General features: G+C 41.9%; 8 protein-coding genes across 9 annotated transcripts; 2 read left to right on the forward strand and 6 right to left on the reverse strand.

Moving 5' to 3' along the window:
- The first annotated feature begins 17,454 nt into the window (after positions 1–17,454).
- LOC311498691 (P2Y purinoceptor 3-like) lies at positions 17,455–18,627 on the forward strand. Its single transcript, XM_084559391.1, has one exon. The coding sequence runs from the start codon at positions 17,563–17,565 to the stop codon at positions 18,553–18,555; it is 993 nt and encodes a 330-aa protein (XP_084415517.1). The 5' UTR covers positions 17,455–17,562; the 3' UTR covers positions 18,556–18,627.
- Positions 18,628–18,691: 64 nt separating this feature from the next.
- On the reverse strand, positions 18,692–29,885 carry mfsd1 (major facilitator superfamily domain containing 1). Of its 2 annotated transcripts, XM_084559250.1 has the most exons (17): positions 29,537–29,885; positions 29,326–29,378; positions 28,898–29,010; positions 28,713–28,755; positions 28,554–28,621; positions 28,181–28,289; positions 27,931–28,033; positions 27,364–27,462; positions 26,989–27,100; positions 25,170–25,226; positions 24,722–24,878; positions 23,935–24,032; positions 23,708–23,820; positions 23,532–23,579; positions 23,297–23,363; positions 19,429–19,534; positions 18,692–19,217 (listed from the first exon to the last, which is right to left on the reverse strand). In XM_084559250.1, the coding sequence occupies exons 1-17, from the start codon at positions 29,703–29,705 to the stop codon at positions 19,158–19,160; spliced, it is 1,575 nt and encodes a 524-aa protein (XP_084415376.1). In that variant the 5' UTR covers positions 29,706–29,885; the 3' UTR covers positions 18,692–19,157. The 2 variants fall into 2 exon arrangements, with proteins under 2 accessions (XP_084415376.1, XP_084415377.1); XM_084559251.1 differs by lacking the exons at positions 18,692–19,217; positions 19,429–19,534 and adding an exon at positions 19,688–21,251.
- Positions 29,886–33,500: 3,615 nt separating this feature from the next.
- LOC311498804 (P2Y purinoceptor 13-like) lies at positions 33,501–38,417 on the reverse strand. Its single transcript, XM_084559541.1, has 4 exons — positions 38,110–38,417; positions 37,205–37,408; positions 36,731–37,120; positions 33,501–36,431 (listed from the first exon to the last, which is right to left on the reverse strand). Exons 2-4 carry the CDS (start codon positions 37,385–37,387, stop codon positions 35,961–35,963), a joined length of 1,044 nt encoding a protein of 347 aa, XP_084415667.1. The 5' UTR covers positions 37,388–37,408; positions 38,110–38,417; the 3' UTR covers positions 33,501–35,960.
- Positions 38,418–39,362: 945 nt separating this feature from the next.
- LOC311497821 (uncharacterized protein) lies at positions 39,363–44,713 on the reverse strand. The gene is made up of 2 exons (XM_084558186.1): positions 43,416–44,713; positions 39,363–40,992 (listed from the first exon to the last, which is right to left on the reverse strand). The coding sequence occupies exons 1-2, from the start codon at positions 44,402–44,404 to the stop codon at positions 39,909–39,911; spliced, it is 2,073 nt and encodes a 690-aa protein (XP_084414312.1). The 5' UTR covers positions 44,405–44,713; the 3' UTR covers positions 39,363–39,908.
- Positions 44,714–46,230: 1,517 nt separating this feature from the next.
- LOC311497945 (P2Y purinoceptor 12-like) lies at positions 46,231–48,615 on the reverse strand. Its single transcript, XM_084558339.1, has 3 exons — positions 48,372–48,615; positions 47,961–48,217; positions 46,231–47,593 (listed from the first exon to the last, which is right to left on the reverse strand). The coding sequence occupies exons 2-3, from the start codon at positions 48,210–48,212 to the stop codon at positions 46,754–46,756; spliced, it is 1,092 nt and encodes a 363-aa protein (XP_084414465.1). The 5' UTR covers positions 48,213–48,217; positions 48,372–48,615; the 3' UTR covers positions 46,231–46,753.
- Positions 48,616–61,034: 12,419 nt separating this feature from the next.
- Positions 61,035–73,307, reverse strand: igsf10 (immunoglobulin superfamily, member 10; the record flags this gene model as incomplete). Its single annotated transcript, XM_084558453.1, has 9 exons — positions 61,035–63,146; positions 63,228–63,594; positions 64,298–65,201; positions 65,372–66,910; positions 67,054–68,832; positions 68,919–69,677; positions 70,234–70,624; positions 71,051–71,180; positions 73,111–73,307. 9 exons carry the CDS (start codon positions 73,305–73,307, stop codon positions 61,587–61,589), a joined length of 7,626 nt encoding a protein of 2,541 aa, XP_084414579.1. The 3' UTR covers positions 61,035–61,586.
- Positions 73,308–96,384: 23,077 nt separating this feature from the next.
- Positions 96,385–109,046, forward strand: aadac (arylacetamide deacetylase). Its single transcript, XM_084558096.1, has 5 exons — positions 96,385–96,786; positions 98,478–98,706; positions 99,255–99,324; positions 101,111–101,282; positions 104,319–109,046. The coding sequence occupies exons 1-5, from the start codon at positions 96,646–96,648 to the stop codon at positions 104,943–104,945; spliced, it is 1,239 nt and encodes a 412-aa protein (XP_084414222.1). The 5' UTR covers positions 96,385–96,645; the 3' UTR covers positions 104,946–109,046.
- A 2,765-nt stretch (positions 109,047–111,811) lies between these two features.
- LOC311497704 (succinate receptor 1-like) lies at positions 111,812–113,455 on the reverse strand. Its single transcript, XM_084558054.1, has one exon. The coding sequence runs from the start codon at positions 112,831–112,833 to the stop codon at positions 111,907–111,909; it is 927 nt and encodes a 308-aa protein (XP_084414180.1). The 5' UTR covers positions 112,834–113,455; the 3' UTR covers positions 111,812–111,906.
- Between the last annotated feature and the right edge of the window lie 29,664 nt (positions 113,456–143,119).

Genomic DNA, 143,119 nt, shown 5'->3' on the forward strand with positions numbered 1-143,119 from the left:
GATTTCCTCTCTGAGGATAGCTGTCTCCCCTTCTCCCTGAGCCCCTTCCTCGCCACAAAGCATACTGTAAACACAGCACGAATGCTGTCAGAAGAGCATTATAATGCCTCTGATCTGGTTAATGGAAAGTAATGGTAGCTGGTTGATGAGCAGAGGGGAAGGGCGCAATTAAACGGCTGAGCGAGGGAGACTGAGAGAAGGGGGAGCAATGATAGGAAGGTAGAGAAGGGGTGGACTATTCTATAGGTCTCCTGTCAGTGCGGGTCAGAAAGGAGATCAACCCCCAGCTCCGCTCCTCCCTTCTGCTGCCCTCCGCTGCTCTTTACACTACTCCCCTCTCCTCCAGGGATCTCATTATGGCAGGCTCATTGGCCATGAGGACCAAGCCTATCTGCGTATGTGAAGGGCTAAAGAGGGGGACAAACCCTATGTGTAAGAGGAAGAGAGTAAGTGGGTGTGAGAAAGAAAGAGGGGGGGGAAACTGTAGGCTGCAGAAGAGGGAAAGGGAGCAGAGGAGATAACTGGAGGGAGAGTGCAGGGAGAAGTATGCTGAAATGGAAGAGTAGAGCGTATAGCCTTAGGTACCAGATTGCTATTATGGCTGCAGATGGTTGGGAGATGCTTCCAGCAGATTTATGTTTTGTTAGAGTCTGTCTGTGTGTGTGTGTGTATATGTGACACATCCATGTCCATGTGCAGCCATATGTGAGCATGCATGCAGCTACATGCTTGTTTAGTTTAAGTAATGCCAGCTAAATGACATGCAATTTTTTTTTTTAGATAAATAACCAATTAGAAGCTCATGGGTTTGCAGTGAACTACAGCATGCAATCAAATCCCCACACGTCATGGAAATGCCGGGCACAGCCTGCTGTAAAGATCCAATCAAGCGATTCAAGACAAAAACAGCAGAAGATGCAAAAAAACTACTTTCCACTCAACATTTGTGGTGTCCTTCCTGATCGAGATCCACCTCGGCCCCTTCTTCATTTTGTCACCTCTTCTCCATTTGTGTAACGGCTTTCATTGATTTGTTTTGAGGGTCATAAGGCGCTTTTAACGTGCCGCCGAAGATTGTTGGTGTGAGCATGTGTGCATCTTTGCAGGTCCGCTGATTGAAGCAGATAACATTTATCTTTGGCGAAGACACAGAGACAGTGATAAAGACCGGATTGGACACTTTGACGCATATACCTGCACGTCCGCGCGCGCACTCAATCCCACGCGCACACACCAAGGCTCTAATGCAGAGTTATTATCCTCATAATCACTCCAAAAATCCACTGCATCTTATCTGCGTCCTACCTCCTCCTCCTTTCAGCTTTTTAGCCATCCATCGTTCTCTCCCCGCCTCCAGGAGACATTAGCTCTCTCCTCTCCTCATTTTCCCTCGCTGCCATATAGCCATGATGAATCTCAAAGATATCTTCCCAATGGGCTTTCAAAAAATCAATGGCTATTTTGGAGCATCACTTTCAAGTAGAAGCTTGTGTGCATGCCGGGGTATGCACAACCGCGTCTAGGCAGATTCCCATATGATGACAAATCTCATATAAAACCCTTAAATAAAAAAGATTTCTCAGCCTCAAATAATAGCTGGCGGCGTTCCCAGCAGGAACAGCTATAAGGAGAGTTAAATATGTATCTATAGATTGCATGCTGTGTAATTACTAATGCTGCGGTGGCTCAACATTTCAGCAGCACTAACGTATTCCTGGCAATTCTTTACTAGCAGTAAGGGGTACCAGTTTGGAGTTATTTTGTTTTGTTGAGCTTCTGTTGGAAAAAGTCAACATTACCTGACCATTTTTCACATTAAAGAGGAGGCACTTTAACGCACTGGAAGTAATTTAAGTAGAAACAACTCCCTTCAAAGTGCTGAGCTTCAATAGCAGTAGCTCTGATTGCCTGTTCAGAGCTGCAAACTAGTGCAGGAAAAGAAACGGATCTGACAAAAATAGACAAAACAACAGAGTGTACTTCACGTTTTACATCAGGGGTGCCCAATACGTCGATCACGATCGACCAGCTAATCGCGAAGAAAGTGCGGGTCAATCGCATGCCTTTCGAATAAAAATCTTGTAGATGTTAGTCTATCATCTGTTCTCACTATGGCATTTGACACTTGGTTGACGTACAACACACTGAGAGACTGACAATCTTGGCTCTCCCCATGCATGTATGTGTGGTCAAATGCGCAAGGTGCTGTAAAACTCTTGTGAGCTAAGTAGTTGGCGTTTCAATCTATATCGAATGCAGAAGAGGTATAAAAATGAGTGGGAGTGCTGGAAGAAAAGTCATCAGAGTATGGTAAGAGACCATAAATGTATTGAATTGTATTGTGACATAAAGGTTCATGCAGTTATGCAAAGCGGGTCAATATGTGTATTATATATAACACATAATTTATGTACACATATATACATGTGTACATATAGGCATATCATTTTGACTTGGCCATAGTAAAAGTAGTTTGCAAGCAACAAGCAATGCAAATGCTTGCATGACTGCAGGATCAGGATATCTTGAACCACCCTCTCCTTACTTAAGTATCAAAAACATTTAAATTATGATTGGATTAATGTCGGTGAGCTGAGAAAAGTCAGAAAAAAGCGAAGCAACAAAAAGAAGAGTAGGACACAAGTCCGTAGAAGTGCAATGGGCATTCGACCATTTGTAAATTGTAAATAAATAGATAAAATACTGTCGATAAAATCAGTCTGAACAATGATAAATAATGTGCAAGAGGTGCAAAAAGTGTATTTAATTGGGAATGAATCAAGAAAACAGGCATACACTGAGAAAGTACTGATTTAAAAGCCAATTAAAAACAGTAAAGGGATATCTAATTGTAGATGTAAAAAGATGTATTTGCTATTTGGAAATGTACAGTACAGAGTGAGCAATCGCTTTATACATGATGAGTGTTCATTTAAATAAGTCTGTGTGCACGCCAGGACAGAATATTCCTCTGGAGTTTATATTTTGCTCAAGCAATCACATTTTCTTCCCTAACAGATACAAATGCAAGAGTTAGTGTCTCTCAGGAAGCCAGCTGAGCTCGGGTCTGTTTTGACAGTAAATAAGCTAATAGGCAAATGTCATGGCTATTAAATGAGTTAAGCCCGATCGATGTCAACTCTCGAGCAGGGGTGTATAAATTCATTTCAAATGAGACACCAACTGACACCAATAAAACATACGTTAGCATCTGTTTACAGAAACGAGGGGAGGGGAATGGGGGGGGGGGGGGGGGGTTGGCGGGGCGGCGGCATGCGTTTTTGAAAGTGGATGTGTGGAAGCGTGCATGTGCATGGAAAGGCAATGGGAGGGAAAGCGAGGGATGACACGGAGTGAGGGTGGGAAAAGGGGATTAAGGGGGGAAAGAGGTGGAGGCACGGATGAAGCCGTCTCTTTGCTTTGTGAGATTCTTGGCGGTGAGAGATGAGAGAATGATCTCCCACGCAGGCTTGCAGAAATGCTTACACTAACACTTTGCTTCTGCCAGGGCCCCCGAAAAGGAAGGGGGGAAAAAGTGGAGACGTGTCACAGAGACAGGACCGGATCAATGTTCACAAACAGTGTTAGCAACCGAGCAGCCACCGGCGCAAACTTAATACAGCCTAAGCACAGATGATGTCATGTTTTAGCTATATTTCAGAATCAACTCAATCAAGTCTTTTTTGCTTGATTAGTCTTCTCTCTTCTCCCGCTCTTAACTACCCACAACTTCAACAGTTTCATTAGTGATGAGGCAGCCCGGCGTTAATGTTAATTTCATCTCGATTCTCCCATCAACACTTCAGGTTCGATCGTCGGCTTGTGTCTCTGAATCAAACTCACCGAACATCGCAGCGGGCCACAATCAGCTGTGAATCACGGGGGTTCCACTCAGCCAACAAAGTCAGCAGATATGGATGCTCACATGCAAATGCTCAGGCTTTCACACATTCAGATCGCAGTATGAAAGGAGCACACTTTCAAAGCAAAATACAGGGCAAACTGAGCAAGCTTCTTAACACTAATCTACATTTATGCTTAAAAAGCAGCGGCACTGCTGAAACGCACTTTGTATCCATTACAGCCTGCAGATCTTCATCTATTAGTTATCGGTAGTTTAGACTCTCCGCTGCGTCCAAGACCTCGTCTGAATTCAAAACTGCGGCCAGTCAGTTATTATGGATGTTTCTCAAATTCACCCAGATGAGTGGACATGCTGAATGTTAAGTTTAGCCTAAAGGTAGGTTAAAAACACGGCTTGCACTACTACGAGTCCTGCCCGCAGCATTTAGCCTTAAACACGTTACGCATTTTGGTGAAGTATTTTCAACGGTATCTTTAGTTCTTTTAATGTGAGTCGGAGGGAGGACTAGATGAGGGGGTGGATTTATCATATCTGCATGTTTAATATGAAGTTACAACCAGTTTAGCTTAGCATATCCAAGCTGTGTAGTCAAATAAATCACTGCACCTAGCAAAGACACAGTCCCCTCTAAACTGATATTTTAACACTTTGCTTTCTGTTTAGTTTAAAGAGGTGTTCTTTGTGAGCTTTATAAGTTCTAGCAGGTCGATTCGTTTACCTTGCAGAACCTGGTTAGCTATTGGTGAGTCCTTATGCTAAGCTAAGCTAACTTTCTCGAACAGATATGGCACCAATCTTCTCCCAAAATGTCAAACTTTAATTCTGTTTAGATCAATACTCATCTCCCAATGTGTTTACTTTAACAGGTTTTGGTATTTAAATGCACACTTTATTTTTTTTTTTTTATTTTTTCTTTAGATTACCATTTTGGTTTGACCCCACGCGCCTTGCGTTACTTGGCAGCTCCTGCGGGTCAGCCCACATAAAGCAGCAGCGTATCCAGAACAGTCAAACCTATTGATTTACTATCAACGGGCCAGGCATGACCAGAGCAGGACATGTAGGGCCTGCCGCCCCCCTCCCCAAAGTGCATAAATAATACATCTGGGTCTAGTTTTACAGCACTAGACTTGACAGCACCATACAGTATCTGGACACGCAGCTGCAATATCAACTTGACACGGAGTTTAATTCTGGGAGGTATCATGAGTGTGAACTGAGGATGTTTTTATTAATTTTTTATGTTCGAGCAGACGAGGAAAGCAAAACCAGTGGAGTGTGTGGTGCAGTGTCTTCTCTATGTGTGCGTGTGTTCAATATCGGAGTTTCATGAAATATGCATGAAGTATGTTTGAACCTTCTCCCCCCGCCTCCCCTACAGGCCAGAAGGAAGGTCCTTCAAACCCACATGAGCCAACATGGACACACACACACAAACACACACACGGATATAATGTGGCACCCTGGCCTTACGCCTGATGAATGTCTGTCCTTCAGAGAACACAACGTCCACAGGAGAGTGAATGAGAAGAGGCGAAGGGAGCAGGACGGAGCAAGACGGCTCGAGAGGCAGAGCGGGAAAGAAACAACCTGGATGCAGGGGTGTGAGCGGGCACAGGTGGAGGCGAGTGGAGCGACGCGAGGGGGTAAAGAGGGTAAAGGTGGAAAACAGCAGTGCTTTTTCACCATTACTCCCCCGCCCCCTTTTCCCTGAAAAACTATTTCTAAGAGGAAAGAATGTGACTGTTTGGAGGATAGAAAGTGTTTAATTACATTTCAGAAGGCGTTCGTTGTGTGCAGGTAAACAGTCTGTGCGCGGAGCAAAAGAGGCAGAACATCCTGGCATAATCTGTCGGCAAGCAAGCCAACACGTCGTATTTGACAAGCTTATTTCTTAAACAAAAACTGGCAACTTGTGAAGCAATCCTTTGAATTCCTTGTGAATGACATCTCTCAAAGTCAACTCCATTCTCCCTCTGAGTGTAATTTTTGACCTGTGCACATAACAGGAAGTCTTTGCTACACCAGAAGCCAAAAAGTACTGGTCTTTGAATGAAAGCCAATTGATTCCCAGATTGCTACGATCGTTCCATCTGAAGCAGCGAAGTATGAGACTGATGGTTAGTAAACAACATTCCACCAGGACCTGCAGGACGGCAGGTCTGAGGCTTATTTGATGGTGGACGAGGTGCAATAAAATATCCCTTCAGTTGAGTATTAACATGTCAATATACTGTGTGTTAATCAGTTATGATTCTGGATGTGTTCCTGTATACGTAGCATAGTAAAAATATCACATCTTCGCCCAAACTCTTCGCTCATATTTTAAATGTCCATGTCCCTCCGTTTGTTTCTCCCAGGAAATACCTTTAATTTGCATGGTCCTCGTACTTTATTATGAACACATACACTGATCAGGCATAACATTATGACCACCTTCCTAATATTGTTTAGGTCTCCCTTCTGAGGGTGTCCTGTGGTGTTTGGCAACAGAATGATGTTAGTGGGGGGACCTACACCTTGTGCAGTTCATGTTTTTTTAGTGCCTAAACCGTTTTTGTGTGTGTTGCAAGTGATATATTGTGTGTGTTGCAGGATGCAGGCTGCATCCTGCAGGGGATGGCTGCTGCCATCAAAGAGGGCCATAGCTATGGGATGGGGGTGCCTGGTACATTTCTAAGGAACATCCACACGAATGCCAGGTCCAAAAGTTTCCCAGCAGAACATTGTATTGTCACAAGATGGCCAATGTTATTCACGTCAGTCGTAATGTTATGCCTGATTGGTGCACGATTTCAACCTCTGCGACAGACTGGCATGTCAGCTGAATGCCGAATGATTAACCAACGTAACTCAGATGCTGTCAAAGTTAAAAAAAAAAACCTAAATGCACCTGTCAATTCAAACAGATATGGACTGAACAATGTCCCCTTACATATGCTGGTCAACGGGTTAGTGGCCTTTTGCCAAAAATAACTTGAAAAAAATCAAATTTCTAAATGGGAAAATCACAAGTGATATGCTGATATTAATGTTATGTTGGTAGGTGTGGGCATTGTTACACAGTAGGGAAAGCATTGGTGTATTAATGACTTTCTGCTTTGTGCTGGGATGTCACCTGTGTGTTCCCTACTGTGTTGAGCCAAACTGTAAAAACCTGTAAGTGTTAGACAAATATACGTGATAAAAGAGTAAAATATATCCTATGAAATGCAGTGAAATAGTACTAGGAAGTAGTGTGAAACAGCAACGCTCAAGAAAAGAGCAAAGCACTTGACTTACCGAGAGGGAAGACAGGGTTGTTTGTCATTTTGGTTTTTAAGTTACAGTAGCTTTCTAATTAGGAAGACATTTTGCTGCTGTGTAATGAACAAACTCTTTCAACCAGAACAAACAGCCTGAAAAACACAGCGCACACACACACACACACACGCACACACACAGTCTCACCAGGACACGAGCCCATCTGTTTTCTAAGGGATTCTTGTATCCTTCTAACACCGCTTTAAAAAGAGGGTGAGGAAAATAAAAAAGCAACCCACACACGGCAGCGCTAGTACAGAGACATGACATCATATTCTTCTATGCCGAGTCTCTGCAAAGAGCGTGGGCAGGCGTGCGCGGGCAGCTTGTGTGTCTCGATGTGATTACTACTCAGTGTGTGAGCCGACACAGACCGGGAAACCAGCACAGCAGACTGTATGTATGCGTGTGTGTGTATGTTTGTGTCCACGTCTGTCACTTAGAACTTAGATCTTGCGGCGATCTAAAGGCATCTTTTTTTTTTTATGCGCCATCTCCTCATCACCGCCCAACTTTGTTATTTTCTCCATCTCTTCTCGCTATTTATCTCCTGCTTTTACAGTTATTGCGTTTTCTTTTCTCTCTTTCTTTTGGCTTTTGTTTGGCTGCCATGCCCTGTGAGCAGTGTTTAATTCTCACCAGTGCTCCCTCGGGAGAATGGAGGGGTGAGGAGGGAGGTGGGGGTTGAGACGGGGGAGGACAAGGGCAGAGGCACTTCATTAATCAATCAACCAGCTTTGAAAATTTACCTAATTAACCGCTAATTACAGATCTGGGCACAGTGCCAGTTGGCATCGCAGCCGCCGCCGCCAATACGACCCCCGTGGTCCCCCAAATGACACTGGAGGTAAACACCCCTCCCTCCCGCCGTCCTATTTTCTCTCTTCTTTATTAGCCTGTCCGTCCATGCATCCAGTCACCACTCGTTTTTCATTCTCTGCACAAACACATCACGGCTGATAATTCACACAAGCCCGCAGATGAGATGCCTGCGTCCCTTGGCTCCCTCTCGCGTCACACCATATGGCCGTCGTCTTCTCGCAGTCTTACCGGAGAAATGCTGGAGGTCATCGCGGGGTCCTGGAGGCTTTCTGAAGTCACCGTCCCGTCCCAGTGACGGCTGGTATCGTTCTTGTCTTGTACCTGCCAGCTCTCTCTACGGTACATGCTGGCACGCCAGGCCCGCTGGATCCTGGAAACATAAGGAGGAAAAAAAAATTGCATGTGACACCTGACATCTATATTTCACATCAAGAGATGAGATTAAAGTCTGGAGTTGCCAAATGGGAGGGGATGTGTGTGGCATTGTGCGCACAGGGTTTTAGAAGTTTTTAAAAGCTTTGTTCATTTCCTGCACAGACGATGTTTTATGACTGGATGTCAGCGCACTGGCTGATGGGCATGAAACTCTCCATAATGAATTCTAAGAAACAAGTAGTAGCGCGTTTCCGCTTTAGTGTTTCCGGCTGCTTGTGATTGTTTTGGATCAATAAAGATGGAACACATCGAGGAAAGGTTAACTGAGGAGGTTCGGAGACACAAACATTCGTATGACTCGTCCTGGGAGAAATTTCGGCGAAAGTTTCAGTCGCCTTTGTTGAAAGTGAAACAGGAAGTAGAAACAAAAATGAACCCGTGTGGCAAAAAGGACACAACGCCGACTAGCGTTTGGGTGGCGTACAAGTATAAATGGCTCGCACCGGCGTAGGCTACGTGTGTAAGTTTTGCCGCCTATGTCCTGCAGATGTATAAACCGCGTTTTAGGGCCTTGACATATGGGTCCACCCTTGGCTGGTTTTGTAATGCGCCTGGCCCCGTTGCCACCAGTTGGACCCCTCTCAGCGGGTCGATTGTGCACGCTGCATTGCTGATGGAGCCCATCAGTGTTTGCTGTTCAGCTAAACAATCAAATCAAATTTAAAAACAAGATTTTAATCTCTTGTGTCTCTTGAATTTCGGTGGTAAAACATTTCTTGAGGAACCACTGGAGCTTTCTCTCCAGCATTTTATTTATTAATTTATAGCCTTGGAATCTTGCTTACACAGTTTCTTGACCTCTCTCCTCCCGTCTCACCTCGGTTCACAACCTCTACAGATACCTCTCTCCGCGTCTCACTTCTCCCTAACTCCAGGGTCCGGGATGGAGTGTAGGATCAATTACCCGATGGAGAAACACATTCACCTCCAGCAGAGCAGAGAGACAGCTGAGCCAAATGGAACAAATTGAATTAAGCCATAACTCCAAGCTCCAAAACCAATACCCCTCCACCCCCTTATTTCGTCCATTCCCATTTTCTCCACTTTTTTTTTCTCTCCCTTTGCTCTCATTCCACACCTCGCCATGCTTCCTGTTCCGCCGCCTTTTCTTGGAGTTCATTTCGAACTGTTTTTATTTCATCCGCCTCACCTTTCTACACCCCAATCATGTCAACGCTACACAAAAACAGCTTTCGCTTCTCCATCCGCGACTTTCAGGGAAGTGAAAGCCTGAGGCAAGAGCCGTCCTCCCCGGGTTGCGCCACACAAACGTGCACCTATGTTTAAATGAAATGGTGTTAGATGAAAGATCACAAAGGTTCATGAACTCTGTGCACTCTGACGCCCGAGTCTAAAACCCAATCGGAGCAAAGATTGAATTAACGTCATTCATAAGAGGATCTCTCCAGCACAACCAACAAATTGCGGTCTTAAGGTCACGGGAAACGTGATTGTGACACTTGGTGAGAAGTTATTAATAATGTCAAAATGAAACAGACATTTTGTTAAAACAATCATGGAGATATTTAAATAGGCAACGGGTGATACTTACACAATAGCCTTTATCTCTAGGCGTTGCTGCTGATCACGGTGATGGGGGCTATTATCATCCCCATCGGTCTTTGAGGGACAGCTTCTGTAATAATGACAAGGAAGATTAAAAGAACTACAAGGTCTAAAACATCAAAAGAAATCTGCCTTCTAAGCTTTCTAAGTCATCTAAAAAGTGACAAGTTTATGTTTCAAATAACGGGATTGCTAGCATATTTGTACAAGAGTAAAGATGTCCCTTTAAGGCAGAACAGTATTGTTTGATAGCTCAATAGCTTAACAATGTGGTACAAAATTATTGTAGACTGAGGGCTTTTCATAAAATCCATATTTTTTTTTCCATGTAGCAGCTGGGATATTACTTTGTAGCTTTGTCTTACCTTTCCACCTTCTGAACTGCTTGCACTCCGCTGTGGTTGCAGTAGCGATGGTACCGCTTCACTTCCTCCTGCATAGCAGAAAGAAGCAATGTCACAGGAGAAGACACAATCACACACCAGTCAGGCATAACACTATGACCACCGACAGGAGAAGTAAATAACATTGATCATCTTCTGGTCAATTGACCTGGCATTCATGTGGATGTTAACTTAGACATGTACCATCCACCTAGACCACACTAGGCACCCCCACCCCATAGCAATGACAGTCCTGCCAGCTGGATGCAGCCTGACACAGGCACACACACAAAAACGGTTTAGGAACAACTCAAAAAAACATGAAAAACAGCACAAGGTGTTGACCTGGCCTCCAAATTCAATAGATCCCAAACTGATTGTTCCAGCGCATCCCACTGAGGCCCCGCCCTGCTAACAACATTTGCTGCCAGACACCACAGGACACCCTCAGAAGGCCCATGTCCATTCTCTGATGAGTCAACAGTCAAACAACAACTGTTTTGGAGGCACAAGGGAGACCTGCACAATATTAGGAAGGTGGTCGTAATGTTATGCGTGATCGGTGTACAGCTGCAGTTTTTCATGTATGTTTAACTGATCCTTAACACAGACATACTATCCATCTAGTTTAGCTGCACAGATTTTTTCACCCTTTTCTTTTTATTCAGTTTATTAACCTGAAGAAAGGCACTATTTACTTGCATGTGTGTGCGCGTTTCCCAAGCAGCAAAGCAGCCCCAACTGCGTCTATATCGTTCACCATCTGTACCCAGCAGGGTGCATGTATTTTTCCACGTTTGGGATTATGCGCTACATCAATATGATCAACTCACGGATCATTACGATGCAGCAACGGATCGCTATTACACGTGAGAAAGAGGAGCCTCGTGGCAGAGAATTATCATGCAGCACTGTAGTTAATCTCATCTCTACCAAACATCTAGCGTCTTGTAGCTCATTTAGCTTTACGGCTTGTAACATTTCTGTTATGAATCAGTCTCACGGCTCTTATCAGTGGTATTTCCGGCTGCAGCAGGCAGCTGTTTCCAAGGAAAAAGCTCTGATTAACCCCGCCGTATACGACTTGCACAGCAACAAATAGCACACACACAAAGTTATTATTTCTCTCTCTGGACTTGGAAGACTTGGTGATGAAAACCAAGCATGCTACAGTCATGTGAATGATGCCTCATGTCTGCTGGATGCGTAATTAAGCAACAATCTCAACTTCAGGAGGTGATATCGTGCCAATGTTGCTTTTATAGTTTTGGTTTCAGAATATTAATCACAACCTCTGGTATTTAAATATACACTCTTCTAGAATTATAATTACTGTGTTATACAAGGCCTCAAAAATCTTGTATTTGGCTATGTGTAGTCCAGACAATGTTCGCTCTTGCTTGGTATTAGTTGTACTCTTTTGAATGTTTTTGCTTCTCTATTCTGAAAAGCTGGTAGGGATTACGTGTTCAAGATGCCAGGCAAAAGGCCAAAGAGGGTTTAAGATATTACAGTATCAACAAGTGCTGCAGTGAATTAACTGAAGACTCCGTCCACATGCCAAAGCCAACATAAGAATCAAGAATCCATGACAAAAGAAAACAGCAGCGCTTAAATTGGGAGTAAAAATAAACGTTAAAATTCTTTATTTTTATTTATGAAACTGTATATGCTAAAATATACACCGATCAGGCATAATATTATGACCACCTCCTTAATATTGTGCCTCGTGCCTCCAAAACAGTTGTGACTCATCAGAGAATGGACATGGGCCTTCTGGGATGTTGTTAGTGGGGGTCTTTGGGTCCTATGGGTCGAGGTGAGGGGCCTCTGTGGATCAGGCTTGTCCCAGTGCATCCCACAGATACTTGATCAGTTTGGGATCTAGTGAATTTGGAGGCCAGGTTAACACCTTGTTGTGTTCTTCATGTTTTTTGAGTTGTTCTTAAACTGTTAACTTTGTGTGTGTGCCTGTGTCAGGCTGCATCCTGCTGGGGATGGCTGCTACTATCAAGTTGGGTGGGGGTTGCATGTCAGAGTAACATTCACAGGAATGCCAGGTCCATAAGTTTCCCAGCAGAGCATTGAATTGTCACAAGAAGGTCAATGTATCCTGTCAGTGGTCATAATGTTATGCCTGACTGGTATAAAAGGGATGGCAGCAGGGCTGAAATTACAAAAATGTAAATAGTACTCTTAATTTATCACATAAATTGAGCATTATAATGATCAACTGTCTCGTTACATGACACGATTGAACATTTTGCAGCTACTATATTCTGTGTGTTTACAATCAACAGTAATGCGCTGGGTCTCTGGACGAGATAAGAGGCACTAAAGTTATATAAGAAATACCAAGAGAGCTATATAACTGCAGCTGATGACAGGAGAAACACATTCCTTGTAGCCTACAGGGCAATCTATTAAATCAATAGCTACAAACATGATTGCATAGGAACAGGGGTATTAGCACAGCCTCCTCTGCCGAGCATGTAAACAACCTAATCGCATTATTTTCAATATCAAAATAAGGGCAATCGATAAACTGAAAGGCGAGGTAAGGTGAAGGCGGACGATAATAAGCATTACGTCGCTGAAAAATGGGAGACGGATGGAAAAGAGGAAGGAAGGGGAGAGAAAACAACAGCGCGCGCAGCAGAAAGTCTGCTTCCCTTTAATTGATGAGTTATTAAAATCATAATTTCTCAGAGTCCCAGTTCTATCACGGAGATCGATGGCAGGCACAGCTGAATGTCCGCACTGAAACCCACACACACACACAAGACACATTTATTCTTTTGACGGCGTGAGGGACGGTGAGGCCTTCAATGTCTCTCAGTGAGATAAAGTAGAAGCACATGAACACACACACACACCTTAGGGGTGATGTTTGTGGTGATGCGCAGATCCGCATCAAGCCACTGGCCGTCACAGGCTTCAGCTCGACTTGCTGATCGGGCCCAGAGGAAGTGCCCAATCTGAAGAGCAGCACCGGCGGAGATGCTCATTAATCGGAACATCGGAAATCAATTTACATGCGCAGCGTGTGCAAGGAGTAATGTGGAAGTCAACATTTACTTTTTCGCCTGATTCCCATAGCACAAAAAAAAAACACCCTGCTGAGAGATGTTCTCGTTGCTCATGTGATTACGTGATTTAAAATGTTATTTTCACTCAGTATTACAGCGGTGAGGTGAAACGTCGGGAACTGATGTGTTTGTGTGGTTTTGCTGGAAGCCTTTTAATCCTGTTTGAGACAAAGACGAGGGTAATGAAAGCTAGAAAAGAAGGAAAGAAAGACATTCAGGTTTGGTGGCGTAGACAAAAAAAATATAAAGAGTTATTGGCTGAAACTGCAGTGAGAGGAGAATTTCATAGTGATCAGATAACAATATAAAGAGTCCTATGCGTCTTTGCACCATAGCCAGGCTTCTGCACTTACACAGCCATCAATACCAGGCCAGAAAAAGCTTCATTAAGGTGACTTATAAGGTATAGCAACGTGAAGCAGGCTTGCACGGATGAGGGGTTACTGTAATTACATATCTTTTATGAAGCAATCTGTAAAAACAAACCAAAAGACTGAACTAAATGAACCAAAAGAATTGACTCACATTGACCATCAGTGAGTCTTTTGGATTTGCTCTTATTCCTCTGGAAAATGCTCGAGCATTCAGTTTCACATGCAACTTTCTGTCTGTTATTGGATCGGTTTGTTGACCAACCGACTTGGAGAAGCGCCTTCACCTATTCGGTGCCAATGCACACAGAGCACATACCATACGAGTCTTCAAAAGGGCGACGGTGCTGCAGTGGAGAATGCCGGACGCTCATGAGTTTGGAAGAGACAGGACATGGGATGAGGGATGCAAAAGCGTGCGAATAAGGAAGACGCACTCGGCGCAAGATTACTTGAAAAAGGGAAAGGAGAGGATATCTGAAAGAGTATGGAGAGGGCGGGGTGTGACGAGTATAGAGATGAAGGACGTGTGAGAAAATGTGGTCATGCGGTCTATCAAAATGCAAAATGGAGCAATTGGGACTATTTCCCGTGCTACTAACAACCAGTACGTGGGCTGCTCCGGGTAACATATGGCGAGTGTATGCACGCATACACACACACGCCCATCATCAGTGAAGGAGCTTCTTTCTGTCTCTGATCAAAGACTATAAGCTCACCTTCTGAGACCAAACCAGCCTTTCAAGACATGGCAAAGGGATGGGAAGGAAATCACTGCAAAATTGAAACGTGTGCGTGCGTGTGCGTGCATCCATGCAGGCATGGTGTTGAAGGAGTTATGGTGCATTTTAATTTATGCATTTTATTTCCTTCCTGTGGCTCTGAAGCAGAGCTTGAACGTACGCAAACACACACACAAACAGAATGAGAGGGTATATTTGTTCATCTACGCCGGTGACAGGCCAGAAGACACCTATCTGTCAGCGCGTATAGGCTCATCTTGCTCCCGTGCAGGTTATTACGACTCAATCGTGGAGCATTTGAGTGAGCCAGCACAAACAGCACTCAGCACGGCACCGTCCCGCTGTGGGGAGGGGGGTGGGTACACAATAATGCACTTCTGAAATATGACACCCTTCCCTGGCACCACACTCCCGCTACGTACATCTCTCTATATGATTACAGAACGCCGCAGCCGGGGCCAAACTCCCAAGGTTTGTGTTGGTGAACTGATGCTGAACTGTCCCGCGAACACAGGCACACGTTTATGCTTCTAAATAATTAAAAAAAAAACAGGAGATTGCTTCATGTTCAGCAAACTAGGAGCATCAAGGGACTGTGTGCATGATACTGACGAATGATAACAAGATTCCAGCTGCAACTGCTGTGTCAACTCTTTCACCTGAACTGTATATTTCATGCTTAACCCCATTAAACGTGACCCCCTTTGGCATGCTGTTTAAATAAGCTCTCTGTAAAATGGTTAACAACACCGGTCCGCGGCTGTAAAATCCAGCTGTCCCATTGATTATGGGGTAATAGCTGGATAGATTAATGTGTTTCTCGGGGGGGGGGTTCCCGCCTCGGCAATGAATCTGAATCACTGACGCAAACAGAGCAAGTGGCGCAGCCTCAATAACCAATAACCTGCACTTGTATCCTCATTCATATTTCACACACCAATTACTGATTAGTCTTTCACCGAGCTTCTTTATGTCCTCCTCGGCAGTCTCACATGAACCTCCTCTGACGTGGATTCTCCGCAGAGTCGAGGTGGAATAATTTAGAAAAGCCATTTCTGGAAAGTGATAATAAAATTCAGCTGTCAGGTGGGATTGGCGGAAACAGACTGGAACAAGTCTCGAGTCAAAATGAGAACGTTTAGGGGAGCAGGCAATAAACAAGAGTGCACGTGAGCACGAGAGGGGTATGTGTGTGGGAGATGGGGGGGCTGTTGCACCAACATAATATACTGTAACTCGAAAAAGCCGTGATGCAGCAGCGCTTTCAGATCTCAGAGGCTCAATACCCCCAGCTGCCGATAATGCGCAACACTACATCACTGGAATTAAATATTCAGGAGCCCAACAGGCCCAGGTGAACTTGTGCACCCCTGCGTTCACTCAGGGACACAACGGAAACACCAGGCGCTCGGGTTTTGCGCGGCGGTGAAGTCAATCACAGCAACTGCTCTCTCGAGTTTCAAATACCAAACTCCCGTCCACGGGCTCGGGTGACAGGCTCGTGGGCGTCCCATTCAGCCGAGCAGCTCAGCTATGCCATTCATGCCGAAAATGAAGGCGGTTACAGTGAAAGTCACAGTGATGAGGCCTTTTCAGGTGCTGCCATGGCAAAAAAAAAATAAAAATCTTATAAGTGGCCTCGAGCAAACATTAAAAAAAAAAGCAATATCCCAAACCAAATTGAATTCAGTGCATACCGTGAGACTTGAATGGGTGGAAAAGAAAATGCAATTTACTGTAGTTTTTGCAAAGATGTTTCAGTACTACGGCGCTTGAGCTTTTCTGTTGTCTCTCCATTATAGGGAACAGATGCTCAGATGTTGATATTTCTATAGTGTAAGTGTTTGCAACCTAGCAGAGTAAGCATCAACTTGCAGCTCCAAGAATTCAGAAAGTGATTACATCATCATTAAAATGTCCCCCCAACCTAAAGAAACAGGCGGTGCACCATCACCCACTCATAGTTTATTACAGGTAGAAGTATGCACATTTTATTAACAGCAACAGACTCTCTCTCTTACCTGGTTATTAATGCACAGAGCAAGGTGTTTCCTCTCCCGAGCCAGAGCCAGACTCCCGCTGCGCAGCCTCACCTCCTCTCCCTGGTACATGCTCCTGGAAAGGACGTCGCTCAAGTTAGGGAGACAAAACATGAAATGCGCTCTCACGTCTAAGTGTGTGAACAGCCTGTACTCTCTGCACAGCTGCAGACAGTACTACAGCGTCATGCGTTTTTTGTAAAAAAAAAAAAATTTTAAATCAGTCATCAGTGCATGTCGAAGCACCCTGGCACGGGAGCATCTCGTGCATCCCAGATAAAACACCGCCGCCTGTAGATTTGTGACCAAGACGATGAGCCGTGGATGTGGTTACTAACCTGTACGCGCCGTTCCTCAGCATGACGAGCTCTCTCCCCGCAGTCAGACAGAGATGAAGTGAGCACTTTGAGTCGGAGAGCAGCCGGCGAGAGACCAGACTTGGAAAATTCTCGCAGCCAATTGGATGCTGAGCGAGTGCGCGTTTTTTTTGTGTGTGTGTGTGTGCGTGTGTGTGTGTGTTGCCCCTCCAATACAGCGCCCCCCCCCCAGCACACGTGTTGACGGCGTCATTTAACTTGGCAATCGGCTCTAATCGGGGCATCAGTTATTCTCCACGGCTTCTGTCTGGAGAAGGGCAACAGCATGCTTCTGTATCATGCCAGGCTTTTGAAATGCCTCGCACCATTGTGTCTTGCTGTTTGCTCATTGCCTAGATATGGCGTTGTTGTTTACATTTCTAATGTGTGAGCTGGGAACAGGAGGGACGCACAACTTGATCAAACACCTGAATTTTTTTTTGTTTTTTTAAAAGAAAATGAAGCACACGTCACCTTTACATAACACTTAAGTAAGCTGCAGACAGAGGTAGGGCATTTGGTTCATCTGTTGGATAATAAAGACTTAAGTTGTGTTAAGTGGCCTAACACAGTCTGAGTTGACCTCTAGAATGGAGGACTTCCACATCTGTCCTGTGACTAACTACTATAAAAGGATCCTTCTACCGGTGACCTACAGCCTCGTGTTCCTGCTCGGTCTGACTTTAAACGGCGCCCTGCTGTGGTGCGTGTGCGGCCGGACGCGCCGCAGGAGCAGCACCGTGGTCTACATGACCAACCTCGCAGCGGCGGATCTCCTCTACGTGCTGTCCCTCCCTCCGCTCATCATCGCCGACGCCATGGGCGGCATGTGGCCCTTCGGCAACATCCTCTGCAAAACGGTCAGATACTTCTTTTTCGTCAACCTCCACTGCAGCATGCTGTTCCTCACCTGCGTCAGCGTCCACCGTTTCCTCGGAGTGTGCTACCCCATCGCCTCCGTGCGCCTCAGGACCAAAAAAAGGGCCGTCTTCGCTTCGGGGTTCGTCTGGGTCCTGGCCAACGCGCAGATTTTACCCACTCTCGTGTTTGCGCACACGGGCGCGATCAACAACATGACAGTGTGCTTTGAAATGACAAACCCGGGGCAGTTTCAAGTTTACTTTCCGTACGGGCTGTTTCTGGCGGTGGCGGGGTTTCTGCTCCCGTTCATAATTGTCATCACCTGTTACTGCTCCATGATCAAGGCTCTCTACTGCAGGGCCGCGCACAGAATATTTAATGTCAAGACGGTGCGTATGCGCAAAAAGTCCCTGTACACTCTCTTAATCGTGTGTCTCGTGTTCGTGGTGTGTTTCTTGCCTTATCACATCGCTCGCACCGTGTACTTGTTCGTGAGGGTGTACATGCCGGGGAACTGCCCTGTTTTGAACGTGGTCCTGATTTCGTTTAAAGTCTGGAAACCGGTGGTGAGTTTTAACTGCTGCGCAAACCCTCTCCTCTACTTTTGGGGATCCGATCGCAACCGCCGGGAGCTCCGGGCCTGGCTGCGGAAGAGGAGGGCGAGAGTGCAGCCCAGTGTGAGTCTGGTGGATGAAGACAGCACGAAGAGGTCCACGGGATAAAGGAGCATCCACCAGGAGACTCACTCCACAGGCTGCAGTGACGCACCGCCGATGGAAAGGATTGTACTCTATAAAACCTCTCTTTTATAACTAATTTTATTAATTTAAATATAAAAAAAAACATATGCCAGCACTCAACAGTTCACAAAAAAATCCACCAGTTGTGTAACTTTTTTTTAACACAGTAAACTGAAACGTATTGTATCTAGAAAACCTGTGAGGTAAGGAAACTGTGGCCAGAGGTGACAATAAACATTTCAGGGAACTAGTGCCCTCTGTTGTTTGCAGAGGGTTGCACCTCTGAAACAGCATTCAGGCTTATTTTGGCTTCACTAAAAGGCACCTTGTACGTGGAGCAAACTTTAAATAACTGAATATCAATCCAAAAATAAATAAACTATAGTGGTGATATTAATTAACTAGAAAACACACACACACCCGTAAATACCCAGAACAGTCAGTTGAGCGAAGGTTAAAAAATACCTTTAGGTAATAAAAAAGTGCTATAACATAAGAGATACTTTGCAAGCATCCTCTTTTTCTTTTTAGTGCATACTTGTCTTTACAGTGTTGGGGCGGAGCGGACAGCTGAATGAAGGGCATCATTTCAAAACACTCCTGTGGGCGAGAGACGACAGATGGGTAGAGCAGTGGTCTGGGAGCTGAGAGCAAAAGGGGACAAGACAGGTTAAATTAAAAAGGAAAAAAAAAAAAAAAAAAGACCAGAGTTGTCGCAGAAGCGGCACTGAAGCTGTGAAACCTCTTTAAAGAACAACTGTATCGCCGGTGTCAAGCTCCGAGGCTGAATGAACTAATAAATGGTTTCCTGTTTGAACTGCGGTGCGTTTAATCATGAGCAGTGTGCGTGCCTACCTGGGCGCCCAGCCTGGAGAGGTAGCGGTTGCGTAAGCCGAAAGCTGACATGGGTGCCAGTCTAGCATGCTCACCCTGTGTCGGCTTACTGGGCCGTCCTTTAATCCTGAAGGAATAATAATAATTGAACAGAGCCACAGACAACACTGACACGAACGCACATTCATGCAAATATCACCAATAGGATTAATCACCCAGGCAGAGAATATAACTTATCACCAAAGGTACTGGAGGAAAGAATAAAAACTACTGCGAATGATTACAAAAAGAAAATCATGTTTAATTGCAATGTCATAGTTCCTGCTATCAAAAAGGATTTGGTTCAACAAAGGCTTTTGTTTTGCTTTACTTTTTTACAATGAATCTTCAGTAACTCCATATATTGCAGCATACAGATCAATAACACTTGATAGATGAACCCGAAGACTGCACCTCTGTCACAGAGAGCACCACGTACCAGACTGTTCCACACGCTCGTCGTTGAAATGTGCAACCAACAGCATTTTAAGTTTATGCCACTGACAATCGTCCTACACGTGCTGAATGTTTTGTTTAGAATATAATTAGGGCTCATTCGCCCCAACTGAGGTAGTGAATGTTAATCATCCACAGTGTACGACCCTGATACCAACACAGGGAGACTAATCTCTTCCCGCATTACTGGAACGGTGAGAGTTAAGCAGTGAATATTTTGGTCGGGAGTAAAAATCAGGGGTAGTGCTTCCAAGAAGTTAATTACCTGAGCTTGATAAATGAGGAAAAAATAAAACAAAAAACATCTTCAAAACATAATTAATGTGTGGATGTGTGATTCTTCAAAAGGTCACATTAATGAGAGAGTTTACAAAAGTTGATACTGTGCATGTCATTACACGGTGAAATGCGTTCAAAAGTGCGTCTTTCTTGTTTTTCTTATCTCTACAGCGACGCACCACTCGGCGACGCGACATAAAATAATAAAAAATTATGAACCAAATCAGCAAAGAGCAGATAAAGAAATAAAAAGAACTGAGCGGTAAAGATTTAAACAACAAAGAGCCGTGCTCTTTTTGAGATTATCCACCATGAAAGGTCAATGGTGCATACGATTAAAACTGAACAGGAAGCCACTCGGCCTGGAGAGGCTAGCGAGGAGGATTTTGGTTAGCGATTATTGTGAATCTGACAAATGATATGTACATAAATGAGCTGCTGAGGAGTCAGCAATAAGACCATTACCAGTAGTTAGTGATAACAATTTGTGAAATTAAACTAATAAAAAAGGAAAACTGTAAAAATAGCCACAGAGTCGCCCCGATATACCCATAAAATAAGTGAATTAATATAAGAACTCTATATCGTAAGTGGCAAGTAGTAAACCCCAAAGACAATGTCAAAGAGATATAGGTACCTTCTTAATGGATAAAAGTTTCTCCTCCTGAGAGGTTTTAAAACACTTTTCAAGCACCCAAACACTTTCTTCATGTGAAAGTTTGACACAAACACACAGAGGGTCAGTGGTGAGAGGATACAGGTAGAAATGAAGTCAGTATGAAATGTCAGAGAGTAAATGTCTAGTCCAAACTTGGCCTTGTCAGTGTCTTGATAGGATGCAATCAGTTATTTTTTTCTTTTTCTTTTTTTTTTTTGGATTAGGCAACAGCCAAAGCCAGACAGTCAGTTGTGTTGTGAAGAACCACAGATGAGATCACTGGGCGGAGTCAGTAGCGCAGTCCCGCCCCATGGCAGCAGATTGAAAGCTCTGGGTTTGGGACGGTGCAGCCTGCTGGCTCTGCAGCCCAGGACCATGTGTGTTCGCTCATCATCATCATCATCATCATCATCTGGAAAATATCAATTACAAGCCAGAAAATATTAGTCAGTCAGTGTCCACACATAAGCAAATTACAGATTAGAGAGAGCATTAGCGGCGTCAGACCCAAAACTCTACGATAAATCAGGCTGCAGATATTTTTATTATTGTGGTGTATTGTGCGCTGGTGTGTACAAACTATCTATATGCACTGCCGCCTTCATTTCAGTCGCCACACTGTGACCAATCTCATGAACAGAATGAGTAACAGGAAGTGATCAGGACCACCAAGAGACACGGGTGCTGTCACACCAGACAATACAGAGGATATAAAAAGTCCATATGTACCGACACCTCCAATTTAAGCACACTGTGACCAATCCCGTGCAAAGAATAAGACGGTACGGTGACACACCAGACAATACGGAGGATACATACAATGTCACTGAAAAGCAATGGGACACACATCAGACAAAATATAGTATACAGAATACTACTCTGCTCTGTTTCGATAAAGAGTATCAGCTTGGCAGATCACGACTTGGAAATATAGTTCCAGTCTTCTTTACAAAAATGTTCCAGATCTGTCAAACCGTGAGGGCATCTCCTGCACACAGAGCCTCTTCAGGTCCCCCCCCCCCATTGATTTTCTGTAGGATCCAGGTCTGGATTTTGCCCGAGCTATCTCAAAACCATTTTCTTGTCGATTTTAAAACCCCCCAAAAACATAATGCAGTACGGCGTTCTTTTGCTAACGTGCTGTATTACTGCGCATCAAACAAACCATGTGCAATTTGGGCACCCTATAGACCAGACAGATGAAAAACAGAGATATCGCACGTGGGGGGGGGGGGTAACCACTGCTTCTTAGAGAGAAGTTGTTTTTCGGCTTCTTGACTGCAGCTGCCATATTTGCTTGTGGATGACTGTCTTCACTGTGTTCAATGGTTGGATTTTTTATTTTATTTTTTGCAACCCCCACCTGGAGGATTCACCTTTTAACATCCTGTTTATGCTTTGACTCTTGTAGTATCTTGCAACCAAGAAGAGAGTAGAAAATCCTACAAGAATAGCTCAGATTTATTTTCATGCAGTTAGACAATTACCTTTCTTTTTATCCCTTTTCTTCTTCTTGTAATATTGAGATTAAAAGTGCCAAACTTGTGACGATTTATGTGTGATTAATACAGTTTTTTTTTTTTTTTTAAAACCACACAGCTACAGGGAAACGTAGACCATTTACACCAGCTGCACAAACCAGAGCTTACCATAAATGTTAACAACCTGGTCAGCTGATGCAGAAAACCATTTCCTCTATCATGTTGCAGCGAACGAGTTTGACAAACCTCAGACATGCTGTTTGTCAAACAGTAAACCAGACGTTTGAAAAAATAAAAAAAATAATAATTAAAACAGAAACAGAAAGGAAAGCCTAAGCTAAGTATAACGCAGCTTTCATTCACAAAATGACATTTTCTTTTGATTTTCAGCCAGTGCTGCAAAACAGGCCACCGCCAAAGTTGCGTCCAAAGACCGAGCTACACATTAATAACGTGCCTGTGATAAGAAATGGAAAATGCTCTGTGGTGCCGGAGTTGATCAAAGCTGTTATTAACTGGTCTCATATGTGGCTGATGAGCGTCTGATTGTTTGAAGACAAATATTTGCCAACCTTGGGCTTCAACCTGTGGTATCCTGCTCTAATCCTCCGTCGCAGGTTTGTCATAGACATTTGTAAATACTGCTGGGGCCACAGAAGATCTCAGTGACTGAAATGTTACACAGCAGTCATCACCTTGCCTCGATTTGCATACTTTTCCGCAGTAAAAGTAAACATGTGATAAACATTTTTAACTGATAAACTCCACCTTATTACCAACAGCACCAGGGACAAGTGGCTTCAACAATTATTTATTACACTTATAATACCAGTAGATTTGCATTAAACTCTATCATCTGTATCATGTCTGCGCCACTTATGAGTGCGTTGTTAAATATGTTTTATATGTTTAGATCTTTGTCTAATTACTGGGTAAGTGGGTCTAAAAGCAGTAATGGAGAGTCAAAGGTACTCACTCTGCATCTGAAGAGTCTTCCTTCTGCTTTTCGTGTCGGGCTCTAGCTGACTGGTTCAAATATCCTCCTGCAGAGCAAGAAGATGGAGAGATTATGGTGTAAGCGTGCCGAAGAGTGGCAGAGGAAAGTGAAGAGATGTCACGTGAGAAAAGGGAGGACAGCCAGGTCAGGAATCAAAGACTATAAGGGCGAATGACAGGAGCGGAGCAGCAGGAGCGTTCAAGGTTTCTCTTACCTTTGAGATAATCCACAAAGTAGAGCATCACCACTGCTATCAGCGCAACTGCAAGGGAGGAGAAGGAAAATCAATGTGGGAAAGTGACTTACAGTGTCACTCAAAAAGTGTTAAAACACTGGACCTTGAAAGACTGGAATCTTATAAACACACGTGAAAACACAGAAAATACTGACTGCAAATGCAGGCGCAGAAGAACACCTCCAAAACCAGGTACCCTTTGTTGTCAAGGATGGCCCCTGCTGCTATGGCAATGACGGCGAGCCCCAGGTTCTGGATGGACTGCATGCTGTCAACAACAAGATAAAAGGTCCACATGAGTGACAATGAAAAAAAAAAAAAAAAAAAGAATTATCTGTAGGTGCATTGTCTAATCGTGTAGCGTGCCACTGAGGATACATACAAGCCATAAGCCGTCCCTAGCTGATGCTCAGGCACCACAAAGGCCACCATGGGCCACAGTGCACACGCCAGTAATGAGTAAGAGACGCCAAGCAGAGACTGGGGAAAAAAAAACACACATGTTCTCATATTACTTTACACGTTCATAGCATTTCACAAAGTTCTTTAGAAAGACTTGCCCACTGGACATTAAATCAGAATTTAGCAATAACAGTTAGAGGGATGTTTGGTCACTATCAGTCAAATCTAATACCCACACAGTATTGACAAAGACGGTTTTCTAAGTTTATTATTTATGTATGAGAATTTAATGTTTTAAATGGTTGTCTGTCTCTCTGTGTTAGCCTGGAGACTGGAGACCTGCCTCTCGCCCACTGACAGCTGGGATAGACTCCAGCCCCCTGCGATCCTCCAGAGGACAAGCCGTCACAGAAAATGAATGAATGAATTTAATGTTTTAGCAAAATACTTAAAATCCAGGTGATTTTAGCTGTAGTACCCTGGTTAACATTAGTCTAAAGGGCTAGACTGTTTACCATTGCTTGACAATACCATCGGATCCTCTGTGCTTGTAGACATGTTTATCTTTCAGGCTACTGCGAAAGAACCAATGTACTCAACCAGATTTTAAATGCTGAATATCATTTATTTATTTATTTATTTATTTTTTGGATATTACTCCCCAATTAACGTTAATCTGTGTGCGGTGCAGGAGGCTTAAGAGCCGATCTGTAAACCCTCACAACCTCGGTATCGAGCAAGGTCACGGCGTTGCTGGGGGGCATTACCATGGCAATCCAGGGGTTCCAGAAGGTGAAGGCCAGCATGATGTGAGCGGCGAGCGTTGCTACTACAGCAGTTATTACCCAAACCACATTCCTCCCCGTCTTATCCACCATAAAGCCCAGAACCGGAGATGCGGGGGCCGAGATGATGTAGACAATGCTGGGAAAGAAAGAGAGCGGAGTGAAAGGCTGATGCTGACGAGACAAGTAATTAAGATTCATACTTTAAAAATCCACAATAAAATTCTGATTAAAAAAGTCTGTTATTTGAGTCATCAGTAATTTTACAGGACACATTAGATTAGAATGAGATATTTTACTATGACTTCAGTTTCAGGCAAACCTATCCCCTGAAATATGACCCCTCCCACTCAAAAACAGCAACAGCAGAATATAATAGTGTCCTAGGATAGCTTGGCTTCAGTAGAGCGTTACATGTGACCTGAGTTACCTGTTGACAGCTCTGGCCTCAGCTGGGGAGAAGCCAAATTTTTCAATGAAGAACACCCTGCAAATGAAAAAAAAACAAAAAACACTGGGATCACAATTCAAAGAACTGCTTGGGCTTTAAAGCCGATACCGATGTGACGACAAAGGGGTGCAGAAACCGAGTTTGCTCTTGCAAAATGTAACTCCCGTATTCCACACATTGTTTTCCGTCTCCATTTGCATGGAAGCTATTTGCTCTGCAAGCACTGATCCACTGTGGAAAACCTATGCCAGTTGCTAAGTGTTTTAGGAGTGCCTTTCAGTGAAGGAAATTAGGACTGCGATAGCTACAGTCGGTTCCTTTCAGCGCAAATCCATTTGTCAGCCCCCACCTCCCTCTCTTTGTGGTTTGATGACGACACAAAATTGTGGGGTTGCACATTCTCAGATCCAAACATTGCACTAATTCGATGGAGGTTCTCTATTTAATTCATACCACAGGATTGAACCAGAATGTCAAACATGTTTCCTCAAATCTGTCTTCACTCAAGGTTAAAGGGACAGTTGAGATATTGGTATTTAAAACGTGATATGCCGGTGCTGCTTTTCAGCAAATAAAGAATAAACCCCATATGGTTCAATTGTGTAAGTGATTACAGCATGCGTCAATTTACACAGATGGAATAAGGTTCTAGTTTAAGAAAGATTGAGAGATTTCTGTTGGTAATAGTGAAACTGAAAGTAAATAAATGGATCAACTTGTTTTTGAAAACATGGTTAAATGTCATAACAGAAAATGATATGATAAAAGAAGCAAAGACCCTGAAATGATCCTGTTATGATCTGGATTTTGCTCCAAATAAGATGGATGCCAGTTATAGGAGATGGATTAACCTTGGTCTCTCTTCATATTGCACCTTTTTTAACCAGGCAACACTGAAGAGCTTCCAGATGTTGAAAAGACTGCACGGTGTCGTTCCCAGGAAGCCAATTATTACCGCTTGTTTTCTGGCAGAAGATCTTTACAGAACTAATGATTATATTTGGAACGGACATTACGTTTAACTGGGAGGAACTTCTTTTTGGGTTTGTAAGCTCAACTACTGTAAGTGTTAAATCTATTTCGAGTACTGGGTTCAGCTGCAAGAAAAGCAATTACAAAGAAATGGCTTAAACCAGACATCTCGAGTAAAGACGAATGGTATGATATCATCTATGATATATTTGTGATGGAAAGAATCACTTTGTCAATGAGACTCCAGCAATCCAAATTAGAAGACATCTGGAAGAAATGGAAAATGTCCCTGAGACGCCCTTCTTTTGTTTAGGTCTTCTTTATTTATTTATGTATTTCTTCCTTCTACTTCTTACGTGATCTATTCAATTATTTATTTTCTTGTACTATTAACAAAGTAAACATCCCACGTTTATGTGTTATGTTTAAAAATGCTATGTTAAAAGATATTTGGAGCACTGGGTCAAAATAAGTAACAATGTGAAGACGATTTTTGTATGTAACATTGTTGACACGTGACATTGTTGGCATTGTGTATGAATCCTACGCCACAAAGGGCTTATTCCATGCTGTAAACTTCAAATATCGTCGCAGAACTATTAAAAACACATCGGTTAGCAACCGCTTTGCAATGGGTGACAGCTTACATACAATAATTTGTTTTGAGTCGATTCCATAAGGTCATAAACGTTCACTAAAGCTCCAAATACATATTATTCCGCAGCTTTAAATAGTCCCTAACTAATAAACAAAGAGATAGAGAGAGAGCAAGAGAAAGAGAGAGAGAGAGAAAGAGAGCGAGAAAGAGAGGGAGAGTAATACTCACTGTCCCAGTCCGATAAAGGGGAAAATGGCGACATAGTAGCCCACACAAATGATGAAGATGAGCCACAGGGTCAATGGGAAATCCTTCACGTCGGTCAGCTTGATCACCTCACCTAATACACATGATTAAAACACATGCACATTAGTTTAATACCGCTGTTGTAAAAGAAAAACAATAGCTTCTCTGCTTTCAAAGAGGAAAATTCTACAACTCACGGAATTGAACTGCGAGCCTAAATGTCAATTTTAGGTAAAAACAAAAAACAAAACGTGGCCTCACACTCTGTCATAGTCCACAGTGATTGTGAAAAAGCCTTCTAGTAGTTATTGACCGGCACAGGGCAAAGAGGAAAGACGTTATCTTAGAATACATTACCTGTTTTCCCTTGTTCCTTGTGGAGGATCTTCTCAGCTCTTCTGTCAAAGAACGCCAACACCAAAGCGCAGATTAGGGAAAACACGCAGGTTACGGCCGCTGAGGAGAGACAAAGTCAATTTGAAATGTTAAGGTTTTAGTTATAAGAGTTTAAACCAGATTGCCTTAAGACTAGTCACCGACTCCATCGTTAAAATGAATTCATGTCAGTTTAAAGTTTAACTAACACAGGCGGATTGTAAAAAAAAAAACAGCAAACTACAGCAAGATGTATAAAAGTGGAAGCTGTTCTAGATTAAGTTAGTGGGGGAAAGAAAAATACAAGAACTGACACTTCTTTTAACTCCAGTGATTCATCCGAGGACCGCGGTAATACTTTTAGTTCTCTATACCACTTCTCTCTGTCTCCGCTGGGCATGTTATCTGAGAACATTAGTTACAGAAAAAGGATCTGGTATCTGAAGCTCAGACAGAGGGGGGAAAAGGCAATGTAACCAGAACCTCTGAGCTTATCACTTTCCAATTTGAGTGAAGCCAAGGGTTTAATCGCAAGTGTATAATATTTACCTATCATGAGTGATGTGCCCAGTGCAGTGTGCCCGGGAGAACCAACACCATCTGCAACTTTGCTATACACCCAGCCCATGATGTTCATGTTCACTGTGCTGCCCTTGAGTGGAGTGGAAAAGAGGGCGAAGGATTAAAACCACTGCACCAATGACATTTTGTGCAGAAAGGTTCATTCATTATGAGCAATATTGTAAAATGAAACATAATATTTCAAAACGTGTGTAACTTCATGTTGTGGTGTCCTTACCAGTCGAGCCATGCTCAGCTGAAGGCCAAACACCAGATTCAGCTCCTTGCCTTTGAACCAGTTGACCGCGTATGTGTTTTGAGCCACAGCCAAGGACTCTCCTCCAATACTGGCCAAAAGAAAGGAAAAGGCAATAGTGTGACTGAATGAGAACAACTTGAGCCTCAGATTTTAATGTCCTTCTAAGGTTGACCAAATAAAGACACGCTGGCTTAAGTTTTGGTGCATTTGATGCGGTTTTTTTTTTGTAAATTTTGGTGAAAAAGGTCACGTTTATAATAAAAATATACAATATATTTGTCATAAATAACCAATCATGTGAAAACTATGTGCGTATTTATAAGATATGAATGTTTAAACTGAATTATTTTACCCAAAAACAAAACGTCCAGCTTCCATCAGCCAGAAACGGTTCACTAAAGCTCCAGTGGCAAAGATCACCTGCGCAGAGATGGAAAGTTTAAAACACCAAACTGACTAGACTCAACAAGATCCTCCATTTCATATTAAAAAAATTAGAAAATAAACGTACCTGTCCTACACAGACAAAGAGGGAAAAGATGATGGTTCCCATCCTAAAAAGAAATCAGTGGTGAATCACATGCATGCACAAAAATTGCACAACTCTTTTTATTTCTCTTTTTTTTTTTTTTTTATGGTGACACAGCAAACACACAACTGAGCGTGAAATAAAAGTGACTGGCTTGTGTTTTCTACCTGATGCCAAAGACCCTGTCAAGCAGGAATCCCCCGAAGAAACAGAGGACCACATTGGGCCAGGAGTACCAGGCATACAGCTGCATGAACTTTGCAGTGTTCAGGTTCAGATCCTGGGAGAGTGAAGGGAGGAACAATGACGTCTGGCTCCAGTTGGTCGGTTCAGTTATTTTGGTTTCAAGTTTCAACCGTATTGTGTGTGTGTGAACAAAATCCTCTGACGGCAGCTTCTACCAGGAGCTTGATTTGACTGCTCTGGCAGGATTATTGTGGAGATTTGCATATCTCTGATTACAGAAACCTAATCTGGCTGTTGTTGTTTTTTTTACTAATGGGCAGTGGTGTCTCAGCCTGGGATAAATGTGAATTATTGCATTTGTAATATAATGCCCTGGTGTGGGAGTTAGCATTTAGAGTGAATGAATTACCTGGATGACTTGACTTTGAAGTGCAGCTGGATTGTCATAACAGAAGTAGCTCCCTGCAACACAAAACCTACATTAACACACTACAGACACAATGAAGCTACATTTATAGGAACCACTACAGAAACTATTAGCTTTTACTTTTACTTTTTAACCAAAACCGAGTTATTTAACTTAGTCCAAAGCAACTGCAATAACGGGACTGGCTGCTCACCGAATCCCAGGAAGCACATGAAAATCAGGACAACCACTCGGTGCAGTAGGCGGCTCGGGTCGCATATTGCGGACATGGGTCTGCCGGGTCCTCTCGGCGCCTGCCTGTCGGTGTACGACCCCTCGTCATCGTCTCCCAACAGGCTCTGGCGCTCCTCAAAGTCCGCCATGTTCGTTTGTTTGGGAGTCCGCTCGGTGGAACTTCTTGACGGCAAACAGGAAGACGGAGCCGACAGATCATATGACCCGACAGGCGCGTCACGTGGCGTTACGTTGGCGCGAGCCTGCCGAGATGCTGAAGGACGTCGCGGGCGCGCGCACAGCGACACTAGTAAGTATCGTACGCACGTTCATATCATACATGTTGGTTAAGATAGCTTCACTTGATCGGACGCGATAATTAGCGGCTAGAAGCCTCTTTCAAGATAAGAGAAAAAAGTGTTACATAACCGACTAATCTTTTCATGTTGCCAAATTTAGAAGTTCACATTAAAAAGTTTCTTATTCTGTGATAAGGAGTCAGTCTCTGCATGGCTGTTGCATGGCTTATTTCAATAAGTTGAACAGATAAACAAGCTGCCAAGGGACAAACATTTAAAAAAGTAAATACAGGCACTTAAAGGAACAGTGTGTACAGTTGGCAGAGAGAGAATAGCCTTTCTACTTATGTTTTCATGAGTGTATTTCTGTTTTCAAGTGGGGTTGTGTTTACTTTGTTCACAAGAAAAGTTCATATAAAATGCCCTGTTTTGAATTACGCATGACCTCCTTAGTGTGAATTCTTTCGACAGTGTCAAAGTTCACAAGGTGTAATGTGTTTGCTGACATTTTCAGAAATGGCAAAGTTGAGTGGACATATTAGGCGCGCTCGACTTCATGCAGATCTGTGCAGATCTGACTTGACGTGATGCATGCTGGGTTGTTCTGCTCATAGACCTCGAATATGATTGGTTAAAATGAACTTGTTCGACCCAGCATGCATCACGTCAAGTCAGATCTGCACAGATCTGCATGAAGTCGAACGCGCCTATTGTAATTTCGTCATACACTGCCTGGCCAAAAAATAAGTCGTCACCAAAAAAAACTCAGCGCGTGTTCGCTGTTACATTGTTTCGATAAGCTTCTGCAATGTCACAAGATTTATTTCCATCCAGTGTTGCATTAATTTTCACAAGAAAAGTTCATATAAAACGCCCTGTTTTGAATCACACATGACCTCCTTAGTGTGAATTCTTTCAACAGTGTCAAAGTTCACAACGTGTAATGTGTTTGCTGACATTTTCAGAAATGGCAAAGTTGAGTGAACATATTGTAATTTAGTCATACACTGCCTGACCAAAAAAAAACTCAGCACGTGTTCACTGTGACATTGTTTCGATAGCTTCTGCAATGTCACAAGATTTATTTCCATCCAGTGTTGCATTAGTTTTTCACCAAGATCTTGTATTGATGATGGGAGAGTCTGACCACTGTGCAAACCCCTCTCCAGCACATCCCAAAGATTCTCAATGGGGTTAAGGGTTAAGGACTCTGTGGTGGCCAATCCGTGTGTGAAAATGATATCTCATGTTCCCTGAACCACTCTTTCACAATTTAAGCCCCATGAATCCTGACATTGTCATCTTGGAATATGCCCATGAACATCAGGGAAGAAAAAATCCATTGATGGAATAACCTGGTCATTCAGTATATTCAGGTACTCAGACCTCATTCTTTGGGCACATACTGTTGCTGAACCTAGACCTGACCAACTGCAGCAACCCCAGATCATAGCACAGGCTTGTACAGTAGGCACTAGGCATGATGGGTGCATCACTTCATCTGCCTCTCTTCTTACCCTGATGCCCCCATCACTCTGGAACAGGGTAAATCTGGACTCATCAGACCACATGACCTTCTTCCATTGCTCCAGAGTCCAATCTTTATGCTCCCTAGCAAATTGAAGCCTTTTTTTCCAGTTAGCATCACTGATTAGTGGTTTTCTCAAGGCTACACAGCTGTTCAGTTCCTTTTTCATTGTACGTGAGGAAATGCTTCTACTTTCACTATTAAACATAGCCCTGAGTTCTACTGTTGTTTTTCTTCTATTTGATTTCATCAAACGTTTAAGTGATCGCTGGTCACAATCAATCAGGATTTTTTTCTGACCACTTTTCTTCCTCGAAGACAATGGTTCCCCGCTATCCTTCCAGTTTTTAATAACGCATTGGACAGTTCTTAACCCAATTTTAGTAGTTTCTTAATCTCCTTAGATGTTTTCTCTGCTTGATGCATGCCAGTGATTTTACCCTTCTCAAACAGACTAACATCTTTCCCACGGTCACGGGATGTGTCTTTCGACATGGTTATTTAAGAAATGAGAAGCTACTCATTGCATCAGTTGGGGTTAAATAACTTGTTGCCAGCTGAAAGATAATCACCCATGCAGTAATTATCCAATAGGAGACTTGTACCTATTTGCTTAGTTCATTCCATGTGGCGACTTTTTTTTGGCCGGGCAGTGTATATTGTTGGTATATCCAAGAGTGACATCCTTTCATTATGCCTTGCATTTCCTACATTAAGTTATCAGGTTGCTAGCTTGCTAAAATGTTAGCCTCCATGGCGCCTAGACAAAAATCGAATGCTGGCTCTAGAGAAGGCCTTTCAGGATTTTAAGTTTCAGTAGCAACCCCCATAGTTTCTCCTCATAAAGTCGAATAGGACTCCTGAAAAGCAGTTTTGAAGGTTAAGTGTCGCAGCTCTGGCTGTCGCCATCTTGCCAGTGCCTGACTCATCTTAATTCGTGGCTAATTCCAGAACAGGCAATGCTGTGGAGCGCTATCAAGAGTTAGTAACCTGTTACGGCATGTCCTTAATTAAGTATAACTTTAAGCATAAATACACTTCAAACAAGTGAGTTGCATAAGAATTAAGTCCCTGTATAGTTCTCGTGAATGGGGAAATTAGCCTTAGTACATTTTGTAACTATTCTGAACCTGAGTTCAAGACTTACTGGACTTATAGTATTTAAGAACTGAAACTGTGACTCAAATATGATAAGTAAATCAGTTTGTTCTCTTTACCTCACCGTAAAATGTCAATGTTACTTCCGTAGTTCTTGCATTTTTGTAAGCTCCAACTCTGTTTTGAGTGTTACTCCAGATGTGTGCATTGTGATGATCTAAAATGTACATAAGAATGGTATGCCCTTTAGTTTCATTATCATTCAATGAACGTTTGAGGTTCATTGAATGGTTTCTATGATATGCAAGCTGTACCTCTACACAACCAAGCTAAAGCAGACTGTCAGTACGAGGTTCTTAGCTATTTGCCCTGTTTTGTCCATGACCTGTGTCTGGGCATACGGCAAGGCTACACTGTCTCCTGGGTTTATTTAATTTTCATGAACGTCATTTAGAATTTCTCATAATTCACTACTGCGGGGTCATCTGTCATAGGTTTTAATCTGAGGGTGACGAACTGTCCTACCGCTGGCTGCAGTGGCCGCTCTGTAGCTCATTAATTTCCTGCCCAAATATCAGGCTCCGTTGTAACTGGCGGAGGGTGGAATGGAGAGAGATCATATTTCATTATTATATTAATCAAACCCATGTAGACTGCAAATCAGGGGGTAGGTGACATTAAGAGCCAGTTTGTGAATCTCTTGAAACCTGTCTTTGGGGTGCTGCAGAGTTGGAAAAAAAAGCAAATTTATTAAAGTTCAGTATTTTTTCTCTTCTTCAATCCAAATAAAAAATCATCAGACTCTGCTGCAGTATTGTGAATGGCTATATGGTGTGCTTCCAAATGCTTTCAGCTTTGATGGGTGCCGTTAAACCAAATTTACATTCACTACTTTCGAACATCAGATCTCCAGCAGAGCAACATGAGCCTGTAGTTCCTGTCGGTCTGTTGCTTAATAATTATCTAATTGGATAATCAATACCGATCACCATTAGTGTTTGATGAAATCATAAGCATACTCATCTCTACTTCAGTTTAATAACTTTTGTATTTTACAGCCAAACACTTGTACAGTACACACAAGAATAACACGTACGCAATTAATAATAGCTCAAAGTAATAGATTGCATAGAGAAGTTAAGAAAACAAGAGGTCAACAAGCATGTGTCTGATGATGCTCCCCCCCCCCAAGATCTTTTATAGCCTGTTCTTCTTGAGCTCTGCGTCAGTCCATAAAGATATGCTGTTGTGGTTTATGATCATTACAGGACATAATAAGACATTTTTGTTGTCACGCCAATAATAATGAAACTGCAGCTCTCACAGGAAATCAGTTGACCAAAATAAGCTGCGCAGTATCACTGAGAGCTTTTTAAAACATGTGTAATCCTCTCCAGTCGGTGTTTACCATAAGAAAATCAAACATGAATATCACACCTTTTAATTAATGATCATCCTCACATTTTTTCTGTAATTATATATCTTATAGTCATTTTAGAACACCATCAATTTTTTATTTTTATTTTTTTTGTCTTAAAAGTAGATAAACATGACCTACTAAAAACTGTGGAGAATCATTCAATATTGCATAACTGGCTGGCAAAACATTTTCTTTCATCATCGCGTGTGACCCCCTTATGCAGTAACAACCGCAATAAAACATTTGTGGTAACTGTAGATTGGTCCTGCATACAGTTCTGCTTATATGTATGCATCTGCAAAATGCTGGTGGGTTTGCTGCTTACCTCAGGTACTTCCACAACAAATCTATTGGACTGTAGTGTGCCACATGACCTACTTTCGCTTGGTATTAAGACAGATGTTTTGATGTCTTCTTTTAAAATGATGTGGTATAATTTAGAATTCCTTGACCCAGTTCCAACACATTATCTATATAATCTAGAAAGCTAGATTTCATGCACTGACTTTGCTTAGAAAAATAGTTGCAACTGATCTGATCTAAATAGCTAAAATAACAACCACAAACTAGTTCTTGCAATACTAGAAAATAACAAAGTCCTCCAAAATAAATGCCTTTAATTAAACCAAAAGACAAGTCTTCTGGCCCTGGGTCAATTTTAGCTGCTTTGTGCGTTTTGATACGCTTCCACTCTTCAGATCCCTGTTCTTAAAATAAAAGGACACCCTTTTATACTTGATCTATTTTCAGCTTTCACTGCTAATCCTAGAGGTTGGATTGGATTTTCCTTATTATAAATGACCAACAACAATATTTACGTCTCATTTGTTAGATTGGGCTATACTTATCTACTTTTAAGTTATTTTAACATTCATAAACTGTATAGATGTTTTTCATGGCAGGTATTTTGATCTGTCAAACAAGACAAAGTTCAGATGTCTTACTGATGGAAATGCCATATGAACAGCCACATCCTGTGGTTTTTATATGACCTTGTAAGCGGAAATAATGATCTCATTTCACAAGTTGTGACGTGTTTACTGACGCTTTCATAAATGGTGGAGGTGAATGGTGAATTGATATACTGAAATTTAGCCAAAACTTAATAGCATGTCGAAGCAAATCGTTGATATTTTTCAACAGCCTTTGCATCTCCTACATTAAGTCACCCAGCCGTTATCTTGCTAAATTGTTAGCGGCACGGTCCCTAGATGGCAGCGGCTTTCTCACGACTAATAGCTGACACTACCCCTCAAATGCCAAGCATTTTGTGTAAATGACTTCCCATGTCCTAACCACAAACTGTGGTCAAAAATATCTATATCGGTTGGACTCAAAACTGTGTGCGTCAGCATTATTGGTCCTTAGTTCCATATACAGACACTAATCATGTTTTCTCGTGTGTATTAGTCTCAAATGCTCAGTCTAATCTCAATCATTTGTAAATACTGTGTGGGCTATGAGAATTACTTTCAGTCAACCTAATATTTATTCTTGTATGCACTCTTTTTTTTTATTAAAAAAAGAAAAGTTCCAAATTTCCATTGTATAAGGAAAAATGTAAATTTTCTTCTTATTATAATTAGCATTTAAGCAGTGCCTGTTGCAGTCCTTTGTTTCACACTTCCCACATCATTCAGTCTCTGCTCACTTGAGGAGTGTTTATGCTGTCAAAATGTGTACCCTTTATCCAACGCTTTGCAAGGGGAAAGTGCAGTTTGAACAAGATTAGACAGAAGGAAGTAGAAAATGACAGTAAGCAAAATTAAGGAAGTGCGTTGGATGACTTAGCAAACACAGGGCAGCTGTGTTTGGTTTGCACTGTGTCAAAGAAAGCCGTCATTGCATAAAATTAAATACAACTGCAGTTGCTTTCTTCTATTACACAACATTGTCCATTCATCAGCTTTTGACAACACAACGTTCTTTCTTTTGATTTTTACAACCTTTGCCGTTAAGATAACTGGGTATTTACAAATACAGTTCTCTCAGACATTGTCCCAACTTGTCTTGATCATTATAGGTATTAATTGTGTCCCGTTGTTCATTGTCCGGTTTGTCATGGCTTCCCGTTATACGACAGTCTGTTACTGAGAGCTATTTGTGACATCTCCAGTTGAGTTGATGTTGCCGTGGGAGATTCCATGGCAGCCGTGGGGAGTCGCTTACGGCTGAGTGTGGCCGTCAGTCTTTTCCTGAAAACCTTGCACAGGAACACGTAAATAAGCGGGTCCAGGCATACATTGGTGGCTGACAGCCACAGGGTTGTCTCCTTGGCGACGTAGAGGGCGTTCTGTGCCCGACAGTGACTTGTCAGGCTGCGGGTTTGGGTCAGAGTGTAGGGGACGCGAGCGAAATGGAAAGGGGCAAAGCATATAAAAAACACCCCCACCACCACAAAGACCTTTGCCTTGGTTCTGCGACTGGCTGCCTGAGATCTGCTCTTTGAGGCTCTGTATGACTCATAAACCTTTTTGCTGATGAATGTGTAGCAAACCACCATCAAGGCAAGAGTGCCCCAGAAAACAACCTGGAAGTACACATGACAGAAAGAACATGAAGCAAAACTGGAACTTCTCACAGATTTCTCAAATTTCAGTGAAATGTAGTTAGGCAACAGAAAGGTCCATTGTGGTATCAACATTTACACAGCCCTGTATTTAAACCTTTCACCTTTCTATGTACTTATTTCTCCTTTGCTTGTTTAGCTTATCCTGAAACTGCCGGCTCAAATGTCACACTCTATAATCATCGGATCTGACTTATCAGAAATATGCTTGCTCCCCAAAAACCAAATAAGCACACTTCCCAAAATATCAAGCCTTTTACCTGACAGAAGTAGTTGAATCCTTCATGCCACAGCAGGCCAGCACTGCTCTTCATGGAGGTGCACTTCAGTCTGCCCCCAGAGACCTGTGGTGGCTGGTCACTCAGAATAACGTTGGGCAGCGCCAAGGACAACATGACCACCCAAACCACCGCGCACAACACCTGACCAACACGGACACGCTGCAGGGCACACTTCCCGAAGGGCTTGACAATCTTCAGGTAGCGGTCCAAGCTAATGAGGCCCAGCAGGAGGATGCTGATGTACATGGTGATGTAGAAGAGAACGGCGGAGTATCGGCAGTAGAAGGCGCGTAGATGCCAGGAGCCCATACCTGCATCGCTTAGGACTTTCAGAGGGATAGTCAGCGTCATCAGCAAGTCAGCCACCACCTGTGGTTGAAGGATGACAGCGTTGCTATTTGCGTGCACGTCTTCGCTTGCTCTGCTGCGACTTCAAAATGTATAGTGACTTACCACGTTTTTTAGAAAGACCACAAATGTTGTGGTGCTGGGGATGCTGAAGAAGATCCATGCAGCCAGGGAATTCAGTATCAGAGCGACTATGAAGAGGAGACTGTACAAGCAGGGGAACACCACCGCTGTGACACTGGTATCCCGAACACACTTGATGGAGGTGTTGGACAGCGTGTTGTTCATCTTCCAATCTTTGGTGAACCTCTGACGGGATGAGGGACAGAGGACAAGGACGAGATCATATAAAGTTATAAAGAACACTTGGTCCCTGGTTGGGAAAAAAATACTTTTAATGGGGAACTGGTTAAGGATTAGGGGTTAGGGTGTTTCAAGAGTAAAGTGGTAGAGTAATTTATTTACAAGATGATAAAACAATATTTGCGGAGCTATGACTAATACCCTTTCAGGAACTTATTATTTTGAACGCAGATTTCTAGCAAAAGATGCCGCTGCCATCATATTTTGAGGAATCGCAGACACATATGAGAGAGAGGGCATACTCACGGCATGACAAAACAAATGCCCAGGCGGTACACAAGACAAAAAAAGGCTGGGAACCACCGGTCTAAAGGACCAGTCTTCTGCTCCACTCTCAGGAGCATCCAAACACATTTTAATTTGATTAGTTCTGAGTTGCATGAATGTAGCTCGGCAGTTCAAATGCACACGTAGACCTAATACATATTTACAGGAGCATCAACTGTTTGTATTTGTTCATTCTGTGCTCTCCTTCTGTCTGACAGTACATCTGTGGGGTTTTCTCTGTCTTAGTTTGCACACTAATGTTAATTAGATCATTTGAAACTATTGTGCTTAGTTTCAGCCGGTGTTTTATCTAAAAAAAAAAAGAAAGAAAGAAAGAAAGAAAGAATAGGCACTTTTTAAAGCCATTAACTGAGTCTTACCTTTTCGTGCGTTTACCGTCTGTGGCTGTGGGGCTTGTGAAGAACAATGAGCAGAACATACAATATTTATTTTGAAAGAAAGGAGGAAGTGAAATATCTAATTCCTCTTTCTTTTTCTCCAGAAAATGAATGAAAACAAAAAAACAAAATTGAAACCGTCTTGGTGTTCATGTAGTTCTTTTATCAGTCGAGAAGCACTGACCTGAGGTTCTCCGCCTGTGTCAGTGCCTCACTGTGCTCTCTCTCTCTCGTGCGCTCTCTCTCGCTCTCTCGTCCTCTCTCTCTTTCTCTCTTCCTCTCTCTCTTTCTCTCTCCTCTCTCGCTCTCTCTCTCTCTCTCTCTCTTTAAGTGTGTTTGATGCTTTTACAATGGGTGGTCTCTGGAGCTACTGTGTGGCTGTCTTGTCACAATCCCAATGAGTTTGCCAGTCTTCCACCGGGTGAAAGACCCTTTCCTTCCTTGCTTCCTGTTCCAATTGTCTGCAGAGAGGCTTGTTCTGATCCGTGCCAGTCCCTCTGCCTCCGCTAGCTTGCGTCAGCTTCGCTTGCAATTGACAAGCGAACACCAAAGCCATGGACTCATTTGTTAACCCACATTCAGAAACCCTGCAAATGATTTGACGAAGGGCTGTGGTTCTTAGTGGGCAACCTTTGTCTGTAGACTTTGCTGCCGACGTGCATGTATACGGTGCATGGCAGGAAGAGTGCAAAATGTCACAGTATATTATTTTTGACCACCTTTAGTTCTACACGCGCATGTGTTTTCTGCTGTTTCATGTACATTTTGTAACTGCAATGCGATTTGAATGCAGGAAATAATTAATCCAAGCGTCCCCTTCCACTCATTTTAAGTTTGGTTTTCCTTAAGTTGAATTCCCTTTTGTGCTTTCCTGATAAAAATAGTGCATTCTGAGAACACGTACTACGACTTCCTGTGTGATTTTCCTTGGAGCCAGGAGAGAGAAATGTGTTTACTACACTACAGCCCCCAAATGAATGTTCAGCGTCTGTTTGACTGTACGTGACATGACAGGGTAGAGTTGTGATTTCCTGACCCAACAGAGACTGTAAACTTTATGTCATCACAAGATCTTTGTTTTTATTATTTCAAACAGATCACACTGTACTGAAAGATAAATCCAAGATTGGCAAAAAAAAACAAAGATACAACCCACTAAAGCCTGACTTAGAATATATTAAGCAGACATGTTTTAATAAAATGTGTCAACTAAAAGTAATTTAAACACTAGACAGAATAACAAATCACCAGTAGAATAATCGATAACAATAATAATAGTGCAGTTCAACTGTGCTGGGGTTGTTGCGCATATTCTTTCTTGGCTATTCATGACTAGTGTGCCACAGATTGATGACTCACTGATGAGTCGCTTTGCACATCTGCAGAACTCCACTAAGACATGAACCATTTTTACTGTGGCCGTAAAACAGTAGTTCAACATGAAATGCAAACATGCCCTAGCCTCATCATAACATATTTGCATCACAATTTCATATAGTCTCTCAATCAGAGCTCTGTTTGCCCTTCGATTTTAAATTCCTGGAGCTACAGCAAAACAATATCCTGTCTCCTCTTGTACTGTTTATCCCATGCATTTCCTGTTAAGCGTTTAAAGCTATTTAGAGACACAAAAGTAAACACAAAGTAAATAACATAATTCGGAATAACTACACGAATCTACAAAAGACGTAGAGACGTGGAAAATCCGCACCAATATATGAGCTTGGACCGCGGCAAAGCATTTTCGTTGACGCCTGTCAGAATTTCTGCTACGGCAGAGTTCATCCGGCGTTGTATCCTAAAGCGGCCTTACATGAGATCGAAGCACTGCTCATCATGGACATCAGCTTCTCCTTGAACTCTCGACACAGGAAGACGTAGATGAGCGGGTCCATGCAGATGTTTGTGGTGGCGAGCCATAGGCTGAGCTCCTTGATGAACTTGCTCGCCACGAAGGAGCAGTCGGTGAAGGAACTGTTGTTGCTGACTTGCATAAAAGTGTACGGGATCCTGACGATGTGGTACGGCCCGAATGCCACAAAAAACACAACGATAACCAGAAAAACGCGCAGTTTGACTTTCTGCTTTCCCTGGCTGTTAGTGCTACCAGAGTTGCGAAAAGACTGGATGACTTTGTTTGCGATGCAGATGTAGCAAACCACAATGATCACACTGATAAGCCAGAAGAAAACATTGAGAAAAATGACAGCCTGCTTGTGGAATTGCAGTCCTTCCGGTCCTTTGAGCACCATGCAAGTGGTGATTGTCGTCATGTTGTCCGCAGATTTGTTGGTTAAGAGGATATTGGGAAGGCCTGTGCATCCAAACAGTATGACCCACATTAAGGCTGATATCAGTTTGCTGAAGGTCAAATTCTGGCCGAACTTGCTGTGGGGCATCAGGATCTTGAAGAAACGGTCTAGACTGATCAAGCCCAACATCGCGATGGATGTGTACATTGTACTGTAGAAAGTGACACTGAAAAAATGACATGACACTAAGATCATTTTAATGGATGCTCCCGGAAGGTCAACCACAGCTTTGATTAGGAGGTTCAGGGTCATGATAACGTCAGCAGCTACTAGATTCTTCAGGTACACCACGAAGGTGGAGGTGGACTTAAGGTGCAGAGACACCCAGGTTGCCACACCGTTCAGCAACAGCGCTATGGGGAACATCGCCAAGTACATAGATGGCACAACGCTTGGGTTGTAAGCGGCGCACTTGGAGTCTTCCTGAGACGTCTGATTCAGCGGCGCGTCTCCAACTAAGGAAAAGGAAGGGCGCATTTTAGAACATGCATGCATTTTTGTGCACAGTATGATATAATGATTAACTTCTTTCGCTTTCATGCGAGCAGTGTTACTCGTTCAAGTTTTCTTACCGTCAAAGAACACCTCGAACCATTCATCCGTTAACTCTCGAGAGTCCATGATGTGGGCTAGGCAAAACAAAGGAAGCTGCGTATTGTTATTGTGTTATTTGAGACATACGAGTTTAAATACAGTCGCTGTATCATCAGTATTTTATAATCAATCAAATGGCATCTTCCGATACATGAAGATGTACTTTCTTTACCAAAAATGTCAAAAGAAAGTACATGTATTTTAGTTAAAAGGGGAAATTATTGGCTTCCTTGTCCTGGCAGGAAATTAATTTTTCAAAGAAAAAGTAAATAATGTGACTAAAAAAAATAAAAAGATGATTTTTACTCTATTGTCATGGAAAAAGATTCAAATTCTTTGAGCATTAAAGAGAGCCCACAAAGGTTTTACGTCCATAATCTGAACTGTAGTGCATTAGTATAGTTTACATTTTTAGTAGATACTAATACAGTGATTTGGACTTTTCACATTAATACATTTGACGTTTGTCCAATTGTGAGCATTTTAGTAGCACTAACAAAACGCGCTATCAGAATCTATTAGAAATCCATTAAAGAGGAAACTCTACATCGTGAACTAGTGATGAGAATACAATTTCAACTTACTGTTCTTGACTTGTTTCGCTCTTCTCACACACAGATCTGTGTGGCGATTCACGGACGCGGCAGGTGCTTAAAAAACGCTGTTGATTTCCCTAGCAAACAAATCACAGCTGCAGCTGTGATAAGACTGGCAATTTATCAGGGCGTATGCAAAAATAGGTAGAAGAAAAAAAAAACTTGTCGAAAGAAAAGCAGACGTCATTCATCCAGCACACACGAGGGTTTGGAACGAGGGCGCCCTGTGTTTCCTGTGCCCCTTCATCTGTCACTAATTCTGCCTCACCTGGAACATGTCAGTCGTATTCTGACAAGAAAGCTCAAAGCTCAAACTCTGCGTGATTTATGCCGGCCATCGTGCTCTGAGTTGTTAGCACAGCAAACGATCCATTAGCTCTGAGCATCATTTAGAAAGCTACATACACAGAAAATAATCCCCACATTCATCATTTTGGTGTTGTTTATTGCCAGTTAGGAGAAATATGCTTTACTTTGACAATTATGGGATAAATTAAAGACTATCTATCTATCTATCTATCTATCTATCTATCTATCTAAAATGTCTTTGACCTTTGTCTCAAAGTCATTCTCTCAGTTTTTCCCTCTTTTACATTTTTGTTGCATGTGCCTGAACTATTCATTGCAACAATTAAACGTTACTGGGGCGTACAACGAAGTGGGTGCACTGGTATTTATTTAATTATATGATTTCTACTGCTTGGCACTGAAGGGAGGCGCCGTACAAACAGTTCATTACTTAGAGAGTGATGAAAGATAATCAAATCATTTAATGAGCCTGCAAAATATATATATATATAAATGAATACATTCAAATATTTTTTTTGGCACTTTTGCAGGAAAGTTTAAGACATTTGGAAACTGGACTTGTAGAGTTTTTTTGAGAAGACGTTTCACCACTCATCCGAGTAGCTTCTTCAGTTCTAGGGGACTGATGGGAAGTTTGAGGTTTAAAGAGGAACTCCTCCTGAAAAAATTGCTTGTTATGCTAATAACCAGAAAGCTGCACCAGTTTCTGGTTATTAGCATAACAAGCAAGTTTTTTCAGGAGGAGTTCCTATTTAAAAAAAAAAAAAACTCCACAAGTCCAGTTGCCTTTTTTAACCTTTGTTGGATATTTTTATAATAGACCAGAACTTTGATCCGCTGATTTCACACTTTCCTAACAGCTCACAGGCAATAAAAGTAACAATGCTAAAGGGGTTTATTTTACTAATCCTCTAAAAACTTTCATTTTATAATATTTCATTGTACTGCTACAATTTACATTGGCAGTCACATCTATTATTAAAGTGTCTGCGCGGCTCCAGCCCTCAAGTGCAAAGCGATTCACTTAAATGTACTTAAATAAATCTCGCAAAACTAATCAAAACAAAGCGCGTTTGAGTTATGAGGGACTGAAACAACATTCCTGCATAAAGGACACACTGCTTTGATACATGACGACTGAGATTTACCGAGACCTGAATTTGAATTTTCCAATGGTGGCGGCGGCGGCTTTATATTTACAGCATACAGAAATACATTTGCATGTCGCATTATGTAATATTTATCAAGTTGTTTATCATGTCTGTACCTTGGATCTTAAATCTATACCGGTGCTATTCCCCACTTGTTCACTAGAGGGCGGTACAACACAGATGAACAGTAACTGTCACACTGCTGAGCTTGCTTCCGGACTTATTTATTTGTGGTTTTCCATAAACAATATCCAGACTACAGCCACGCTAGGTATCTCTTACATCTTCAAGGTTTATATTTTAACAATAGATGAGTTTTTTTCTACTGTGAACTCTCCTCTTTTTCCCCAGAATATAACCCAACACAGATACCTCGACCTTTCATTATGTCAACCAGTTTGTCTCTGAACTCCCTGCACAGGTAGATGTAGAGCAAAGGGTCCAGGCAGGCATTGGTGGAGGAGAGCCACATGGTTAAATCGTAGACCACCTCCACCCATGTTTGAGTGCAGATAGTAACCCCGGTGACTTTGTTCAGCATGAAAGGAATGCGCATCAGGTGCAGAGGCACAAAACAAACACAAAAAACAAGCAGGATCAAGAAGACCCGCAATTTGGTTTTCTTCTTTCCTCGGCTGTTGTTGCTCCCGGAGTTCCTGAAGGACCGCAGGACTTTGGTGGTGATGCAGATGTAGCAAAACACAATCAATATGCTCATGAGCCAGAAAAGAATCTCCATGAATAAAACCACAAACTGGTGAAGGCTCAAGCCAGCTGGGCTCTTCATGGCAATGCAAAAATCTCCCGATGCATTGGCGGGATCCCGGTCAGTTAGAACGGCGGTCGGGATGGCCGTGCCGCCGAACAGCACAACCCAGACCGAGGTGGACATCACTATGCTGAACATGACGTTCTGCCCCAACACCTTTCCGCACGGCCTGACGATTTTGAAGAAGCGGTCCAGGCTGATGAGGCCCATTAATGCGATGCTTGTGTACATGCAGCAGAAGAAAACCACATTGTTGTAACGGCAGGCGAAGGCCCTTAGCTCAGCTGATGCTCCGGGAAGACTGCTGGCTGCCAGTGAAGGCAGCGTCAGCGTCATGAGCAGGTCAGCAGTCACCAGGTTTTTAAGATACACTATGAAGGTCGAAGTGGACCGTAGGTGCAAAGACACCCACGCCGCCACGCCGTTGAGGAACAATGCGACGGGGAACAAGAGGAAGTAGAGGGATGAGACCGCTACACGTGAGGTCGCAAGGCGGGCGGAAGGGGCACAGTCTGAGGAGAGGTGTGTTGTGTTGTTGGACATCATTGGGATCTGGAAAAAACAAGATAAACCGCAAACATCATGTCTGTAATGCTGGAAATCTAGACTAGACTACGCTAACATGTGTAGCAGTCATTTTTCTTCAACATATTTGCTGTTGACTGGAAGGTTTTATGATGTGCGACCTAATAACAAGGAGGCTGCTTTGAATGGATGTGAGGATCAGGACTGAGACTCGGAAATGAGCTGGAACGCGCTCCTGCCCGACACCGAGGACTACTGCTGCTCTACATTTTTCCAGCTTGCCCACCTGGACCCGATTTGCATTTTTCATTAGTTCAGAAGACATTTGTTACTCGGGGCTTGTTTTTGAAAGCTCGACCAGAGCATTTGAATGCATCCGGAACGCCGAACCCGATACTTTTGACACAGAAGGATGGAATTTATGCAATTGTCGGTTTGGTTTTCACCTTAACTGAATAAAAGAAAAACAATGCATCTCTTGCAATGAAATGAAAATCGATCCACACAGCAGAATCTGTTGTATTGAGATTCAGTCCTATCTGCACAATACACCTGTGTCTTTCGTATCTACTCTGTGATTGTTTGATCATTTGCTGCAATAAAGAAATGTTTTACGAAGATTTGCGTTTTCTATAAAGTCTAAATCCCTAAAATGTTAATCTCCACTTAAACTTATTAAAGCACATACTGATTATATGAGTAGGAGATGCAGAAGTGAAGCCATTAGTGTGGAGTGAGTAGCCATTATAATAATATCCTACCAGGCGACCCGAGAGAGAGAGAGAGAGCATCATTAGATAGGGAATTACAGCATGCCTTGGCAACCAAACAGCGCAATTAAACGCAGCCTGGCTAGCATGCCCAAAACAGCTGTAAAGGTAACTGGGATGAAAGAATACAAGCCCAGAGAGAGCCTGAGTGAGCAGGCAGCCGGGCTTGCAACATGCCCTCCGCTCTGAATGCAAACCATAGGGTGGAAATGTGCATTTCAAATAGTTGAAGGTGTCGGGTTTTTTTTTTTTCTAGAATCCCAAAAGTTGCTGTAGCTAAAAATTAGAGCAGTAAAGCAATGGTAAGTATTTAGGAAAGAAAGTGATCACACGGTAGATCACAACTTGTGTTTAAGAAAATACAATTTTTTTAGTGACCAGACGTGATTCTCCGTCACAGAAACAGCTCCATGTAAAGCCTTGCCGATGTGTTATTGACATTCATTATATGCACTCTTTCATCTAACCAAGCAATAATGGTTTGACTGCATTAATGACTTCTCGTTCTAATCTGACTAACTGGTGTTTTGTTTAATTTTTTTTTAAGAAAGTTCATGAAGAAAAAAAAACAAAAAAAAAACAATATTAAACCACTCACCGCTGAGAGTCTCCTTAACTCCACACTGTGCAACCTCACAGATTATCGCCTCAAAACAAATTACTACTTTTCCTCCGACTCTTCGACCAGAGGGATGCAAATGGAGCTGAGTGTTCGGGAAGGGGGGATTCAAATGACACCTGTCGCGGTGAGCTTTGTGTTCTTAGGCTGCAGAGAAGAAAATAATGGTTGATTTAATTGTGCCGCCATCTTTGTTGCCTTTCAGGGCGTCCTTGATTTTCCTGTTTACTATAAGAGATGTTTAAATGGTGTTTTAAAATGTGATATATATATATAAATATATAAATATATATATATATATATATATATAGCTGTGATAACATTACTGGCAAGTGTTATGTGTTGTGGCTGAGAGGGTGGTGGAAGATTTTATATGTGGTTATGTCAGAAGACAGCCCAAGCCCAACATTTTCACTTCATTTATTGCTGTTGAGGTGTAGTCGAAACAGAAAGCGGATCCTCAAAGGCTTTATCCAGTTATATATCCACGGGCTCGAAAACATGAACACTCACACATCACAGTTTATTGACAGAGAATAATCTTTAGCACCTGAGGTTTATTATGCAGATACACAATTGTAGACTCATAACGTGGATGCCCATGACTGCTTAACATTTTCAACATTGGAGACTGTGAGGATATAGAAGAGAAACTTAATGTTTTTTTTTACTAGCAGCAATAGAGAACAGAAAGAAGAAGAACATCAACAAAAAAAAAAGTACTTCAGTTCTTTGGGAGTGGCAGTAAGCAGACATCAGCAAAACTGTGCATTTGTGTTGATCGGTATTAGTTTTTTAGTAGCACTGCACGACATAAGATAAGCTGAACCTGCAGGTTTTTTAATGGCCGGTGTGCTGCAGCATTAAGATTTCACTTCCTTATGCAGCCAAAGGTCAAAAAGCGAAAGTTGAATTTGTTCCATTCTTACCAGCGGGATGTCATGATTACAAAAGTCTTGCTCAAGTCCAGTGGTTTTACGTTTAGGCAGAGGAGTCTCTTGGAGTAGAGGTGCCTGTATCTGCGTCTGACCCTCTCCCTATCAGCCAGCTGCAGGTACCGGACGGCAGCTTCAGCGTCTTAAACAGAGTCATCCGGAAGGACTTACATAGGAAGAAGTAGATGAGAGGATCCAGGAGGGAGTTTAGGGACGAGAGGAAGAGTGTGCTTTCCTTCAGCTGGAAGAAGAACAGCTTGAGTTTGCAGTCGAAGAGAACGCCTCGGGTCTGGCTCAGAGTGTACGGCACCCGCGCAAAGTGAAAAGGCACAAAGCACACGAAGAACACAGCCAGAACCAGGAACACATTTGCGTTCATTTTTCTTTTGGACTGGTTGGGGTTCCGAGTTGATCTACCGCTCAGTGCTCGAGATATAGTCCCTCCGGCGCTGTGAGACTTGGTGCGGGAGTAAGATTTATACAGCTCTTTGGTGATCAGAGTGTAGCATATCACCACGGTCACCAGGTTGCCCCAGAAAATCACTTGACACACGTGGTTCACCACCTCGTGCCAGAAGAGCCCGGCCGCGGCCTTCAGGTCGCTGCACTTGAAATACCGCGAAGTCGGGGTTTTACTTGTTAGGATGACGTTGGGCAGACAGAGAATCAGCAGGAAGGCCCAGATGCCTCCCGAGAGGAGCTTGCGATGGGCCAGGCGAGCAGAGTTGGTCCCCCTGAAGGGCTTAAGGGTCTTCCTGCAGCGATCGATGCTGATGAGGCCGAAAAAGAGGATGCTCATGTACATGGTGAGGTAAAAGAGCACGGAGGAAACTCGGCAAACGAATATTCGCAGGCCCGTGGAGGCCAAGTTGGAGTCGGACAGCACCTGCAGAGACACACATTCAGTCTTTTACTCAAAAGTCGGACTCTTCTGATGAAATAGCCCACATAAATGGTGTTTGTTCTTCTCCCCCAGGACACAGTTATTCGCCATTTATTTTACATGCACATCTTCGAAATTTACGAATCACCGCGAGACACTTCATTCTTGACTTACGGACATTTATAAGTGCAAACTCGTGATATTAAAATCACCTTATATCAATCATGTAGTAACACATATAACTGCAGAATCATGAACCATCAATTGACGTAACTACACTCCAAAATGCTAGTAAATTATTTAACAACAATGTAATCAGTTGGAGCGTATAACCAGCTTGTACACTTTCGTGCAAGTGTTCAAGGCACACCTTGAAAGGGAACGTGAAGGTCATGATGACATCCGCGACCACGATGTTCTTCAGGTATATAATGAAGTGAGACCGCGAGGGGATGCGGAAAAACACCCACACCGCCACGCCATTGAGCAACATCCCCACGAGGAAAAGGAAGGAGTAGAGAACAGGAAAAACCACCGTCTTCAAAACATTGTCTCGGGAGCACGTGCTGTTGGCGTGGCTGTGATTGCCAGGGAACAGGGGGAATGTTGTGTTTCTCTCCATGTGCGCTGCCGAAAAAAAAAAAAAAATGAAATAAAATCAAGAAAAGTTTCTCAGAGTCACTAAGAAAAAGAAAGTATTTTCTGTAACAACATATGTACGAGAAAAACGCAGTTTATGATTCGGATTATTTCGAGAAATATATATTTTTTTGCAACTGACCTGGTAATTTTGCTGATGTGGGTCAGTGCAGATCCCTTTGGGTTTATTGCTCCCTCGCTCTTCAGTGTTCTGTACAAACGTTATCTGATACGTCCCTCTGCTTGTCCCAGTCAATTTCATTGTTTTTAGCAAGCGCGCGTGTGGGTGGGTGATATGTAAGTCACAGGAAGACTTTCTCGTTGACTTCTCCTTTCTCTTTCCTGTCACAAGGAAAGGCTGCAAAGAGCATTTGTAGATTATCTGTTTCAACAGACATGAAGACCATTTCAGTTTTCTTGTATTAATTGTTCCCGGAGCAAAAACACACACACACACACGGCATCGCCGTCAGGGTTACTGTGGCATGTTTTCAAATTTGGATGAAGTTGTAAGATGCTATAAAGCTATTTTGTTTAATTTCTAATTTTTCTCATTTCTTCCTCTTTAACCTTATGCAACAGCTTAATGCACTTTTTTTCACTACAAGTGTGCTGTAACCTGTGAATGGATAAATGCATCACCATCGCAACACTTCATGAAGGTGTTGCAACATATCTGGTTAAACCTGCCTATTTTTCTCAGTAGTGTACTGAGCCTTCAAAAATGATAATCAAATGTCCAAAAAAAAAAAAAAAAAGTCGTCACCTGGGCCTACTGTACAAGCCTGTGGGGGCAGTGCTATGATCTGGGGTTGCTGCAGTTGCTCAGGTCTAGGTTCAGCAACATTATGTACCCAAAGAATGAGGTCAGCTGACTACCTGAATATACTGAATGACCAGGTTATTCCATCAATCAATTTTTTCTTCCCTGATGTTCACGGGCATATTCCAAGATGACAATGCCAGGATTCATCGGGCTCAAATTGTGAAAGAGTGGTTCAGGGAACATGACACGTCATTTTCACACACAAATTGGCCACCACAGAGTCGAGACCTTAACCGCCCCTAATTGAGAATCCTTGGGATGTGCTGGAGAAGGCTCCCATCATCAATACAAGATCTCGTTAAATTAATGCAACACGGGATGGAAATAAATCTTGTGACATTGCAGCTCATCGAAACAATGCCGCAATGAGTGTGTGGTGTAATCCAAGCTAAAGGCGGTCCAACGAAAAGAGCATTTGTAAATATTACAGTGTGTAACCTTTTTTTTTTTTTTTTTTGGTGGCGACTTTTTTTTGGCCAGGCGGTGTAGTATACAGTACCGCTTAAAATTGATTCAGTAAGTTGCAGTCCCTTTTAAAAACAAACAGCTTGGAAGCATATGGTACCCTCTGTTCTGTCGTATAAAAATATCAAACCGTTTTTTTGGCATCTGCTTCCCTGATATAAAAGTCTCCCACCGCTCATAGCTCCAATTTAATAACATGAACTCAGTGCCTTTGCGGCTCATTTTGGTTGGGAGGTCTTATCCGTAGGTCAGCAAGCCATGTTCCATATACAGTTTAACAGAATCAGAATCGTCTTTATTGCCTTGCACACATAAGGAATTCGTCTTGGTATACAGTTGCATAGCAAAGGTCATAAACACAGAAAGAGAAGATAAGAATTTAAAAGTACTTTGCAACAAGAAACATTAAAATAAAAGAGAAACAAGGACAAACAATCTGTTTATAAGAGTAAGCGGAAATAATTATTTCTATTTAAATGTTTTCACCCTCTGACTTCCTTTTCTTGGAGACAGGACATGAGAATACTTCCCCTTCTGCAACAGCAGAGCATCTGGTACAAAGGTCTACAAAGGGTCCAAGAAAGTTCTCATGACAACTACCAAATAAACACTACTAAACTAGATTTCAAACAAACAAAAGAATTATTAACACACATTTGAATCATAATACCCTCACACTGAAGAGCTTAAAAGTTGACAAATGAACAGTGATAAGGAATAAATTAGACTTAAGTAAATTAAACTATAGAATAAAACTTTAAAAGTATTTTTTAAAGACATCCTGTTGCACTTCTTGCGTTAAAGGACCAGCGTGCAAGATTTTGTGGCCTCTAGTGGTAAGATTGCAGATTGCAACCAACTTAATGCCTCTCCCTCATCCATCCCTTTCTAAGTAGGAAGGTGAATATACAATGTAAAAAAAAAATACATGAGCCCCTGTCTTGGCTGTAAATAAGGCATGACAAGTCATAGCGTACATGTGCACAGAGCTGTGAACTTTCAGTGACAACACCAGTCCTTGGAGAGTTCTAGTTATTGATTTTCAATCAAAATTTATACCATGTAAAGTCCCACTCTTCTTTTAGTTTCTGTTGTATGCTGTGTTTACAGAAAATTATAGTTGCACTGGTATATGTGGTGTTTAGTTCTTAAGTAACTGAGGAATATTTCATCAACTATCACATGACCCTCACCACCGTCTGCCCCGCATTGTCTTGAATGCCATCTATTAGCATGGCAATGCTGCAACTTCCTATGTCTGGAGTAAGCTTGCCATCAGCAGTACTCAGTTCCTATTAAACAACATGCAAATGTCTGCGTGCACATTCAGTGGTTTTGTGGTTGCATAGGTCAACCTATACTTCATTTCATTGGAACTATCTGAGGTCAGTTTTCCAATCTGCCATTCTTACTGTACATCCAGTCATGTTTCCTACAGCTGTGATCTCCGCGCATCTGGCTCTGATAAGGACCGAAACAAGCATGCATTCTCTTGGAGAGGGCTCAGCGGTAACATGTGCTGCTTTTCAGATTTACACTATCTGGGATTCACCTGCCTATTTTTCGGCTTTGGTTTCTTTCACTTCTATTCCTTGTTAAAAGTCTAGAGTTTCAACTTAGGTCTGACACACAGCATGTTGGTCAAAAGAGCCACCATTTTGCAAATTAACTGTGTCCTGTTCTTAATCCTACCCTGTTTCAAATTTCGATGAATCATTTAGACAGAGGCGTAATCGAATGCACAGTTGCAGCATTGCATAAAAACACAGGCAGAGTTGTACAATGTTCACACTGTAATCCTCGTGAGCTCCCACTCGGACAGACAGGAAGAAAGGTCTGAGGACAGGAAATACAAGAGTGTAACATGAGATTTTACTAAATTTCCATGTTAACCCCTCTGAGTCACATGCTTTCCCCCCTCTCTGTTAATTCACCGCTTGCCTCGCCTCTCAAGTCACCCCTTGGCCTTTAAGTCACCACTTTCCACTCTCTGCCAGTCGCCAGACCAAGAGTCCACTTAAACGCAGCTACTGTTTTGGAGCAGATATTCCCTTTTCAACCCAGTGGGAATAATGAAGTTGAAAAGTGGATGGAGGGAAAGGCTCCTCACTGTGGGGTTTCACCTCTAACAGGCCTGCTTTGAGCAGAAATAGCCTGCGTTTACATAGCCTTCAGGGGAGTTATGTGAATGGGACATATATGAGGTTGAGGAAAAGGTGATGGAAAGAACCCCTGTTGGCAAAGCGAAAACATCAAGCCCCTAACAGACAAAGAGCTGTAGCAGCTGTGCTCTGAAGATGCTGGTTGATGCATGGGCAGGGTGAGGCTGAACTGTGACCCCTGACCCTCACCGGCGCTCGACGGTTGATCATCTTGTCATCGTGACAGGTTGGAAGACGCAAGATGTGCACGTACGGAGGAAGGGAGAGAGAAACCTCCAGGGTGGTCCTCGCTTGTGGTTTGTTTGCAGCCGCCTTTTTCTTTATGTATGCCTGTTGATGTGTATACGTTTCCTTTGGCGGCCTCTCAAACTGGTTTCTCCTGGTTGAAATGTGTAGGCCACGCTTTGTTTTGATAGGGTAACGTTTCTCTTGCTACCGCTCCTGCTGATGTGCTGTTCCAGAGGGTCTGCCTCCCATATGCTTATCCACGCTGACAAATCCAAAGCAGCTCATATGGAGGTGAAGGAGGGAGGGCAGGCGGGCGGGGGGGTTGGTATGACTAAAATATACTGTGAGCTACAGTGTTTCCAGCTTTCATTGAGGATGAAACCACATTAACTGTCACGCACTGTTAGAATGTAAAGCATCATTAAGTTATGATAAAAACCTTTACTGAAAGGGTTTTGCTGTCTTGCTACAGCTGCTAGTTTTATTTCTTTTGGAGCTTTGTGATAGAGCTACTGACCTAAGAGCATTCTTTCATTTCTCATGAGCCCCATGTGTCCAGTACGGGTGTTTTGACCGTCTGCACGCACACATCATTATCAGTGGGTCCAACTGGCTCCCGCACTTTAGTTTCTTCTGGAGAATGATGTCGTTGGTTCCATCCTGAGCATCAGTTTCGTTGCTCAAGTACATGTTTTCCTAGCAACTGCTTTTATTTGGGTGTTGCTACTAATGGCTGCTTGGGTCTGGCGTACGCATCAGTGAATGAGCTACAAAAATCTACCTGGCGTACACAACTCATCTTTCCACACACGCAGCCATTTGTATCTTGCAGTTCGCTGGGAATTTCCATTCACCTTGTGACTGATAAAGCAAGATGATTGATTCACCAACGTGGCAAGTTTCAAATGCTCTCATTTCCTTTCTCTGGCACTGAGTTCCTGTCCTCTAATTTATTCTCTATTGCTAGTCATGCATTTCTGTGCTACTACTGTATAGCTTGTCAGATCACGTCAGATGTATCCATGACAGGTGTATGTTTATCTCGTTCCTCCTATCCTCTCTCTTCTCTCTCTTCCTGGCATTTCCTTGGGCAGATGTGTCCTTCCATATGAGTTGGGTTCTGCTCAAGGTTTCTTCCTGTTCAAGGGGAGTTTTTCCTTGCCACCGTCGCCTTCAGGCTTGCTCTGGGGGTTTCAGACCGGATTTTGTAAAGCGTCTTGAGACAGTTTGTATTGTTATTGACGTTGTATAGATGAAATCGAATTGAACTGAACTGAATTGAGTTTAGTTTCGCCCAAGCAATCAGCCATCGCCATCTTGGTAGTGTCTGACTCCACCTAACTCGTGACTCGTTCCTTGAAAAGGGTCAAAGAGAACATGAGTGGAGCTGAGGCTGCTGCCTGATGCCCTTGCAGACAGCTAGCAACCTGGTACTGCCACCACATTTCACTTATAACAGCCATTCCCTTATCTATCCATAACTAAAACCTTGGTATAAGTTAAATGGTCATGACAGAGACCAAAAACCAGGCTGTTATCAGTTTAGTTTCTGCTATAATTCAGTCATTTAAGTCATTTTAACAGTGTTTAAAAGTGTGTATGGGGATTGACCTGCTTTTGGAGCCAGCATCAAGTGGCCATCTGAGGAACTGCAAATGTTTTTCCATGTTGGCTTAATTTCTCTTCAGTGGTGTGGTGGTTAGCATTGATCCCTCACAGCAAGATGGTTCTGGGTTCGAATCCATTGGCCGACTGGGGCCTTTCTGTGTGGAGTTTACATGTTCTTCCTGTTCTCTCCAGGTACTCTGGCTTCCTCCCACCATCCAAAGACGTGCTGGCCTTGCCATAGACTGGCGACCTGTCCAGGGTGTACCCCGCCTCTTGCCCAAGAATTGGCTCCAGCCCTCTCGGTGACCCTCCAGAGGACAAGCGGTTAGAGAATGAATGAATGAATGAATAGCACTCGTCAAAGTTTTATAGTCCACATGGTAAGTTTAAAATTTAATATGGAATTAATAACTAAAGGTAATAACTAAGCTGTGCCATTACATCCTCAACCGTTTGTACAGCTGCTTGCATGACAATTGCCGTACCCTGTAAACTATGAATACTCTTGGAGCATCATCCTGAAGTCCTTGCCACACCTGTAATCCCAGCCAGCCATCTAGAGAGGTGTAGTGTAATTTACTCAAAATTCATTCTTGACAGCCTTACAGGTGCAGCTTAGTAAAGAGCATCCAGATAACAAACACAATGATTCATTTTGAAAGTGTGTTCCTGTGTTGACACCGCCTGTCATTGTGGTTTCAAAGCTCAGGTAAGGATTAGTTCAGCTGTTGCTTAGCTGTTTTAGTATAAATATCCGCAGCAGCCTCACATCAAGTCCAAACAGGATTTAACACATATTACAAAGCCATCCTCAGCCACACAAATTGATTCCTTTCAACCACCTCAAACCACTAAAACCTCCATGTCGGAACATCTTCCCTTTTGATACTGGTAATAACTCTTGGCACCTGTCAACTGTGGCATTTCTCTTTCAGAGTCTCATCCAGGGCGCTGATGTTTTTCTGGTAATCCCTCGACCCACTGCCTGAGAAAGAAGGATGAGGGACAACGGCTCCCTTTGAGAGGCTGGCCGGTCTGGGATACCAGGCATATTTGACAGGGTGTCTCTGTTTGCTCAGCAGTGACCTGTGTACACACAAGAAGGCAGCGGACAGGCCAAAGGACAGGCCTGAGGGTGTCAGGTTCAGCTAATGGTGAGAAATACATGCGCAAGAAGCTCAGTGTCATGTACACACAAGGATGCAAATAGTTTAAACCACGGCCACACATTATTCACAAATTCTACAAAGTCCGAACTGAAACATCTCAAGGCCTAAGAGACAGATGTATTTAAAAAAAAAAAAAAAAAACATCACAAAAACTCGTTTACTCTTTCGACACTTGATATAAAGCAGTGTGTCATGAATGGCTTTAGGGAATGTCTGGAGCAACTTTTATGATCCAAGTAGGTAACATGTCTTTAGCAGCTGTTAAAGGCCTGTTTTCCCTGTGATGTCACCCTGCTATCTGAGGTTGCTAGGCGCCATTTATGCAAGCAGACAAGCCACAGCAGGTGATCTGAATGATGTCATGTAAAATCGTGTGAAACTAAACCTGTGGAACTGTTTACATGTTAAACAGGGCGGCGCTATTTATGTCTGACTATTTTTGTTGCTGGGACACTGGAGGATTCTTTTTCAAAGGTTTCCACTATCCCACTGTGTACTTTGCCTGCCCCCCCCATGCTGAATTATAGACCAAATACATAATTAGTGCTCTTGATGCCATCTATTGGCTGTCTGTCGGGATAACACAATCAGAGTACATAGCTGAATCAGCCACAACATTTTGAACGCTGACAGGAGAAGTAAATAACATTGACCATCTTGTGACAATACAATGTTCTGCTGGGAAACGTTTGGACTTGGCATTTGTGTGGATGTTACTTAGACATGCACCACCCACCTAGACCAGATTAGACCCTCCCAACCCCATAGCAATGACACTCCTTGATGACAGCAGCCATCCCCAGCAGGATGCAGCCTGACACAGGCACACAAACAAAAACGGTTGAGGAACAACTAAAAAAAAAAAAACGTGAAAAACAGCAGAAGGTCCAAATTCACTAGATCTCAAAGTGATCAAGAATCTGTGGGATGCACTGGAACAAGCCTGATCCACAGAGGACCCTCCCTTCAACCCATAGGACCCAAAGGCCCCCACTAAGGACACCCTCAGAAGGCCCAGGTCCGTTCTCTGATGAGTCAGAACTGAATGGAGACCTACACAATATTAGGAATGTGGTCATAATGTTATGCCTGATTGTTTCTTGATAATAATATAAAAAATATATATATAAAAGCTTTGTCTTTACATGTAATGCCCTGTCTCCTAAATGCATTGAATTTTCTGTGACTTTGTAACTCCCTGTTTAACACACTGCAATCTAAATGATAGATAATATCCAATGAAAGTCTCTGCGTCAGTCACACAAAATGCATAAATGCTGAAGAGGATCCACGGCACGTCCCCTAATGAACTGCAGAAGTCATTTGTATAAAGCTGTCCAAGGCAAAGGCTTCTGCCGCTAGCTAGCCTGTTTTTATTTATACGTGTTCAGTGTTTCCTCAGCTGTGTCCCAGCTTGGTCCAGATTGCATCTAAATTACACATTGGCTTTACTGCAGAGTGGTAAATTAAACTTCATTTCCAGAAGCACGGAGGAAATGCTGACTGAGTAAAGGAATGCAATCTGTGAATACAAGACTCTCTCTTCGCTGCAGTCCTCCAGTTGGGCCTTTGTTTTCTTATACTTGGCATAGATTTAATTTAGATTTAGATTTGTCTTGTGTTGTGAAAATGTTTTCTTGAATCGGGGGGAAAAAAAATGATTGTTTAAATTAGTTTGCTAATTAATAACCTGTGGTTAATAAATTCAAGAAATACACTCCTAGTAAACTTATCACAATGACCACAGTGTGACTTAAAACAGGCTTTACACATGCGCATTAATTTAACCCTCTTGATTTGTGATGGTTGCTATAAGTTTCTTTTGCCTGCAGGTTTCATTACATCCCTACCCCTCTTAAAGCTGTCAAGCAGAAACACCAGCCTCTGCTGTAAAGTAGCAGTGCCACTCTGTTGATGCAGCTTAATTGGGCGAGCTGGCTCGTTTAAAAACTTTCCCCCCGTAGGGACGCAATAATTTAGGAGGGCTTTGAGGTTTTCAGTTTGGTGTTTGTGTGACTGACGCGAAAATGGTTCGGTGTACGCCTCCGGATTCCCACCAGTTCGTCTGGTTATTCTCTGGGGACCAAAGGATCACATCTGTACCCACTCACGGAGGAGAACCCCCCACTGAAGAACTTCCACTGCCCTCTGGACAGAGACTGAGGGATATGGTTTAGTTTCACTCATTAGCACCCTCTTGCAATTGACGTTAAGTCGTATTTACATAATATATCCCTAAAATGGTTGCAGCTGAGATGGGAAAAGAAGTTTATAAGTTATGGATTCATATGTATTGTTCAACGGCACATAACTGGTGACATATTAAATACTAACATATTAAGTATTTGCTTGGGGTAAACCTGAAAGATGGTGAAACATAGTCCATAGCATCAATGATTCTCGAAACCGGTGAGCAACATCCCACCGGGACAGATCCTAGCTTGAAGAGAGGTGCAGAGATAGATTGATCTTTCTTGTGGCTGGAAGGGGGGGAGGTGTGGATTCTGTAACACTGGTGTGAAATTCCTTCGAGACCGCAGACACTGACAGATACGCCAAACTACTGAATGAGCGAGTGCGTACATCCACAAGGCCGTGTGTATCGTGGAAAGGCCGGCTTTAATATTTTAAAAAGGGTTTTCCCACCCTGCGGGCTTAAAGAAGCAAGACATCCACTTCGATCTGTGGGGGCTTTACTTGTTGCGGAGTTGGCAGCTTCAAAGAAAAGACAGACTCTCTGAGCTAACAGAGGAGCTCTGTCTGAGACTGCAGTTGGTCAACTCCCAACAGCTCTCTCCTGAGATCTCAGTTTCCATGTTCAGTCTTCGAGCATTTTGGTTTAAGTATGGAATTTGCACCGCAGACCAAAAATATGTCTCAACCATCCCTGGTTTCCCTCATCTATCCCCTATGTAAACTTTCCTCTTCCTCTCCTCTTTTTCACACTCAGCTTTGTTGACTGATAACCTGGCCTACTTTGTGCTTTACATTCAGCAAGAGAATGTATGCTTCATAATTTGTGTCAGTAGTTCTATGTGTGCTTTTTCTACTATTATAAGACAAAATGTCTTTTGAGTTTTAATATATTCGCATATTAGGCATAGCATTAATACCTTATATTGTGTTAGTACGTTAGTGGTGGCCTTTGGTTCCTATGGGTTGAAGGGAGGGGCCTCTGTGGATCAGATTTGTTCCAGCGCATCCCACAAATACTTGATCAGTTTGGGATCTAGGGAATTTGAGTTGTTCCTAAACGTTTTTGGGGGTGCGCCTCTGTCAGACTGCACCCTGATTGGATTGGTTGGTTGCCTGGCCTGGTCTAGGCCAGGTCCACAAGTTTCCCAGCAGAACATTGACTTGTCACACGATGGCCGGTGTTATTTACTTCTCCTCTCAGTGGTCATAATGTTATGCCTGATCAGTGTATATAGTATTCGTGACCATATGTAGCAAATATTTATATTTCAATAAGTAGTATTTATTTTTATTCACGTTAAGACCATGAGAAGAATATGAGTCTAGTCAACTCAGATTTTGGTCTTCACCAATCCGGCGATTTATCTGCAAAATGCACCACTATGTTCAGCTTGCAAGTTGTTAACTTTATCTGTCTAGCATGTGTTCAGCATCAGAAGCGCCAGGTAGTTGGACTATTGACAAAAGCAGATTTTTCTGTCTGAAGTGGTTGCTATGAGAGAGGTAACAGTGAACTGCAACAACAAAAAAAGTTGCAGGCTGACATATGACCACACTGAGTCCTTGGATGATTGGGTTTGTCACTAAAAGTGACCCATTTCACATAATGTACAATAAGGCACGTGATTAAATGTTAATATAATGAAAACTCAAAAGGATCTTCCTGTGCACAGTTCATAGAATTTAAGATACAAAAATATTGATTATGTAGTTATAACCCTGGATTCTATAAGTACAGGGCATCGCTTGACTTCCTTCTTCTTACTTCAGATGTTTACTGCTTGATTACAAGAGGAAAATTGGAGGAAAGGTTGTAATGGGAGCCTGGACTGTGTATGCATGAAGAGTTAAACCTGATCTGAGGAGCTCTTAGCTATTACAGAGGGTGTAGCCTGTGAAATACACAAAACACTAGCTGACAATAAAACGCAAAACCTTTTAGACTGTTAGGCAACTACACTGGTGCAAATAACTGAGAGTGATATTTAAGTAGAAACCTTGAGTTGCTAATTGACTGGACACATATGACCTCCCAAAGAGTAGTCTCGGGGCCCGCTATTTTCCTGGCTGCCGATTGGTAGCTGAATTCAGGAAAAAAAACAGAGGTAAGTAATTTTGAAAAAGACAAAAATATATAATTAATCCTTTGTAGAAAGCAGCTCTTCTGTTGGTGATGACATACATTTTCCTAGCAAGCCGATTTTTATTGTTTTACCACAAACCTTTGAGGTGGCCAATGTGTTGTCATATTTCAGCATACCTCCTCAGTGTAAAAGCAGATTGTGTTTATTCTTCTTGTGACATGGTAGCGGTTATGCAACTCTTCATGTTGACATATCTTGCTTCAACCGCTGTGACCAGAAACTGGACTCAGATGTGCAGGATTTGACCGTCACACAATACGGAAAACACATACTGCTTTTTTTTTCAGTAGCTTCTTAAAGAAACAGTATTTTCTATGGTGCGTGTTAGACAACTGTGTTCCTTTAGAAATCCAAAGCAAATGGGAAAATCGCATGTTTAAAATCCTCATAAATTTCCAAGTCAATGGAAAGAAAACTCCATCGTTCTCCAAACAAGAAGCGCAAAACCAGAACTGGACAAATAAACTTTTCACCGTTCGCAGAACGCACATGCTGTGAATGATGAACTGTCTTTCACATTGTAGTGCCATTTAAAGCGTGCGGTGCTTTTAGACCACTTTGATTTGTGCTTTGTCACCTAGCTCCCATATGAAAGCACTTTCAAATCATGGAGCAAGTAGCCTGCATTCCAAAGTTTATAGAGGACAATTCCCTCTTTCCCCATATCTGCCTGGGTCATATCACTCTGCTCTAAACTGGCTCCAAACGTGGAAAAAAAAAATAAAAAATGTTTTTCTGAGATCTCAAAAACTGATTTATTGAAACATACACATCTGACAGCTCAGGAGTTTCCATTAAAATGCCTTTGGGTATTGAAAATGCCTTTGGGTATTGGAAGTGAAATGTTAATTAATAATGTCCTTTTTAATGGTTGTTAGATTATCAGAAAAACTTAAAATATGACCAATGGATACATTAAAAACAAAACAAAGAAACTAAAAAAAAAATAAAAAAGCATGAAAACACACCTCAATGCAAAAAGTCAGCATTACATACATAGACATCCTTTCTTTTGCCTGTTTTAAATGTACATCATTATAGGCAAGATACAGTCAGTGGGTGCAATCAACTTAGAAAATGTTTCCAGTTGTTGCACTTTAAGGCAGAGAGCATTTGTCTTAAAGTAAAATGGCTTGTGACTATTTCTTTAGGACAAAGCAAGAATGCAAATCTGCTGACACTAGCCAAGTGTGGTTAGAAAGCAAACATTACACATGGTAGATAAGCTCACTCTGTTTCCCCATTTAAGTTTTCTTGCTTGCATTTTGTCTTTTCTTAAAATGTTACATGAATTACATATCTATCCATCTATATAAAAATATACATCTTTCTCGCTTACCCTCTGCTGTTCTCTCCCTCACCTTTGACTTCAGTGTGCAGGAAGGTAATGAAATCAGCACACAATTACATACAAAAATCAAAAGCTCCCCTGTGGGTCCAGCACACTGAGGAGCTGGGTGAAGAACTATTTTCACAGCTGGAAAGTTAAAACTGTGTATGTCTGGAAGATTTCTCCTGTAGCCAGAGCCATAACTTCCTCCTTAGGTGAGGTACAACTGGATAAAAAAAGGACCTTTACTGCAACATTTTATTAGCCCACTGGTACAGATTTTTTTTCTACGGTTTAAATATGTCAGAAATATAAAATATGAATAATTTTAAAGCTTTTCTATGTATCAAATAAAACACTAAAAATACATGAGCCATGTCAACTTTTAGTTTTATTTTTCTCCCATATCTTTGATAAAGTAGATACTACAAATAGATATACTGTATTATTACAGATTAGCATAATGTATAACATTACTGTAAATTCTTGTGTACAACACAATAGTTTGATAGTGTGTCTTTGTTTTCTTTTTATTGTGCTGCAAATGGACTAAAAAAAATCCGTTTTAAACTATCATGAAAATATAAAAAGGAAACTAAAGAAACCTCATGTGATTCTGGTATGAAAGCACTGTACTATCCATGCAGATATGTATCCAGTGTAAGACATGCCTCAAATATTTTTCTGAAAAAAACAAAACATTTTTTGTTTCCCAACTGTGAAATTCATTGACTTGCCCTTGAAATATTTTTTTTTGCAAACACTCTGGATGTTGCCTTTTTACTTTGTTGCTATGACAAAGAAATGTATCACAACAGGAACTATCTCTGTAAAATGTCTGGAGGGACTTAAACCCTTCTCAGGAGTCTTTATTTACTTTCTTCCAATATGTTACACTTTTTTTCTTGTGCAATAATTGTACCTATGCCTGTGGTACTACTCCAACTGCCTGGTCAGGCACTGAGCCTTTTGCTCCCTTGAGAACCACCCCAAATGAGAACCACCTATGAATTTCCAGACCTCCACTTTCAAAGTTGCAATAACAACTTTGTAGCCCCGGCTGGGGTTTCTAGTTAAAAAAAATGTATATCATTTTCCCTTTAAATGTCTATCTCCTTTAACTTCTTCCTTTGGTTGTGTTTTAGTCCAGGTCTGTGACTTCTTTTGAACAATATTTCACAAGCCATGATCCTCACAAATCCACATGTGAGATAACATGTTTTTTTCTCTCACAGTACAAGTACATATGAGACCTTTGACTCTGTACCTAGGTGGTTCTTGGCCAGGCATTTGTATGTGCCAGAGTCTGAGGCTGTAGGCTTTTGGATGATAAGAGTGCCCTGGGGGTGGAGCAGCTCACTGCCCATAGGCCGTCCCTTGTCTGCTGCTGACAGAACTGAATGATCGGGAAGCTCCCAGGTAATCTCTGGCTTGGGGATGCCAATGGCAGCACAGCTGAGCTGAATGGGTGTCCCTTTCACTGCCCTCATATTGGGAGGTGGCCCTGTTGTGATCCGTGGAGGGTAACCAATGATAATAACAGGGACAGTGAGTATGGCCTCCCCAGCATCATTCCGGGCCCTGCAGATGTAGTTCCCTCTGTCATGCAAAGTAGTGTCCCTAACAACTAGAGTGCCATTCTCCAGCAATTGGTAGCGCCCCAGAACTTGAGGTCGAGTAAGTGTATGGCCACCAGGAATGGTCCAGTAGATTCTGGGTTGGGGACTCCCATCAGAAAGACAGTGAAGGAAGAGGGCTTCCCCAGATACGGTGCGTATAATACCTCTGGGCCTTGTCAAAATGTAAGGCTTTTGCCCAACCTCCAAAATTATAAGCTTTTCTATGTAACCCTTGAAATTTTTCGCACCACAGCGGTACTTCCCAGCATCTTCTTTGCGAGGATTGTAGATGACTAAAGTCCCATCGTTGACAATATGGTGGTGAGATCCAGGAGTATATTGAGAATTTCCTCCAGTAATTCGTGTTCCATTAGGCAATGTCCAAGTGATCTCAGGTACGGGATACCCATCAGCAGAACAGTTCAGAACTGTGGTTTTCCCAGCCCGAGACACAATCCGTTCATTGAAAGGGTTCTTAAAGATTGGCCTGCGGAGCATGCTGCTAACCTCCAGCTGCACCACCATTACTGCCTCTCCACCATCATTTCTTGCCATGCAAATGAACTCTGCTGTATCAGAGGGCCGGACGTTCCGAATCTCAAGTGTCCCATTATGGTGGACATTAATCCTGCTGCCAAAGTATGGTGCTGTCAGAAAGATGTTATCAGGCATAATCCAAGTGATAGTAGGAGTGGGATCGCCCTCGGCCTTGCAGTCTATTAGTTTTCTGGAGAACTTAGCGGCTACATCTTTGATTACAGTTCTGTTTTGCCGGTAGCCATTGATCACTGGTGGATTGCCATCTATGTCAAGCTTATAAACTTTAGTGTCTTCTCCACCAGGGTTGCGAGCCATACATACGTATTCCCCTGCATCAGTCATCTTCACATCCCTGATATCTAGAGAGCCATTCACATGCATTAAATACCGTTCATTTGATGCTGCTATTACATCATTGGTTGGAAGCATCCACAGGATCTTAGGTTTGGGTTCTCCAAGTGCTTCACAGTCGAATCGCATGTTGCCTCCAGGCGTCACCCTGGCATAGGTCTGGCTGGGTGGACGTATCCTGGGGGCAGCTGTCACAATGGTGATATGTACATGCATCTCATCCTTCCCCACTTGGTTCTCAGCATAGCAGGTGTAGTCCCCTTCCTCTGACATACCAACCTGAAGAAACATGACATTGGCGTAAAACATAAACGCATTTTATACGTCTTAAACAGACCTATTGCTGACATTTTAGAATACCTGATTTAGATAAAGAGTTCCATTGTCAAACAGAGTATAGCGACGTGTTCGTCTGCCTCCACTGCTTGCATCAGACTGGAAAGCACTGTTGACCACTGTACCATCTGGGAGTCCCCAAGAGATCTCTGGCTTTGGTGATCCTGAGGCTTTACAGTCTACTTTAAAGTCGTTGCCATAGGGTACCTTCTTCTTTTCATAGAGCTTAGGCTCTATTTTGGCCGGCTTCATTGATACACTGACCTTCATCAGCTGGAGATCATCACCTGTCTTGCTTCGTGCCACACAGAGATAGTCTCCAGAATCTTTATTACTCACATTGTCAATGATAAGAGTACCATTATCCAGGACCTGAATCCTGTTGCCCATTCTGAAAAAGTACATGACAAAGAGTTAGAGAGACTCATCATGGAAGGGACATATAATATTGTCACTGAGCAATTACAAAACAATAATTCTCAAAATAAGAATAGGGTTGTGCTTTGTAGGGGAAAATAACGTTTATGTTTTGTGACAAAGGAGAACATGAGTTTAAAATTATGTAAAAGTAATTCATCCTTGCCACAGTGAACAGGCTAATGTTCATGAACATAATAATTTGATTGTCAGCGTAATCATTTCACCCTGTGTTGCAGACCTAACTTTAACAAAATGCCCTGAATGGTTTAATCACTGCATCCAAGTTTTTCATTTCAATTTTGATTTGACTACTTTTAATTCTACTTTTTAATTAATTATACTAATATCGTTGAGTATCATATTCCTCCACACATGGAGTAAATAATTACTTCATCAAAGCTGTGACTCCATTACTCTGTACTTATTATTTCTAAATTTGACCCAAAGGGTCACTTCACCTATGTTAAAAAGTAATACAAATTCCTGACTTCTACTGCCTGAATGACAAGTATACACATATATTGCCCTCTTTTTGCAAGACCAGTACAGACTTTAAACTGTTAAGAAGAGTTTTATCAAAAATACCCAAAGTTTCTTTTAATCTTTGACAGATATTTGCTGTAAATGCCTTCTTCTATTCTGTGCATTTATGCCACTAACAATTGTATTTTTACCTGTGCCAATGGTCCACCAAAGCTTTGGAAGGCAGTCTCCAGACAATCCTAGGTTTAGGATCTCCTATTGCTGAACAGTTAAGCCTCAACTGATCCCCAAAAGTCAAATCTGTCACGCGCTGGGATGTCTCTACTATCTTAGGTGCAGTCTCTTGCTTCTCTACTGTCAGAGTCACCACCCGCCTCTCTGAGCCAGTAGAGCTGGTAGCAATACATTCATATTTACCACTCTCCGCTAGAGTAACCTCCTTAATATAGAGTGTCCCATTCTCATAAACTGATATTCTTTCTTCGCTGGTAGGTGTGTTTGATCGTACTGTTGACCCATCTTGGAGGACCCAGTGAATAGTAGGCTGAGGAGTGCCGTGGCCAGTGCAGGGAACCCACAAGTCTTGACTTAGACTAGCTTTCAGTTGCTGTCGTTTGTCCTCAGCAATGCCTGGTGGAGCTGCCACCACCTGCAGTCGAACTGTGGCAGTGTCAGCTCCTGCTGGATTACTTGCGATGCATTTGTAATGACCTCTGTCATAAACAGACACTTGCTTAATAACCAGAGTCCCCTCAGCAGATACAGATACCCTTCCCTTGTCTGTGTTTTGACCCCTGACTTGGGTTCTGTTGGCCAAGATCCAAGATATCATGGGCATGGGCCGTCCCTCTGCTTTACATTTCATCTCCACTGTGTTTCCTGAATGAGATTTAATGTCACGCATTTTTGGTTCAAGGATGCGTGAGGGGTAGGCCACCACAGACAGGGTGACAAGAAGTTTATCTGATCCATGATCGTTCTCTGCTAGACAAAGGTACTGGCCACGGTCTTTAGTGTTGGCATTCTGGATGGAGAGTGTGCCATTGCTCAACACCTCAAACTTGCCCATCTTCCCATAAATGGTAATGGTGCTTCCTAGCAGAACAGAAACAAAGAAACAAAGAAACACTCAAAAACATTCATCAAGAGCAAAAGTGATGTTAGTTCATTTGTAAAGGTCCATTTCATTTTTGCACTGCAATATAGCATTTCAGAATTGTCAAATTAAAAAAATTAAATTAAAATCTATATCTATATTTTTATACCTGTACTTGAGGAGAAGCGTTTCCAGGTTACAACTGGTGGCGGGTATCCAACAGCTTCACATGGAAGGAAAGCATCTGAGTTAGACAAAACTGTAAAGCTAGCTGCATTTCCCCCAACTATTTTAGGTTTGCTTGTCATCGTGTTTGTAGTGGGTTCAAAGCCAGCCACATTCACAGTGGCAGACTCAGAGCCAGTAATATGAACAGAAATAGTAGAAATGGAGTTGTGTATGTTCTTGCTGTATGGAGCAGGGGTGTTGGTATTGAGTCCTTGCTTGGCTGTGAGGACAGTTTTTGTGTTGTCACCATTGTTCCTCTGTGTTGGTGGTCTGATGTTGCTGTGGAATCTGGTCTGACCTCTTGTGTAAGGCACTTTTGGTGTAGTTCTCTTCAGTGTAAATATAGGATTGGAGGTTGTTGAGATAATCAAAGGTGTCTTGGTGGTAGTATAGGTGGAGGAACTGCTAGATGTCCAGTCAAATTCTTCATATGAGGGAGTCTCCTTTGATGTTTGGTCAATGGAAACGGGCACTGTGGGTATGACTTCTTTCCTAGATGGTGTGTACAGAGGTTTGGAGAAGGAAACAACCAGCTGAGGTTGTGTGGTTGCCTCCACTGTAGTTTCCATAGTTGTTGAAGCCACAGTTGTGGTAGTAGTTTGTAGCTTATAGATTCCAGGTTTCCTGAAGGGTCTCCTGCCTCTAAAGGGCCTTCTTCTTCGCCCTTGCCGCCCTCTTGTCACACCAGGGCTTTGTCTGATTACAAGCAAATTATCAGGTAGTCCCCCAGAGCCTGATAATACTTCATCAGGATTTCCAATAGATTGTGGTTTGACAGTAGGTGGGGAGGGTAGAGTCTGTAATTCTGGTGGTATCTCAGCAGTGGTGAAAGACGTGGAGTCAGAGGAAATCGTAGTAGTTATATGATGAAAGCTGGGTTGCAGTGTTGTGAACTCAAAATCTGCAGACGATAAATCGCCATAGTCATCATCAAATGAACTCTCTTTGCTCTGTGTGTGTCTGGATGGTGACTGAGACTCAGGTTCAACCAACGAGTTTGCAGTGGTGGTGGGCACAGCAGCAGGTGTTGTGGTTGGGGTCACAGTTGTAGTTTCTGCTGTGGTTGAAGTTTTTGTGGTAATTAATGGTCTCTTTAGCCTGCTGAGTATCCTTTCCTTTTCTTTGCCTCCAAACAGTCTGTTCCATGGAATTCTTCCACGAATAACCTTAGAGGCGACTGTAGTAGTGGTCGTGGTGGAGATTAATGTTTCTTTGTTTGTTGTCATAAATGGAGCAATTGTAGGATCAAACTCTGGGGCATCAGCAGATGTGATGTAGTCACTGGAAACTTCTGATCTTGACACAGTATGGGTGATGGGAGCAACTGAACTAATGTAATGGTTTGTGGAAGAAGCTGCAGTTTTTTGGGTAGAGGCAGGTCTCTCTGGTTTGCGTAGAGATGGACTGGAAGAAGCTGGGGGTGTGACCACTTGCATATTAGTGGCCACTGTCTTCTTTTGGCCTTCATCGCAGTTACAGTCTGAAAAAAAGTAAGAACATGCACAGACTGATTGGTAAATAGATGCATAGACTGACTGATTATACATATAATAAACAATATAATAAACAATGATGCACAAACCAAATTATGGCTCTATTTTATTTTAGAACATGGTTTCTTACCTGTGGTCAGTTCAACTCTATATGGAACAGATGCATTCCCCTCCTTCTTCACAGTGGGCTGTTTAAGCTTATTGATGAAGGACTGTATATCAGTGATCCTGTTGGGTTTAATGATCCTCCTGCGGCCTTGGAGGATCCTCCTGCCGCCTCTTCCTCTGCTGTTCTTGCGAGGGATGATATGGACGTGCTGCTGGGATATGATGGTAGATCCTGCAGGCAGACGTGGAGATTTTATTGTCTGAGTTGTGTGGAAAGTGATTTCGTCTTGCTGTCTTTCTGTGGTGGTGATTGCTGTGATTGTGGTCTGGCTTTCAGGGTCTGCGTGGATGACCACCTCCACTGGGCCTGTTCCATCTCTCATTGGAGTAACATTCGGGTCTGTAGTTAATGAAATTGCTGCCCCTGTGGATGTTTCTGGCTCTACAGGTGGATCTCCTGAAAACTGGAGTTGAGTTTCTTGTGAAGTGTCTGTCACAGTAAGTTGGAGAGTGACAGGATGCATGGTTGAGGGGGCCTTGCTGGTCCTTTCCAGGGAATAAAACTTAGCTATTTCATCAAAGCTTGGAACATCTGTAAAAATAGAAACTGGTGTAGAGTCTGACTGGATATATGACTCTGTTGTTGGTGATTTAGTATTTTCAGTTATTTTACTTGAATGATGTTTGCTGAATGTATTTTCCATGTCAACAATTTGATCTTTATCTGTTGTTGCTAAAATATGACCGTCTCCTCTCTGGGTGGTTGTTGCTGTTTCAGTTTGCCTATCTTGACCAAATAGTTCATGTGGATTATCTGTAGTTGGTTTGACTGTCCTTGGGACAACAATGAGATGGTCTTCACTACCCTCACCAGAACCAATATCATCATCACCAGAAAATACAGTGTTTGAGTTCCTCTCATTGTCTGTGCCAGACTTAGATCTCGATCCATCTTGAGCTTTTTTCACAAATTCAGCAAATCTTTGTGGGTCTACTTTCCTGGAAGCTTTATCAAAGGTCCTACTACTCCATATGTGTCTGTTGTGAACTGGCCCCCTCCTTCTCTGTCCCAGTCTCCTTCTGCCCTGTGATCTGTGTCTTGGGTAAGGTCGGTCTGAGGTGACTGTCCTGGATTCTTGACTTGTCCTGTCAACTGGACTGGAGGAGGGGATCTCATTGAGAGGGACTGTGTTTTCTGTCAAGCTAGGATCCATCTTGACCTCCATCACCATCCCTGATCCCTCACTGTCCAAACCCGTTGTGCTCTCAGGCCTTTCTTCAGTCACTGTCACTTGAGACACAAGAAGGTCAACTCCCAGGTAATTGGCAACCACACACCTGTAAAAACCTCGATCCCTTGCTGTGAGACCTTGGATCAGCAGTGTTCCATTTTCATAAACCTTTCGGTTCCCATACGACTTGTCCAGTATGGAATGGTCAGGGAGTATCCACGTTACCAAGGCTTTAGGACTCCCTGATGAGCTACAGTCAAACACCAGATTATCACCTAGTGTCCTTGAGAGTTGGACACCATTGACCTCAGTCTCTTCTACATCAGGGGATAGAACTGTCACTCGAAAGGTGAGTATATCTGCATCCAGGTAGTTTGTAGCAATGCACCAATAAAGGCCTGTGTCAGAGGCATCTGCACCCCTGAGAGTGAGCTTCCCTTCAGCAGTGATTATGATCCTCCTGTCTTCACTGGAATAAGGTGCCCTGACCTTACTTCCATCTGGTAAAATCCACTCCAACAGAGGCTTTGGCTCACCCTGGATTTGGCAGCTCAGCTGTGCCACACCACCTATTTTAAAAAGCAAAAAATTCATTATAGTAATTTTAGCATTCAACAATTGTATTGTTGTATTGTATTTAATCTCTGATTCCCACCTGTAAGCACAGCGTACTCAGTCTTGGTTTGATTATCTCTCTTGATCATAGTCCAGGAATAGCGACCTTTTTTAGACAATGTGTTTTCCACACGTAGGTTGACAACAGACTGGTACTTAATGTGCAGAGTAGAGAAGGTGGTAGTAGTGCGGTCAAGTTGGAAGCTCATCTCCCCTTGCATTAACCATGCTGGGGAGGCTTTAACATCAGCCTTAATCCCTGTGTTAATCCCTTCCTCTCTGTTACTTGTTTTCATCTGACTATACCTGTACACCATTTCTGGGTTTCTGGCCAGCATCAAACCTCTTTCTAGTATCATAGGAGTGTCACTGTAGGTGGCCAGGATCTGCCACAGCTCCTGCATGTGTTCATGGTCAATGTTACACACTAGATATGTAGTTATGCCTGTGGTAAGCAGAGTGACATTGTTTCCCTGTTCCTCCTCCAAGGTTTGGGTCAGGTTCTCAAATGAAGTGGGCCTCTGGACAATGCAGGAAAGACTGGCATCATTGTGAAACTGGTCAGTCAAGTTCATATGTATGGAGCCTAATGGGGCAATAAAGTCCTTGGGGGAAACTGGAGTGAAGTTTCCCTCATCCAGGCTGATGTTTTTTTGCTTTAGATGGGGTTGTATCCAAGGTTTGGCACAACTAAAGGCATCATCGTGGACGAGGGCAAGAGGCTTGTTGTGGTAAGGGGCAGGATTTTCACAAACAGGACACAGCTGGCCTCTCCTGTCTCGCTTGCATTTCAGCACACCTGGAAACAATTATCAAGTGATGTAGCGTTTAGTTGGTTGCAGGGAAGAAAATAACTTTTACAGTTTCCACATTATGGACCAGCCAAACCGAAACTTGTCAGTAAAACATGTGAGCCAGAAAAGATCATCATCACTATGCAGTGAAGTGTAATATGTGCGTTGACAGTCACATTATTCAAGTCATGGATTCTAGGTGTAATTTTTGTTTTCTGTAGCTGCCATGATGAAAAGATAAGTCTAGACCTGAGATCTCAACAACAATAAATAACCCTTTCTTGTTTGGAATACAATCAAATGCACTATTCATTTTAAGGAGAAAAACTAATAGTGCATGCAAAAAGTAGAATAATCAGTGAAAGCACTAATGCGGCAAGATAATTTACCAGATGTGTCTCATTAAAGCTACAAGCAGATAAAGTTTCACAAAGGTTTAGAGCAAGCTATTACAATCTATAGTATTATAGATTAAGACAGATTCCTTTAAGAAACAGGGCTGTTATCTTCTAATCATGTTACACACTTAAGAACATTCCAAAGCACACATGCACTCCTCACCTGTGTTCCTCTGTGCCCACACTGAGAACCACTTCATACGGCAATCGCATGTCCATGGGTTGCCATGGAGGAAGACGTTCTCTAACTGACTGCAGCCAGTGAAAATATCTGCAGGCAGAGTGGTCAGGAAGTTGTCTGACAGGTGGATGTTTCTTACCGAGGATACCTTGAAAACTTGGCTGTGTCTCAGTGTGATGAATGTGTCTGGGTGGAGCTGCTGGAGGTGGTTACCCTCCAGATGGACCAGTTGTAAATTAGTCAGGCCATAGAAAGCCTCTGGGCTAATAAAGTCAATGTGGTTGTGGTCTATGTGGAGTCTCAGCAGACTAGTCAGGCCTTTGAATGTCTCTTTGTTGATTTCCTTCACTTTATTGTATGACATCTTCAGGACCTGTGAGAATGTTCAAAAAGTTGGAGATGTTACTGTTAAGTCAACACACAACATCTGATTTAGGATACCCTTAATTGTTGTCAAATACTTTATTTAGTATGGAAAGCCACAAGCAATCAGTTACTAGAGGTCATCCTTCACAAAAATAAATGAAAGTGTAATGCAATGGATTCCACAATAGAAGCTGACAATAATGCTTTGTGTATTTTTGTTAGGACTGTGTCAGAAAGGTATGGAAGCAACTCAGTTTTCAGAATCTGTACTTTGTGATGCTTAGGTACTGAATCATGTTATGCTGTGTTTTTGCTTTTTGGATTTAATTACCTATAACTGCAAGGCTCCCTCTCTGTATAAACAGCACATATCACAAAAGTAATCTGTTTACAAAAGACTGACTGCAGGTAAAGACTCATTATGTGACTTTACCTGTAATGACTTTAGGTCCTGGAAGGCTCGGTCTTCAATAGTATGTATAGTGTTGCTATGCAGCATCAATAGCTCCAAGTTCTCAAGCCCTGAAAGATCATATTCTCCCAGGACAGTTATGCTGTTGTACCTAAAAGCAGATTAATAAAAAAAGAGACTTCAGCTCTTGTTCAAAAGCATCACACACAAATGTAAACGAACCATCAAGGACACAGAAATCCACAGCAGTGTTTTCTACCACTCTTACACAAATAATGTCTTTAAGTGTCCATGCAGTCATGACAAGGGGCCCAAGCAGACAAATAAATAAAACACCTGTGTAGGAGAACCATAAGTAAGTATTGACTTTAATATTGATATATCGGGCAGCCACTGTCAGCAATTTACTTTGAGATTTTTTTTAAAAATCTTAACCGTTTTCTTGTGACTAAGGATGACACAAATTCCTGTATAACTAAGTTCATCCGTTAAATGAATGAAAAACATATTTTTTTCATCCAATAATCTCTTACTTTGCGGTGCATACATACTGTCCATTGTTGACTGTATAAAGCTTTCCCTCTAACAGATAATAGAGAGACAGGACTGCACAGGACAAGACGACATGGTTGAGGGTGTGATCACCTCAAAATGTGTTCCCAATTCTTTTCAGGGGGGAACAGAGCAACAGTGTTTCCCTTCTGTTCCTGTTTTTAGTTTGACTTGTCATAGCTGAAAAGCACAAGTGTTACTAATGAGATTAGAGATGGCTCAGCTCAACTTCAATTCAGTTCAAAGCGGCTTTATTGGATTGACCATTTGGAGAAACAGTGCGTCAAAATAAGGCTAAATATTTGGACATTGCACACAAAGAGTAAAAAGTCCAGCATTAAGATTGATACATATTGATTAGGTATGTACAGTATGCATGCACATCCACTCACATTCTGTTTTCATTTGGTTGCAATGATTATTTTTTTGTCCTTTTTCAATTGCTTGCTTGTGGTCCCTGAGCCTGAACTTGGTTAGGATCAGATTTTTTTGCTTTTAACCCTAACAGTTGAAGAATGTTCTGCCAATTAATTTTAAAGGCCAGACAGCATTGGAATATACTTAAGATTTTGCTTTCTTTCAGTGTTCTTTTCAGTGTTTGAAAAGCACTGTTATTGTGAGGAAAAAGTCTAAAACGTGTGTCTGAGAGGAAGTATTTTGTCCCAGACATTAGGTTTGACTTTGTCTTTGGGAATTAAGGTGTGTGGGAGGTTGGATTTGAAAGAAATTGAAGTCCAGAGGGTGTATTTTTTTTGTCTCCACATGCTGTTGCAGCTCTTTTTCAGTGAACATGAGAAATGTCCCGCATGCACGATAACTTGGTCTAATTAGTTGCACCTGTGTTTGTCCAGCAGCTCTGATCTATTTTAAAATTAGGTTTAATTACACTAGTTTACAACACCTGTGGGTGACCACAAACAACAACAACAAAAAAAGCAATACCACAAAGTGTCAGAATATAGTGTCTGTATGCAGTTGGCACTTGCAGGAAGAGCCACGAAACTCCAGCATCATTTATGTTCTGGAAAGCTAGCATAGCAGCTAGCTAGTTCGAGCAGGACCGGAAGCGACTTGTTCGTTGACACTGGTACGCCCATCGGAGAATCCCCCAAAAAGGACGTAGTTGCAATTTGAATAAAGCTGAAATATGTCTTGTTAAGACGGCAGGGCTAGCTGTTAGCTGCAGCTAATGTTTGCTATCTTTCCCAAATTGTTTTAGCTTGAGCTAATGTTAGATAAAATAGCATAAGTTAGAAAGTTATGCTAGCTATGTCCACTGAAGTTTTTTTTTTTTTTTTTTAGTAAACTGCATGATAAGTCAAAATAAATAACTAGTTATTTATTTTACTTGCAGTACTTAGTTTATTTAGTTAACTGGTTTAGTTTAAAATGTAGTATCATCTTTCTAATGTTTATTTTATTCCTGCTTATGCAGACTGTGGTTTAAATCAATCAATAAAAGTCTTCTTCCTCCAGAGTATGTGCTGTTCTCCAGTCTGCTGCGAGCTGGAAAGAAAGCCAACACTCACCCGAGGTTAATTCTTTCCACAGCTGTCTGGATGTGGTCAGGTACCGCGGTCAGGTATCTGAAGGTGCAGTGCACTTCAGTGGGAACATAACAGGCGCACGATTTGGGACAGTCGGCGCTCGACGGCAGGACGGCAGCCAGGAATAACAGAGCCTTCAGCGGCCACCTCCGCAGGTATGAGGCGCTGCACACACTCATTGTGAACGGGGATGGGGCTTCAGCGGTACGGGTTGGGGGGCTACACTGTACCCTGAACCCTCACACAAACCCACCTGAAGAGAGAGGTATAGCAAGTTGAAACGTTACTCTGATTTCCCCCCTAATTATTATCTTTAAAAAAAAAAAAAAAAAAAACATTTTTTATAAAAGAAAAAGAAAAAAAGTGATCCATGCAGTTTTGAGAAAAATAAAAAGTCAGCCAAAGACAAAGTTACATGCAAGATGACAAAAAAAAAAAAGAGAGTAAAACTGTAATAGATGCACGCATAGACACATTAACCCAGGGTAATATGCATTAAAGTTTCCCTCACCGCACTTAAAACAGCGACAGAAAACGGAATTTCTGCACAAGAATGTAAAAAATCCCAATGGAAGTGTTTTAAAGTCCACATTCAGTTGCAGTTGTCCTCCAGTTTGATCCCTCAGAAGAGCGCACTGTCTCCGAAGTGCGCCTGCAGCAGTGCGCACACTTGTGTCTCCTCCGCCCCCCTGTAATGTGCTGTAACGCAATCCTGGACCAAACGGCAACTATGAAATACTCAGGGAGGTGCTTTTCTTGAAACACCACTTATCTGATACACTGTTAGTCCCCCCCCCCCCAAAAAAAAGGCTTGAATTACTGGGGACAAAAGTATTAACCTCTGCCAAGACAGTCATACTTGAGACTGATGTGATTAGGTTTTCAAAGTAGGTCATACAATTGCTTCGCACAGAAGCCCAACTTTGATGAATAATCTGAATGCTATGTGATTTACTGGATCACTAGTAAACAGTTTTTTTTTTTCTTCTTCTTTGTTGTAGCAATAGTTTATGATTACATGTGGGTATGTAACAGTGGCCCCAAGCAACACCACAAACCCTTTGTGATTCAACCATGATGTGTTATAGATTACTTCAATAAACGCTTTACTTTCTTCTTTCCCATAAAATGGGCCATTTGAATCCTCTGGTTTTGCGTGTTTAGTATATTTTTCCTCCACAAATCAACCATCATTCCAGGCATATGGAGGTGAGTTGGGGGTAAGATTCTTTTCTCTCTCTTTTTTTATTTTTTTTCTTCCAGAAATCTTAAATCTACTGGTGTGTTAAATTCCAGAAGTACCTTTGTGTTGTAGAGTTTTTCTTTTGCACTCTGTTTTCAGTTGGACTGCTCAAATATTGGCAAAGTTACAGCTGTAAATCACAAACCTTAAATGTATGCTTGTTTTTGGACCGTAGCCCTTTGCATTACTAATGAGTGTACCTTTAAATCTGATTTGCGTCCTCTAGTGCTCAGATAAAATGATACTTGTCACTCGATGTCAAAATTTGTCCAACTGAGTGATTCAGAACTGCAAGTTTGCATGTCTTATTTGTGGGTTACTCATTATTGTGACCACCACCATTAACATCCCTGAGTCATTCTCTTGTAAACAGTGTTCATTCTAACCGTCTTTAAACCATACCGTCTGTGTTTTTGCCCTCAAAGTACTTAGTTGCTCCTCACAAAGCTACTGGTTTACCACACTATTAAGCAGTCTACACACACGCACAAACACTGTAGCACATACGCACACTTGTCTGATCATTAGGTACACTAGTAAAAGCTTTACTCATTTAGACCAGGACTGTTATATTATGGTGCTTTTGTTTTCACTGGTGTGCCTAATGAACTGGCAGATGAGTGTTTGTTAGCCACTGTGCATTTGGTAGAATACAGGACTAATAATGACTACACTGTTAACCTGTAGGAATTTAATATAGGTTAATGCATTTTCTAATTAACAAGTCCACAGAAACAGAAAGTAATAGTCAGATAATCGTAATATAATGAAGGATAAGTAAAAACTATCCAGTGTAATCTATCACTTAGAGCAAAGAACAAAGCAGGCATCACTAGTTTGTACCTCCCAGTATGTGGTTCCATTTACTGGGAATTATTCATGAAAAATACTCACCGAAAGTGAGCGCCATTACTCATTTTCAGATTATTTAGAGTGCGCAGTTTAACCTCTGAGTTATAGTCGAACCACAGAGGCAGAAGAGAGGTGACCGCTTGTGTTATTGGACAAGTCATTTACTTGGAATGAGGGTTTTTTGGGATCGCTTTCATCACTTACCTCAGGTCAGGAGGGGGTTTGCATGTTCCACGGCTTGTGTCACTGATGTTGTTTACTTGCACATCTGGATAACACACCAACACATGTAGACAACCAGACACGTCGTCTCTTCTCCTCTCCTCGCTTTTCTTCTCTTCTCTTCCATTAGTTATAACTAATGAAAATCTCATCTTTCTTACACAGACTCTAGAATATAATTAGTTTGCTGTAGTTGTCATTGCTGCAAATGAAGAGTAATGGCATTCTCATAAGTGTTTGCATGTGTTGAACTTGATTTAACCACTCCAGTAGAACTATTACACTTATCCTGTATTGTCTGAAGTCTCTCTGAGGCTTGTTAAAAGCCACACACTTGATTTACTTACCAACTTCTGTAATAATTAGAGTTATTGAGACTCTATTCTCGTCTCTCTCAATCTTCCACAAACAGGATCAAATTCAATTATGCAGGATTTTATGCCTATCCCTGTCAATTTGGTTTTAATCTGCTAACAGAGCAGGTTTTTTTTTTCTTTCTAGGCAGACGCATAGAAGACTTAATTAAGTGTTGATCCAAGCCATCATTATAACAGAGCAGTTAAGCCTCTTCTCAGAGATGGAAAATTGCAGCGATAAGAGGCTTAGCACGTTGAGGAGAGGGGATGATGGGAAGAGCGTTGTGCTTGCAACAGGTTTTACGAGCGCGTGTTTGCGTGTGCACAGCTATGTGGCCAGGACAATAGTATTTGTTTGTTTGTGATTCTGCTGATCACAAAGTTGGGTCTCGTCCATTCTCTCTCTGTCCAAGAAAACTGTTTCCCTTTGGCTTTAATTTGATCCAGATGACGGAGCAGTGTAAAGGGCAGTTGTGTTATTTTTCAAGCTACAGAACTCAAAATGTTCTGGGAGTAAAAAAACAGTTACTTTGACTGCACAGTTTGTTTAATCCTACGTTTGCACACATGTGGCAACGGGGCATGCCGAATGATATTGCTGTGGTGTTGCTCTCTTCTCTCTGTAGAGAGAGTGTGGAGGAACAGGTCGGCTGTTAAAAGTCACAGCTAGCTGGTAGGCTCTGAGGAATCTGTAGACACATACAGCATTGGCTTCTGTTCCTTACACTCACGGCTTGGTTATGACTGGGGCCCTCCTCTGCAGGAGCTGAATGACAGGAATAGTGTGGTTTGGAAAAAATATCATCTTACAAGAGACACACTCTTTGTCTCTGGCATGGTTTTCCTCATAATAAGTCAGGGCATTTTATATTCTTACAATATTTTGTATTTTTTTTTTTCAATCTGTTAACGTTTTAACCTTACATTTACAGTTTCTTCTGCGTGCTGGCTATAACAATATTTAGTCTATAATCTGCAATGTCATTGAGGTTTATATGTCTAAACAACGTTTGCAGGTGTTGTGGCTCCAGCAGTGCATTTCATAGAGCAGTTAACAGACAGACCTCTTTAACAGTTTAGATGGAGGAGAAAAAGCATCAAAGTGACTTTGTATATTATACGGTGGGAGGCAGAACAGATTTATTGTTGCGTAGGCCAACATTTTGGAGTCTGAGAAATAGATTACGAAATCCAGGCAAAGCAGACAGAAGTTTTTACTTCATGGTTCATGCAGAAAAAAATGGACTATAGAATCAGTGTCGGCTGCTACAGCAGTTTTCTAAACTGTTCAGTTGGCCATTGGAGACCGGCGTGGGTTGGGAGATATCAATCTGTTCTTTCATCTGATTTTATTCTGATACAGTCTACAAATCACTGCATACATTTGCAAAGAAAACGGGAATGGATGGCAGTTTCTATGGGACTAATATTGTTATCCATCCAGTGCTATGTCTTCTTTATTGGAGTTGCCGCATTCTGACCTTCACAACTTAAATATCGTCTTTTTCCATATTCTGTATATGACAGTGTGCAGTTCCTTAAAATAATAATAAGGTCCCTTTTCAGTTTATAGTTTGAAGTTTGCAAGTTTGACTCCCCTCTTACACTTTATCTAATCCTTATTCTCTCCATTGACATCCCAGCTAACTATGAGCTATAAAACACTACAGTTATGTGTTTTGTGGCCGTGTCAAGAATATTCTTATTGTCCTGGGGGAGCGTATGGAGTTTTAAATAACCACAAAAGGTCCTGTGATTTTGCAATGTAATGAAATGAAATATGGTCTGTGTATGTAGTGCAGTAGTATTAGTTTGTACGCTGCGTGAGTTTTAAAGCCGTGTCTTTCCTGGAATTCAGTTCTGTCATTTCTCCCCTGCACACGCTCTGACTCAAGTTTCATATACTTCCAACGATACAGACGAGAGGAGGCCGTTTCTCCTGACATGTCTGACATGTGTCACACATGCCAACAGCTGTCTGTTGTGGGTCTCATGTGACCTTTGGCCCTTTGAGGGTCGTTACGTGGCAGCTCTGAATATATCTGGTTCAGTCGGAAAGCCAAGAGATGTTGGGCGCTTTGGGCTTTTAATGTTTCCTTTTCACGTTGGTTTTGTAAACCGTCTCTTTTAACATAGTTAATGCAGTTTATACTAACTCAGCAGGTACCAAGAGGTATGATAACATCACTGGAGGTCACTAGAATTTAGTTTCTGAAGCAGTTTAAGTTCAGTGGCTTGATGACTATATCTACTATTTGCAAAACTCACTTGCCAGTGGTCTGTTGCAGAGGGTTTAATGCCCTGTTCTTCATTGACATCAGAAGTTATGATCAGAACCACATGTGAAATTGTTTGTAATTACTGTATGTGTGGGACTTTTTATTGCCTCACTTGTTATGTTTGAATAATTTCCACTACTACTGGGCTGCTATAATCATTTTTAGTGATTATGGATTTTCTTAGTGAAGAATATTAGTTTATAAATTTTTAAACTCAATCAAGTGAAAACTTTTTAATAACTTCTTTAAAATTTACATTTAGTTGGAGTCTGTTCATCAGATTCTTGGAGCAGTTATAGCTGTAGTAGCTGCAAAGCCTTAATTTTGTCTTCTTGTAAAAGCGGAGCTACAAGTTCTTTTACCTTTTTTAGTATCAAAGGTCACGGCTTGAGTAAACTGCAGTAAAAAAATTCACATGACATTTATCAACTACTTGCCACATTGAATACCAAGAACATAAATGTGTTTGTCTATGAGCGTGCTGTGACACCACCTGGAGCTTGAAGAAACGTGACCTCTGCTGACATTCTGTCACAGTTAACACATTCTTATTTTTCTTGTAAACACGAGCGAGTGTGCATGGACGTGTTTGTTGTGCATGTCAGTGATGTATTTATTAATAAATACTGTACATGCATGGTTGGGGGTCCTCCATTTGTTTCCCTGTATCACATTCATGAACAAATAATGAAAATTACAATTTATTTTTCCATTCTGGGAATTGTGATTCTCAATTGAATATTAAATAAACAAATGATACCTCAGTTGTTACTGTTTAGCATTCTTTTTACATTTTAATTCACTGCAAGTGTGTTATTTTATCAAGTTTTTGTGAAACTGGGCCATAAAGAGGCAGTATATCATGCACTGTATGGATACACTTTCACAGCTTGTGGCACTGACATTTCTTTTCAGCCGTTGGAATTTGGTGATATTTTTACCCATGTGTCATTGGGGCCTTCTGAGTCCTCTTATCTGTTTGGCATTGACCTAGTTGTTGCTGATTTATGAACATGTCACTGAGTTTTATATGTGTCATTATGCATGTAAATCACCTCATCATGAAGAGTTTTGGCCACTGAAGGATGCTCATGATGGCGAGCCAACGCTTGACATTCGTAATAGTCTTCTTGATGACTGTATATCTTTGTTTTCCATCCTTGAGGACCTTCTCAGTGTTTAAGGGGTTAGTTTGAGCACTGAGTATAGTTTAGTCTTCAAAACTAAGACAAAACAAAACCAGATGGATTTTGGCCTTATGAGTTAGTACAGAGTTTAGAAAAAGAAATGGAGCAACAGTGCTGAAAGTAATTTATTTCAGCTCATTTCTCTCCCCTCTCATGTTCGATGTGGCCTTGGCAAAACTCTGGTTGGCTCTGAATTTATGGTTGCAGTTGTTAATGTCTTTTGCTTTTTTTGTTCGCCAGATTTATACAGGCTCTTGCTACATAGTGTGATGGTGAATTAAGATGAGGACTCTACTGAACTCTGACCGACTTTGTCATGTCTCTAATATCCCGTACCCTTATTTTTGAGTACTTTATGCCCAGGCGTTTTTTTTGGTGTGTTTTTTTTTTTCTTTTCACTTCTGCTTTTTCATTCTGCACACGCTGATTAATGTTGATAATTCTGCTAAAGTAAGAGGAAGTGTTAAAAAATGCCTTCCTGCTGAAAAAGAACAAGTTAGATTATGAAGGAATCCATTTTATTGAAGGTCAAAATCAGTTCTTCCAGCATTATGTTTACTCAGTGGATTGAATGCTGATGGATATTTGAAAATATACTAACAAAGCTGCGATGAACATTATGAGTCACTTTTGAAAGCATCCATTACACTTAAGGTGCCGGTATTTTTGATGATGTAATACCATGGTTTAATCTTCTATTGTAGAGCCTTGTTGCGACAGCCTCTATATTTCCCAGTATTCATATCATATCATATCATCCCTCCTTTCTCCCCAATTGCTTTTTCAAATTCAAAACTTAATGAGTTAAATGAACACACAGACAAAAGTCACACAAAGCCCAGACAATGGATTACTTTTAAGTTTATTTTTTTTGAAACAATAACTAATTAAACCTAGTTCAATATAAAAAATAAAAAAAAACATTCACACTAACTTAATTAGGCTGTCATGTTTTAGAGTGCACCACTGGCTCCTCAACAACATTATCCCTACTTGTGGTAGACTTGAGGCCATTCTGTAGTTTTTCATGACTTTTCTTTAAATACCGCTTACAATGACACAGACAGGTGTAAACAATGTTTTTCCAGCTATGTGATGCTAAACTATCAATTTGCCTCCCACTCAACGTCTACTCCCAAACTTACAAGCTGTAAATTGTTACTGTTAACAAAGGGAACAGGAAATGCAAGCCATTGACTCAAGGTTTCAGATGATTAAGTCAGATTTATGAATGGACGTGGGTTGGTATGATTGGGGGCAAAGGCTGAGGACTGAGGGAAGTTGGTGGTTAGCAGAGCCGGCTGACTCATGGCAGACTGGTGGAATTTATGATAAGCAAGCAGGCGGAAGTGTAGCTGTCCTTATTGGCTGTATTAGCTACATTTTATTGGCTCTTCTATTCATGGGTTTCATCAGGTCCCTTTCCACAGGTGTTTTAATCAAGCACCATGCAGTCTACATTCATAATCTAGGTGCTTGATTTTAAACACCTGTGGAAAGGGACCTGGTGAAACCCATGAATAGTGGAGCAACATTTTCTGCGACTCAGCACTAAAGTTTTTTATTCATTGTTACCATCATGCAGGTAGCATTGCACAACCCTACAGAAAGCATAAATATTGTTGACTCACTGGCTAAACCAGAACTAATCTTTTTCCCTGAAGGAGCGTTGAATCATACATCTGAACTGCGGCTGCTCTATGACAAACCCTTGATGGTTATTGTGAGTGATGAGAATCTTCTGTAACCTCTGCTCTGGACTGGTTCGGTCTACTCTGTCGTCTGTCTGTACATCTGTCTGTACGGTTGTCTGATATAAATTATACTGTGTTTTGAAATGCAGAGAGCCTTTAAGTATATAAAGGAATATGCTTGACATATTGAAACATGCTATAGGTTTGTTCATGCTAAGCCAATTGTTTAATCTGTCAATAATCATACCACGCATTGTTTGCAGTGCTGTGCGAGATTTAATTTAATTGTCACGTGATAGTAATTCCAATCCATATTTTAAATTAATCTACACGTGTTTGAGCACAACTAAGATGTAATTCTTCATAAACATTCTTATCTTACATGTACCATATGGACAAACAAATGATGATCAGATGTGGTAACAAACATAAATTCACATACAGGTCTGTGAGAAGTATTTTAGGTGCAGTCTTGCGGATCTGTTTACATCTTTTATAGATGTAGGTTGTAAATAATGCTCCTACTCAAGTACTTTATTGTTATAGAGTGAGGTAGTGCAAGGATCCACCCCCTGGAGCCTGCCATGTTGTAAATTTATAGTCATTTATTCTTTTTTTCCCTCCTTTAACCTATCTTTTATATGCATCCCTCTTTATAGCATAGTGGAACTTGTGAGTCAGCATGGAATAATCTGCAGGTTATTTTCATGGTAAGAAGAACAGATCGGCTCTTTATTTTAATATTTTTCCATTCACCTATATCACTTTATCTTGTTTCTGTTGAGTAAGGCATTTTGTTTGCAAAAATGTCGTTGTCATCCCCTTTAATCATTTCGATGTTGTTTTTCGAGACTTCTTTGAAAAAGGCCTGTTACGACTGTGCTGTGTGTATGTGGCTGGTGGTCAATGTGCAGTATGCACAAGCATGTTAGTGCATGGTAATGTGTCTGACCTCATTGTGGTATGTATAAACATGACAGAAATACACAGTGTCATTTGAGAGAGTTGTAAACACGTGAGTTTACTGCTTTGTTTATTCCTCTGATTGCAGTGATCATGTTACCACAGCAATCCTATTCCAGAAAGCCATGAACACACATGTGAATATTATTATAATAATAATTATTATTATCATTGTTATTATTAAGCAAGATAAATTAATTAATAAATTGCAATCAAATCATTCAAAAACATAATTTATTTCACATTTCCTTAACAATATTGTTACACAATCCAGTCAATAGTACATGTTTTACTTTTTTACAGTCGGTATGAGGAATAAAGGGTCACATATTTGGGAAGTAGAGCAAAAAAATACTGGGCAGATTGTATCACAGGCTTGTGATCAAGCTGGTCTAGCATATTAGAGTCCCTGCCTCTTTTTGTTAGGGTTGAGTTATTGGGATGGACAGAAACCCTGCGCCCACCTCTGTCCACTGAGAAGCTTTCTGCCACATTTAGCTGCTGTAACTCCCAGTAATTCCAGAGATTACAGCCCCAGGCCTCATTGACCGAAGGTAAAAAAAGCATTACAACATATGTTTCTGATCTATTGCCCCAGAACATGGGCTGGCCGACCCAGGACTGTGAAAACGAAATCGTCCCCTGCTACCCTTTTTGTATCCCGCTATACTTCCATGCCTAGTGGTCCTTTGGGCTCTAATGGCCCCAATAAAAACGGTGCATTCCATCAGAGCCATTAGAGGATATCAACGTCTTGCTGTTAGTCTCTCTCTATGTATCAGGCTCCTCTTTCATCTGCGCACACAGAAAAACACCCACTGAACGCACATGTGAGCTCATTTAATGAAACAGAATGTCATTAACGAAAAACAGCTTTCACTGTCTCCTCTGCATGATATTAAGACCATGACTAAGATGTGTGAGCATTTCACAACTGTCTATTAGATTCAAGGAAGTACTGCAACTAAGAGCACATTACTGAAAAAGGTACTTACCCATTGCCAGTGTCTTACCTATATAGTAGATGGCAGTTTGCATCTACTTGGAAGTACCGACACAGAAGTCAGTGAACTGCAATGAATTGCTGTTAAAGGGATACGCAACCAAACATACTCTAGCCACCTAAAACAATGCCCACCTCTAAAAAAATATTCAGATGTATGCTATATTTACAGTTATATACACCAATATACACCAATACACCAGACTCCATTACCAAAAACTCATATTTTACTTTGTGAAAGTTGCTGCTTGACCACTTGGTTAGTTTGTCTGTGTTACTGTGTGAGTTGGGTGTATTGAGAAGTTAGTTTGGATCCAAATATTTTGGAGCCTGGTGGCTTTGAAGAAAGCATAGATTGATACCACATCAGTATATTCTACTGTATGTCATACACCCCCATGTTTGAGAAATCTGATTATCTTTTAAGTTGGAAACATATTTGGAAATAATTATATTTCTTTCATTTTTGATTGCTAATGGACTACCAAGATAAATATATACTTCATGACCAGCATAAATCTTCGTCTTCATCAGAAATACATACTTCATCATGTATCTCTCTAGTCTAGTTTATAGCATTGAACATTGAATGGGCTCAAGTAATGACATGAGTTTATTCTTTGTTGAGAGGTATTTTTATGCCAGACAGAGTAAAATATGGTGTTTGGAGTTTCATTCAATAACCTATTTGTTTGGTTTGGTTCGCTGTAACATCTCATCATCTCATAATACTGTGTGCTACTTGCACAATGATTGATAGTCAACATTCAACAAACGGTGCACCATAATGACCACTGTACGTGCGGTGTGCACATTACTCATCAAGCAACCTCAGCATCCGGTTCACTCTGTTTAGGCTGTTTTCACAATAATCTAATGCCTACGATTCAGCTGAGATCTTTTTGTAATATTTTACAGTGAAGCTATTATTTTGAATTATCTAGACAGATTCGATCCATAGCCATAAAAACTACATAAATGAATCAACAAGTGAACTGACTGGAAGATTAAACCACATAATTCTGCAATCAATAAATTTGTAATACAAGTAGCAAAAGTACTGTATGTCAAAAATGGTTGACCAAAGTTCCCATTAACCACAACAGAGGTTTTATGCAGTTTATAACTCCAACAAAAACTGTGATGTTAATTTAGTGCATGGGTCCTTCCCAAAATTCCCGAAGTGCATTGTTAAAATATTGTCTGTGTATGAGGGACCTACAAATTAAATCATTCTTCCACGGTAAATGATCTCATTGTATCTTAGAGGATGCCAAAAGCACACTGAATTCAAACATGTGGCTCATTCAGATCCAGAAGGTCTTCAATTTTCTCTGTGTCCTCGGCACTGGCCAAGATTTCTGTCGCAGGAATAAGTCTGAGAGCTTCACACGTCCAGAAATCCCTAAATTTAAAGGGCTCAGAAGTCAAAGGCAGGAAGAGATTACTGAGATTGGTATCCTCTGTGACCTTATACTTACTGAACCGAAACAATATCTGTTAAAACATTTAGCTGATGGAGTGAAATAAGTCACAGTGCTGTATTGTTCAGCTCAGGAAGTAATAAAAAGACAGCAATGAAGAGCAAGGCAAACTTCCATGTTTCCACCTGCATAAGAACAGGGCAGAACCTCTGCTTTGTTGGCTTCTTATTAGTTAGGGATCCATTAAGATGATTGAAGCTGGTGATATTATACCACTCGGATCTTGCTAAAGCTTTATATAGTAGATAAAAAAAATAAAAATTACAAACAACCTGCTCAAGCCAGAGCTGTGGTATAAAAATGTATCTTATCTGTGATACGCCTATAGGCCTGCAAAACCTACTGCTACAAACCCTGAGCTAAACATCCTTCATATTGCCTGGATGTGAGTCAGATTAAAACCTGATGAGGAAAGGACAGGAATTCCGAAAGCATGGAAAGTGTGTCATGAGATTAAATGTGCCCAGTTTTTCTTTCCGTTTACCTTGAAAAGTGAAGGATAGTAACTTGTCTCAGGGGAGCAATTCCCTAAACCATTCTGATTCACCTCGTGAGTTATGGCTTGGATGAGCTAGTTGACTCAAACATCCCTAGGTCAGAGCCAGGGTTTCACAGCTTTGGTATCCAGAACTGGAAATCCTACATCTAATAAATTACTTAAGCTTAGTTGTTGTTTTTTTTTTTTTTACATTTAATCACTGTGGTTATACTATATGGGTATTTGGACATTTCTACAAAATGTTTTATTAAAAAGATAGTTAAAATAGCAGAAGAGTTAATAACCTAAGGAGTTGACAAGGCTACTCGTGGCAGCAGTTGTGTCAACACACGTGGGTGTGTCTGTTCTGATTAGTCTCAGGTCTCCAGTATCATGGCTCTGTTTTTTCCATCTGCTTGAAACCAGACTGTGGAGGAGCTGTTGAGTAGGAAACAACACTAAAAGTGAATATTTAAAGGTGAGCGTGTCAAGTGGGAAAACACTGTTCGCTCATAGCTTTGGTTATGTTATAGTCATTAATGATGACCAATCTGTACATCTCACTTGCATATTGCCGTTTCCTGCACACACACACAGTGCCACATCTGACATATGTACTTGGTTAATTATAGTCTGGTTGGGGCTGAACTTGTTTTAATGCGTTAATAAAACTGTTCTGAAAAACGTCACGGTACAACTTGCTATAATTCTGACCTACTTGACTGCCAAGTGCATTTTCGAGACTCTTTTGCCTGTGTGTGTTGATTTGTGATACGTGTATTGTATTGTAGAGGTTAATGACTTTATTTGGGGTTGATTTACACAGCTTTGACCTTTCACCTCTAGGGGTCAGCAAAGCAACAAGCCATGCATCTTTAGAAACCTTGGGAGCTCATTATAACAGAGGGAAACTACAAACCAGGAAGTCTGGATGAGTTGGCGTGATGAGGGAGGACGTGTGCGACTGCAAAGTAACTGATGCAGTTTACACAGCATTAAGAAAGATGGTGTCATACTTTCATTTTTTAATTTAAAGTTTCAAATATCCTGAACTCCAACTAAATATAGCAGTACAATTAACATCCATGCGTTGACATTCCTATAAACATTTGAGGCTGTATCGTCCTAAATTTTCGATGTTAAATAGAGTCTGTATTTGATTCCAGAACAATGAAATAGTCTCCCCACATATGTGATTCCTTTGTTTGTTAGAAGTCAACTATTTCTATTAATCATTCCCATGCTGTCAGCAAATGTCAAACTATTGTAGAAACTCTTGAAATAGTAAATTTCAATTGATGTTGAAATTGTGATAGAACATAAATAATCTCACCACTGATTGGATATTAATTTGTAAATTTGTCATTTATCTAACATATTTGTAGGAGTTGTATGAAGTGATGTTATATGACTTGGCCACTGGATGGCCTTGTTTATCCACCATGCATCGACTGCATGCAGATCTCTGTGGAAGAATGAAAGCAGAAGAGCAGCTGTGTTAAATCTGTTGTGGTATGTTGCCCAATCTTCAGGCCTATGGCTGGATGAGTAGTTTCTGGGAGCATTCAATGCAACAAAGCTTGGTTAAATGTTAAGTAATATACTCTGTACACTATGAGGACAACAGCAATAAACATGACCCATGCCTTGCTGAAGTGCCAACTAGTTCTCTCTCCTCTTAGACATTGTGCAGAAAAACTATGAAATGATTCAAAATAAGCCCATAAAGGATTTGGTGGTTGGCATGGTTCACTTTCCTCCATTATTTTCATCCTAAACTTATAATGACACATCAAGCATTAGAATTAGAATTTAGAAAATTATCATCCAACTAAAATGTAGTTATTGTTGGCAGCTTCTAAACTGTTTATATTTTAGAGATACAGGGATTTGACTTGTGTAGTAGATGCACTGGAGTCTGGTAGGACTTGTTTTAGTACAGAGCACCCTCTGCTGGAGAGTGAAGTTCAATAACAGACTGTCATATGTATTTGAAATCATGAGTTTTATCTCCGCTTGCTATATTTTTAAAGTTGGCAGCGATGCACCACAACTCCACAGCTTTTAGTAATTTTCCCAAATAAGTAAGTGTTGAAAGGGTGTTTTTGCCAATTCCTTTTTTATATAAAACAAACAATCATTTTCTGCTTGTATAAAATGGTGTGAAGTGGTGTGTGTCCAACTGTTTTATGAGATTATCTGGGTTTTTATAGTTTTTGGACAAAGCATCAACAAAAGACATCTTCATGCAGGAGGCAGTAAATTGTGAAATTGGAGTACGTGTTGCAGGTTGTGTGGATGTGCAGTTGCATGAAAAAGTTTTCATGTGTATGTTTTCTGCGCACACTGGTAATGTTAAATATCATTGTCCTGCTATATCACCTAACTTAACCCTAACCCTAACTGGTGGACTAGTTCCTTAATATTACCCCAGTAAACTTGGGAGGTTATTGTTGTATAAATTATGGTAATCTTCCTGGGCCCAGAGGCAGCAAATAGCCTCAAGTCATGATACTTCCTCCTCTATAATTGCATCTATAAAACATTTTCCCACTAGATTATGTTATGAATATTACAAATAGCACACTGCATCCATCATACTTTGCATGTTATGTTTTGAATTTAAATTTACATCTTTATTTATGCATATTATTTTACAGAGAAGGTTTAGGTTATTTGTAAAGACAGATCACGATGATCATGCACCTAGACTGCCTGGCATAACATCACACACTTAAAACCAGCAGAGGGTGCGCTGTACTTTTTTTTTCTTTTTTTTTTTTTTAAATAACCCCTTTTCTATTTGTCTTTTAAAGATCAATGTCACCAACCCTGTCCTTTGTGCATTGGTGTACAGAGCACCTCAAATCAACAGTAAATTCATCCAAGAGTTTTCTGATCTTCTTTCTTTTGTGGCCTGTCATTCTGATAGACTGTTAATCTTAGGTGACTTCAACATTCATGTCTGTTGCCCCTCCAGACCGATGGTCAATGAATTCTTATGACTTGTAGACTCTTTTAATCGCATTGAATCAGCGTTGTTGATATTGGTGTGTCTGACCATTTATTGATTGTATTTAAAGCCACATTATCCCCTCTTCAACCCCCTACCAGCCATATTCCTTTGTCCGTTCCGTAAGCCACAGCCACACACTTGTCCATTGCATTCATGCACACTAATTTTCCTCGTATCTCTGATGCCCTCCCTTCTTTGTCTCACTCTTAAATTCCTCCTGTTATGATACTCTGGACTGTGTAGCTCCCTTAAAACTACAGAGACACAAGGTCAATACTGCTGGTACTCCCTGGCTGAATGACTCCACCCATGCCCTTAGATGTGACTGTAGGAGGGTTGAGCGCTGATGGAAGAAGGACAATCTCCAGGTCACATATGAGATTTTTGAATACTGTTTAAAACTCTATCAGAGCTCTGTTAAGACAGCTAAGGTGCAATATTAAACTGCCACCCCTGTTCCCACTACTGAGACTTGTGAGAAGTTTCTGAATTTCTTCATTAACAAAATTGACAGTATTAAATCTAACATATCACCCCCAGATTCTGATCCTTCAGAGCCATTTCTTCCAGCTAGCCACCTCAAGCTTCCACCTTCACAGCTTTCTGAGGTTGTCACTCACATGAAGCCCACTTTAACTACCGCTGCTAAAAAAAAAAAAAAAAAACAGCCTAGATCCCAATGACTACAATAACTACAGGCCCATTTCCAAGTTACCTTTCATTTAAAAGATTGTGGAAAAAGTTGTCTTCTCTCAAATCTCCTCACATCTGACCACCTTCAACATTTTTGATGCTCTCCAATTGGGTTTTATTTCACTGCATAGCAATGAATCTGCTCTGCTGAAAGTACACAATGACATCCTCCTATCTGTTGATTCTGGTTCCTGTGTCTTTCTGGTACTGCTTGACCTCAGTGCAGCCTTCGACACGGTTGACCATAACATCCTTTTAAAGCTCTTAGAGGTCGATGTTGGTCCGCATGGATCAGTGCTAAAGTGGTTTACATCCTATCTGAGAGATTGAACCTTCTCTGCAAAAATAGGCAGCAGCTCTTCACCCCCCTGCTCTCATCAAATGTGGTATCCCTCAAGGGGCAATTTTAGGGCCTTTTCTTTTTTCCTTATATATGATTCCCCTTGACTCTATCTTTAACAAACATCCAATATCACTGCAACGCGGACGACACTCAATTTTACTTGCCGTTTACACCAGACTGCGCCAGCTCACTTCAAAACCTCTTTGATTGTCTTAATGACATCAAATGCTGGATGGCAAGAAACTTCCTTCGGTTAAATGATGACAAGACTGAGGCAATTACATTTGGCCCTCCCAGCGAACCTGCACACAGAGGTTAAAAATCTTGGTGTTTTCTTGGATTCCTCTCTGAATTTTTTCAGGCAAGTCAATTGTGTGGTGAAAGGAAGTTTTTATCAACTCAGAATCACACAAAATTAAATCCGTTTTATCTCTATAAAAACTGGGGATGGCTGCTGCCATCAAGGAGTACCTGGTCTGGTCTAGGTGGATAGTACGTGTCTAAGTAACATCCACATGAATGCTAGGTCCAAAAGTTTCCCAGCAGAACATTGTATTGTCACAAGATGGTCAATGTTATTTACTTCTCCTGTCAGTGGTCATAATGTTGTGGCTGACAGGTGTATAAATGTCTTATATCAGTGATGGCAGTTGTGGCGTCTGTTTTTAAATAGATGAGACTGGTGGTGGCACTGTATCATTTTCATACCATCAACAGAGTCCATGCTCTTGTAATCTCCCGCCTTCACTACTGCAACTCATTGTATACAGGACTGACCCATTCCACCCTTTCTTGGCTGCAACCAGTGCAAAAAGCAGCTGTGAGACTGTTAACTGGCACAAAGAAATAATAACCACATCACTCCTGTTTTTGCCCAACTGCATTTTCTCCCTGTGAGTCGATTTTAAAACCTTACTATTGGTTTTTAAAGCCCTAAATGGTTTAGCTCCACAATACATCTCCGACATGCTAATTCCATATTCTGCCTCCAGTTTACTAAGGTCATCCTCACAACAACACCTCTCAGTCCCAAACTCTTGTCTTAAATCGAAAGGTTACCGGGCTTTTTCAGTTGCTGCTCCAAAGCTCTGGAATAGTCTTCCGTCCCACATTAAGCCCTGCTCACCTAATGACTTATCCACTAATTAGGTTATTTATTTCACTGCTGTTTCTTCAATAGCACATCAAACTATTTATTTATTCAGTTGAATATTCAGTCTTTCCATGCATACATTTTGTGCTGACATCCACATACTGTCGACTTCGTGCTGACTCCTGTAGCTCCAAAACGAGGCTCAGATGCCTCCGTAATATTTGAATGGCTGATCATAAATTTCCATATGCGTGTTAATCTTACTTTAAAGAAATTGTTTGAATAGTTTGAATGACATCAGATTTTTTACCTTGTGAAAAACTTATTTAATTGAACATTTCGCTTTATTACCAAATTCATGCAAATTATGACAATCCTAACATCCGTTAGCGTCTGTAACATTAAACTAAACCTGCTACACATAGCTATGCTAACATTGTTGTGGGCGTGTTAGTATGCTGACTTTAGCAGGACTTAAGCACTGCTTAAGTGCTTAAATGCAGACGCACCAAGCTGCTAGAGTGTCTGTAGACGCATGTATGAATATGTCAGAGTTGTAAACATTATCAAACATTTCATGTTTCTCAGAGCCATAATCATATTCATCACCACTGATGTTGAAAAACAGACGATGGTTGAGAAAGGTTTATTTTTACACCACAGTGTATGAGTTGTCTAGTCAGTGTGTGGTTGAAAGCAAATACCCTTTGTTATCCTTGTGTCTGGTGATAACACAGAAGAAATTCACATGGAAACGGGGTGAGAGGCCAACATTCCTTATGACAGAAGTGTTGCATAGGCAGCTACTGATAAAGAGCTTATTCACTGCTGTTTCCTACACCCAGTCCCATGATCACGAAGCATAGTGTGGAAATAATAAACCTCAAGGTTCTTATTGCAGCTTTGGCTACTACTCTCAAATGCAAGATCTGGTGGAGAAGGGTGATGAAAAGTAAAGTTAAACAAGCATAGAAGTACCATGTGGCTGATTGGAGAGATTTCCATTTGAAGTGATGGAATACACTTCTAAATCAAAAGTGTGTGTAGATATTTTGTGATTCATTAATGATTTATTTACACCAATCAGGTATAACATTATGACCACCTTCCTAATATTGTGTAGGTCTCCCTTGTCCCTCCAAAACAGTTGTGACTCATCAGAAAATAGACATGGGCCTTCTGAGGGTGTCCTGTAGTGTCTGGCAACAGAATGTTGTCAGTGAGGACGTTTGGGTCCTTCGGGCTGGGGGGAGGGGCCTCTGTGGATCAGGCTTATTCCAGTGCATCCCACATGATATTTGATCATTTTGAGCTCTAGGGAATTTGGAAGCAGGGTCAACACCTTCTGCTGTTTTTCATGTTTTTATTTGAGGTGTTCCTGAACCTTTTTTCGTGTGTGCCTGTGTCAGGCTGCGTCCTGCTGGGGATGGCTGCTGCCATCAAGGAGTACCTGGTCTGGTCTAGGTGGGTGGTACATGTCTAAGTAACATCCACATAAATGCTAGGTCCAAAAGTTTCCCAGCAGAACATTGTATTGTCACAAGATGGTCAATGTTATTTACTTCTCCTGTCAGTGGTCATAATGTTGTGGCTGACAGGTGTATAAATGTCTTATATCAGTGATGGCGGTTGTGGCGTCTGTTTTTAAATAGATGAGACTAGTGGTGGCACTATATCATTTTCAGACCATCAACAGAGCCTGTAAAAAGGATGAAACCAATCTTGCATCTGCCAGTTTCTCAACACTTGTGCTTTTTATTTATGAGATTTAGCCCCAAGTGCATTAGTTCTGTTTGAAAGTATTAATTATTTTTAAAGTTTCAAAAATGAAGTTGCAAATCTAAGTTACACAAGTTCATTAAGAAGGCTTTCCATTTTCCCCAACAAAATAGTTGCACAGGTAAAGTATTTGTTTGAGTGACTCAGGAGCTTGCATTCACTGTAATGAAAGAACATTGGATAAATGCATTGTAGGTTTTGAAACTTGTTTTTGCTTTGTTGCATCCAAAGAAAGCTACTACAGATATAGTAACACTATGTGGTGTCCTTGTGACTATTATTGCCTTCAGATCATTTGCTGGTTATCTTATTCCACTGTCAAAACACTGCAATCAGTCCTGATAGGTAAATAATATAAACACATCTTCTGCTTCAGCTAATATTTATTGCAAAACCAGTCCAAGATTAGACTGCTTATCTTTCAGCACACTGAAACCAGTGATACACAAAGGAAAAAAAAAAAAGAGTCCTACTGGTATGAACAAGTCATTTATGTTTGCAAATCCCATACTTCCTTGGAATAGTATTAGGCACAGTTCAGTTTTTATCTCACTTAAACCCTGTTCCCATTGTTAATGATGTATGTTTTTTTTTGTTTTGTTTTTTGTCATGGCATGCAAAGAGCAGTTTAGTGTTAACCTATTAGAGGAAGTAGTCACTTTCTCTGGGCTCAAGCTGTTAGACTTCTCATTAGTTACCTCTAGACTTGGCACAGACTGTTTTTTCATGAGCAATGATGGTCATTCATTCTTCTTTAAACTTTATTTTACATTTCAATCTCATAATATTAACAATATTGTTCAAAGGTCGGAGGTACTGTCAATGTTTAGATTCTTCAGCTTAGATAGGCTTTATTGATCCACAAGGGAAATTGCCTGGTCACAGTAGCTCAGTTACTACTTTGACCTACTTAGTTTTTGTTTACTGTGTATGAAGTCAACTGATAAGTAAAAGCCATTCATATTTCTGAAAGCATTCTCAATTCGCATTTAATGCCTAAACTTTTAGATGGTACTTAACTATACGGTCAATTTCGTATTTGATTTGTGTTACAAAACAGGCCCGGGCATGAGAACACAGAGTAAGCTGAGATGCACCATTGCACAGTGTTTTAGTTGGACAACTGACAGATGGATGGACGAGCAACACTTGGGCATCCTGCCAGGCTCATAATTACAAATGGACAGGTTGTAACTCTGTTTATTGCCTACAGCTCAAATTCAAAAGTAGTTGATTTAACCGTGTCAGCCTTAGGATTACTGGGGAAAAAACACAGTGAGTGACAAGTTAATAGGGCCATTGCTACCTGTTTGTTTGAAGTGATGTCATGGGAGAGAAAGTTTCTCAATCCTTTCCTCTACTGTGTTTTTTTATATTTGGCAAAGACAAACAGATATTCAGGCATACTGACTGTATATTGCACTGATTCCACCGCGTTTCTTCTGTAACCAGATACTACTCTTTATATTATGCGCTCCTAGATCCACCCAGATACAATGACCTAGTAGTAGTATATGTGTGAATATATTAGGGAGCGTATCATTACATGTATCTCATTCTTTACTTGAATCTTGCTTAACATTTTGTTTGATTGTTGAACTTATTTTCATCTGGTGTGGCATTGTGTGGACACTTTCCTTCTGCAGAACACGTTTGTTAGGTGAGAGTTGAAAGAAGTGTTTTTTTTAATGCCTTGTTCGGGGTCACTGATTGGTCAAACAGCCAGGCAGGTACACGGAAATACTGGATTGTGTAACCTCATCTGTTTTCAGGGCGTCTCAGTTCTTAATTCTTTTTTTGGCTCACTATTTTTCTCAGCAGCATCCACAGTTCAATTCCAGCAGTGGGAATTTGGTGCATGTCATTCCTTATAAAGACATAAATGTTGTGCTTTGTTGCACAGGTAATCTATTTACTAATACGTGTATTATTCAAAATGCATTCATACATTATTGTGCACTATGTTGTTGGGGTAACTTGGAGATGTAGGTAGTCATGCTTCATTCAAATACGGAGACTGCAGTTCTGCACACTATATAGTCTACTCACTATGACACATGCCCAAGGTCTGCAGTAATATTAGATACTATTCATATTTTAATCAGTTTGTTGCCTGATGGTTAATGAGCTGCCTGTTTTGATTCTTTGAGTGAATTGCATAATATGGAGTCACTTGATGCCACGATCTGTATAATCAGCTACTCCGGGCAAAGGTAAAATAAACAACAGTACTGCTGACAGGTTTTAATTAACATTCTTTAATGATTTGAAAAAATAAAATACAGGTTTTGCCTTTTCTACACTTACTTACTTTGAAATGAATTATGCATTATAGTATATATAAAATATTCACCCTGAGTAAATTGCATGAGATAAATCTGTCAATAAGGTTTGTTGTGTTAGACATCTTTCGCTTTCTTGAGATGAAGTTTCACACTAACCCTAATACTTAGTGAAGGCATGCTGAGTTGTTCTATTCAAGTAACTTTTGAAGATCGTGAGAACTGACAGCGAGTGAGTTTAGCAAAAGCTTTAGGCTGAATGTGTGTGCTTATTTCTGTCTGTGTCTGACTTGTTTTCTGCTGAGAGTGGGATAATTTCATGAATTTTGACATTAGTTGGCTCAAGATGGCAATGCAACCAAACCTAATTATTATATCAAAAATGTTCCTTTCACTCATCTCTGCCTGAACTCTGAGTCGAGTGCCTTCAGATGCAGCCCGGTTATTTTGCCTCAGCAGGAGCTCTGCAAATTAAAAAAAAAGTGCTGTTCATACTCTTGGTTGGCGGCAAGAGGTCTGAACTGAGTTCCTCAATTATAAGAATTTGATGTGCCTCTGTAGATGTGTTAATCTCGCGAATGTGCATGCACAAAGGTCTGCTTGTACGCACACACACTTTCATGTATGTGGGCTTGCATGGGGTTAAGCAGGTGAGCACACGCACTATACCGCCTGATGAACACACACTCACACATACTCACACATACTCACACACTTCTCAAAATGAGTTTTCAGACATGTTCACATCTGCTTGAGCTACCCCCACATGCAGTAGGCTGTTGTGTGGCCACGTGGCAGAGCACTTCACAGCATGGCTCTACGTAGATGAAGACAACATCCCTGCCCACGCATCCTCTGACACCCGTCCTCCCCGCTGACAAGGCGAAAAGAGAAGAGCGGAGAGAACTCCATGAAACATTTACAAGCAAACTGAGGTGGTCTCCCTCAGAAGCTGAGTGGAGGCCGGTGTTTGGAGGCAAAAGAGGGGGAGGGAGGGGATTCCAGGGAGAATCCCTCAGTGTCTGAAGTGTGATTTTATATTCAGAGAAGTGATTTAGTATTCTACTGCTCAGCAGTGAGAAACATCTCAGAGGCTTTCACCCTCTGTTACGCCTTGGATCATGCAGATTGCATCTCAATAGAGTTTGATGCCTGATAAAGGGAGACACTTGCCCTCCCCTTAAACACCAGCCAATTATAAATTCCAACTTGGCTGAGAGAAAGCTGGAAAAGATCATAACACAGAGATTAACACAAAGTCACGTGGAAGCATGTGGGTCAGGTTTATGAGATGAAGCCTGCAGAGAAATCTACTGTAACTGTGCAACACACAATTTAACAGAGCGTTCACGTTGACCACAGCTATACAAGTTTATATCTCTGAATTGTTCCCCCGTCTAAAAACATGAATGGCTGAGGTTTGCTTTGAATATTTTAGCCCCTCTCTTCTTTAAAATCTATTTTCTTCTTTTTCTTTAAGTGCTGGTCTAAACTATTCATTTATTCCTTTTGACAGTGTGCAATGGCCGTGAGGGAAAGTTTAAAATAAAGTCGTCTGTACCAGAGTAAATTTCTAAGAAGACCTCATACAAATGTGTAAATTTGCCCTAAGAAGCTCTTCTGTCAGCTTTCTTAAACAACTGACCTGTTAGACTGTTTCCCCAAGCAGGCCATGACCTCCAGTGATGAGCCTTTTCATGAAGATTTGGACTTGGATTTGAAAATTGATATCCCCTACTTGGAGAAAACAACTCCCCCTTAAAACGCCTCTGTCAAAGGGGGGCAGTGCTTTAAAACGTGAGTGCATGGAGAGTCATATTGCTTTCGAGAGTCCTGCCAGGAAACGAGACATCAGATCTGGCTCTGCCACCAATAATATAATTAGCTTAGACTGCCTTGCAACCACAGCTCTTGAGTTGCGCAGTCTTTTGCTGTGGCCACAAAGTCGCAGGGATACTAGAGTTTTTCATAGCTGTCTCTGTTATGCATCAGCTGCTGGAATGTTTGGTGATAGTACCTCATTAGAAATCACGCATTTATCAGGCGTAATATTATTATTATTATTATTATTATTATTTTAAATCAGAACTTGGACAAATGTAATGCACGAACCACTGTTGTTTTAAAAACTGTGATTTCTGTGCGTCTGCTGAATCTTGGCACAGAGTTTGGTTGCGCGTAATGAGCAGGGCTGCACGATTGGGAGACACCTGAGGAATTTGTGCACGGGGCCAAGGTGGGACGGTTCAGCCTCGTGAGCACACAGCGTGCGCGCTCCTGCCTCCATATCACTGACACCTCAATTAAATCCGCGGTTCCACGGGAAAGACATGCAGTGCGGGACACGCAGCGAGGAAAAGCTCCGAACATGCACGCCGATAACCATCAAATGACACCGACCACGTGTTGTAGTATTTAGCTCGTCCGGGATCCAGTATTGATTCCGAGCGTCAGCTTTGTCGCGCACCGGAGTGACTTATTAACAAGCGCAACTCATATCCCGTCTGTGTTTGCACCCTGCAGTCAGTGGTCGGGGACGCACATTGTAAAATGAGGTTGGGAAGCATCATTTTATTCGTCGCTCTCTGCTCTTTTTCCGCTTATTATATTTATGAGCCCATTCCCGAGGAGATAGAGGAGAGATGGAAACTCATGCTGACCAACTCTTTCTTCAGAAGTCTCAGCCACCTGGTAAGGAATAAAAATATGTTTTTTTTCTGCCTATCTTGATGTTAGATATTGACACTTAATAATGGATATAAAACCCAATAGAATATCACTGTGGATATATGTGCACACATTTATTATAGCATTTTAATAGATGGTTAGAAAATGTACTCTTATATTAATTTAAAAAAATGTGCAAAATGAAATCGTCTTTGTCTGCTCTCAGAGTAGACAAGGTTGCAGGTAAAACCTTGATTGCTTTTTGCTGATGTAGATATACATGCTGGTTACACCAGATTATGTCAGATGCTAATCCATGTGTTGTATAGTCCTGCTCACCTGATCTAATAATAGACCTTATTAAGGAAACCCGTCTCTGTTTATGACCCTTAGACGCCTGTGGTTTACTGTAGCCCATTGTGACAGTGCTGATGTGACTCTTTCTATAGGACGCTGTTTAAATACATGAGTGATTGCACTTGTAACGTGTTAAGTAGTGGCTCTATGTTGCAACACCTTGTGGCAGATGTGGCAGTAGACTGAGTATTATATCTATCCGGAAATATTTCAGACTGTGCAGAAAATCAATGCAACAGTACATTGTTATTTGTGATGTAAGAAGAAGAGTATTCAGGCTGAAAGACTGTAATTGCATTTGAAAGTCAAAATATTTTCAGAATGAATAATTCTAAAGAAGTTCATGAAGATCTTCTGTTTTCTCATTTGCACGTGACATCAAATGCATCACAGATGAAATCACTGTATTGCCTGCATTGTTTAGTCATCTGTCTAGCCTCACTTGCCAGTTCATTAGGTACACAGTGAAACCAAATGCACTTTAATATAACAGTCTCGGTATTCAGGTATTCAGCATTTGTTTAAAATAACTGCAAGAGCTGTTGATTGTCAATTTGGAGGCTGTTGTACTGACACATGTTTCTATTATTCTGACCGCTAAATAACAGAAACACTTTTGTGTTTAATTCAGTACAGTTTACGAGAAACTACTGCACATGCTCAGAAATGATCAAACACTTGAAATATCAGCTTTCTTACACAATTTCAACATAAACTGAACATGAGAACTGGCGTGAAGGAGGATTGGGGCAGGACTGCATTCATTTTCACTAGTGTACCTAATGTTTTGGCACAGTGCAAAGTGTCCAGTGTTTTCTCTTGGATTATGTCAAAATTTTTTACTGTCAGTTAAATATTGAGTGTTTTTTTGGATTTTATTTGAACCTGTTCTATTTTTCCTACAGCATAAGATTTGTTCAGATCGGTTTGGTGCTATGAATTTAGCAAGCATTAGAATTTTTTGCAGTCTTTTTCTATCAAGCCCGTATATGTGTCTCACTGTTGCTTAGAACTGTCACATGTGACTCTGATGAGTTTGTTGTGGTCACAGTAGATGAAAATCAGCTGATTATCCTCATGCCAGGCATGCATTTATAACTTGTCTTCTAGTTATAACTTCTGAAAACAAATAACTTTAGGGGGTTGTTGACATTCATGTGACCATGAGTTTGCCTCTGCTCCTCTTTAACATGGCCACACACGGCAGTTTAGCATCTTTGATATTTCTGTTTTGAATATTATGAAGGTTGTACATGGTGATTATTTACATATTATAAACTACCGTACAGTACTGCAGTAATACAAAACAAATACTGTTGCTCTTTGTTTTATGTTGTCTCTCTTGTTTCTGTTTCCAGGCAGACCTCAGTGAATTGCTGGGGCTGAAGGACTACATGGGGGTCATGTACATCATTACTCTGTTAGAAAAGGTAGTGCCTGTATCTGATGAACATGTCAAGGTGACGGAGGAAAAGTTTGATGGAGTAGAGGTGGTGCTGTACCAGCCGAACCACCGGGGCGGTGACATTGATCTCAGGAGAGCTGTCATATACCTGCATGGCGGAGGATGGTGTCTGGGAAGTTCCCGTAAGTTGATAGGTTGGCCTCTCTGAATTATGACTCACTGTGACTTTTGAGGATGAATAGAAAGGGGACTGGATGGGTAATGCATATTCTTGCCACGTATTCATCTCATAGTAAGCCCAACATTCCTCATTAGATGCATGTGACAAAGCAGTTTTGAGCTTCATATCAACTCCCAGTTATAGCTATTATAACATGGTGATAAATAATAAACTATCAAACACAAAGCTTTCACATTCTCCTGAGGAAATAACACACCGTCTGCTGGAGCAGTGGGAACCTCAGAGGGTTCTAACCCTTGCTAATCCAAAACGTAAAAGCGTGACATGGCATCATGCTGTTCTTGCAATCTGTTGAATGGGCATAACAAATACAATAACGTGCATCTTTCTAGGAAGTGCTACAAACACTCTCTGTTACTTAGTGTTATTCATGTACTGTACACTGATGTGTCATGTCATGAAAGTCATGGATCTATTATTTGTGCCGCGTTGTGTTGCTTTATAACCTTTTATTCTGATGTGTGTTTGTTTCTTCTTGTATTTATGCAGGGATGAGTCCATATGATCTTCTGGCCAGAAAAATGGTCACAGATCTAGATGCAGTGGTTCTTTCTGTAGAGTAAGTATTTCATATCTTACATCACTCACTAATGTATTGCACAAACTGCTGTGTAAAACTGATAACTTGCCCATAAACAGAAGCTTAAACACATAGTAGGAGCAGGACACATGCTGTATGAAGGTCATTTTGTACCTTCAAGTGTTCTGTTTCACTTCTATTATTCATAGTTAAATCCCACTCTTCCCCCCAGCTTCCTCTCTGTCTCTCACAGTCAATTTTCTGTTGTCATATGGGCCTGTCTTTCCTCATTAGTCACAGGCTAGATAGAAGTGATGATGCAGTAGAGTGAAGCTAACAGGTTTTCATTTGGGACCCGCCAGGCCTTTCCCTGTCATAGCTACAATCACTGTTGTTCTTTGGCACGTCTGGCTCTAACCCTGCCTCCCAGTAGTGTAACTTCCCTTTGCCAGCACTGTCTCGATTTTCTAATTCACTACTTTCCGGTTTTCATGAAAACAGTTGAAAATCAGCACTAGATCAGGGTTACCATTGTTAACGTGTAGTATTTGACAGCGAGGGATAGAGTGTATCGATGTATGGGGTGTTAGGGTATTGCCATATCTGCCTAATCTGAATTCCTGTCAGCGTTTTGCCAGGATGACAATGAGTAATTACAACAATTCACCGTGTCAGGGTCAGCAATGTATACATTGGGCTTATAGATTAAAATACTTGTATGGATGACACCAAATGGGCGTGGGCTAGTGCAAGACAAGCTATTTAAGGCTATAACACTCAAACTGAAGAAGAAATTATTATTATGTTATAGTTGTTTGTGAGGGTGTAACTTCAGAGGACATTCCAGTGGCAAATAGCAATTTCATCAGTGGTTTGGTTGATGGAATTTTGCAAATTGGTCAATAAAATCAGAGAGCCAAAACCAGTTTGAACTCATTTAAGAAAGAATATCATTTTCTAGATTTACGTTTTGTCCCCCTTTTGCACAGCAACTTATTCACTGCCTGGCCAAAAAAAAAGTCGCCACCTGGATTTAGCTAAGCATATAGGTACGAGCCTCCTTTTGGATAATTACTGCATGGGTGATTATCTTTCAGCTGGCCACAAGTTATTTAACCCCAACTGATGCAATGAGTAGCTTCTCATTTCTTGAACAACCATGTTGAAAGACACATGTGGTCGTGGAAAAGAGGAGATTGCAGAAACTCAACGCTTGATGAAATTATATCGAAGAAAAACAACAGTAGAACTCAGGGCTATGTTTAATCGTGAAAGTAAGAGCATTTCCACACATACAATGCAAAGGGAACTCAAGAGATTGGGACTGAACAGCTGTGTAGCCTTAAGAAAACCACTAATCAGTGAGGCTAACTGGAAAAAAAGGCTTCAATTTGCTAGGTAGCATAAAGATTGGACTCTGGAGCAATGGAAGAAGGTCATGTGGTCTGATGAGTCCAGATTTACCCTGTTCCAGAGTGATGGGTGCATCAGGGTAAGAAGAGAGGCAGATGAAGTGATGCACCCATTCCTAGTGCCTACTGTACAAGCCTGTGGGGGCAGTGCTATGATCTGGGGTTGCTGCACGTTGGTCACGTCTAGGTTCAGCAACATTATGTGCCCAAAGAATGAGGCAGTCCAACGAAATGTTATAGACCTTTCTTTTTTTGGCCACCCGCTATCTCTTTCAAAATATCATTAAGTTTATTTTCCCTGGATTAAAATGTTGTCTGTCCACATGCCCTTCAAATGTTATTTATGCTTGAACTTTAATCTGCACCATTTTTTTAATTTTCTTTTCATTTTTTTTTGTTTTGTTTTTTTACAGGTACCGCCTCGCCCCTGCTCACCACTTTCCTGTCCCATATGAGGATGTGTACCGTGTGGTCAAACACTTCCTCCAGAAGGGGGTGCTGGCCCAGTACTCTGTGGACCCAGGACGTATTGCTGTGTCTGGGGATAGTGCTGGGGGGAACCTGGCAGCTGCAGTTTCCCAGCAGGTACAGAATCTATTGCTCTGTAGTGTCATCTCTAATTTTAATGATGGTGAAGTAACATGAGACAAGGCTAATGAGCCGGTACATGATTAATAGTGTTGTATAACCCAGAGCCACAAGCACATCTTGCAGTGTCTGAGTGGACCAGCTGAATATCGTGTCAGTTATCTGATACAAAAGCAAATGCAATACTGCAAGTAGAGCAGTTGAAATAGGGGTAAAAAGTCAGTAAAGTGCCAAAAGGCTCTCACATGATTCTGTGTAATCTTAGAACACATGCTTTAGGGATGTAGATTATGGAATAGCCTAAGCTTAGGGCAATTTACAGCACCTGACTTAGCAACAAAGGCTTGATTGGCCTTAGGAGTATAGCGTCAGTGAATGTCTTTAATAAATGTTGATGTGCTGCTTCACAGTGCTTAATCTTTAGTACGTGGAATTGTCAGTACCTTGGCCAGTGGAGGGGATCCAGGCAGAAATAATTATCCTCAAAATATTAATGTTGTTGAAATCTGAACTCAAATGAGTCTTTTAACTTAAGCGAAGTATGCTTACAGATCACGTGGTACAGATAAAAACGTGACAAAGTTCCAAAACGTGGTTGTTAGAATAAACTGTTCATGCATTACACCACATACATTTCAGAAGAAAGAGGAAATGCCGAAGAAAAACACAAACCCGCAAACAAAAATGCCAACATCATGCTGTGTTGAAGCTGACGTGTGCTTTTATATTCGTTAAAACCCCAGAATAAGGTGGCTAGAACACTACGATCAGGCTATTTTTTTATGACATCAATGCAAATTGAACCGACTGCTTGAAAGTGCAGCAGCTAAAAAATAGAAATAAAAAGTAAAAACTAAAATTTTAGCTGTGCAGCTGGCAGTGAGTAGACAAAACGGATACAATGAGGGATCAGATAATGCGTTTCAATAAGGCACAAGGTGTGGAGTTCCCAAGATAATATCTTTGGAATTTAATTTTGTAATGGTGATCTTGGTTTAGTTTGTGGATGACTTGTCAGGTGCTATCCCCAGCTTTAAAACAGTAAACAAGACCGTGTTTTTACTGTATGCAAATAAAAGGAGAAAAAAGTATGAACCTTACTGAATACACAACATGCATGCATTATGATCTTACTTATTGCTATATGCATTCCTTGAGTCAGGATGAGCCTAGAGCATAATTTGGAGCATAATTTCTTAACACAAATTTCCACTACAAATAATAAAGACAGCACTCTCCCAAATCCTTCAGTGCTGTGAAGCCATTCTTATGACTGTAATCATCCTACACCAGCAGCCTGTTATTGTTAACATGGAAGACAAATGTAAGCCATGGTGAGGGCGAAGTCCTGTGCTTTCTCCTCCTCATATTCCACAAAGAAAAATCACAGTAGTCTACAATGGCACAGGAGACAAGTAATGGGGAGAAATGCATCATTTGGTTCCAAAGAACACCTACTATTCAAGAGAGCTCTCACTTCTATGCCTGTGTGCTTGTTGAAGGCTTGCACAATGAATGCCACTTTGCCAATGAGCATAAAAGTATGATTGACTCGTAAAAGCGGTCAAGCTGGGCTGTCGCCATTGAACTGCAAAATGCCTTTGGAGTGCAATATGCTCATGATTTCAAAATGAGTGAACACGTCTCTAGAAGTGCTGCAGCTCTGGTGAATAAACATTTAGAGCCGGAATTATTCTCTGTGCGGTTTGTGGGAGAGTGTACATAGGTGTTGGTTGATGTGCTGTGTACAGATTGTACAAAGATACACTTAATGTACACGTCATGTACATTGGGTAACGGTTTCACACTTAGCATATTTTGACACATCAACATAAATATGCAGTAAAGACCAGGTGGTAAACAGCATTCTTAAAGAGGATGACTTATTTTCGGTTGTTGTAGTATTATCCTATGTGTGCCCAAATTCTTAAAAGTACTTCTCTGCATAGGTTTGCAAAGATGTGCACTTCTCACAATTACAGCTTTATTCCATCTAGATACTGTAATTTTAATCTAATGGGTAACTCCAGCGGCCAGAGTTGGGTTTTTGAATCAACTCAAATTACGCTGACACATCCCCACATACAGGTGCACTGCCTCTGTGGTCTTCAACATCACTGTTGCAAGAAACTGATCCCTCAGTGTGCTTTTTTCCAGGTTTGCAAGATTCTAGGGCAGGAACCATGTCCCTAGGCAATTTAGATATTTGGCAACAACACTAATATCACGAGTGAGACATCAAGTCGGTAGACAGGGATGTACTTGGTTGCACTTGGTTGCAGGCAGAAACTCAGTTTTAAACTGTCAGGAGAGTAACTCCGTAGAAATCCATCCTCAACAAATATGGCTGCCCCCCAAGAAACTGTTGTAAGCCTTTTTTCCCCCGTTGTCAGATTTCCAAGACATTCATCTAGAGCAGCTCTCAGACAGGTAGATAACAACAGATAATATCTTTCCTGCAGATTCTGGCCCAGAGGAGCTTGTTCTATTCTGTTATTGTGCATGGACTACACATCAAGCATTTTCATGTAGCATTGGAGTGGCTGTATTACATTATGAACAGGTTCAGTTGCTGCCTAGTTGGTTTTGACTGTGAAGCACTTTCTTACCCAATAGAGGTACAGCTATTCTATTTCAGCAATCCCCTTACTTACAATCATACAGTTTGCTTAGAATTCCTTAAGGATGTGGGTTGTTGTACTGGATAGTTTTTCTTACTACATCCTCAATTTAAGTCTGTTGTAGGGCTAGGGTTAGGGTTAGGGTTAAGGTCTCCCTTTGCAGTCATAGAAACACAGTTGTTGTGCATCACTATGATTTCTGGTATCCACTTTACTGCGGAGTCATTGAAGAGACAGACAAATAGGGATCACTGTGGTGATTTAATTGTTCCTGTAAACAATCCTGGCTGGTACATTTAATTAGATGATGTTGGTTTACCTCCAAATTTCCAGCTCATATTTCATCTGATTGAGAAACACAAACATAATTTTCCTTGAATAGATGCCAATGTCTCCCTGTGTGTCTTGACAGTTACGAAAAGAGCCTGGTCAGCAGATTCAGTTAAAGGCCCAAGCACTCATCTACCCCGTGCTGCAGGCTCTGGACCTCAACACACCTTCCTATCAGCAGAATCAAGACATGCCCATTCTGCCGCGTACTCTCATGGTGCGTTTCTGGAGCGAGTACTTCACCACCGACAAGGCCCTCTTCAGAGCAATGATGGCCAACACCCACAACAGCCCTGAGTCTTCAAGCCTGCTGAAGTTTGTCAACTGGAGCACCTTTCTGCCAGAAACATATCATAGAAAATACAACTACAGTGCTCCCACTGTGGCGCAGGGAGTCGGGGGTGACGCAGTTGGGATGGAGGGACCGTCTCGATCTTTTGCTGACCCGAGGGCATCCCCTCTGTTGGTACCAGATGCATCCTTACGCTCTCTGCCCACAGCCTACATTCTGACATGTGAGTATGATGTGCTCCGAGATGATGGGATTATGTACGTCACACGGCTCCGTGCTGCTGGTGTCGAGGTGACACACCAACACTACGACACAGGATTTCACGGAGCGCTGATGTTCACCGTGTGGCCAACTGACTTCCTGATCGCACGTCGTATGACAGACAACTATATCAAATGGCTCAAGGAAAATTTGTAAAAAAAAAAACTCCTGACTATCTGTAGTTATTCCAGTTTTTCCACACAATCTGTGATGTGTTTGGTTGGGTACAAATCTTTCCCATTTGGTGTTTAATTTTTTGTGGTGTATTTTTTTCTTTGGCCATGCTATATTTGTGTAAATATGTTGAGGACTATATTAATTTTATCAACAGAAGTTAAGATTTTTTTCACATATGGTAGTTTGAGTACAGTAACACGAATGGGGGAGACGCCATAATTGAAACTTTTTTCACTTTTCACTCAGAAAGAAATGTTACCTACATATTGAATATTTCCATACTGGTATGACGTTATATTATGTTATTCAGGCGCAGAATTTACAGTATATACCACCTGTGAAGTGATGTTGACCTTTCTTGACGGTTCTTCTTTGATGCCGGTTTGTCCGTACATTTAAGGCTCTTTTAGAGTACTGCGGGACCTAGACACCGTAACGTGACGCATGCAGCCTGCGCCGGTGCGAGCCATTTATACTTGTGTGCTCGTCAGTCTGGCTCGCTCTGTAACAATGCCACCTAAACGCTACTTGACGCTGTGGCTTTTTTGCCAGTCAGGTTATTTTTGTTTCTACTTCCTGCTTCACTTTCAATAATAGCGACTGAATCTTTCGCCAAAATTTCACCTAACACAAGTCATACAAATGTTTATATCTCCGAACTTCCTCAGTTAACCTTTCCTCTATATGTTTCATCTGTACTGATCCAAAACAATCAATTTGAAAATTGCAGAGATGGCGTAGCAGCCCCAAATACTGAAGCGGAAACACGCTACTATCAAGCGGACCAATCACAGCTCTTGCGGTCTGTGTCGCCGCAATGCATAGTTACATTTCTGGGGAGGAGAGTCAGTTACAGTGCTAGGGTCTGCCTATGCTCTGCGCTGTCGCCATAGCTTCTGAATCAACTTAACGCAAAAGTCTAAACTGCCTTTTAGGGATGCAGAGTATTGACCTGGCCACATGCCAACTTGATGGTATCAATCGGTATCTTTGTATCAAGAGAAAACCAGTAAAACAACTATAATACCTTGCTTTTTAAGCATCTCCCCCCTACAATTGTAGTGTTATATTGTCTCAATAAACACAGTTCAACTGTAAAAATCAAACTCACTAAAGTTGTATGGTCAATATTTATTTTTAGCTGGATAGCTGGCCTGGTATGGTGCTCCTATGTATTGTTTCCCAGCACAGAAACTGCTATCTGATCTTATGTCTATTGCGTCAATATTAGTTCTAGTAGTTAGTAATGCATACCGCTGAAAACTATCCCATTAGGGGTTTAAGAACCCAGTACAATTTTTCACAGCAGCCTGTTTGGTCCAAAGTTAACATTTATCACTCAGTGCAGCTCATACTGAAAAGACTGTTTTGATGTGTTAGGAAAATAACTCACATTTAACCGTTTCTGATCCAACAACAAAGTGTTGTCTTGGTAAATGCAACACATTTTCTCACAAGGAAAGGACTAGTTGTGTAGCCCCTACAAATGTGGCACGTAACAACATGCTTGGAGGGATGGCGAATAAAGTAAACCCCAGAATGAATGGCATCTTCTTCACTTCAAAAGAAAAAAGCATCTACTCTCTTTTGCTTTCTTGTCTGCTTCATAAAAGCTCCACAACAAGACTACAAACACTGGAATATAATATTCGACATTCCACACAGAATATTAGTGTTTACGAGTAAAGACCATGTTGTAACAAATAAACATGCTTCATAAAATGCATACACACATATATACACTGATCAGTCACAGCATTATGACTACTGACAGGAGAAGTAAATAACATTGACCATCTTGCGACAGTTCAGTGTTCTGCTGGGAAACGTTTGGACCTGGCATTCGTGTGGATGTTACTTAGACATGTACCACCCGCCTAGACCAGACCAGACCCCCTCCTACACCCCACCCCATAGCAATGACACTCCTTGATGGCAGCAGCCATCCCCAGCAGGATGCAGCCTGATGCAGACACACACACAAAAACGGTTTAGGAAGAACTCAAAAAACATGAAAAACAGCACAAGGTGTTGACCTGGCCTCCAACTTCACTAGATCCCAAACTAATCAAGTATCTGTGGGATGCACTGGAACAAGCCTGATCCACAGAGGCCTCTCCCCTCAACCCATAAGACCCAAAGTCCCCCACTAACAACATCCTGTTGCCAGACACCACAGGACACCCTCAGAAGAGTCATGTCCACTCTCTGATGAGTCACAACTGTTTTGGAGGCACAAGGGAGACCTACACAATATTAGGAAGGTGGTCATAATGTTATGCCTGATTGCCAGAGTGTGACCTAGCAACGTGGCAACGAGAGGGACAGTTTTTATGAGGGAATTTGGGAAACATTTTATTTGGAGCCTTAATTTTTACAGAATATCATTACGTCTCAGAGTTCCTATAAAAAGATTTCTAAGTACGCATGTGTGTGTGTAGTATCACCTTTTTTGTACAAGCATTACTTATGAATTAACAGCTTCATTAAAAGTGATCTCATTCGGGAACAAGAATAACAGTTATTGAATCATAAGTTTGACTTTTTGTCATGTTAATAATAAGCTAGCATTGCTTCCAGTTCAGACTTGCCTTTGTGAAACGGTGCAGTAGGTAGTGACACAAACACTGTAGCCATTAGAGGAAGTAGAGGAAGACCAAGTGCTAGTTTGATGGTAAACTTTGGAACAGTAGGTAGCTGGTAGACAAAGATTATATGGCTAATTTGACTATGTTCCTATCTCTGGTTTGTGCATTTATGACTGCTATTTGTTTGTCTCAGTCAAACGTGTGTCTCTGATATCTGCTCGTACGCAGTTGAGCAGAAAAGATGTTGTACCCCCCCAAGGCTCAGCAGTCATGTGAGGTGGCTTTACCCGTTCCCTGCACATGGGATATTAATAACTGGTTAACGCTGTCCTTTAACCTTTACTGATCACAAAGAGTTACACTACAGTGGATATGTGTTTTCTTTCTTTCTTTTTCCTCATGTATGTAATAAGCTTTACAGAGAAACATTTTGCTCAAACACTTAAACATTCTCAAGTGTAAATATGACTATTCCTGTTTTTGTCCTGGTTTCCTTCTTGTATGTGTGTGATTTTTAATTTTAACGTTATCTGACAATAAACATTTCACTACCGATTTATTGTTATTTGCGTGCTATCTGCAGAGAGAGGAATGATAGCATAGAAGGAAATGATGATGGTGCATGATAGTAAAGTTCATTACACACAATTTAGAAACACGAAATCCACGTGGAATCCTCAGTTGATCTATTACGGGTTCATTTACTGCAGCTGATGGCGCACATAGTTGATCTGCAAACATACTGCGGGCCGTGTTGAGAAATTCAAGTCAACCACTATACACCTACACACTTTGCACCCAAGAGGTTGGAAAAAAACATGCTGTTGATGCAGGAGAGCAAGTAAACCATTTGAACAAAAGGATGATTCAAATAGGACAGCCTTGTTCACGAGGGTACGTTAAACAAAACAAAACACTCCCCCACTGTGTGGAGTGGACGGTTTATGGTCAGCAGGTCATATTCTCCTTCATCCTGGCCTTGACTGCTTGCATAAACTGTCCTTGTACTGTATAGGCTCCTATTCAGCCCTCTGTGGATGAAAAATGCTATATCTCATAAATTCTTTCTCTTCAATGGAGGGCTAATGAGAGTAACGTGACATGGATTATGGTATAGTAGTCCTGTATGGATTATATCTACACTGCACGCAGTGTTGAACGTGCATGAAATCTGTAGCTCAGAAAGCATGAGTGGGAATGCGCACATGCTCGTGTAGGATTTTCTCTTTCGTGCGACACTCGTGAAGAAGGCTTGTCGATAAACCACGTCTTTTTCAAAGGCCAGTCGATGAATATTTAAAGCCGGCTGATTTATTTCCCTTAATTAAGCCTCAGATTCATGTTTTTGTTTATGAAAGCAGACATTTAACATACAGCTATCATTCCACAAAGCCTCTTCAAAGACCGTGTGCCCTTGTTTGCCTCTGTGGTTGTGGTTATCCAAAATGCAATGTTCCCAAGCTATTATCATATTAGGACATCACATTATATGTAATGTAGAGCTTTGGGTTTTGTATTTATCCTCTCAAACCTATCAACATTGTTTCTTCTGTTGGCTGTCACAGTACCTCTCTTCTGTTTTTTATTATGAAACCTAAAATGAACACGCAGGACTCGACCCTGTATTCCATCCTTCCTTCTTTTCTTTACTCATTCCAGGAGACATTCCGATCTAAATGAAATGATGCCGTGGTGACGTGCTGTTATTAGTCATGACAAAAACAAAGCATGAGATCCTTTTTATTGTATTAAAGCCTTATAAAGTTAAATACGTTTAATGCGGATTTAGAGCTTTAGTAATCACCAAAGGTCGCAGTCGACTTAATGTGATTTTATTCAGTGCAGCGATTTAGACACAGAGAGCGAAAGCCAAGAAGAGATGTAGGAAAGTTGTAACAGTGTTGGACGAGTTAGTGTGCTTTGCAAAACAAATACGTCAACCCAGACCCAAGGTTTTGGCCGAAGACAAGGCAATATTTTGGAAGCTGCGGAATAATTTTAAATTAAAAATAAAAGTCCCGCTGTTGACTGCTGAGTTGAGAAGGTCAGGAAGTATGGTGCCACATAACTCAGCGAGCTGGGGTCGCTTGAAGCCACGAAAAACAAAAACAACGGAGACCCAATTATGAAACTGTTTTCCTTGGCTGATTTTCAGGACAGTCTCAGAACCCTCTTTTAGTATGTCGAAGGATAACAAGTACACTTTATTTTCAGCGTTTGGAATTTGAATAGGGTATGCCATTTCAAAATGTGCGAATAGAGAAGATTTCCCAATGTTGAGGGGGACAAAGTAGCAAAAGTTTTTAGAAATGTCCACCTAAAATCTACCACACTTATTTCATGTTAGCCGGGGGAAAATGCTGTGACAAAAATCCCTTCAGGATTAGGATTTATTAGGATTTTAATAATTTTAAGTGATACTGACTGGACTTCAGTCAGCCAGCTACATGCAATAAATTATTAAGTGAATAGCAAACACAAACTGCATATGTAAAAGATGAATGTACCCACAGGGTCGGATACGTGAAGCCAATGCATGAGTGGTTTAAAGTGTAATAACGCCAACGGTCACTGGGTGCTGTCTCCAAAACATGCCTCCTTAGTTAGAGAGCCAGAACATTTTTCCACATGTTGTTACGGTCAACCAATAAGTAGGCCTCGAGGTATGTTTGGTGGGGTTTCAGGCTTGATTGAGCGCAGCCTTCCCATTCAAATATGGTCACGTCTAGCTCCAAAAATTCACCCAATTCACCCAGAAACAGAAGTCTTACATCACTGCGGCTACCTCTATTTTTTTTATATAGTGTGGTGAATACGAAAGAGTGCAGCTGATATTTGTTATCTAGCCCCTCACTTGTTCCCTGCAACTGTGCAGAGACTGACAAGTGACAGTAATGGGACCAGGCCAGTCGTTAGGAATGATGGACAGGGAGAAAACATTTTTCAGAGCACCATCCACCACCCACACATCCTTATCTCTAACACCAACAGAGTCAATTTCAAAAAAGCTCTTGGCCTTTGGCCTTGTAGTGACACGGATGGAGCCTCCAACCATTTCTAAATCCAGCGATAGACACCCATCCAGGACAAGCTCTGATTTGCACTTAAAATTATCATTAAAGTATTTGTCAAATGGTGTGCAGAAGTGGAATAATGCATAGAGTAAATGGACGTAAACTGAAATCATAGTAATAGTTTTGTAAACAGAGACTTGCCCTCATGCTTCATACAGTGTAGTGTTCGTGAGTGCTCCTTTTGACTTGATGTTATTACTTCGTATATTTGCATTCTATGTGGTTTGCATCTGTCCTTCTCTCTGTGCTCGCATATTGTGTATTTTAGCACAGCCGCTCTCATTTACATAGATTTCAGTGTCTGTGGTCAGACCTACGGTTTGAAATAGTGACTGAATGCAGCACAGCAAGACTACATGCTAACCAGCAGACACTTTCCCACCCTTTTCCAAGCTGCTGCTATGTGCCGTTAAAATCCTGATTTTACAGTTGCAACATTTTCTGACAAAATCACCATACACGTGATATATTTAACCCAAGTTAAGGGACACTGACGATGCCCGGACAAAGTGCCTCTCATTTTCTCAGTCCACTGCTTCTGTTTGTAGGGATTCGTCTAACAAATCTTTAGATTTGTTGCTTGAAGCTTAAAAAAAGTTCTCCTTAAAAGTCACTAAATCTAGCGACAATGTCACTATGTTGCCAGCAATGTCGCTGCAACATTTGCGTTCTGCAAATTTGACTAGCCAACAGTCTCGTACATAGGTTTGCTAAGCTGATCGACCAGTCAGTGATCTCTCTCTCTGCAGCCTACGAATCAACATGAATCAGCTTTAAAAAAAGCCACCACCAGCGCTCCGGGCTGTCAACAGTGCAGACGTGTCATGGGTCAGCCGTGACATGTTTGCACCTGATAAGTGAGCCTGACTAGGGCTAAAAATGTTGCTAGTGCGATAATGAAATCAAAAACAAACAATTTTAATTCAAGAACTCAATGTCCATGTCTGTCTACAAATGCTAAAAAATCCAGACAGTAAAAGTTGACATTAAGAAAAGATATTGACACACATTGACTGAACAGGTTCACATACAATACAGACGATGTACATAAAGTTATGCTTATGCTAAAAATAAAATTATATGACCCCAATAAAAAAATGTATCTGAATATCATTTGTATAAGTAACTGGTTCTGCTAAGGAAGCAACAACACAGTGGTACTAGACATAGTTTATATTACAGCAATGTTAAACAATTAAAGAAAGGCATATTTATGTAAAGACAACGCTTATTCACAGGTGCAGATGTATTATATTGAGGGTGTGACTTGTTGTGCTGTCAAGTCGAATCACTATGCAGCTCATTCTTTCGGAACAGCTTTCTGAGACCATTAAGTAGGAGCTCCCTAAACTTGTCACCCATGAGGAAGTAGAAGACTGGGTTAATGACACTGTGCAAGAAGGCAACTGGTCGGGTCACGATGTAAGCGGCCTCTATGTACTTCTTGGTACACATCGGCAGCGACGTCTTCCCGTATTGTTGAGATGCGATTGTGACATTTCTCAGCAAATGGTAGGGAGTGTAGAGAACCAGAAAAATGACTGCGGCTGATCTAGCAACCTTGAGAGGGCGCTTGTACGAGATTGTCTTGCGCTGTATAGCCCTTTCCTGCGCCTGGAGCAGACGTGCAATTTGGTGGGAGAAAACACAAAGTCCAATCATAGGGATAATATAACCAGTCACGGTTAGCCCCAAGCTGTAGCCGAAAGAATTGACTTTTCCTTCTAGGTTGGCAAAATCATTACAGCGACTCCAATTTTCTCTCTTTAGATCCTCCACCATCAGTGCTATCATCGGGGCAATTTCCACGTTGACAGCTAGCCAGCTGCATGCAGATATGATCAGGGCTGTGCGAGGCCTCAGCAGAACGTGGTTCCTCGTTGGATGCCTTATGAGCAGGAAACGGTCCATGCTGAGCCAAACCATGAAGAGAATGGAAGAGTAAAGATTGACATGCAGGATGTAGCGGTTGATAACGCAAACATGGGGAGTGGTTTCTTTTTTGTGGCCAGCATACAGGTAGGAAAGGCGTGGCAGCGTGCAGAGAAAAATGAGGTCGGACACTGCCAGGTTGAAGAGGTAAATATTGCAGGTCTGCCACTGTGGCAAAAAAAATATGTAACCAAGTACAACCAAAAGGTTGCCAAGGAAACCAATGCAGAACTCAATTCCGTAAATTGGTGACAGGTAGTACGCCTCCAGCATGGTATCTATCAATGAACAGTTGGACGCCTAAAAGATGAGAAGAACAAAGAGAAGGCAAGGTATAATAAAAATAGGGGCAAAAGAAAGAAACTGGGAGGGAAGAACGTGTAGGGGCGAACAGGGTGAGAGGAAACTGTCCGTTAACTAAGTAAAGATAAAAACAGTCTGACGACCTGACATAGTAAGCGTTAAGGACAGAACTGGCGCAGAACTAATTTAATAAAGTTCTAATCAGCACAGCATACATATTGTGTGTAGCGGGAAGAGACTTACCATTGCGTAGCTGTTCTAGTAGTTGCTGGTGTCGTGAATCTGGAGAGCGACCGTGAACAGGTGCAGCCACTATCTGTCTACCGGAAACAGTAAACACAGACAACTGTGGGTACTGGTGCCTGGATATGGCAGGGAAATCAAGCCACAGCAGACTCCATACACGACGTGCAGTTTTAACGCGGTGACACTTTGAGTCATTTCAATTTACGATATGTACAGATGGTATAAACCAAATAAAATGTAGTGTAATTACTGTTTGCTTCACTTTATTATGTCCTTTTATTTAAGTGACGACTTATTTTGACTTGTTCTCCGGTACCAGGAGTTTCAGACCAACTCTTATACAGTATTATGGATATAGTTATATCTGAATTTGACAGTGTTTGAAGTCAAGGATTATTTTAAATTTGCAGGCTTAAAACGCAAAGGACAGCAAATCGGTTTCATCATTAGATCGGATAAGAAATCAGATGCAGGCAAAGACGAGCATTTTAAAACTGGACAATAGCCATATCAGCATATTCCACACCAAAAAGGCTGACACACACATATATATATATATATATATATTTATATATGGAGTCATCCAACTGCAAACTGACTTCCATCTAGCCACCGCCCTGCTCAACAACACCTTGTTAAATGCAGTTGTTGCTCCAAAGCATATCCATATTGTGCAACCAGGTTATAAAGCATCCCTAACAGCTGACAGAACGGCAACAGTCTTAAAATGTGAAATGACAACAGAGTTGGCGATTACTTTCCTAACTTTATCTCAAAATTGTACTTACAGTGTGGTATGAGCCGAAGATTACGGATGATCTCTGATGATCTCAAGTAGACCTGGTTGAAATTGCAAAACTTATCAAGAAAACTCTTTATCAAATATTTTTTTTCCCCCCCAGGCTTATTAGAGAGCACTTCCTCCTTGAGAAGCAAACCAGAAACCTAGAAAAACCTGCAGTTAAGAGCAACACAGTGTCCCCTAGCAGTTTACTTTAAGTGTGACTACTGTACTTCTCTAAATATAAGCGTTTATTCTGATGTCTGGTGTCTGATTGGAGCATACTCATCTGTCACGTTTTTTTTTTTTTGTTTTTTTTTCTCTCAACAACCACCAGTTTATTTCCGGTTTTCTTGAGTTGTGGTTTTACATACCTCTTGGGACTTTCCGCAAGCACCTCAACATTTATTTTTTGTGCGGTTAATCTGGAGGGTCAGCGCATTTGTTTCTATTCTGGTGTAATGACGCCTTAAATGCATGATATTTTTAATCAAGTGTACCAGTTTCAAATTGACACATTTTCTTCAACAGCGTATGTACATTGTTTTTACCTAGTTGTAGGTACAGTTTGTGGCAGGGGCGGACTCGGGGTGGGGGGGGTGGCCCAGTGTGGGGAGCCAGACGCCAGACGGCAACACAAGTTTAATGTACCTTCATGAAAAAAAATGCATTTGATGTTGTTTTGGACCATAATCATATAGTCATCATTAACCTGAACCCTTAACCTACAGTAGCCTACAGTAAAATAATTACAGCAGTATAGTGTTTTTACAGCATGTAGTGATTTTAATGCAAACAGGTCATTGATACAATAAAATATGGCCGACCAGTTTGCCAGGCTGTTGAACTGAATGACACTGACTGTCTATACCACTGGTATAGACAGTCGTAGACCAGTGGGCAATTATTTTTCCCAAGGGGCCACATGAGAAACCGTAAATATCTTGGAAGGCCGTGCCAGTAGGCTGAATTCAATTCTGTGCCCGCAGCATTGGTGTGTTTTATTTTGTGCTGGTGTTTTTAGTAAAGGAAAGAAAGAAAAAAAAAAGGGGGGGGGGGGGGGGGGGGGGGAGTCTATCGTTGCGATAGACTTTTTTTCCCCCTTTCTTTTTCTTTTTCTCATGGCCGGCTCACCGGCTCACCGGCCCGGGGATATCCCCGGTGTCCCCGTACGCCAGTCCGCCCTTGGTTTGTGGATTGACCCAGAGCAGTCGAGAAAGCATTAGACTTTTGTAAATGCATGCAATACCACGCAACTTTCAGTCGTCAAGGAACTATCCTGCCATTGGACTGGATGGATACCCTGGACACGTCAAGGATCATTCCGTTTCATATGCACACCTACGGCCAATTTAGAATAACCCTTTAACCTAGCATGTCTTTGAACTGTCAGAGGAAGTCATGGCCCGTACCTGTTATAGAATAATTCCCGCTGATTAGACAGAATGTTACGCATCATTGTAATGTATTGCATCTTTACAACAAGTCTGCAGAGTGTCTTTATTACTTGCAAAGTGATTTTTTTTAGATTTACTGGAAACGTGTCATCAACAGTGTGACCTCAATGTGTGAAGTTGTTGTAGCGCCTGCGTTATTTTAGTCACACACATTAATATTCATTCCTTCATTCATTTTCTGTACCCGCTTGCCCTCTGGAGGGTCTCCACTATGCCCCATCTAAAATGTACAGGTCTATAATCAGTCCATTCTAATAAAGTCACGTGGAGGTGAGTTGATGACATGACAACAGCAGCCTTGTGTTATGCTCATGAGCTCTTTTGGTTTCAATCTATGATCACTTTACAGGAAGACATACATTTTTCTGAACCTGAACAGGAACATCTTGCCTCATCACCGTGACGGATTATTGGATTGGCAAAAAGAGGATGTGATTTCGCAAGACAGGTTGACACATGGTGTATTTTGCAAATGTCATGCCTCTCCTCGCCAAAGTCATACCGTCATAAAGAAGTTCAAATCAGGCTATTTAAAGCTGCAGTTCTCAAGATTTCCATTCAAACAAACATACGTTAAGTCATTATTTACTGAGAAATGAGGTAACTGAGCTTGCTGTGTGGCCCACTGATGAATATGCATTTTTTAGAGACCGGGTGTGTGTGCTGACATTTTCAGGAAATTATATGATGTTTATTAAGTTACTACTAATGCTGATGTCTTGGCATGAATGCAGGATGCTAAGTTATTGTCGAACGTTTGCCAGCGGGTTTTGAGGTTCCTGCTAATGCAGAACTGGCATTTTCTGCTGCAGCTTCATATTAAACGCCTGATGAAAGCATTTTTTTTTTTTTTTGGAAAATCACTGACTAATCACAGGGTGTGGGTTTGTTATCTTTTGTCAAAGACTCATCTACAAAACAAAGCAACTGTGATGTTTGACACTTTTGGCAGCTTATCAGTTGTATAGCAGGGATAAATAGAATTCAATTTTATTTGTTTATATTGAGCAGAACCCAGAACAAGGATGAGCAATGGCAGTGAGCTGTTATAAGAGGAGCTGCGGGAGGCACGTCTCCAACTTCTCAGCAAGTTAACCGACTCCTTTGACTGTGACCTGCTGTTCGCAAAGTGTAGCAGCATAAAATCGCAATTGTTCATTGCATGAAGGAAAAATGACCAATCATTGTTAGAAGTTTCCATAAAAACAACCGTGTCGCTGCTTCTCTGGAATTCTTGGACCTGCTTTAACACATCTGCTCTCACTGCAGCTCAGCCAGGCTCAGCTATCAGCGTTGGGTAAGTCTCTTGGTATTTCACAGGAACTGTCCAAGAGGTGATTCAGATGCTTCGGATGAAAAAGAAATTGAGCGTTCAGAGGAAGGATTACAGTCAATAAAGAGGAATAAAGAAGTGAGTGAACGGAGGGCAGACACAGATGTTTCCTCACTACTCTTACACAAGCTGGGATTTGAAAAAATATTTGTAGGCTTTTGTAGGCTATGTAGCTATAACTTTTAGAGCCTAAGTAAAGGACCACAAAGTCTTCCACGTTGCCTTCTTGTCTTCTCTTTAACTATTTCTGAACCCAAGCCTAGGATTTTCCAGAGCTGGTGGGCCTTAATGGAGCTTTTAACGTTAATATAAACTGAAACAGAAACTGGTAGCATGCAGCCCTGGATCATGGTTATTACGCAGAACTTGCGTCAAAGCAATAAATATATAATTTTTACAGTATTGCATTGAAATAAAGAGGAATTTCTGGAACTTAAGAGAGGATGAATTTCAATTTTAAATTGTGGTAATTGACAATTTTGACTTTTGAAGGTATTACACCAATAGTGGCCATAATATTCAACCTATAATGCTATTTCTACTCATTTTTATCAGATCATTACCCCATTAATGTTATAATTTTACTGATATAATCATTTTATATCAATATATTTGCTGCTATACTATTACTAAATAGTCTTACTTTGCTATTTTTTAAATCTTTCTTTTGTTTTTGGCCTCCTCTTACACGCATTTACACCCAGACTGTTACCTGGTTATTACATATGTAATTACATGTTATGTCTCAGTTATACTCTTTTTATTATCATACTATTACCCTGTTTTACTGCACTTTGTAATACACTAGCAGTATCTCTGAAAGCCTCCCCAACGTGCTCATAGCTGCATTGTATGAACTCTTCTTCTGTGAGTGATTACACCTAAGTTTTTTTCTCTACGTGCACTGTTGAGGTAAAGCTGAGTTTATCAAATTGTATACCTTCAATGACCTTTACTGACTGATTAGAGGGATCTGCCGGCGTGATGCTGATAACCGAGGACGTACACAGCAAATTCGAAAGTGTTAATTCAACTCCTAGGGAGTTAAATTCAACACTTTTAAAGTGTCTATATTGGTCCACTCTAAATCGAGTTAAAATAACACTTTTGAAAGTGTTAAACACTTAACACTGTGACAGAGTTGGAACAACACTCTCAATAGTTGAAATTCAACACACATCAGTGTTGAATTTACCTAACACTAGTGTGTAGTGTTAAAAGTTAACACTATCAGTGTGTTTATTTAACACTGAATAAGGTTCAAATTATATTAACACTATGGAAAGTGTTAAATATAACTCAACATAGAAATCTTATATAGTTGATTTAATTTTGAAAATACTACTGGGTGTCAATTAATAATCCCCAATTTCACTAAAAACCCAACCTCAAAACCATACATCCCACTTGATTTTACAAAGAAAACCACACAAGTTGTAGTCTGAATCAACATGTATTTCCAACAAACAGACTACATAAAAAACAGGATTGGCTTTGCAATAACCATAACACAGGTCACACAATATGGCAATGTGGCACAAAGTAGTTTTTTTTTTCACACATCTCATTTGATAATGTTTTGTCATAGGGTCTGTAATAAATCAACTCCTTAATTGGAAAAACAGAAAATGAGTCTGCTCTCTCATGGAAACATAATGCATTGAAATGATCATCAAAATAAAGAATGTCCACTCTGCAAGTCAAAATGAAAGCTTGGTGACCTTTCTGAAAAAAGGAACTCAAAGGAAGCTCACCAAAAATCTCGCTCTTAGCTCCTTGACTCGGGGACTTACTTTGGCACTTCCCACATCAATGTTAAAAACTGTAGTTTGGATGAACGTATAGAAGTTGTAGGGGGATTCAGCTTGCTTAAGTGATGTCAGGCATGCAGTGTGGGCTGTATCTCGATGAAGTCCGGACCTCATCGCGGCCGCCTTTGATGTTCGCGAATGTGTACGTAAATCAAATCATTTTAAATTGAATATGGCGGTTGGGGCGTGCTGATTAAAGGCATGTGAGAAATGGTCAAATGCAACATTCAACTCTGCTTATGATTCATTTACTTTCCCTGGAATGTTTTGAGTTCACTAATATCACTTGTTTGCTTTCAATCTGTGGTGTCAAGCGTCTTTCCTGTGATTGCGAAACACCCTTATCTTGATTATGTTGATTCCGATAAGGCCCGCAGTATATTTTGGCAACAAAGTTTACAATGTTTGTCAACCATTAGAAAGCACATGATCCACTGCTGAGAGACATGTGAGACAAAAGTCAGTACCTTGCCCTGCAGAGAAAGTAAGCTAGGTAAAATAAACTGGCGCGTCCTTAAGAAACCCGGCCTGGACTGACAGTGGTTTGTTTGGTTTTGTTTCTATGGGATCAAGAGTAATCTCGCCGCATTCTTGTGCTTTCACAGTGTTCGGATCTGTTAGTCTGTTATAATACTGACCTCGGGATATTTTATGTTATAGTATCCTTCAGTTTACACAACTTACAAAAGCATGCGCGATGGCCTTTGGATGATTAAATGGCCTGTGTCCAGATTACACAAAACAAATGGCCGTCCACAAAGGGCCGTGGAAAACACTTATCTCATCAGGCAGTGCTCTCTCCGGAGCCTGCTCTCAGCGGGGTTCCTGTGGTTCAGACGTGGTGCAAAACACAGTTTGTGTAAGGACATAGTGTGGACTTACAATGTTTTTTTTGTCATAACATCTGAGATACACATCTGCCTTGTGATACTGAAAATGTTTCCTTTACTTATCTGACTCATTCTGTACTGTAAGTCAAATCAGGTGATGATACCGAAATAACCTAAATGCCTATGCAATACTAATCTATTTTTTTTTGTTGTTTAATTTGCTTGAACAAGAGTGCTCTCTGGTGGCAGCAGATCAAGCATGGGTATAAAAGTCTTACCAGCTGCTTTGGAGAATACAAAGCAGCTGTTCTGTGTGCTACTGTGTAAGTCTGGAGCTCAGTTTTAGGTCAAATATAAATACCGTGTGCATATTTACACTGTTTGGCAGTTGAACCCTGTCCGGTTGCTATTTATAATGATCTGCATCCATCCCAGCAGCATATCGATAGATGTGATGGATGCACCGATCAGGTGTAACAATACAATACGTGATAATACTGCATGTGAACGTTACTTAGACATGTACCACCCACCTAGACCAGACCGGGCACCCCCACCCCATAGCAATGACACTCCTTGATGGCAGCAGCCATCCCCAGCAGGATGCAGCCTGACACAGGCCCAAAAAACATGAAAAACAGCACGAGGAGTTGACCTGGCCTCCGAATTCCCTAGATCCCACAGAGGCTCCCTCCCCTCAACCCATAGGACTAACAGCATCCTGTTGCCAGACACCACAGGACACCCTCAGAAGGCCCATGTCCATTCTCTGATGAGTCACAACTGTTTTGGAAGCACAAGGGAGACCTACACAATATTAGGAAGGTGGTCATAATGTTATGCAAGACTGGTGTATTATTCATTTGTTGTATCACATAAATGATTTCTTACAAGTTCTGAAGAAGCAACTAGTGAAAGTCTTTAACAAGAAGCACACTCATTTGCATGTTCATCATGTTTTCCTGGCCGTTCTTGTTATCGTTTCATTGCTCATCACTTCTACAGCGCCGTCCTGTTTTGCAAGAGCTGCAGCGAGTGGACGCAATTGACTGTACAATTTGGCTGCCATAAAACCCCCGCCCACCTGTTTGTGTAATTTTTTTGTTCCAGAGAAGTGAGTCAATTATAAACAAGAGCCCATAAAAGATGTGACTGCAGTGCGAGCGGCGAGAGACAAGGAACTAGACGTCAGACTCCACGTGAGTGAAAGCACAGGAGAGGGCCGCTTTTGTGCAAATTCACATGAATTGTATGACTGGCCTTGATTAACAGCAGCACGTATCCAGCAGAGGGCAGCACCAGCTCACACTTTGCCGTTGCAGGCTTCAACTCCACAAGTGTCCCCTGTTATTTTAAGTGGAAAACTGCATTAATGAAAGACAAATAGTGTATCAGACAGATAACGTAAGATGGCATGGGAGCACATCCTAACTGTTAACTGTCAATTACATAGACATGAAACTGAAGATGGAAACAGAACGACACACACACACATTAAAAACAGCAGGACAGATAACGAGAGAAAAGAGCGTGCGCCCTACTACGAAACCAAAAATAATTTCTGACGATAAAAGAAGGAACATTTGGTCTGACATCAATGCACAGCCATTAGTTTTAGCAGGCTGGCGCGATGGCACATGAGTCAGGTGTGAACGGATGTGTGCCTCATGCCTCATGCTGGCCAATTGTGAGTGAGTGTTCCCATTAGCCCCTGTAGCTTTCACCGCCGTCCTAGTTCTGCAAGGTGACACACTTAGAGCTTTATCACTACAGCTCTGTGCTAATTATCAACATGGTTCACATTTGACAGTGAGTTAATTAGATCTCCATCTGATGTAGCGTGTGGCCTTAAGAGTGTTTCAGTGTGTATTAAATAACAGATGGAGGCCCAGAAAGATCGTTCAGGCACATCCACTTTAAGTCTCTATGCTAAACTATTCTCCCTTTTCCTCTTTTATTCTCCATCACCGTTCAACCTTCTGTCTTATTCTTTCTCAACCTCGTCTCAAATCCCGGTTTGTTCTCACAGGCTGGACTCAGATGGTGTTTCAATAATTCATCCTGTGTTTGTGTGAGCAGCAGTAAAACCGGCGTTGTCAGACAGAGGTGAAATTGAGGGCTTCACCCGCTCCTGTCCCCGTGTCGGGGGTCACGGAGAGGACCGGTCATGACCGGCTACGCGAAAGGACAAAAAAACACGCGCTTGTTTTTTCCGTACTTCAGACGTATGCGGTCATCCCGTCCCAGTGAAACATGATCATTAGCTGTGAAAATATACAGCTAGGAAAACCATGCAGCTTCTTGGGCCAATTTACAGTTTTCACTTCAGTGAGAGAACCAGTTAGGCTCATGCTGTTTTATCTGTGTCAGAGACACTGTCAAATTAGGTTCCTCTCCCTCATGCTCCTGACTGCTGCAGAAAGAAAATATTATTCAACCCCAACGAAAGAGGTAATTGTCAAACTTCTGTGTAAAGTAAAATTTTTTGGCTGTTTTGGCTTTTTTTTTTTAAATTGATACCCTGCATTCTAGCTAAAACTTATATGAAATTTCAGATCATTTGTACCCACCTCTCTGAACATCCAGGGAGACTCTAAGTACCTGGGCGTTCACCTAAACAATAAAATGGACTGGGCAGACCACAATGATGCACTTTAGAAGAAACGCCAGAGCAGACTCTACCTGCTAAGCAGACTTAAACCCCTTCGGAGTGCAGGGAGCGCTCTTAAAGACCTTCTATGACTGTGTGCTGGCATCAGCCATCTTTCAGGGAGTGGTCTGTTGGAGCAGCAGCATCTCAAACGCAGACAAGAGGAGAGTGAACAGACTAGTTAAGGAGGCCGACTTTATTCTGGGTCGTCCCCTTGAGCCAGTGGTGGTGATGAGTGGTCGGAGGATTGAAAACAAATCCCACCCCATCTCCTGCGTGCTGCTGTCTATTCGCTGTCTGCTGCATGACACAGAATAAATAGAATAGTTTTCAAAATAATATCTGACGATGTATAATGCATGCTCAGTGTCTCACACCTGCACGTCAGTTTATAAACTTTTTTTATACTGAAAAAAAATCTACCTCAAAGCCCGGCGGAAAACTGACAAGCTGACAAGTCATCTGACAAGCTAATGAATCCATGTTCCGTCAGGGCATTCATTTCTGACAGAAAATGTAATTAAATAGCCGCGACCGTCATGTTCTTCCACATTATAGGTGGTCTGGGAGTCGGAGGCCACCTCAGCGTGAACCTGGTGCTGCCTGCGTGTCTTTTTTGTGTTCTTTGCTCCACTGTGGATCTATTTCATTTTCAGTCATGGCAGCTCCAGAGGCTTGTTTTACACAAGCCGGTGGTGTATGCTGTGTCAGGCTTTCTCAGCGTTACTGATATGATTGCCTCTGCTGTCTTCTGGGACATATAAATTCAAAACCACCGTCAGGTCAGCTAACCGTCAGCTAATCGCTACGCTAGTCACTGGACACGTTGCAGAACTCAGACCTCTCAGCTTCGAGGGGGGCTAATATTCTAACCCTGCCATGTTTTCACTTGAGCCTCTGGTAGCCAGCTCTCGGGATCAGTCAAGCACAACTAATGTCGAGCCGCAGCTTTACCCAAAGACTCTTTACTGTTGTGTGTTAAGCTCATTCAAACTCGCTTTAAGGCTGGATGTGTGAACCGTCAGAAATGCAGTGTTGGGTGCGACATTGATACTGTATCCAGGAAATGAAATGGAAAGACAGCTGACCTAGGTATAGATGTGCTTTGATACTTTACATCCTGAAGTAAACTTTAAAGTAGAGCGTGCACTGCTTACGGAAGCTGGTTAGCTGGACTTAAATCTCCAGCTCTCTTGTTTAACTAAACTAAAAGGGTATAGCCATATGACATGACATTAACAAATCATAATCAAGTCCACTCGCACATACAAGTCTTCAAAGATAAAACAAATTGATAATTTAGAGTGTCAAAGACTAAATCTGTCAGCCTTTTCCAAAGAGTTCCTTACCTTAGTAGCGAAGCTGTCTCGGGAGGAGGTAAAATGAGTAGTGCTCTAGACTAGCTTCTACAGAAACGACCCTGCTGGACAAAGAGAAACTAGTTAAGAACACAAACCCCAAACAGCCTACATACTATATGTAATAGAGGTCGTAGAGACAAAGAAAACCCCGTGTCCTTCTCTAAATATGGTTAAAAGTAAAACACACGCAAATCATTGGTTAACAACTTTGTGCTATTTATGTCAAACCAAACACCATCTATACGACATATCACCGTACTAGAAGGTGATTCACATCCTAATACGTGGAAAGTGTACTTGTTTAAAAGGCTCAGAATGTTTTAACACCTTCAGCACAGGATGTGATCTGCCCCAACAACTGATTAGCAAAACCATTAGCACAACTGTCTCTCCGGTTGAGCAAGATCCTGTGGCTGTGTAGGTCACAGGCAGAAAATGGTGTGATGTTTAGGTTATTTTAAGTCAGAGCTCAGTTTTTATTTGTTCTGCTTTGTATTTATGTTTCCATGACTCAGTGGTTTTTCTTAGCCTTGGCCACATCTCCGGAAGTTGGGTCTCTAAACAGCCGCAAGTGGCATACTTGATTTCAAGTTCACAAGATTGTGCCGTGAGGCTTGAATCTATGTTCTTGTGGATCAGAGGGAGTAGTTCAACCAAGCTGGTTAGCTTTCGAAGCTAGTCTGGAAGCCAGAGCAGCTTCCGTGCATACAAACTTTTCGTTGCAGGAAGTTGATCCCGAACCTCTTCATTGGGAAGACGCACCAGCGTAGATCTGCCGGACCAATGAAATTGTTTGGGAGGGCTTTATGTGTGATGAATAGAAACATTGATGTAGTCATCTACTACGTCATCTGTGTGGTTCCATATGAACATGAAATGGTGTGTTACCAGACTCATATTTTGATGAGAATTGATCTTCTCGAGGTTATTTCAAAGCTTAGACAGCAGATACCACATTGGCGCACATCCCACCACAACTTATGGTTCTTTGCTCTGATTTCAGTTTCAAATTCAGAATACTTAATTTGTCCTCGAGGGGTCACTCAATTTGTTAAAGTTAGCCCATGGTACACAGATGGTTTGTCCAGTTGCCTGCCAAGTATTTTTTGAATGCCTGCCCTTTCCAAACCCTTCCCAGGGACAACTTCTCGGATGTTTCTGCGCAACAAAGCATCCTGCGCATGAGGTTACTAAGCAGCTGCCTGCCTTTCATTTGCCCGAGTTCACATTTTTCACAAGCTACGAATATTGTTTCCCAAATTAAACGGGCAATCGTGTGACACGCAGGGGTGCACACCCAAATGGGTATGATTTGCCCGCTCATGCTCTGACTTCACACGGACCATTATCCTTCCTTCGGCAGGTGGCAGTGGTATGTTTTTCTGCGCGGGAGCTGATTTCCAAGCATATGCGCGCTCGTACACGGCACACACCTCAGGGGCTTTTCAAAGTCTTCCCTTGTTCCACTGCTGGCACTACCAGGTTTTACGGATGCGAAACATTACCGCACCTCCCAGAAAATAATGGCCCTCCTGTTCTGTGTCTCGACTTGATGACATCATACTGCTGCTGATGGGGAACCTGGGAGCTGTGAAACAGGTTACATTATGTGAAGCTCGTTGTAATGGTTTAGCAGAGTTAGTGGGGAGAAGGTTTTTTTAAAAAAAAATATATATACTTTGACGTAAAAAGCATGGCGCAAAGGACGTATCATATCTCAGAAGTACTCCAACAAAACATCAGCTCTCTCGTCACTTCTTTTCTGTAGGTCTGCATTGGTTCAGCTTCAACTCTTCTTTCTCCTTTTTTTCTCCCTTTTTCCTTTATGTGTGGGCTCCTCTTCCTCCACCCTCCACCAAATTTTAATTCTCTTAACTTCTCCTTATTGCTCCCTCACTCCCCCACTGTAATATCCGTGACAAAGAAACACAGTTATGAAGGCTGTTTCTGTCAGTTACAGCGTCTGGACCAATGGCTTGTCATATCAGCAGCCTCCTAATTGGTGTCACACAGTGTCAGGGGATTGGGAAATCTCCTAGCACCATGTTGGACGTCAATGAAATTCGTCTTCGCTCTCTGAAAAAAAAGAGGGCTTGGAATAGCATTGACATTATTTGTATTTCTCTGTATGTTTAGCAAGATAAAAGCAACAGACTACTTGACACGAACGTAACCCCTGTTAGCGTTAAATGTAAATATGCCTCTATAACAGGTCTCTGTGTCAGTGGTGGAGAATGATGAATTATCTCTGTGGGGTCTTTGACTTCCTCGTTTGTATGTGTTGGCACCGAATGACGGCGCTCTCTTTGCCAGCCATTGTCGAAGTGGTCAACAGTTCTCCTAAATAGCACACCCACAGGAATTCGTCTTGGTCTGGTTGGATTTAAGAAAATAAAGAGAGGAAACAAGGAGAGTTCAATGTTTGGAGGTGCTCGTAGGACTAAAGAGCTGCTAAGATTTCGTATGTTTGCGCTGCGGTCAGGATGACTTATCCTGGTTGTTTTCTTATATGGAGAGATCTGTAACTGAAATACTGTGAGAAGTCTAAAATGTACCTATGCGTTTGACGAGTGGTCTTCATGCTCATGCAAGTACGCGATCCTAAGTGATTCTCTTTTTTTTTCTGTTCTCTATCTCTGCTGTTTGAGTCACTCGTCCCTCTTCTCCTTTCACTCCCCAGGTGGCGATTATGAGTGGCATGATCCTAATGTCTCAGCTTCGTGCTCTGATGCACACAGACAAGGGAAAAAAAAATGTCGACGTTAGACTTAGACCAAGGGAAGCAGTCTCTCCCATTTCCACTCCTGTTCCCGGCTCTCATCTCCTTTCTCATGCAGGTAGACGGGGGGGGGGGCAAAGGTCTCGCCCTGTGACATCACAGCCCTCTGCTTGTTTCGCGGCGGCTCGGGTTTCAGCGCCACAGATTAGATTAGGCTCATATTGGCTGGTTGGCTGACTCACTGTCCTTGAGTTATGTTGTGCTGCAAAGGGGAGTCTGCATGGTTATGTGGTCAAGGAGGGATGGATCTAAATTGGATTTTTGCTCAGATGGAGATAAATCTAAAATGAACTTGCATAGACTCTCTGCTCCCTCTGTGCCGCAGTTTCTCATTTGCGTTGTAATTCAAAGCACTACCGTGTCTTTTTATGAAGATCTAACCAACAATACTTCTGCCTTGAAGTTGCTGCAGTTTTTTTTTTTTTTTTTTTTTTTTTTTGTTAGTGGTGTTTCTCTGTGGACGTCAGTGTCAGTCTATTAGCCTGTCATCTTCTCTCTCAAGGCCCCACTTTGGTCCGGGCCGAAATATTTTCGTTTAATGGATTGTCACGAAAAAATATTAATGGTCTTCAGAGGATGAATCCTAATCACTTAATCCTCTGGTCGTTACTCTGCTTCAGCAATGAGATTGACATGCAGTTTGGAGTGAAACGTATGAATAACATTTGAGTGTGTTGTCATGAGGTTCACGTTGCCCCTTTGGATGAATTCCAACATTAAAATGCCCTGATTCTAGCACCATTGTTAGGTAAGAAAATGACCAAACGCCTGCAGAACTAATGAAACATTCATATTAGCTAGTATGCTGCTGACATCCTTATCTGTTTGACCGATCAGGCATAACATTATGACCACCTGCCTAATATTGTGTAGGTCTCCCTTGGGCCTCCAAAACATTTGTGACTCATCAGAGAATAGACATCGGCCTTCTGAAGGTGTCCTGTGGTGTCTGGCAACAGGATGTCATTAGTGGGGGGCCTTTAGGTCCTATGGGTTGAGGGGAGGGGCCTCTGTGGATCATCCCACAGATACTTGATCAGTTTGGGATCTAGTGAATTTGGAGGCCAGGTCAACACCTTGTGCTGTTCTTCATGTTTTTGTTTTTAGTTGTTCCTAAACCGTTTTTGTGTGTGTGCCTTTGTCGGGCTGCATCCTGCTGGGGATGGCTGTGTCATTGCTATGGTATGGGGGTGCCTGGTTTGGTCTAGGTGGGTGGTACCTGTCTGAGTAACATCCACACGAATGCCAGGTCCAAACGTTTCCCAGCAGAACATTGAACTGTCACAAGATAGTCAATTACAGTGAGGAGGATTATAGAAGTCGACCAACGCGAAGGCTTCGGATGGAGATGCCCTTGCGTCCAATCCTCTTACAAGCCAGTAGCCTCTAGGTGGTGTTTTGTTGGTTTGGACTGAACACTGCCACCAAGAAGTAGCAGACAGTTACAAAAGCACATGTGCGTTTGCGAAGGATGATTGCCGTACCTGCTTGACCCCTTAACTCCTTCATTTTCAGCTGTTTCTTTCGCTTCTACCATCACTTTACCTTTTTTTTTTTGCATCAACCCCCTCATTCCACCCTTGTGATTATATTACGCCTCCTTCCTGACTCCCGAATTAACCTCTACGACCTCTATTACATATAAACCTGAATAGACGACAGCCCCGCAGGCATGTTTTGACCTAAACCCACAAACCTTTAAATACCAGCTGAGTTGCTTCGAACTGATCTTTATTTGCCTATGACACAGAGGTGAGAAACTGAGGAATAATTCTCGTTAGACCCCCTTTTTCCATGAACGCGGAAAATACAGAACATAAGAATGTGTTTGATTGTTGTTTATCACAGTTTGACTAGATTTGACAATTTGCACAATGTATATTTTCTTTTCCGTTGCGCCTGTTGTGGGACTGAGGCAGTCACAGATGGCTGGGTACAGAAATCTGTTCTGGAATCAAACTAACGTGTGAAACAGATGTGCTGCTGATAACAAAGAGGGCGAAAATGGTGCAGTAGGGTTTTTGATCTCATTCTGAAGAGAGCTTCTCAGATTTCATGATCCTGAAACTGAGAATGTGAAGCTGAGATTTCTTTTCGGGAACCCCATTCTTTTCTTTTATTCCACCATTTTTTTATATTTTTTTTTGTCACCACTGCGCTGGCGGAGCTCCAGCACCTAAGCTGTTTCATTGGCCTGCTGACTCTACAAACAGCTTTACAGCATTCCTGAGCAAGAGCCGTGCCTCCTCCTCACCTCTGTGTACACACTACACCTTGCCCTTCAAAATCCCCGATACCCTTTGCGAAGACCTCCCTGGAACATCCTCGCCCTCGTGCTGCTTCATTCCTGTTCTGTATTTTTAACTGCAGCCCCACAGATTGCTGCCTCACCTCCCTCCTTGCTCTGGTTATATTTCTTTATCTGTTCTGTGTAAACACTGCGTACACGTACAAGTGTGCACATGGTCAGCCGCATTCTGTGTTTATACGAGCGGGGGATAGAGGCATGCCGGCGGTTTTAAGCACTGTAAACATGTCTTTAACGGATGTCTGCTGCACAGTGTGGGTGACTTCATTCCGTGTGCTGCATGAGCCAAGTTCAACAGTCCACACATGCGAGCGGCGGAGAGGGTCGTCGCGCACAGGAAAACATATGACCAAAAAAAGACAATCCAGCAGTGGCTGTTGCATTAGCAGTCTGCAGCAAACATCATTAAGCTAAGAACTGTGACTAGCAGAGCAAAGAATTGAGTTAGCTCAGACAGTCAACTTTCATCTACACTCATTAGGTTACAGCTCATTCTTAGGCCTGACACACAACTGCTTCTGTGTTTCTTTTTTCATTTAGCTTCCCGCTTAATTTTCTCTGCCTCTCTCTTGCGCACATAGAAAAAAAAAAAAGGATAAAAAAACAACAATATTGACTCTGCATAGTAGAATGATTACTTATAAGCTGATGCTGTGGCAGACTGCAGCCTGTTTTCAAGTAAATGACTCACTGTGAGCAATGGGTAAAAGCTGAGGGATGGAGCTGGAGTCAGGAAGCGGAGTGCTTGGCAAGCTGGATTACAGGGGCCGGGATGAAGGAAGACAAGACCTCCGCTGGCTGGCTTGGTGCTGCTCTGCCTTAGATGGCTGTGTTTGAGAACGAGCCTTGTTTGAGTTGTGGGGTTAATGGACCATTCAGGGATGCCGGCACATACTGTATTCCCTCACGTCGGTCTGCTTCTTCCTTCTGAACAGATGCGCACACATAGAAAGGAAAGCGCACGCACACAACCACATACAAACACCGCACATTTCGTTTGCATAAGCAAACAACAAACGCATGTCAGCTCTGTGCGTTAATGAATAATTCAGGAACAATGCAGCAGACTCCAAGCACACTAGGATGCTGCTGTGAATTCCAATCTGTAATCTTGTGTTGAACCTGTTTCACATTGTTTACTCATTCAAGACATACAAACCAAAGAAACAATGTTTTTGAATATGTCTTTCAGAATGCTTCCCTATTTGTTCATACACTATGTATGCAAAAGGGGTGCACAGTGAGTGACAGAAAATTTTATGTCTTGTTTATATCAACAAATTAGGGTTACAAATGAGCCAACACGAAATGTTAGCGGGGCTAATATTTGCTAATTATCAGTAAACACAATGTGCAAGGATATCATTAGCTTTTTGGTAAAACAACATGGATGTGTCAAAATGTGAAACTGCCGAGACTTAGAGTCTACACATGGCAAACAGAGGAAGAGACTACCATGGATGTGGCAACAACAGATCATGCAATTTTAATGAAACGCAACGAGTTGCGGCAATGAAAAACAAAAAAAACCTCCGGGGTTTCGAAGGACTAAGTTGAACTATTCACAGCTGTGAGGTGACGCGGTTGAGGTGCAGGCTAGTGAGAACGAATGATACGGGCGGATTTGACGCTTATGACGCAGAGTTCTCGAAAATACAAAGCAACGACGTCCACGACTTTGATTCCGACCAGAAGGAGCAGTTCATCACTGCGGTCTCTAACAAACCTGAACTGTCGCTCCAAAACATGATGCCTGAGTCTGCAGTCCCTGTGGATATACCTCATTATGTACACCGATCAGGCATAACATTACGACCACCTTCATAATATTGTGTAGGTCTCCCTTGTGGCACCAAAACAGTTGTGACTCATCAGAAAATGGACAAGGGCCTTCTGAGGGTGTCCTGTGGTGTCTAGCAACAGAATGTTGTTAGTGGGAGGCCTTTGGGTCCTGTGGGTTGAGGGGTGGGGCCTCTGAGGATCAGGACTGGTCCGGTGCATCCCACAGATACTCGATCAGTTTGGGATCTAGTGAATTTGGAGGCCAGGTCAACACCTTGTGCTGGTCTAGGTGGGTGGTACATGTCTAAGTAACATCAACATGAATGAATGCTAGGTCCTAAAGTTTCCCAGCAGAACACTGTATTGTCAGTAGATGATCAATGTCTTTTGCTTTTCCTGTCAGTGGTTTTAATGTAATGCCTGATCGCTGTATATCACAGCTGTATATGAAACACTCTGAAACGTTTGTGGTGGGAAACACACGAGAGGGTTACGCAGGCAACCAGAGCCTTGAATATCCTCTGGCTACCAACTGTCAGCTACAAAGCAGTAGCCGACCCTTGATATGTGGACGGGGCTTTAGAAAAATGTTACCGACACCTTTGGCACATGAAAAACTGATCACGAGGGAGGGAAATACATGTTGGTGCAAAGTTTCATGGCAATACATCGAATAGTTGTTGAAACATTTACAATCTGCAAAACCTTATAGCAATCCAGCCCATAGCTAAAACGTCTAGCCATGGACAAAGTGTAGGGCCGAGTGTAGGGTATGTCGGACACTTACACACAGCTCACTGATAAAATATATCTGGTTTTACCTTACTCTGTAGGTAGCCTCATATCGCAACCCTCCCAATGCACCCTGCTGTAACTGTTTCTTTGACTCCGATAATATTGATAACATGTGACACGGGTTTCCTTTGTTTGCTCGGCCTTTGTTTTAACTTCCTTTACTCAGTAATGAGCTGAGTAATGTGCATGGATTTCCTGAGGCAGCATGGGTAATGTAGTCCCGCAGAGTTCTCTGTCTCAGGGTAGGTCTGAGCTCTGCGCTCCCCCGTCGGGGTACTAAGGGGATTGGATATGCTCTACTAATGCTATTAGTGCTGCGGCTGGGGATTACTGTCTCCAAAGGGAAAGCGGAAACGGGTGTGAAAAGTGAAAAATCGTCGCGTCAGGGAATGAGTGCGTGACAGAGATTTGCATGTTTCTACACGTACTTGGCAGAAAAAAGAGAGAGAGAGAGACTGTAAAGGATATCAGTGCAAACTATTGCACAGTAACAAAATGCTCATGACTCAAGTCAGCGGCTCTGATGCAAAGTGTTGTGCGAGCCGTTTTTTAATTTCATTTGACTGTTACAGTACTCGAGGGATTTGAGTTAATTAGGCTATTAAGCTGGCCAGCACCTCTTGGAAACAGACTTATTTCTAGCTAAAGAAAAGGGAGATGTTGTGATTAAATTTTATTTTATTTCAAGAAAAGGGCGAAGAGCAAAGCAGGAGCGAAAGGTTCGACTGAATCTTCTCTTCTCAGAAAAGTCCGACTTGTGTGGGATGTTGCCGGAAAATCACTTTTTTTCTCACATGTGACAACTTAGTCCTCTGGTCAGTGGAGATATTATATTCATTTATGTGCCGGAGGAGATGCCTGTATCGGGTAGCAGTCACGCTGTACAGATTGTACATTACAGCGGGACAGAGTTTCAGAAGGTCAGCATCTTGTTTTCTCGCAGGAGTGATAAAACGGCGACTTCCTCAGAAGGCCGAGCCGTAACTGTATATCCCCGCTGAAAACGAACCCACAGAAGACAAGCAGGAGGATTGGAGTATTTGCAGTGCGCCGTGTAGACATGATCTGCGCTGCCCACCAGGATTTCCCTATAGCTATAAACCATCTGCTGGAGAGGAGCACGTGTGCCTTCGGGGAAAAATATTCTGACTCTGAATTATGAAATAAGAAATGAAGGGGCATTCTAAATCATTAAACACAATGCACCTCATTTGGTGAAACACGTAACCTTATGAATATGCACGGCGCGCGTCGAAAACTCGACATTTATCAGCGGCGGCATTACTTCACGAGGCGTTTGTTTGTCCAGCCGAACAGAAAATCTTTCACATCGCCCCGGGGGCTGCAGCAGGTGAGTTTTTCGGAGTTTCCCAGCTGAAAAGCAGCGAACACTTTGGTAATTTTCGAAGCAAAACAAACTCTGCACGCGGTCACGAATTGTGCGCTCGGAATCTGATTCCAAAAAATGTTAATGTGATCTGGGCTTTAAATTCAACCCCATTAGCGCAGTGATCCAGTTATGTTGCATAATGTTCTCTGATAGTTCTGGTCATGCACCTCTAATTCAGGCATCAATCTCCGCACAAACAAAGTGCAGTTCAGTTTTTGTTTATGCATTTGTACGCATAATTGCCAATTAGGTGGAAAAAGTATGCGCATTTCTTTGACCAGAGTTTTTCAGTCCTGTCTAAAGCAGCAAACAACCCACGGGTCGGTTTTCCCTCTCCCAGTCTTAGCATCTCCCCTCTTTCTCCGGCACGCTCTTCAATATTCATCTTCTCTCCCTATCATTCCTTTGCACATCTTATGAATATTTTCCAGCAGCATCTTACCGAGGGCAGTGTGCCGAGATGTGTTCACTCCCACCATGTTTCACCGTGTGTGTATGTATGCATCCATACTGCTTTTGGATTCAGACTGTGTGTGTTTTATTTTTCAGTATTCTGACTCTCCTCCAGACCGCCTCAGGTATTTAGATCAAACCCCAGAGTAACCTATTTCATCTGAGATGTCAAGACCTTTCCCACATACAGAGCCCTGCCTACAGTACTTCATGTGCGAAGAGTTTTAGCCCTCTCATGTCATAATTTCTTTTGAGGTTAAGTCAAGTCAGTGTTCTTCGCTGCCACATTTCCCAGTGCATTGTTAGGTAACTGACAGCTCTCAGTCTGCGCCGTGGCTTAGCTGGAAGCGCACAATGCATGTTACTGACGTCTCCGCTACAAACAGCCAAGGTTGCAGCTACATTGCACCATTCAGTCTGAGTGGCACAAAAGAGAAATGTTCCTCTATTGAACTCTTTAGAAGAATTTGCATTATTGTTTCAGCAACTGTGTGGCATCCGTCTGTGGCGGGCTTTCAAGGGCACCGGTGCTGAAAAGGCGTGTCAGGCTGACAGCCACAGGACAATCAGCATTGCTTCGCAGATTTGATTGAATTGCTTTCTAACTGGAACAAATGGGGATTATACGTCTACAGAATGCTTATCTTCCTGATTGCATGGTTAACATATTGTAGCCTGTTAGTGACGGTTATGTTCGCCGGTCCCTGTGGTCACCAATATTGGGCGAGGCTCTCCCGAGGCTGGGCAGAAGTAAAATTAACCACCAGCAGATTGCAGGACAGCATGGCCACTGCCCATTTAAGCTACAACACGCTCGCTCTCTCTTACTGTCTCGTCGGCATTAGGAATGTTTTGGTGGAATAAGCTTACAGTTGATGATGATGAAATGGATCGTCTTAGCCTGTAGATTGGTCTGAACAGTTCTCTGTGTGGTGTTGGGATCCCTATACCCTGAAAACCTTCTTACAAAACAACTTCAGATCCTTGAACATCATTCTCCAGCAAGGAGTAACAGAAAGTAGGCTCTCAGGCAATGTTGCACAGTTGACTAAGCAGCATCTGCTTCTGGTAGTGCTGCGTTTGGATCACAAGATACTGCACCAGCAGAGGTCTACTGTCATTAGAGAGCAGATGCCAATACATACACGGATCAGCCACAACATTAAAACCACTGAGAGAAGAAGTAAATAACACTGACCACCTACTGACTATACAATGTTCTCCTGGGAAACTTGTAGACCTGGCTTTCGTGTGGATGTTACTTAGACATGTACCACCCACCTGGACCAGACCAGACACCCCCACCCCATAGCAATGACACTCCTTGATGGCAGCAGCCATCCCCAGCAGGATGCAGCCTGACACAGGCACACACACAAAAACGATTTAGGAACAACTCAAAAGAACATGAAAAACAGCAGAATGTGCTGACCTGGCTTCCAAATTCCCTAGATCCCAGACTGATCAAGTATCTGGAACAAGCCTGATCCATAGAGGGCCCTCCCCTCAACATATAGGACCCAAAGGCCCCCCACTAACAACATCCTGTTGCCAGACACCGCAGGACACCCTCAGAAGGCCCATGTCCATTCTATGATTAGTCACAACTGTTTTGGAGGCACAAGAGAGACCTACACAATATTAGGAAGGCGGTCATAATGTTATGCCTGGTCAGTGTATGCCAACAGTGGTCATAAATCATACCGCTAACTGTGTAAACGAATAAATGTGCCCCAACTGCTCGCTTGTCCTGTTGGGATTACCACCTAACTCTCAGAAGACTACCAGATATAAACGGAAATTGCCCATCCCAATTGTGCTTAAATTTGCAGTTGTATTTGTTTTTTTGTTTCTTTTTTTGTTGCTATGCCATGACATTATGAAAAAAGGCACGTTTGCCAATCCATTCAGCATTCACCAGACCTCAGTACACACAAAACCTCAATTTATGCCAGTTATTTATATTGAGGTTTGAGGACCAAGCGAATTGTGAAAGTCTCCCCAGTGCAACAACAAAATTGGAGGCCGTCGGCTGGTATGCGCACTGCTTTTACTTTTTTTTCTAGGTCAATACGGCATGGAATAGGTTAAACATTAAAAGACCTCATATCTAGGCCACTGTGATTTAACCTATTTTAAGATGATTGAGTGAATTGCTTACTCTGGGCTTCACATCAACGGGCCACGGCTGCTTGCATATAAATGTCTCCTGTGTTATTTGGTTGTGAGGGTTTATTGGTTTACAGTTTGTTGATCTCTGCAACGCGTTACGACTCCTTCCAACTCTTGAGAGTTGCTGCCTTTCACTCCAGCGACTTCCCTCTGTCGTCGCAGGAGCTGCGCTTGACATTTCATTGGTGTTGTGTGGTGGAAGCTACTCGGCCTCAAACATCAACAACTTGTAATTTACGGCTGATGACAGCGTTTTGGAATTCACTTCTAGCCTCTGAGCCTTAACAGGAAGTAGATTAGTGGATAGTGTTTGTGCAGGGCTGTTTTTCAATGGTTATTGGAATTTTTTTTATAGACTTCATAGATTATATGTTTAGCTAATGTTGTTCCACTGTCAATGAGAAAAGAGGTGACGTATATCTGCTCAGAGGAAAGCATTCAGTCTTGGCCTTACTTCTATTGTTTTTACAACTGAAACAGCAACGGCAGCCTGCGTATTGTTTGGAGGATATTGAGAGAGCTGTTGATTTCTCTGCATTTGAAGAAAACGGTTAAAAGAATCCAGCCCTGTGACGCTTCCCCGTTCTGTTTGGTCTGACTCTCTCGCTTTGTGGCAACAGATTGATTACAACATCCCCGCTCCGTCTCCCCGATATAGACGCGGACGGATGTGGGTAAATATTATTTTGCTGTCAGATGCGTCTGTTCAACCCGCCATCAACAGCTGGAACCGAAGCTTTTAATACTGCAGTTCTGTTGTTTACAGATTACACCCAGTATTTAAACAGGTTTGTAATGCAGTGCTGTTTAGATGCACCGTGTAAAATATTTGCGATCTGGCTGTGTACTTGCATCAACAAACGTACCCTTTAGAAATGTCTCTGCCTAAAGCGACTGGAGATAACATGCAACAACGGTTAAACCTTTTAGACTTTCCCCGTTGTCTGTCTGCATTTTTACACCTCTAAATGGGACACTAATGAGAGCTATTGCAATATATAATATTGTCTCCGTTTTAAAACTCCTTTCACTTTGTATGAAAAGCAACAAAGTGCTCTAGAGATTAAATTATATCTCTACTGCAAGGCACAGCTCACATACACTGTCTGGCCAAAAAAAAAAAAAAAAAGTCACCACCTGGATTTAACTAAGCAAATATGTACGGGCCTCCTATTGGATAATTACTGCATGGGTGATTATCTTTCAGCTGGCAACAAGTTATTTAACCCCAACTGATGCAACGAGTAGCTTCTCATTTCTTACACAACCATGTTGAAAGACACATCCTGTTGTCGTGGGGAAGATGTTAGTCTGTTTGAGAAGGGTCAAATCATTGGCATGCATCAAGCAGAGAAAACATCTAAGGAGATTGTAGAAGCTACTAAAATTGGGTTAAGAACTGTCCAGCGCATTATTAAAAACTGGAAGGATAGTGGGGAACCAACACATCAGGGTAAGAAGAGAGGCAGATGAAGTGATGCACCCATCATGCCTAGTGCCTACTGTACAAGCTTGTGGGGGCAGTGCTATGATCTGGGGTTGCTGCAGTCACTCAGGTCTAGATTCAGCAACATTATGTGCCCAAAGAATGAGGTCAGCTGACTACCTGAATATACTATATGACCAGGTTATTCCATTAATGGATTTTTTTCTTCCCTGATGGCATATTCCAAGATGACAATGCCAGGATTCATGGGGCTCAAATTGTGAAAGAGTGGTTCAGGGAGCATGAGACATCATTTTCACACATGGATTGGCGACCACAGAGTTCAGACCTTAACCCCATTGAGAGTCTTTGGGATGTGCTGGAGAAGGCTTTGTGCAGTCCAAGGCAGTCCAACAAAATATTAGTGTGTGACCTTTATTTATTTTTTTCTTTTTGGTGGCGACTTTGTTTTTTGACCAGTCAGTGTATTTCAACCCAACTCTACGTCCTTCCATAGCTGTGAAATGATCAAGATAAAAAATGTCCTCAATAAACAAGCAGTTCTTTTTTTTTTTTTTTTTTTTTACTGAGGATAATACACTGGCTCAGTATCAGATTCACACTGTACTCGCAGTTAAAATATGTGGCTGAAGCTGCACTGACCTTTGCTAGCTGAGTACTGCGGGGTGCTGCTTGTGCTGAAAGGAGGACAGCACAATAAGGATCAGTGGTTAGGAAAATATACAACAAAATATGATGAAATAACACATTTAAAAGAGCACTTTTCTTATTTATCTGAATAAGGGAACTAAGTGTAGTTTATTTTGTTCTCTGTGTCTCTGGGGCTCACTGTTTAAGGTTGAATTTATAGTCTCCGCCACGGAAATATGGGGGTTAAGACACCTCTCTAGATCCACTTCTTCAGTATACATGATCAACCACAACATTAATACCACCTTCCTAATATTGTGTAGGTCTCGCTTGTGCCTCCAAAACATTTGTGACTCATCAGAGAATGGACATGAGCCTTCTGAGGGTGTTCTTGGGTCATATGGACTGAGGGGAGGGGCTTCTGTGGATCAGGCTTGTAGATAGATATACATGTATAGATAGATAGATAGATAGATATACACACATTGCCAAAAGTATTGGCAAAAGGGAAGGCTTTCCACAAGGTTTAGGAGTGTGTCAGATACTGACGTTGGACGAGAAGGCCTGGCTCGCAGTCTTCGCTCTAATTCATCACAAAGGTCGGGTTGAGGTCAGGACTCAACAGGCTAGTCAAGTTCTTCCACACCATACTCACTCATCCATGTCTTTATGGATTTTGCTTTGTGCACTGGTGCGCAGTCATGTTGGAACAGGAAGGGGCCATCCCCAAACTGTTCCCACAAAGTTGGGAGCATGGACTTGTCCAAAATCTCTTGGTATTGTGAGGGAGCTGCACTCACTCCCTTACCTGTCAGGTCAGCTCTTTCTTTCTTTATTTGAATATTTACTTTTATTTAGAATATTTCTTTGTATTACTTAACTACATATGGATCCTGTTTAGTTTAATACATCTACTTAAGTTAATATATTTTCCTCCAGGTGTTTGTTTCATTGGTGTTTGTTTGGTTTGATTTTTTAACCATTCTCTCTTTTGGAGGTTTTCCTGTTTGGAGCTGGTGCTCAAGAAGCGCACACTTGAACGCCACACATCCACCAGGTGCTTCCAGTCTAGACTGCACCATCTAGAATTTAGAGGGGGAGAGAGGGGGGATTGCTTTCTTTTGTATTTTCTTTTATGTTAACCCTTGTAACATTAATTTAGATTATTATTATTAATAAAGATTTAACATATTTGTTTTGAATGATTGCATTTAAAAGGGTTTAATTAAAAAAACCTCTTTGTTTACATTTGTAGTTTCTTTGTTAGGTTGTTTTTTTTATTTTCAACCTTTGCATCTCAAAGATGGTTTAGTCCAAAGGTATTTAGGACCATGTGTTAAGGCATTTTGTCTCTTCCATTTTGTCTGTGGCCTTAGGAACTCTGAGTTCTGCTGTTTCATGGTCATCATTTTGGGGAACTTTATGCTTCTTCAGAAGGCTGCTCTCATTCTGTGGGGGGTAAAACATCAATCCCTAACAGGTATACTGAAGCATTTAGAGTTCCTTTCACTGGCGCTAAGGGGCCAGGCCCAGCTCCTGAGAAAAACAACCCCACACCATGAAGCTCTCTATGCACTGTTCTTGAGCTAATCTGAAGGCCACATGAAGTTTGGAGGTCTGTAGCGATTGACTGCAGAAAGCTGGCGACCTCTGCGCACTATGTGCCTCAGCATCTGCTGACCCTGCTCTGTCATTTTACATGGCCTGCCTTTAGTAGTGAGGAAATTTCAAGACTGGACTTGTTGTACAGGTGGCATCCTATCACAGTACCACGCTGGAATTCACTGAGTTCCTGAGAGCGACCCATTCTTTTACAAATGTTTGTAGAAGCAGTCTGCATGCCTAGGTGGTTAGATGTTATACACCTGTGGCCATGGGAGTGATTGGAACACCTGAATTCAATTAGTTGGATGGGCGAGTGAATACTTTTGGCAATATAGTGTACTTTATTGATCCCGAAGGAATTCACTTCAAAGCCATACCACACACATTCAAATAAAATAATCTTATGTATAAGATCAAAGATAAAATACAAGAATATATATTCACTATTGTATATATATCTATTTTAAAGTGGCTAAAAGAGTCTATTGAGATAAAAAGTCAGTGCAGGTGTTGTCCCCATCCCACCCCCTTCCCTCCTCCCCTGCTGTTGCACAGTCTGACTGCTCTGGGGACAAGGGATTTTCTTAATCTGTCTGTAGAGCAGTTCAGTGCCCGCAGTCTGCTACTGAACATGTTTCTTTGAGAGCTGATGGCGGCTGTCATTGTCCAAAATGGCCAGCAGTTTGTCCATAGTTCTCCTCTCTGCCACTGCCACCACTGGCTCTTGTTCCATGGCCACTACAATGCCGGCACACCTGATGAGGTTGACTAGTCTCATGCTGTACCTCTTCTAGATGCCCCCCCCCCCCCCCCCAGCACAGCATAGGACAGGATGCTGGTCATGACACTCTGGTAAAAACACCAGTAGTAACTTCCTGCAGATGTTAAAGGAAGCCAGCCTTCTCAGGAAGTAGCACCTGCTCTGCCCTTTCCTGTAAAGATAGTCTGAGTTCACTGAGCAGTCCAGCTTGCTGTCCAGCTGCAGGCCAAGATACTTGTAGGTGTTGACTACCTGCACTTCCACCCTGGAAGTCAGCAACGTCCTCAACCCCCACCTTTCCCCGATAGACGAATTGAAGGGGGTCCTGGACATGCTAAATGTTCCATTGCATCCCACAGATACTTGATCAGTTTGGGATTTAGTGAATTTGGAGGCCAGGTCAACACCTTGTGCTGTTTTTCGTGTTTTTTTGAGTTGTTCCAAAACAATTTTTGTGTGTGTGCCTGTGTCAGGCTGCATCCTGCTGGGGATGGCTGCTGCCATCAAGGACTGTCATTTCTATGGGGTGGGGGTGAATGGTCTGGTCTAGGTGGGTGGTACATGTCGAAGTAACATCGTTTACTTCCAAAAGTTTCCAAGTTGAATATTGTATTGTCACAAGATGGTCAATGTTATTTACTTCTCTTTTTAGTGGTCATTATGTTGTGGCCGACTGGTGTATAGTGAATTGGTTAATATGCATGCAGATGATGTTATGGAGGAGGATGCTTTTTACAGTGAGTTTACCAGCCAGTATGCAGCCAAAGAAATGCACAAGGGAGAACAGCAAACAGGAAGCAGGAAGCAATGCAGTGGAGAGAGGCCGAGGCTGCAGCTGCATTAGCCTTGTTAGTGGATATTGCCGTCAGGGACATAAACTGAGCTGCTGGGAGCAAACAGTGAGTGGTGTTGTTCGAAAAGACAGATTAGAAAAGAAAGGGCTTGACTTGTTGTTCAATTTGTGTGGTTTTCTCTTTGCACTAGTTCTATTTTGAACAACTTTAGGTTTTATACCCAGAACTTAAACCTTACCAATACGTCTGTGTGGAATCAATGTTTCAAAGAATCCTGCACCACAGAATACAGTTAGTGTTACACTCAGCAAGGACAATATACTGTATGCAGGACTATCAATATACAGTATTTGAAAGATGCCTACAGTTCGGTTGTGTGATAGAAAAATCTAAACTCAGGTGAACTAAAGGCTGAGGGCAGAAATAATTACACTAGCAGTTCCACCACCATCATTATACATAAGCCTAATCAATGGTCATTGCGCTTAAGGGGAACTGCAATGCTATTAATGAATGGTTCCAATGAGCAGTGAGTTCTGTGTGTCTGTGTGTGTGTGTGTGCACACCAATGCTTAGTGTTAATGTCTCTAATGAATAGATGTGGCACACGAAGCCTGTGGACACCTGCTACAGCCATTAGTCCCAGAGAGCAGACTAATCACCCTGGCTTTCAGATCGGAGCAGGTTATTCAGTGTCCCTCAAATTCAAGGACCCTTCATTACAGGGAGTACATGAGTGTTCAGTGATAATGCCAGCTTGTTCAGATATATGCTTCTTCGAGAGGCAAAAAAGGAAGAAAGGAAGGAATGAGCCAGGAAAAGCCCCCTTTATTGATTTAATTCAGTTTTCTCTCATTCACAGCACCAAACATCTGGAGGAGTAGCTTAGACTTTGCAGCACTTTCTCTGCAGACTTAAAGTATGAAGTTGAGCAGCAAGTATAAAGTGACAACAAAACTCGGACAAACAAGCCAAGCACTCCTTAAAAATGAAAACGCGATTGTGACCGTTCCTTGTTAATGTGATGGGGGCACTTTGTTAATTGACATATTTGGAAAGACACAAATATGTTGAAGCTTTGTCTAGATGGTTACTGATTACAGTTGCTAGTTAGGAAGGAAAGGTAGGGGGTGGGATGAGAGGAGTTGAGGGCATTGGATGAAGGGGTCGAGGGGATGGGATGAGAGGGGTTGAGGGCGTGGGATGAAGGGGTCGAGGGGATGGGATGAGAGGGGTTGAGGGCGTGGGATGAAGGGGTCGAGGGGATGGGATGAAGGGTTGAGGGGATGGGATGAAGGGGTCGAGGGGATGGGATGAGAGGGGTTGAGGGCGTGGGATGAAGGGGTCAAGGGGATGGGATGAGAGGGGTTGAGGGCGTGGGATGAAGGGGTTGAGGGGATGGGATGAAGGAAGATGTAGAGTCCGATGGTGGTCCTCTGATTTTCGGATGGAGGAACCCAGGGAGTGAGATTCAGGGTAGGGGCATATCTCTGGAAGCTTCAGCTCCATGTACCCCCGGTTCCTGCAATGAGATTGTAAAGGAGAAGAAAGAACGGAAAGGGTTGAGTAGGGGCGTTTGAGAACTGAGCCAAATGGGCGAGGAGAGGCACCTATACAGGTGCGGGGTAATTGGATAACCAAACCTTTCCCTAACCTTGACTAAAGTTTACCTTACAAGAATTATAAGACTGTGCAACAATCCATCGTCAGTCTACAGTATTTCGTCAGTCTCGACGTTGATCCACCAATCTTGAGGTGAAATACTTGCAGCAACAGGCGTTTTAAATTAGTTCGATGGTGACAGACAGATATGCGTGTCCAACCATCTGCCAAATGTTTTGTTGAAACTGACTGATCTTTCCTAAGGACAACATGTCAGGCGGTTCTGCGTAACAAACCAAAGATCTCTTGCTGCTGAAATGCGACCACAGACAGGAATGTGGAATGCAAATCCTCGCCTCGTCTGCCGTGCACTTCAACCGCCGCCCGCCGACTCGAATGCGCTTCATGAATGTGGCGTTTAATTCAACAAAAACAGACAAAGATTTTAATTGTACAGAAACGTAGTTGGCGTGAGACAAGTCCGAACAAGCAGAAGTGTCTGTGCGTTCTCAAACTCACTACCAGCTGTTGCCCACCCCCCACTTTGTCCATACCTTACTCTGTTCCCTTTTTCTTCCTTTACCAAGCTCACTGATTTAATCAACAACAATTTCAACAATCAATGCTCAGTGAATCCCAGTTCCTACCTGTTCCCATGGCTACTGGAAAGGCAGAAGACAGTGTGGAGATTTTTTTTTTAATATATATATATATATATATGGTCTGACTTCTCAGCTCCATCTGCCTCCAATGGCATGGAGATATTACATGAAATATGCATGTCTGAGTGACAGCAGAGATTCTTGAGGGGTCAGATTTGATTTGGAGCACAACGAGGCACTGCAAAGCCTGAGAAACCGGTAGAGGACGAGAGAGCAGTGGTAGCTGTGGATAAAACACAGCGAGGCTAGATGTGTAAAGATTGAGTGCTGGGGGTTACCAGTGTGATGCCTGCGCCGCAGGACTCAGCTGTGAGTTGTTGATTTGCAGGGCCTGAAGGACAGCCGCGGCCTTCCACCCACTCTGTCGCCATGGGAGACGGTAAAGAGGAGGTCTCGTCTCTTTTTCTTCCTCACCCTCATTCCCTCTGCTTTATAGTGCTTATACCTCCATCTCTCCTTCTGGTTCTGTTCTTTTTCTGTCAGCCCTCTCTTTCTTGATAACCCATTATCGTTCTGAATCAATGCTTTGAAAAAAAAACAAAAAAAAACAACCAACCTCCAGGAAGATGAACAGCGGTGAAAGCTGAAATGATCACTCAGTCGTTCTG

Source organism: Chelon labrosus, assembly GCF_963514085.1.
Source record: "Chelon labrosus genome assembly, chromosome: 13".
Taxonomy (NCBI): Eukaryota; Metazoa; Chordata; class Actinopteri; order Mugiliformes; family Mugilidae; genus Chelon; species Chelon labrosus.

Bases quoted from the DNA above. Each gene is read 5' to 3' on its own strand.
- LOC311498691 (XM_084559391.1), top strand. From the start codon at position 17,563: ATGGAGGACTTCCACATCTGTCCTGTGACTAACTACTATAAAAGGATC.
- aadac (XM_084558096.1), top strand. From the start codon at position 96,646: ATGAGGTTGGGAAGCATCATTTTATTCGTCGCTCTCTGCTCTTTTTCC. The intron at 96,787-98,477 runs GTAAGGAATAAA...TTCTGTTTCCAG, and splicing joins TCAGAAGTCTCAGCCACCTG to GCAGACCTCAGTGAATTGCT. The intron at 99,325-101,110 runs GTAAGTATTTCA...GTTTTTTTACAG, and splicing joins GCAGTGGTTCTTTCTGTAGA to GTACCGCCTCGCCCCTGCTC.
- mfsd1 (XM_084559250.1), bottom strand. From the start codon at position 29,705: ATGGCGGACTTTGAGGAGCGCCAGAGCCTGTTGGGAGACGATGACGAG. The intron at 24,033-24,721 runs GTAATGCCCCCC...TTTTTTCCCCAG, and splicing joins GGAACCCCTGGATTGCCATG to TCTCTGCTTGGCGTCTCTTA. The intron at 19,218-19,428 runs GTAGGCACGCAC...TTTTGCTCTCAG, and splicing joins TCTCCAGGCTGGGCGCCCAG to CTCCCAGACCACTGCTCTAC.
- LOC311497945 (XM_084558339.1), bottom strand. From the start codon at position 48,212: ATGGAGAGAAACACAACATTCCCCCTGTTCCCTGGCAATCACAGCCAC. The intron at 47,594-47,960 runs GTGTGCCTTGAA...GTGTCTCTGCAG, and splicing joins CCTTCACGTTCCCTTTCAAG to GTGCTGTCCGACTCCAACTT.
- LOC311497821 (XM_084558186.1), bottom strand. From the start codon at position 44,404: ATGATGTCCAACAACACAACACACCTCTCCTCAGACTGTGCCCCTTCC. The intron at 40,993-43,415 runs GTAGAAAAAAAC...AACTTGAACGAG, and splicing joins GAAAAAGAGGAGAGTTCACA to TAACACTGCTCGCATGAAAG.
- LOC311497704 (XM_084558054.1), bottom strand. From the start codon at position 112,833: ATGCTGGAGGCGTACTACCTGTCACCAATTTACGGAATTGAGTTCTGC.
- LOC311498804 (XM_084559541.1), bottom strand. From the start codon at position 37,387: ATGAACAACACGCTGTCCAACACCTCCATCAAGTGTGTTCGGGATACC. The intron at 37,121-37,204 runs GTAAGTCACTAT...CTTCAACCACAG, and splicing joins TGGTCTTTCTAAAAAACGTG to GTGGTGGCTGACTTGCTGAT. The intron at 36,432-36,730 runs GTAAAAGGCTTG...GTGTACTTCCAG, and splicing joins GATTCAACTACTTCTGTCAG to GTTGTTTTCTGGGGCACTCT.